Source organism: Cololabis saira, chromosome 3 (genome assembly GCF_033807715.1).
Source record: "Cololabis saira isolate AMF1-May2022 chromosome 3, fColSai1.1, whole genome shotgun sequence".
In the NCBI taxonomy this organism is placed as follows: domain Eukaryota; kingdom Metazoa; phylum Chordata; class Actinopteri; order Beloniformes; family Belonidae; genus Cololabis; species Cololabis saira.
The window spans coordinates 52,228,706-52,372,884 of NC_084589.1; the positions used below are offsets into that span (position 1 = coordinate 52,228,706).

Here is a 144,179-nt window from a genome sequence, read left to right on the forward strand (position 1 = left end):
GCGTCGATTTAACGCGGAACCATAAATCAGGCTTAACACGGAGCTGTTTACAGCCTCTTCTGTTCTCATCAGCGGAGGAAAACTGCTAAGAAGACCCGCGGCCACTGACTGGACTTAAGATAAGGGGACACTTTATTTACATGCCTTTATTTTTATGATTGTTTGCTGTGGTTCGCCCTGCTGCTTTTCCGTGCATGCTTCGCCTGTCGCTCTCCGACGCCGCTGTGAGCGTATGGCTGGAGGAGGAAGAGGTTTGGAGGAGGAGCGGAGCAATGATTGACAGGAAAGGGGGGAAAGGAAGCATTTTTCACGGCGCAAAAAAACACTGTAATAAAAAGCCAGGAAAAGAGAACTAGAGTGAAGTTTTTCTTGTTACACTCTTTTAGACACATTTGAGGGATGTTGCCCAAGACTTTTAATAGTGTTAAAAGCATGTTAAAAATGATGTCACAATACCTTTAAGCTTCGTTGGCCTTAATTAGCCCCGCCCCTTATTCTGATTGGTTGTCCCGATTTTCTGCTATAACTTTGGAATGGTTTGACATAGAGAGTCCTGGGTGGTGTCATAAGATTCTGTATGGAGTCCTTGACCTTCATTGGCCTGAATTAGCCCCGCCCCTTCTTGTCATTGGTTGTCCCTTTTTTCTGCTATAACTTTTGAATGGTTTGACATAGGAAGTCGTGGGTGGTGTCATGGGACTCTGTAATGAGTCCTTAAGCTTCGTTGGCCTTAATTAGCCCCGCCCCTTCTTCTGATTGGTTGTCCCGATTTTCTGCTATAATTTGGGAATAGTTTGACATAGAGATTCGTGGGTGGTGTCATTTCTGATATGCTTATGGGGGGCGGTGGCCGTGAGTGCGAGGGCCCGTTCATTGCTGCTTGCAGCTTTAATTTTTATGTTATTTCTATTTGTCAACACATATGATCTTAGCATTGGCTAAGTATTTAGCTTAGCTCCGGAGCACCGGGGCCACTCACCAGACCGGACCAGTGAGGAGCCCCGGGCCCCAGTGGCTCCAGTGTTCCCTAACGGAGCAACTCACAGGGAGCGTCCAGCCACCCTGCGGAGGAAACTCATCTCTAAGGGAGCGTCCAGCCACCCTGCGGAGAAAACTCATCTCTAAGGGAGCGTCCAGCCACCCTGCGGAGGAAACTCATCTCGGCCGCTTGTATCCGCGATCTTGTCCTTTCGGTCACTACCCAAAGTTCATGACCATAGGTGAGGGTAGGTGCGTAGATTGACCGGTACATCGAGAGCTTCACCTTTTGACTCAGCTCCCTCTTCACCACGACAGTCCGGTACATCGACCGCATAACTGCGGACGCTGCACCGATCCGTTTGATACTTGAACTCCTCCACCTGAGGCAGGACTTCTCCACCCACCCGGAGAAGGCATGCCACCCTTTCCCGATGGAGAACCATGGCCTTGGTCTTGGAGGTGCTGATTCTCATCCCTGCCGTGTCGCACTCGTCCTCAAACCGCCCCAGCACATGCTGAAGGTCCCGGTCCGATGAAGCCGTTATTTACAACTTATGTTATTTTTTTTTTTTTTAACAATAAAGTTGCCATTTGTGAACATTCAGTGTTGTGATTTCTTTAGAGTTAATTCAATTCAATCTTTATTTCAGACTCAGATAGGTCCATATAAATACAATAAAAGAGACAACAACAACAGTAGACAAAACAACAAAGGACAGAATAAGAACATACCTAAAAAATATACAAACACCCTCTCCAATGCCTCCAAAAACTAGAAAAGAACCTAGTACTGCTCTTTTTGGGCATGGTTAAAGCCATAATAATTTCATTTTTTGGGTCATTCAGCCTTGCCATAAAATTATACATGAGATTCCTAAGGACAGCGTCTAAGGTAGAAACACCACTGTGCACAAACAACTGACTGGCACTCATCCACCTAGGGAGCTTCAAAATAATTCTAAGTGCATCATTGTATGCCACCCGTAGCTTATTAAACTTAGCCTTACTGTAGCTGCACCACAGGTGGGCAGTGTACAGTGAAGTACAATAGGCTTTAAACAAAGCCATTTTAACATTATCAGTACACATAAAAAATGTACGTGCCAACATATTTGCTTGAGTGTACAGTTTACAGTACTGTCGCTGAATGTCATCATCATCACAAAGGTCATCCCTGATGATGTGACCAAGATATGTGACCTTATCCACAACATTCAGCAATTTGTCTGCCAGGAAAAAGGTGGGGAATGTTCTTTTCCGGTCTTCCTTAGTCTTTACAATCATAACCACACTCTTTTTTGAGTTAAACTTGATATCAAACTGCTTCCCATAGTCTGAGCAGACTCTAAGCAGTTGCTGCAGACCAGCAGAGTAGGGAGACATGATGACCAAGCCATCAGCGTACAGTAGATGACTAATGAGCCTTTCTCCGACCATACAGCAGGTCCTACACTCTTTAAGCCTTTTAGAGAGCTCATCCATGTACACATTAAATAACATAGGTGACAGAATCCCACCCTGTCTAACCCCATTTGTCACTAGGAAGGGTTCGGATGTAGTATTCCCCCATCTTATTTGCATGGTTTGATTTGAGTACCAAAAATGTAAAACCCGTAATAAATAAGGAGGGACCCCTCGCTCACGTAGTTTCACAAACAGTTTACCATGGTTAACGCGGTCAAAGGCTTTAGAGGCGTCCAGGAAGCACATAGACATGGTAGAGTTATGTTTTCTGTACCTACTGACAGCCTCTTTCAGAGCATAAATACACATGTCAGTGCCATGTTTACTCTTAAATCCAAACTGATCATCTGTGGTGACTATATATTCCTGTAGCCTATCTAATAATATTATTTCTAATACTTTTGACAATACACTGGCCAGAGCAATGGGCCTATAATTTTCTATACTGGATATCTTCCCTGTTTTATCTTTAATAACTGGCACCAGCAGAACTGAGAGCATAGAGTCAGGTAGTGTACCATGCATCAACATACCCGTAAAACACAAAGCAAGTAAAACTTGTAACATAAGAAATGAAATGATGAGGTGCTCCCACTTTACTCAGATACCCAAAGTGCCCTTCTGTCAAAGGCCTTCTTTTGTTCAAAGGCCTTTAAAAATAAGATTTCCATTTTCAAGTGTGAACCTATCTTGCCATTCATTCACCAATATATATATATATATATATATATATATATATATATATATATATATATATATATATATATATATATATATATATATATATATATATATACACACAATTAATAATAATTCAGCTAAATAAAATGATATGATGAACATCCCCCTCCCTGACATGCACCTGGCAGGCCCAAATCACATGACCTGCCCCGCACTTTGCAGCTCTGCAGGAGATTGACGCTTAAACTGAGGATATATTTTCACTTACCGGTCTGGTTTGCAGCAGTAGCATTATGTGCACATTATATGTGTGTGTGTTGTTGTTGTTGTTGTTGTAAGGCACTTCACCAATTTCACTTAGTCAAGTGCCTTACTACAACAACAACAATGCTTTGCAACTGCGCGACATGTACTGTATATTGCTGTTAGTAATTAGTCGCCATTAGCCGCTAGCTGACAGAGAGAGGCGTGTATGTGTGTGCGTGCATGGGCACGCACGTGCGTGGGTGCATGTTTCATGTGCATCAGATTTTCATTTTATGTATCAGGATAGTTAATTGTGCAGACATGCCTGTAAGGAGAGGAGGTGGAGAGAGAGGGAAGAGGAGAGGAGGGGGGTGCTAAAGGCCGTGGATCCATCACTAGCTGAATAACAAAGCGCACAGCAGGAAGCACATGTATCTGTAATGTTTTTCTGTCATTACTTTACTTTTTATTGGTGGGTATCCAGAGTTATTATAGTTTTGTATTTTTCTATTAGTTTCAGTATTAGTTTCAGTTTTTTGTTATAATACGGGGTATTTGTCATGGGTAAGGTTTAAGAAGTTCAGAGCAGGTATTACAATACAAAATGTAACAATGTAACAACGTAACAAATGTAACAAAGTTATTGTCGGAAAGTTTTAAAGTCGTGTTCCATGTGTCCCTTTTTTAAATTTTAGCACCTGCCCCTCATAAGGTTTCTGCACGTCCCTGCTTGAAACCCAAACTGCTGAGAGCAGCAGGGTGTGGCCTCAGCGCACTACAGGTGCAGACTGGTGCCAGAGATCAGGTGGGAACACCAGTGTTCTTTAAAGATCAGGTGGGAACCTGTGTTCTCTTATTATTATTATTATTATTATTATTATTATTATTATTATTATTATTATTATTATTATTATTATTATTATTATTATTATTATTATTATTATTATTATTATTATTCTCTACGAGGATGAATCCCCCTTTACTCTTTAATATCAGTCTGCTCCTCCGTTCCATGTCATCCTCCGTCCAGACCCTCATGGAGGTTCTGACCCGTTTACATGCAACTGTTTAATTAAATCTACTGAGTCTGGATCATCTCTCAAGTCTGATTCTTGATAACTTGGATACTCAGGTGTTAGCACGGAGATTCACCTGGTTGGAAATAACCCGTTGAAGACGTTTAGCAGGTTTTTCCACAAAACGTCTATCAACCTTTACTGTTTACATAGAGACACCTTGTTACAGACATCCTGTGTGATGATCCCGGAACTACCCACCATTCCCTGAGATCTGTAAACAAGATACTGTCAAAGGATTTACATAAAGGGTGTAACACCTCAATTCCCTCACAAACCTCAAGTCAAACCTCTCAATATTTTTCTTACTGTTAACCCCGAAGCTAAAGGTATCATATCTAACCTATACAACCTTATTTCCAGATTAAACTGCTCCTCAATGGTGGTTATAAAAACAACTTGGGACACAAGACCTAAATTACACTTTTGGAGATGATATATGGGACTCAGTACATGATTGGATTCACTCGTTGTCTTTGTGTTCCCAACACGCACATTTGCAATTCAAAGTAGTTAATCGCCCCCATATATTCAAAACTAAACTGACGTGACAAATGTAAAAGTGCACCTGCTTCACTCTATCACATGTATTGGTCGTGTCCCTCTTTAGGTAACTTTTGGACATCAGTTTTCCAAATAATGTAAGAGATCATTTGCCACCAAATTGAGCCAAATCCCCTGCTTGCAATTTTTCGAATTGCTCTAGACTTGGATTTGCCCAAAGCTAAACTCAGAGTTCTGGCTTTTGCTTCCTTATTGGCTCAACGAGGAATCACACTGAAATGGAAGGAGTCTTCTGTCTCACACTGGCTTAAAGAAATAATGTTATGCACGAATCTGGAGAAGATTAGATATACTATCTGAGGATCAGAGAATACATTTTACAGATTGTGGCGCCCCTTCTTGGCATTTTTTGAGAAACCCACAACGGTAGTCTCTGAGTAGCCCCCCCCCTCCTTTTTTTAAAAAAAATTTGTATTTATTTATTTATTTATTTTTTCTAAATCTACTTCATTATTTATCTATTTTTTAATTCATTTTATTGTCTGTAACTTTGCTATGCTTGATTTTTATATATTCACAATGCTGTGGTTATCTCTCTGATCAGCTGGTGTTTGTTTGTCCATGTTTGAGCAACGAGTTGTGTCGTGGTCTGGGTGGCGGCTGATAAGGGAAAAAAAAATCTTCCTCCTGTAAAGTTATTGTTTTATACATGACTTTTCATTAATAAAAAGACCTCTGAGAAAAAAAAGAACAAGACACTGTCACAATACATTAACCATCTACTGTAGAAGGCTTTGACATTATTAAACATGGAAATACAGCAAAAAATACAAATCTCCCTCAAACAGGCTGGAAATGCCCCGCTTTAATAAACACCCACTTTAATACAAACCCGCTTTAATAAACGCCCCGCTTTAATAAACATCCCGCTTTAATAAACGACCCGCTTTAATAAACATCCCGCTTTAATAAACGACCCGCTTTAATAAACATCCCGCTTTAATAAACGCCCCGCTTTAATAAACATCCCGCTTTAATAAACGACCCGCTTTAATAAACATCCCGCTTTAATAAACGCCCACTTTAATAAACAACCCGCTTTAATAAATAACCCGCTTTAATAAACAGCCCGCTTTAATAAACGACCCGCTTTAATAAACGCCCACTTTAATAAACAACCCGCTTTAATAAACGACCCGCTTTAATAAACGACCCTCTTTAATAAACAACCCGCTTTAAAGCAGCACTATGTAACTTTTCCACCTTAAAGGAGCTTGAGGCCGGATTGTGGCAGGATTTATGAAAAAAATCCGTATACATTTTAAGTTTTCTAGTAATAATGTCAGATGAAGCGTTCCAAACGAAAAAGAATGATTCCTCTAGTGTATCTCTCCTTTGCCTTGAACAGGCTGTGTGCTGCAAAATGTGCTGCAATTCGGTCCCGAATTTCCCGCGCTGTCCTGTGGATGTGACGTCACATGACGCTGCATGCACGTTCTCCCCGTTCTCCCGTGCCGGCTTCACTGTTGGCTGCAGTACCCCCGACGGCCGTCGTGGTGAAGGGTGGCGCTAGAGAGTCTCATTTCTTAAAAGGAGCCTCAAGCTCCTTTAATCTAATATTTCATCATCATCATTGTGATGGAACATCAACTTCCAACAGGTTTAATGAACCTCTGTCATGGTCTGAGGGGTCTGTATCGCCTTCACTGGCACTATGTAACTTTGAGGAGCATGGTAGGAACCCTACCACACTAAAAAACTACACATTTTTACGGCTTTGACTGCTTTACGGCATACGCCACTTCCCCCTCCTTCCCCATTCGTAGTCCAGACCAAAACTGGGCGGGGCGTGGAGCGCAGAGCTCAGCAGAAGCTGGTATCATGGCCGAAGCAGCGAAAAAAACGAAGAAAATAAGAGTTTTATCGGAGGAGGCGAAAAAAAAGAAAGAGGGAGAGTAACAAGCTAAATGCCCGGAGAATAAGAATAAACATTGGCCCGGTGTCGTGCCAAAAAGTGATTGCGTGCCAGAATCTGATTTCTGGCCGCGGGAGCGCGCACAGCAGCCCGTTGAGCGGTAGCGCTTAAACATCAGATTTTCAGATTATGAAACTCAAGAATGAGATTAAGTCATATTTAGGCAAAAACAACTTTTCATTAACTGTATTTGGCCTTCAATCAATTTTTGGCAGGTGAAAATGCCTATTATGTGTTGTAAAAGAGTTAAAAGCAATCCTGTGAGCTCTAGTGTTTATATTATGAAGCTCAAGAATGAGATCAAATCATATTTAGGTAGACACAACATTTCATTAACTGTATTTGGCCTTCAATCAATTTTTGGCAGGTAAAAAGACCCATTTTCAGGGGAGAAATCAGATTCTGGCAGGCAATCACTTTTTGGAACGACACCAGAGCTGTAAGACGAGGAGGAATGTCTGACTGATGGGGATTTATGGGGATAAAACAAGAGACAGAATTGTTGTGATACAAATGTAAATGTGGAGTTCTATGTTCAATAAGAATAAAAATTAGAATGTTTTCACATTCGTCTTGGGTTTGGGTAATTCTAAAATTACTGACAATATCAACAACAGACACAGAATAATAATAGTGATCATAAAATTGTGTAATTGGCAATGAGGAAGCTTTATAAAATAATAATACAATTGAATAGAATTACAGCACTAGAGGAAAGAATGCAATGCAAAGAAAATGTATAGAACATTTCTACTATTTTTCCTGAGAACTGTACAATTGTGCAGGGCTGATCTGCAAACATTCAGTTATTCACAGGTTATAAAGCATTTTTTTTATTTTGTCAGTAAGTATGTTGGACTACTAATTTATGACAAAGTCCATCTAAAAAACGTGACAGGAAAAAGGTGCTGTAGAACAAAACCAGAGCGCATTATCAAATGCAGCGACGGGGACAGGAGTTTCCGGCAGTACGCGCTGGTGCTCATGGGAAATGTAGTTCTTTCTGGTAAAGCACTACCGCTTTTGTCCAAAGGAGCCGGCAAACTCATCAAAAGCTGAAAGTTACATTGTGCTGCTTTCATAAACAGCCCGCTTTAATAAAAACACTGCTTTAATAAACACCCTGCTTTAATAAACGACACGCTTTAACAAACTGGAAATGTTTAGACTTGAAGCTCAAACTTTATTTCAGAAGTCTTGTGACATGAACATGAAAATATTTAGAGACAGAATCAAGAATAAAAAAATTATAATTAGATAAAAATCTAATTTATGATCAAACATAAGTAAATTATTTAATGTTTAAATGTGAAAAATATCAAATAAAAACATGAACCAAAAAACTAAATATAAACAGTGATCAAGTCCTTCTTCATCATCATCATCATGGAGACACTGAGGAACCAGAACCAGAATCCAAGTCCAGGATCCAACAGAGACAGTTTCTCTGACAAGAGACTCTGGAGACTAAACTGGACACAGAGACACTGAACCAGTGCAGTACCTGATACCAAATCCAGCACAGAGAGGTTCAGAGAAGCTGGTGTTGAAGGTGTGGAGGAGGATCAGTCTGTCAGAGACGACTTCATAGAAGGACAGAGTTCCAGCAGGAACGTCCACGTAAACTGCTACTCTATCAGAGTCTGGAGATGAAAATGAGGAGATGATGGATGTTTCTCTGTTATTGTGAAAGACACGGTACTGATCACTTCGATAACGGACCATAGAGATACAGCGCCGCGGCTGACCAGGTGAGGTCGGAGCAGCTGAATGGTACTCAACATCTGGATGACAGTCCAGACTCCAGGAATGATCGTTCCATCCAAACCAACAGTCAGTAGAGTTTTCTTTCCTGCTGATTCTTCTGTAACTCACTGATACAGAAACCTCTCCTCTCCTCTGGACCTCCCAGTAACAGCGACCCGTCAGAACTTCTCTACACAGCAGCTGACGCCTGTAATCAAACCTGTCTGGATGATCAGGATATGACTGAACCCCCAACCCCTGCGTTATCTTCCTGTTGTCATCTGACAGTTTGATGTCGGTGTGGACTGTGTTTGTGTCAACGGTGAGTCGACAGGAATCTGATGGAGAGAACAAACAAGCAGCTGCAGCTATTATTGATCAGTTATTGATCACTGATGGACTCGTGAAGGAGTCAAGATGGTTGAATAAAAACACACTTACACTTCTTCAGACCTGGTGTCAACCATCGTTCTCCAGCAGGCTCCACACTGAAAGGAGGAGCAGGGTGAGACCAGCTCAGTCTCTCTCAGAGGAAGCAGAATCTCAGAGCCCCCCCACCCCCATTACCTGTTGGACACTCCCATATCTGCTACATAACACCCCACCGCACCCCTGAGCAATCACCTGAGGTGGAGGAAAACCCCCACACCTGTGCCACCATAACTAACACAATATAACCCCCCCACCCAGTAGTGTGTCCCACCTGAGAGTGTCCTACCTGAGAGTGTCCAGTCTCCAGTGGGGATCCTCCAGTCTAGACAGAAGCTTCCCTGCTGACTCCCCTGGATGGTTGTATCTCAGGTCCAGCTCTCTCAGGTGGGAGGGGTTGGAGGTCAGAGCTGAGACCAGAGAAGCACTTCCTTCCTCTGAGATCAGACAGCCTGACAGCCTGTAGACACACAACACAGGTCTGCTGCATGTTCTCTGCACAAGTGTCCTGCTGCAGACACGTTTATCAGCATGTTCACTGGACCTGGAAAATACTTGAATGAATCCTGACCTGAGAGACTCCAGTTTACAGTGTGGACTCTCCAGTCCAGGACACAGCTGCTTCAGTCCTGAATCCTGCAGGTCGTTGTTGCTCAGGTCCAGTTCGGTCAGACTGGAGGACTGAGAGCTGAGAACTGAGGACAGAAGTGGACAGATGTCCTCTGAGAGGTTACAGCGACTCAGTCTGCAGACGGAAGAAAAGAACAACAACCAGGTTATTTCACTGTTATGGAAGAAAATGTAGCTGTGTCTCCGAATGTTCTTCTGGTCTTCAGCTCATCCTGTCCCCCCAGTAAAAACAGAAATGAAAGTGTTTCCTTGTCAGAGTTCATGCTTGTGTGGGATTTTAGGTCCAATGTGCCATTAAAGTCTCTGGAAATTAAAGAACCAGTGTAAACTCACTCATGTGAGGTTGTGCTGAAAAAAACACTCCAAACAAGTGAAGAAAACATGAAATGTGGAGGTAAAACCAGACGTAGTCAGAAACTAGCCTCCACTCCAGAGGTCCAACATGTATCTGCTGGTACTTACACAACTTTCTTGGAAGCTTTGACCACCGGCAGCAGCCTCCATAGAGCCTCCTCTGAAGCTGAGAACTTCTTCAGGTCAAACACCTCCAGATCTTCTTCTGATGACAGTAAGATGAAGACCAGAGCCGACCACTGAGCAGGAGACAGTTTATCTGTGGAGAGACGTCCAGACCTCAGGGACCGTTGGACCTCCTCCACCAGAGACCGATCGTTCAGTTCATTCAGACAGTGGAACAGGTTGATGCTTCTCTCTGCAGACAGATCCTCACTGATCTTCTTCTTGATGTATTTGATAGTTTCCTGATTGTTCTGTGAACTTCTTTTCTTTAATGTCATCAGACCACTTAGGAGGTTCTGATTGGTCTCCACTGAAAGACCCAGGAAGAAGCGAAGGAACAAGTCCAGATGTCCGTTTGGACTCTCTAAGGTCTTGTCCACTGCTGTCGGATAGAATTGTCGGATTGAAGAACGAGTTGTTAGTTGATCTTCCAGCAGGTTGATTCTAGACTTGACGAAGGTCCGATGGACATGAAGAGCAGCCAGAAACTCCTGAACACTCAGATGAACGAAGCAGAAGACCTGGTCCTGGTAAAGGCCGCTCTCCTCTATAATGATCTGGGTGAGCACTCCTGAGTACACTGAAGCCTCTCTGACATCGATGTCACACTCTCTCAGGTCTGATTCATCGAAGATCAGGTTTCCTTTCTGCAGCTGCTCAAAAGCCAGTTTTCCCAGAGACTCCACCATCTTCCTGGTCTCTGGACTCCAGTGTGGATCCATCTCAGCTCCTCCATCATACTTGACCTTCTTCAGTTTGACCTGGACCACCAGGAAGTGGATGTACATCTCAGTCAGGGTCTTGGGCAGCTCCCCTCCCTCTCTGGTTTCCAGGACGTTCTCCAGGACCGTAGCAGTGATCCAGCAGAAGACTGGGATGTGGCACATGATGTGGAGGCTTCGTGATGTCTTGATGTGGGAGACTATCCTGCTGGTCTGCTCCTCGTCTCTGAACCTCTTCCTGAAGTATTCCTCCTTCTGGGGGTCAGTGAACCCTCTGACCTCTGTCACCATGGAGACACACTCAGGAGGGATCTGATTGGCTGCTGCGGGTCGTGTGGTGATCCAGAGACGAGCAGAAGGAAGCAGGTTCCCCCTGATGAGGTTTGTCAGCAGCACATCTACTGAGGTGGACCTTCTGGGGTCACTGACGATTGTAGAGTTGTGGAAGTCCAGAGGAAGTCGGCACTCATCCAGACCATCAAAGATGAACACGACCTGGAACTCTTCAAAGCTGCAGATTCCTCTGGTTTCAGAGAAGAAGTGATGAGCTAGTTCCACCAAGCTGAACTTCTCCTCTCTCAGCACATTCAGCTCTCTGAAGGTGAATGGAAACAGTAACTGGATGTCCTGGTTGGTTCTGCCTTCAGCCCAGTCCAGACTGAACTTCTGTGTTAGGACTGTTTTCCCAATGCCGGCCACTCCCTTCGTCATCACCGTTCTGATTGGTCCTCCTCTTCCAGGTGGGGGTTTAAAGATGTCTTCCTGTTTGATGGCTGTTTCTGCTCCGTCTGGTTTCCTGGAAGCTGCTTCAATCTGTCTGACTTCATGTTCTTCGTTTACCTCTCCGGTCCCTCCCTCTGTGATGTAGAGCTCCGTGTAGATCTGTTCCAGAAGGGTTGTCTTTCCTGCTTTAATGATTCCCTCAGACACATGCTGGTGCTTCTTCTGCAGCTGAACTTTGAGTTTGGATTGACAAACGGCAGCAACGGTATCTAAATAAAGATGAAATAAAGAAAACGACTTAGTGATTAAAACCAGCCCACAACAAGTTCTACTTCCTCTAAAGAATCAACATTTCAACATTCACTGATCAGCGATTCAATGAAGAGTATTGAAGCGTTTTCCTCCTAAAAACCCCTCCGATCAATCAGAGGAACAAGAACAGTGTTTCCTCTACGATTCACTTCAGACAAACAAGTTGTGTCGTTTTCTGTTCGCTGGAACTGAATATTGAATCCACACGGTTCAACACTTTAGAATATATCTTTTATTTACTGGGATATTAACGACCTTTTGAAGGAAGTGAGGTCTTTGGTGCGTTTCTTTGAACTATTGCTTTTATTCTCCTGGAATGTTGGGACGCCCTAGTCTACCTAGAAAACCTTTAACAGGTGAAACCCTGAAGAATATCTGTTGGTGATCTACTGAGACATTGGGTGTCGTTTATCCAGCAGCTAAGATGTTTAGAGAAACGTCTTACTGCTCTGCAGGAGGTCAGCCAGATTCTCCTGCTTCCTCCTCCTCAAGAACTTCACTGTGATCTTCATGAATGCCTCTCTGATGCTCTTCTGCTCTTCATCTTCATCCTCCTCCAGACGCTCAGAGGTTTCTGGGTAATCTGGACTCAGAACTTTCTGGATCTTCTTCAGCTCGTCCTTCACAAACATGATGATGTCGTTCTCCAGCAGCTGGAACAGAAGACCACATGAATGACCCAACCAGACTGAAATCATGGAGACAAACGTCAGGTCCATGATGGACAGACTGACAGTCCACTGGTCTCCAGAGACCAGCATGGAGACAAACATCAGGTCCATGATGGACAGACTGACAGTCCACTGGTCTCCAGAGACCAGCATGCAGATGGACATCAGGACAACAGATGGAGAAGCAGTTGTTGTTCATGTACAGACCTGAAAGACAGAGTCCAGCTGGGTCTGATGCTTCTGGACAGACGGACCACTGGGGGACTCTGAGATCTGCTGGTCCACTCTGTGGAGGAATCATGAAGAACTAGGTCACATAATGTCTGAAGGTCCATGCAGTCATGTTTGGATGAGAACAGTCCACCAGAGGACTTTCTGTCATGTTAAAGGTTGGCTGGTCTTCCTGAGAAGACTGAGAACATCCACATTTTATTCCCAGTACAAGCTCTCAATCTGGTGGTACAAGAAGGTACACCAAGTGTCTACAAAGACCACCTTCTCAACAGATTAATGTTCACATGGTTCCAGGAACCATCTGTCCTCCTGCATCCAACAACACCTTCCACCTGAGGAGAACTTCCTCCCTAAATGATGTTGCAACCACAGCAGAAAGATGTCCCCTGCTGGACAAACCGGTCCACACTCAGTTACGTTTTTCAGAAACAACGTTTACAAACAACTCACCTCTCTGAAGGACAACCAGGAGCATTTTTAAAATTGGCAATGAAATCCTTTGATGCATCACTCTTCAAGGACACACAGCTGGGTCCAGGTCCAGGTCCATGGTAGTCAGTTTTCTGATGAAACCTATAGAAAAAAAGAAGAAGTTTTAGTCATTAAATGGCTGTTTTGATATCTTCCAGTCAGGTTTCTGTCCACATCACAGCACTGACACAGCTCCACTGAACACTTTACTGAACACTACAGGCTTTACTGAACCCTAACTAGAGGCTTTACTAAACACTAACTAGAGGCTTTACTAATGTTGGGCTACCGTTCATGTGCTCATGTGAACTCTGAACTTATGAGTGCTTATGGACATTTTGAATATGTGTACGCGACTTTAAAGCCGGCTCAACCAGAAATCAGCTTTAATTTGCCTCTCAAAATGGCCGCTTTGAAAACTACAAAGACCAGCGTGCATGGTGGAGCCGAAAGAAACTCTCCGATACCGGGAAAACCCAGGCAGTAAACTGTGGCCTCATTTAAAATGGAGTGCGTAGGAGTCATACTAAAAGTGCACGTACACTCAAAAGCCGAAAATGCCGGGCGCAAAAAAAAAATCCGGATCAATAAAACCATGTGCACGCAGATTTGCACGCAACGTTCCTTTATGAATCACAGTCCAGCTGGAAGGCTGCGCAGCTGAATCCGCCTCATATCCCGCCCTCTACACGCCCATAAATGCATATGGATGAGTCTACTGAGCATGCGCAGTGGCTTCCTGCAGCCTGTTTGGCGTCAGAATGAATGAGAGGTATACAGCCACCGTGACACTGACTTTCACGGAGACCTAGATGTTGTAGATGATGTGGAGGACAGGAAAACCACATTATTTGGTGGTCACAGTAAAAGTTAGAATAAGTATATAAATAGTATACAATAAAATAAAGCGAGTGAGTGGTAGCACGCCGTTGCTGCGCTAAACGCCGTGAGTTCCCCGGCGCAACAGGGGGACACACGTCCCCCCGTCTTTTCAAAATCATGTTTTTTTCCCCTTACTTTTTACAGTTTAAAAACTAACGGTAGGCTCAGCCTTAAATTGCAAATTATCAAGACACTGTATGAAAGCGATACGAAAACGGCCCCGCAGCCCCACTTCACCCCCCGCTCCCCCTCCTCCTCTCCCGTCTCCCCTCAGAGCTGCTCAGGACGGGTTTATGGTTCTGCGTTACACCAACGCAGAGCCTACGGCGTAGGTGCGCGTTGCCGCGTACCCTACGCCGTAGGCTCTGCGTCGTTTTAACGCGGGACCATAATTTAGGCTTACACCCGCACGTAAAGGTTTCACGCGCGCGTAAAACTCATATATATGAAAAAAAATCTGAGTCCCTTTAGGGGCTCCGTGGGGCTCCCTAAACGCAGCCCCTCATTTGTTCTGTCCTAAAGCAGTGGGTGAAGGAGGTTCCCGGCGTGTCACCGCGGCTGCAGCTCCAGCAGCACCAGAGTCCTGACTGACTGAGCTTCACACACAGAGGGACACGATCAGCGCTATTTTATTTTATTATTTTATTATTTTAAGTCTGATATATGTTGTGATATGTGATGACATTATTAAGAGTATGACATGAATCTGGCTTCATTTCACCACCTAACAGCCTGCCTCGCCAGTTCCCCGTGTCTTAAGTAAATTCTTACGGGACGGTCCGAGTTGCCGTAAAGATAAGCAGATTTTTCGGTTAGTTTTTTCTTTTTAGATCCGAGGCTTTGCGTAGATGGCGGCTTCCGCAACTTTCAGGCGCTTTTTCTGCGCAAGCAAGCTTTATAGATGAGGCCCCTGATCACCACCAACAGAGCCCGCAGCCCCAGATCCGGAGACCCAGAGGAGGCGTGAGGTTTTATGTGCTCTGGGCGATCAGTTTAATTTAGAGCGGCTCAGAACTAAATTTGTGTTTAATGAAGTTACTGTTCGTATTAGTGTGCAACGCCGGCAACTACCGGCATCATCATCATTATCATCATTATTGTGTTCGTTTATTTTCCGCCAGTTATTCACGTTTTAAACGCCGTGTTTGTCATCCGGTCTGATTGCACGTGGCGAGGGCGCTGTCATCTTTAAATACCACAGCCATCTCTGGTCAGCCACGTGTGCCCACGTTGTTTTGAACCACAGAGGTGATCGTGTTTATTATTGGTTTTGATTTCTTTTTCCATTCATGCAGTCTCATTATGGGCATGCCAAGTAGTGGCATGACCATATTGCAATCGTCCAGAATGGCCCAAAGGGCAATGTTGCTAGCATTTTGCTAACAAGCTAAAGTCGCAAAAGTCCCACGTCACACCAGCGGGTGTACATCATGACCCCGCACTGATGTGGAAAAAAAAAATCCCCAAAAAATAAAACACGCCCGAAAAAATGAGGAAAAACATGAAAATGAAGGCGATATATTAGTATACAGAAAAGGTTTCCCTTTTCTTATTATTCTTATTCCGCACTCTTTTTTCGTCCGTTAATACGGCCCGAACCGCAACGTGCACCCATGCATGGCATACATCGTTGGATGCGTCTCCATCATGCCTCGATGGGCATTACTTTTCTCAGTAATAGGGGTTACCGTGGCAACGCTAGTTGCCAAGAAGCAAAAAAAAAGGCGAAAATTCAGGCGCTTATTGCTCGGCCGAACTTTATCTTAGAGACATCGTTAAACTTTCAAACACTCGGCCCGATTGTCCCTAACCGACCGTACAACCTTATTATGCCAAGTATTACATTTTTTGTGATATTGACCTTTCATTTTTTTTTTTTTTTCCGTTTGACTTTGGACGCTTGTTGCTAGGCAACAGGTTATCGTAGAGACATCATACAAATGTTTCCCGACTCGGCACGCTGTGGACTTCAATATACTCAAATTTTATGAAGCTGGGATTTAAGGAAATTTAATGTCAAAATCCAGGCCAAATGGCCCCATTCATTCGGATGGAGTTTTTTACCATGGTGAAAAGAAAACCTATCCGTTAACATAGCCTGAACCGGAACATGCACCCATACATGGCATACATCGTTGGATGCGTCTCCATCGTTCCTCGATGGGCATTACTTTTCTCAGTAAAAAGTGTTACCGTGGCAACGCTAGACGCCAAAAAGCAAAAAAAAAGGCGAAAATTCCAACGCTTATTGCTCGGCCGAACTTTATCGTAGAGACATTGTTGAAACTTTCAAACACTAGGCCCGATTGGCGCTAACGGACCCTACAACCTCATTATGCTAAGTATTACAGTTTTTGCGATATTGACCTTTCATTTTTTATTTTTTTTCTGTTTGAATTTGGACGCTTGTTGCTAGGCAACAGGTTATCGTAGAGACATCGTACAAATGTCCCCTGACTCGGCACGCTGTGGACTTCAACATACTCAAATTTCATGAAGCTGGGATTTAAGGAAATTTTATGTCAAAATCCATGCCAAATGGCCCCATTCATTCGGATGCGGTTTTGTACCATGGTGAAAAAAAAAACCTATCCCTTAACGTAGCCTGAACCGGAACGTGCACCCATGCATGGCATACATCGTTAGATGCGTCTCCATCTTGCCTCGATGGGCATTACTATTCTCAGTCAAAAGCGTTACCGTGGCAACGCTAAAAGTGCGCCCCATTAATAACTATTGGGAGCACAGGAATGAATGAAATGCAAGCGTAAAAACACCTCAAACTGACATAGAACCACCCCGAACACAACCACTACAGCCCCAAACCAAAGCAGCGAGAGGGGTCGAATGGGCGGTAGGGCATGCCCATATCAAAATTTCCAGAAATTTTCTAGTTTTTATTGTTGTTGTTTTTCTTGTTATTCAATGGTTTTATGTTTTTTCGTAGTGTGCCATCAGTATTCATTCAATGGCGTTGCCTTTCCATCTGCTTGACACCTGGATGTGAATAAATGCTGATTGAAGTTGTTTGTGTTTTATACAAATTCTGGTCAAAATGGCTGTTTGACAGAGCTAGAGCCGAACTGTAACGCCTTCAACATTATTCACCATAACAGCCCTTTACTGTGTTCTGGTGGAATGATACCTATTTCTGAGACTGATTTCTGCTGTGAAAGTTATCATTTTTCCTGGACAACCAGGTGGTGCCCCACGAGGATTAAATTATTTTGATAATTCAATTTGATAAATAGTCTACTTTATTAATTATTAATAACTGTTGAATAAAATTATTAATAACTCTTGATAACTGGAACAGTGGCCCCTATGTGGCACAATATAAGCGTTGCCCTCGTGTGAGGCTTCGAATAGTACCAGCTGGTGTCATATCTGGGTAGAATAACCAAAGATTGATTTTGATTGAACAGAAATAACTTCCCATCTTAGTAATATCTGTGTTTCTCTATGGCTTGTTTAAGTTTTCTGTTCAGCTGCAACCTCGCTCCACTAGAGTTGATGTTTGGGTTGTTTTATTAAGCCCTTTGAGCTTATTAGTTGGACGTATTGGTTTTATCACTTTACTATTTCATTAATCCATCGGATTAATTCATCTCGATTGTGTTTAATCATGTTGAACTCTGAATGTTATTTTTCCTTGATTACTCTTCCAATTAATTTGATTTGTCTTGGTTAAATATTTCCCGTTCCATTTAATTCAATTATTTTTAATAACTTGTATTAATAATTTTTTTTTAATAATATTTTTTTTTAATTTAATAATATTTTTTTTAATAATAATATTTTTTTAATAATATCTTTTTATATACATTTCTTTTTTAAATAATTTTTCTTTTTATTAATAATTTTTTTATATATAATTTCTTTTCCTTGGTTTGTGTTCTCCTCGCTTCCTCTTCTCTGCTTTGCATTACTGTCAGCATTGCTGCTTCCACATAGGTTATCTAAAGTTCTTTTATGGTAACCAGGATCTCAACTCCTCTCAGGCATATATACAAGTGTGTCCGACCTCCCATGGTCTGTTGTCAGTCTAGTTTCTTCTAAGCTGGGTGATAACGTGAGCTGACTTCGTTACTGAGCGGTAATCTCCTGGCAAACCTTTGAGCGTTGTCCGGTCTCTCATGGTCTGTTGTCGATCTAAGTTCTTCTAAACTGGGTGATAACGTGAACTTGCTTCGTTACTAAGCATTAATCTCTCAGAAAACTTCCAAGCCAGACGCTAGTGTCTGGACTGTGAACTGCTGTGTGGTGTAAGGGTCAGAAGACTCATCGTATTGGACGCATAGCCGGTTGAGGTAATAAACGGTTAACGAGAAGGAACATTAGGCAATTCTGTATTCGGTTGAATAAGAAGTACTCGCCAGGTTCCCTTCCGTCCCCGAAACCCCCCCCCCCCCCCCCCCCCCCGCTTTAGACTGCACGATGAGCCAACACAGTCTCACTCCCAGCGCGTCAAAAACCGACGCTTGGTCAGGGCCCTTAGGCGTCAGTTTCTGACGCACAAGGTCGCCCTCAGCGTCATGCACCGACGCAGCGGGCTCTCAACAGGTTCTAATGTAACCCGGCGGCGTCGCTTCAAGCCGCTCACAGCATCAATCCCATTGGATAAGTGAGGACCGGCCGCGTCGCTTCCAGCAGCTGGGCGCATCAGTCCCCCATTGGATAACGGAGGATCGGACCCAAGGAAGTATTCTAATTACTGTCCGTTTTGACGTTAACGGCGATTTTCACAATGATATCTGTAACATTTCTTAAGGCAGAAACACAACATTAGTGGGTTAATTTCCTGCACATCAATGTTCATGTTTTTCCCTTCATTCTGAGAAATAAAGAGTTGTTTTACGCTGAGAGCATCATGACAGCCAATCAGAATCCTGGAAAAAACATCAACAAATGACACGTGTAACTTCCAGGCTGATTTATGGTTCCGCGTTACACCAACGCAGAGCCTACGGCGTAGGGTACGCTCTGCGTCGATTTAACGCGGACCATAATTCAGGCTTTATTCTAAAGGATGCAGGGGCAAAATGTTGCAAGGATGTCTTTGTGGTTTCCATTCGGAGCTATAATAATTCGGGTATTGAGGAATAAAAAAGTATTTTGAAGGCTGTTTTTACTCCACAGATCTCAAAATGTGGTAACCGCAATGACCACACCTCCCTCCTTAAACAAACATAGGGCATTTATCAATGACATCTCAGTAGCCAGTAAGAAACCTCCCTCAAGGGCCCCCATGTCGTCATTCCCATGATCACGGATCATCCACCTGTACACAGTGTCAAAAAAAAAAAACTACACACAGTGTCGTGTGCACAGAATTTAACGTTCATTCTGGAAGTTTTAAATGGAGCCGATTCAGCTCAGCCGAAGGTAAAGAAAAACATTTGGAATGAAAAACAAAATTTCATAACGTTTTCGTTGGTGTCAGTTTATTATAACATAACGGTGATGAATGCTGGTTTGAGGGGCCCCCTAGAAATTTTTGCCTAGGGCCCCAACAGACCCTAGAATCGCCTCTGCGCACCGGGTCCGGGGGCGCGCTCTCGTCCTCCGGGGCACAGCCGTTCCCGACGCAGGACCTTCCCCGGGGCTTGGCTCCGATCCTCAGCGGCAGCCTGCACTCTATCCCCCGGCAGTCCCGGGTGTCGTTTGCGGGCTGGATGGGGATGGAGATGCGTCTCCCCGAGCCGGAGCAGTGCGCACCGGAGCGCCTCCAGCGCCGGCAGCGCTGGAGGCGCTCGCAATCCGCGGCTGCGCGTCCTGCTGCTGCGCCCCGGCGGGGTGCGCCCATCTCCCCTGGGTGCTGCCCCGGGGTGCGGCCCATGGTGCTCGGGGGTCTGGAGGCTCTGCTGCCCGGGCTCGGGTCTCCGGAGCCCCCGCCGAAGCAGCGCGTCCCCCGGCACGTCTCCGCCGCAGCCCAGGAGAGCAGCAGCGACAGTACCGGTGTCAGTAAAACCATTTTACGTCTCATATGTTGACCTGCAGATTAGGAAAAAACTGATTTATAGCTCCGAATGGAAACCATAAAGACATCCTTGCAACATTTTGCCCCTGCATCCTTTAGAATAAAGCCTGAATTATGGTCCGCGTTAAATCGACGCAGAGCGTACCCTACGCCGTAGGCTCTGCGTTGGTGTAACGCGGAACCATAAATCAGCCTGGAAGTTACACGTGTCATTTGTTGATGTTTTTTCCAGGATTCTGATTGGCTGTCATGATGCTCTCAGCGTAAAACAACTCTTTATTTCTCAGAATGAAGGGAAGAACATGAACATTGATGTGCAGGAAATTAACCCACTAATGTTGTGTTTCTGCCTTAAGAAATGTTACAGATATCATTGTGAAAATCGCCGTTAACGTCAAAACGGACAGTAATTAGAATACTTCCGTGTGTCCGATCCTCCGTTATCCAATGGGGGACTGATGCGCCCAGCGGCTGGAAGCGACGCGGCCGGTCCTCACTTATCCAATGGGATTGATGCTGTGAGCGGCTTGAAGCGACGCCGCCGGGTTACATTAGAACCTGTTGAGAGCCCGCTGCGTCGGTGCATGACGCTGAGGGCGACCTTGTGCGTCAGAAACTGACGCCTAAGGGCCCTGACCAAGCGTCGGTTTTTGACGCGCTGGGAGTGAGACTGTGTTGGATGAGCAGCCCGGGTACCCACAAGGCGGGAGCCGCGCAATCCCCCGGTTCCACATTCACAGATACGCAAGTAGTTGTAGCAGGCTTGATCGAGGTATCCAGGGAAGAACTGAGGGGGATAAATAACTATGACCTCCAGACCTGCGAAGGGAGGATAACGGAGCTCATTAGCTTTGCCAAGAAACCGGATAAAAAAGCCTGTGTAGCCAACATTTTGGGTAAACTGGCGTTGTTATGGCAACGTAAGGCAGAACTGCAGGCTGTGGAACACGGGGAAAACAAACACAAGTGGCGACAAAAATACGAGTTGGAAGTGTTGGCACACCGCGATTCGCAGGAAGAGATTGAGCGCTTGAAAGGCCTGTTAAGAGAGGCCCAGGCACGAATCCAAGAAACTAGTCGAAGCGCCTCAGAGGAGGTGAATAACTTCCATAGTTATGAACGTAACGCTGGTGATAGGATACAGGAGTTGATCTCTTTAATTAAGAATTCTTCCAGAGAAGCATTCTTCTCAGATGTGCTTAGTTGTAAAACCCAGCTCCAGTCACATAAGCTCAGCCACGTGGAGGAACGCCATGAACAGTCATGGATGCTCCGTTAGCAAGCACTTAGCCTCCGTGAGAAGTCATTAGACATCCGTGAGCAGTCGCTTAGTCTCCGTGAGCAATCGCTGGACCCCCGTGAGCAATCGCTTAGGCTTCGCGAGCAAAGTGATGATGAAAAAAATAGTTAGTAAATGTATTATCATGTACCGTAGGCTGTTTCTGCCAGGTCTCGACACCGAGAGACACAATTATACAAAGAATGAGTGGATTCTCCTGGATGTAGGGCCGTTGATTGCTGAAAGTAGTATGTCACAAAACAAAAAAAAAGTCCCGAAGACCAGCTGTAAATCAACGGCTATGTCAAATGAATTTGTCTCTCCCACTGGAAAGGATTAGCTATAAACTGACGGGCAAAATGGAAAAATTCCAAACTACTTGGAGGCTCTTCATTTCATGTATCAGGAAGATGGAGACAGAAGGAGGTCTGACTTTGAGAGATTGTTAAGGCACTTGTCCTTTTGTTTCTATGTTTGCTTTTGGTTTACACTGTATGTCATATTCAAGTTTTACATTCAAATGTGCTTTCTGTCATAAATAATTAAAATAAAATAAAACAAAATTATTGCAGGTCTTAGATCTTTTACCGGCTTCCTGTCTGTCCCAAATCAGATGTTAAATCCAGCTGCAGGTTTATACATCTCTGAATGGTCTCGGACCAAAATGCATCTCTGATCTCCTGGTCCACGATGAACCAACCAGGACCCTCGAGTCATCAGGGCCACTCCCACTTTCTGTACCTAGAGTTCGATCACCGATCTCCAAAAGCAATATCTGCCGATCCCAATATTGCCGATCACAGCGTGAAATCCTTAAATTCTTCAATATTGTTGTCTCATGTACAACAATAACATTTTATTATTAGGTATCAAAACTAGGAGATGAGAAAGTATTATGAATTGACTGTTTTATTTCAGGCTGAGGTAATATGCAAAATTTCCCTCTAGAGACTCTTAGAGATGATTTAGATTCAGCTTACAAAGAGTAAGTGTAGCCTACTAGCTTTCCTGTGGTAATCATTATGTGTACAACACAACATGTGCACCAACACAGACAACAGCAGATATTTAACTCTCTTAGAGTTTATAAAAGTTGTTAACAATTAACCTTAGTTTTCCTGTGGAAAAAGGAATTAAATCTTAAAATAAAAATTAATTATGAATTATTGAGCTTTGTGAAAGATTTAGCGATAGCATCCACTGCATGTGAGGAAACTCTTGTGAGTGAAACTCTTGTGAGTGAAACTCTTCACACTAGAACTCCGAATGTCACTCGTGCAGTGACTTACACGACTGTCGTCCTGCATGAGGGTTAGTGAAACTCCCATGCCGGCAAGGCCAGCCACGCCCCCTTAGGAGACCTGGGGCCACATTTATCAACCGTGCATAGAAAAGGTTCTGAATTCTGTCGTAGGAATGAAATTTAGAATGTGTGTAAGTACAAAAAAATCTGGTCGTACGCACACTAGTAAGTAATCTGTGATGATAAATCCCACCTGTTCTTAACCGCCGTGCTCGTGCACGGTTAAGGTCATTTGCATTCAGAAACGCCTCCAATTGACCATATATAGTAGCAACAATCCCTTTAAAAATGCGTGAATTGATTCTTTCCCCCGTCACCTGGATCTGTGCTCTCACTGAACATCAGCACGTTCTTTGAAAACTCACTCCCTGTGGAGCGCACGCTTCTCCAAAACCCCCAACAGTGCAAGATAAGCCATGGTACTTGTATTTTCTTTTCAGGTCGTCCTGCCAAAGCTGTCTTTTATAGCAGTCACACCAATTATTCAAAATGTCTAAATTACTAATGGAGAATTTTTATTAATTAGTGGAAACAGGGAACATGTATGAAGTTTGAGATCGCTGAACACTGTGACTGTTTTAATGGGTTCTATTTGTAGTTTCACTGTTCTACCACTAGGTTTTGTGTGTACGCATGGTCAGACTTGTGCTTAAATGTACACATGTTCCTGCGCACAAGTACAAGTTGATAAATTCCATACCTTGCATGGGAATGTTCTTACGCACAACTTACGCACACATCTGTGCGTACGCACGGTTGATAAATGAGGCCCCTGGGTCTGAGGTGTGGGAACACACGGCCATTTTAATTCCGAGTGAAAGAAGCATCAGTGACATGCTTTAGTTTGATTTACATAATACTCACCTCTCTGAGGCAGAACGTCTGCATCTTTTAGAAGGAATGAAACAACCCTCTGATTGGTCACTCTTTGAAGATGCACTGGGTCCTGGTCCAGGTCCAGGTCCAGGTCCAGGTCCCGGTCCAGGTCCAGGTCTAGGTTGAAGTCCAGGTCCAGGTCGTCTCCTTTAATAAAGGTATTTGGTGACGTGAGGTCATGTTCTGGTTCCTGGAAAGTTCCTAGACACAACTTGTATTGTAATAGATGCTTTATAGAAAAAACTGAACTGAAAATTATAAAGACACATATTTTTAAAACTAAAATAATAATGTTACGATAAAAACATTTCAGTCTCTGTTACGTTTCTCAGAAACATTTATGTAAAACTCACCTCACTGAGGGAGAACGTTTGGTATCTTTAAAATTCCAAGGGAAATCCAATGACTTGTCACTCTTCAAGGACACACAGCTGGGTCCAGGTCCAGGTCCAGGTCCAGGTCCAGGTCCAGGTCCAGGTCCAGGTCCATTTCCAGGTCCAGGTCCAGGTCCAGGTCCAGGTCCAGGTCCAGGTCCAGGTCTCCTGTAATAAAGGTGTTTGGTGAGGTGAGGTCTGAACTCTGCCGTGCAGAAGAGTCATGGACAGTTAGATCATCTCACCTCTCTTCTTCTCTCTCAGGTTTTCCCCTCGGGGAGGTTTTGGAGGGAAGGACTCCCTCCTCTCTGTCCTCACACTGATCCATGCTGCTGGATTCACTTCAGCTCACACACACCTTCTACCTTCATCTGCAGAGGAAACACGTCATGGTAGATGTACAACCACCAGCTCTGACTGATCTTCTCTTCAGCTTCATGTCCGACAGCAGTGAGGAAGCTGCTGCACTTCTACTATCCGACCACTAGATGGAGAAAAGATCATCATTGACTCTTAATTACTGAAACACCTTAGACCCTGGAGAGTCCAGAAGGCTGGTTGCAGTTCCTCGACTGACCACTAGAGGTCGCAACAGTGAGTTCATTTCCGCTGACTTCCGTGTTCAAATGTCCAACTTTACAGCAGAAAGAAACACATTTACAGTCTCGTTCAAAACGCCGTTCTGGTCTAAATCTCTAACTGAGTCCATCCTCAATAAAATGGAGTGGGAACATCCGGTGATTGGACTAGATGGAGACCAGGAAGAGTTTATGATCACGTTCATTTCCTCCGTTTAGGCCTGAACCTGAACTTGGACTGTCAGTCTCCACATATTTCTTATCTATTCGGGGCAGCAGCTCTTTCTTCCCCCACAAACACAATAATGATCTGATACTGAGCTCCTTCTCCGCCTCCGCATCTGCACGGCGTGTCTCCGCGGCGCGTCTCCGGGCAGCAGCTCCGCTCAGCCGGGTTCAGAGTGTGGGACAGCCGGAGAGCAGCATCTGCGCCTCCTCCACACACGGATGGAGGCGGTAAAGCTGCCTTCAGTCACCAGTAACAGCTTTGGGGCCTCATTTATAAAGCTTGCTTGTGCACACAACAGGACTTGAAAGATGTGCAAGCCACTTTCTACGCAAAGGTTGGGATTTAAAAAGAAAAAACTAAACAAAAAATGTGCGTATCTCTACGCCAACCCTGACCCTCCCGTAGGAACCTACTTAAGATATGGGGTCAGATTTTTTTATATATATATTATGAGTTTTACGCGCGCGTGAAACCTTTACGCGCGGGTGTAAGCCTAAATTATGGTTCCGCGTTAAAACGACGCAGAGCCTACACCGTAGGGTACGCGGCAACGCGCACCTACGCCGTAGGCTCTGCGTTGGTGTGACGCGGAACCATAAATCAGCCTTGAGCAGCTCTGAGGGGAGGAGGGGCAGTGGGCTCCAGTCCCGTCTTCGCATCGCCTTCACACAGGGTGTCTTGATGATTTGCAATTACAGGCTGAGCCTACCGTTAGTTTTTTAACTGTAAAAAGTGGGGGGACAAAAACATGATTTTGAAAAGACGGGGCACTCACAGCGTTTAGCGCAGCAACGGCGTGCTGCCACTCACTCACTTTATTTTATACTATTTATATACTTTTTCTACTTTTAAGGTGACCACCAAATAATGTGGTTTTCCTGTCCTCCACCACATCCACAACATCTCCATCTCAGTCTCCGTGAAATTCAGTGGCACGGTTGCTGGACACATCTCTTTCATCCTGACGCCCAAACAGGCTGCAGGAAGCCACTGCGCATGCAGCAGGCTCATTCATATGCAAATACTACTTTGCATTGCCCATTTATGGTAAAAAAGTGGGCGTGTTGAGGGCGGGATATGAGGCGAATTCACCTGCGCAACCTTCCAGCTGGACTGTGATTTATAAAGCGAACATTGCGTGCAAGTGTGCGTGCACACAGTTTTATAAATCCAGATTTTTTTTTGCGCCCGGCATTTTCAGCTTTTGGGTTTACGTGCACTTTTAGTATGACTCCTACACACTCTTTTATAAATGAGGCCCCTGGTCCTGCCTACCATCATCTACCTGAACTGCTGCTCATTCACTGACTCCGCTCAAACATCTGGACCTCCTTCGACCTTCAGTTCCAGCTGTGACTCCGTTAACGGGAATGATCTGCAGCGCTTTTGTCCAGAAACGGAGCTGCTGGCAGTTTAAAAACTGCTCCGATCACCTTCACACGGAGCTCCACGCCCAGAAACCCGTCCACGAGAGAGTGAAAGTAAACTTGACTAAAGTATCTGCGACAAAACCAGGGTTGCCACTTTGCTACTCGGAAAGTTGCCTCTTGATGCTGCTTCATGTGTTTCAAATATATATATATATATATATATATATATATATATATATATATATATATATATATATATATATATATATATATATATATATATATATATATATATAATAAGTATCCACTCATCGAGTCCTAACCCTCAATCTTAAATACATTCTTACATATAACAAGATGAGTTTCAATAAGCTTACTTATAAAACACACATACCCAAACACCCCTACCAATATAGGGATATAATACTCTATTATATATATGAATATAGTCAAAAACAAAACAAAGCAAAGCAAACAAAAGAAAACAAAACAAACGCCCAGCATTTAGTTGTGCTACTATGTATGTATGTAATAATAGAAGTAATTATAATGCATAGTGTTACATTATCATTACTTTACTATAATACTACAATATAATAGAGAACAATAGACAGCAATGGTATAACAATATACTTGAATAACATATAAGAGTAGATATGCTATATATACTGGTTCATATATTTACCTCCAATTATATACATACACATTACTATAAATCTATATATCGACATATCTAAATATAACTATAAATCAATATATATTAATAGAGATATACATATATAAACACTGTACGTATAATATATCTATGTACATCATATTCATATAGTCATAGTTAATATCATAAGACAACAATGTACGTTAAATTGGAGGCCGCGACTCAAAAAGGTTGAGAACCACTGGCCTACAACACCATCTAGTGTCCACACAGAAAATAAGACATAAAATACGACACTCTACACATCTGCCCCTATAAGGCTCAGGGATAATCAAACATGACAATCCTCAAATGGATATTACAAAGGAGACAAACATGTTCATGTGGCTCACAACAGTCACCTGGACCCCTGATACCATGTAAAGCTTAGAGAAGGTTCTCAATAATACTGGACTAAGTTTTCAACCTCACAGATCTTCCAAGATTATATGGAAATACTTCCATAACCTTTCCAAATATATCAGTAACAGATGCAGCGTAGAAGAGGTGGAATAGTCCTGTTCAGCTGGGATGTCAGATTTAGATTTAATTCATGCACGACTTCTAGCTCTCACTACCTCAGCATTTTATTATCTCCAGATGACCTTTATGGCGCTTTTATACTAGTACCTACTCAGCGCGACTCGACTCGTCTCCACTCGCTTTGTCCTCGTTTGTTTTTAGACACCCAGATGAGAAGTGGGCGGGTTGGAGTGAAGCTGCTGTGACGTACTTGATTGTGTGATCTAAAGGAAGAAGACAACGACACTAAAGATGTAGAACCTGGAGGAGATGACAGATAAAGATGTAGAACCTGGAGGAGATGATAGATAAAGATGTAGAACCTGGAGGAGATGATAGATAAAGATGTAGAACCTGGAGGAGATGATAGATAAAGATGTAGAACCTGGAGGAGATGATAGATAAAGATGTAGAACCTGGAGGAGATGATAGATAAAGATGTAGAACCTGGAGGAGATGATAGATAAAGATGTAGAACCTGGAGGAGATGACAGATAAAGATGTAGAACCTGGAGGAGATGATAGATAAAGATGTAGAACCTGGAGGAGATGATAGATAAAGATGTAGAACCTGGAGGAGATGATAGATAAAGATGTAGAACCTGGAGGAGATGATAGATGTGCTGCTGGATCTGTGGCTTGTGTTCCATATCAGGTTAAAAAATTAGAGTGAAAGAAGCTTCAAGCGGCGACGCTTAATCAGTACTCGAGTTGTAAAAAAAAAAATCAGGGGGGATGGTGGATTTGATCATATGGGGACAGATAATTTGTGCTGATTACAAATAATATAATATATTACAAATAATAGCAGTGACCAAAACACCTGCAGAAATACTGCAGGAATGACATAGCAGCAGTTAAATGCAGCCTTCTGTAAGCTTTAAATATCCACTGGGCTTACATGAAATACATCAAAACAACAATAAAAAACACTTTTCTGAACTTATCAATATGACTCTGTCCTTCACAGGATAAGTAACATGGATCACTGCAAAAACTCACAATCTTAACAAGAATATTTGTCTTATTTCTAGTTAAAATGTCTCATTTTAGTAAAATAAATCACATTACACCTAAAACAAGACTCATCACTGGAATAAAACAACAATTTTCACCTGTTTCAAGTAGATTTTCACTTGAAATAAGTAGAAAAATCTGCCAGTGGAACAAGATTTTTTTGCTTGTAATGAGAAGATAAATCTGGTCCCACTGGCAGATTTTTCTACTTATTTCAAGTGAAAATTTACTTGAAACAGGTGAAAATTGTCAAATAACTTATTTTTCTGGTGTTATTTTTCTGGTGATGACTCTAAATGTTGAAATAGCAGTAAAACCACATTCATTGATGAAATGACATAAGGGATGGAAAGGGGGGATGGAGGTTTTACAGGGGGATGATTTGGACGGTTTTTATTTCAGGGGGGGGTGATTTGGACCATTTTTATTTCAGGGGGGGATGATTTAGACCGTTTTTATTTCAGGGGGGGATGCCATCCCCCCTCATCCCCCCTCAACTCGAGTACTGATAATAATAATAAAAAATACTGGTATATAAAATACCAGACGGATATTTACAGACGGATATTTACATAATTGCACGTTGCAGTGAATGATATTGCACATTATTTTCCAGTATGTACATTTATTGTCGGGTTGTTGTGTATGTGGTCCATTGTGGTCTACTAGATACTAGATACAGCCGAGTCAGCCACTTAGAACCTTGGCAGAGTAGTTACAGAAAAAGTATCTACTCGGCACGCCTCCACCCGCCTCCACCCGTTGTGTAAAAGCGCAAAACGGGGGCGAGGCGAGTCGAGTCGCGCTGAGTAGGTACTAGTGTAAAAGCGCCATTAGTGTGGTACACGCCGTCCAAAACAATGTCATGACTGTTCATTTAAATGTGATATCTTTTCTCTTGATTAGAAGTAAGAGCCAACAAAGTTCTACTCTGGCCGTCTTAGCTTTGTTCACACTCACTCTTTGAACTGTTGCCATCAGGCAGACGTTTCAGGACACGGAAATCACGCACACACAGACTCAAGAACAGTTTCTATGCCAGAGCCATAACTACACTCAATACTGCTAAATGCTCAAACTGACTTATTCCATGTGCAAAACTGACCGAACCGAGCAATACCTGCCATAGAATCGTGCAATACCTGCCACATGTCTCTACTTGTTGTCTATGTAGTCTTCCTGTTTGTGTCCTTTTAGTCCTTTTAATATATATTTTTTTAAACCATGCACCTTAAAGAAGATTGCATCCAATTTCATTGTACCTGTACAATGACAATAAAGACATTCTATTCTATTCTATTCTATTCTATTCTATTCTATTCTATTCTGTTCATCTGAGTAGTTAACTAACTTAATGCTCATCACGATGTTTTAATCAACTAAGTATAAGAAAAACGTAGAGCCTTACCTGCAGAGGTGATTCCTGACATCAGGTACAGGTTCCCAGAAAAGTATGTTTTAACATTCAGAAAACAGTCGTCCCGGGAGAAGTCGTATCAGTCTGTGTGTCTTGTGTTATAATACCTGCAGTGTTGTTAACGAAGGCGGAACAAGGAAGCGTTTTAGGACAAGACTAGACTTGCCTGTTATACCTCTTTTCCGGTGCTGAAGCAACAACCAGGTATCTGCTCTAACAGGACTTGGTCCACGTAGCTCCTCCGTGGACACGTCTCTAAAAGACAGCTTGTCTCCTCCTCAGACCCATGATGCTTTGCTGCATCCACATTCATTCTTTTTTGAAAATGTCTCTGTCTCCCAGTCTTGCTGTTGCCGTTGGACTTAACAACTCCGCCCCCTCAGCTTACGTCAGCGGTTCTTTCCTGTAGCCTAACAAAGAGTTGCTGCTACCTTGGAACCGGGTTTTCTGGCCCAGAGCCAGATCTTTGTCAGTTGAAACAGAAACTCGGCACTGACCCAGAACCAGTCCTGGAACCCGAAAAGGGGAATCAGTCAACTTCCCACACTTCATTCTTCTGAGTCTGTGATGCAAAAAAGATTAACATAGAATCTCCTCACCCCTTCATATATCAGTATATAAGATAAAATAATTTAAAAGATCCTTCCGAGCTTACTGTTATTGGCTTTTGTTAGTTGTGAATTTATGGTCGTCATTCAAAATAAAACCTCACTTCACAGGGAACTCCACAGCGGCCTGGGAGGGAAAAAACTCCAACCACGGCAGACAACATCAGTTCTGTTAAAGGGGACCTATTATGAAAAACACGTCTTTTTCTTGTTTTAATCAATCAATCAATCAATCAATCAATCAATCAATCAATCAATCAATCAATCAATCAATTAATCAATCAATCAATCAATCAATCAATCAATCAACTTTATTGTCACATCATATTACTAGTAGTAACATGGGTAAAAAACTTGTTTGTGCAGGCTCATCATCATTATTTGCAGTTAAAAGATAGACATACAAACAAAGTGCATAGTGCATGAATAAAAGCATAAAAACAGTATGTGGAATAAGAGGATAGAAAAAACAGATAAATAGTCTTGGGCTTCTATATGTGATATAAAAAAATCTTCAGTTCAGTCTTTCACAAGAACTAAGTCTTGTTCAGTAATCTGTTTACTGACAGATAAAAACTGTTCAGAAATCTGGTGGTGCTGCTTTTTATGCACCGGTACCGTTTGCCCGGCCGTGGGTGCGGCAGTGGCTGGAACAGGCTGGGGTGATGGATGTCCCGGATAATGTTGTGGGCCTTAGCCACACAACGTCTCTCATGTAGTTCTTGGAGAGGTGGAAGCTCCCCTCCCACGATGCGCTGTGCTGTTCGCACCACCCTCTGCAGTGCTTTCTTTTCATTTAACATATATAAAGTGGTCTCCCCTCACCCTGCCAGCACAGGGAAGATAAAATACCATGGAATTCTGCAGGGTCTGCTCCCCCCGCCCTGACTGAGTCTTCCAGTGTCACGTGACTTTTTTGAGTCATTCTGAATCTGCGCCTAGGGTGACGTCACCATAGACGCTCATTTCCATAGGTTCAGCCTCCGCTGCTGAAACCACACCCACAACCAGCTCTCTACGCCGGCTGGAGCTCCAGCCATTGTTCAGCAGCGGTGGCTGTTTTCACAGCGAGGGACAGTTAAGATGAGGTTTTGCATCGACACTTACCCTTATAAAAGGATCAGTACCAACAGCACGGACCCGGCAACTGCACACGAGTCAGCGGTAAGAACGTTATTTTTTGTTATTTATATTTGTCTACAAGTATGATCTTTGCATGGGCTAAGTATTTAGCTTAGCTCAGAGCTCCGGGGCCGCTCACGGACCGGACCGGTGAGGAGCCCCGACGGGTACCGTAATATATTTTTCTTCTGTTCATTTCAGATCTTCCAAGCAAAAGGCTGATTTATGGTTCCGCGTTACACCAACGCAGAGCCTACGGCGTAGGCTCCGTGGCGGGGCGCCTGGAGCGGAGAAGGAACCGCCGCCTGAGCGGGAGCGGATGCGTCGGCTGCCGCTCGGGCAGCGGGCTCCGTCGTTTACTGTTGAAGGAGCGCGGCCAGAGAGCTGCGGGCTCTGCCCGTCGCAGCTGCAGTTCTCCTGGACTCATTGATCAGGCTCGGATGAATGAAGAACCGGAGGATGGGGATTTCGATGGGTTTGATTAATGTAATAACTTAAATAAAGCACAATCAAACTAAGTTTTGCTCCCGCTCTATTTTTAAATACCACACTTGTATGCTTGTGTGTGTGTGTGTGTGTGTGTGGTTGTTAGCCTTCCTGTGTGAAGACGAGGTGACTAAAGGCTGATTTATGGTTCTGCGTTTCACCAACGCAGAGCCTACGGCGTAGGGTACGCGTCGATTTAACGCAGAACCGTAAATCAGGCTTTAAGATCCGTGTAACTGAATGCGAGGTTTATTCTCCTACCCTGCTACACGTCATTCAGGGAGCCAATCAGCACAGAGCCTCATTATCATACCCCCCCCTTCCCTTAGAATGGAGCACAGAAAAAGGGGTTAGAAGCGGTAAAACTATAGACATGGCTCACAGGCTGGATTTATGATGTATGTAGAAAAAACAAGCTTTAGATTGTTTTTAAGACATTCAAGGCTTTTTTTTAAATATACATTAAATGCCATAATAGGTCCCCTTTAATACCTCCAATTGTTGCTTCACAACATCAAGGTCTCCTGTGTGTATGTATGCTCTGCAGCAATGCTTCTTTGTGATATCAGACACCATGTCGTTGCTGAAACAGAGTACCTTTTGTGTTTTTTGCAGCAGAAGCATTTTATCTCATTCACAGCTCCGTCGCCCACTACCAGCGTACAAGGCCCAGTCGTTAGCTCTGCCTGTAGCCCTTTAGCAAGGAATTTAGCCTCATACCTGTCTCTGGAGCCGGAAGACCTGTAAACTCCCTTTTATCCGACCATTACTTAATAACGTTTGAATTTAATTTGGTTGATGTTGAAGTGCAAAATAGGAGGTATTATTTTAGCAGATGTTTGTCTGATGAAGTTATTGTTAAATTTAGGGAGGCCATTGCTTATCTTACGACAGTGCGAAATAGTGATGTAGTCGAGGCCAGTAACCTGGGTTCTACCTCTACAGATGTTGATTTCCTTGCTAGTAACACTGCTGATTTGTTGCATTCAGCTTTAGATGAAGTTGCTCCTTTGAAAAGGAGGGTTTTTAGCCACAGGAGCTTAACTCCCTGGTACAATTCAGATATCCGCATGTTGAAACAAAACGTGCGTAAAATGGAAAGGAAGTGGTACTCTTGTAGGTCTGTAGACTCTTATCGTGAATGGAAAGATATTCTAATAGTATATAAAAAAGCCATTCGCAAAGCCAGAACAGCTTATTATTCAACGTTGATAGAGGATAACAAAAGTAACCCACGTTTTCTGTTCAGCACTGTAGCCAGGCTGACAAAGAGTCACAACTCTGTTGAGCCGTGCATTCCTGCAGCTCTCAGTAGTGAGGACTTTATGGGCTTCTTCAACAGTAAAATCGCGAGAATTAGAGAAGAAATCAACCAGCCGGTTGTAGGCGTTTCTTCAGCTTTAGCGACTTCCCTAGGCTCTGACTTGACTCTAGACTGTTTTGATCCTATAGACCTCCCTGAGCTGACTTCACTCGTTAATAGAGCTAAGTCAACCACATGTATGTTAGACCCCATCCCGACTCGACTATTCAAACATATTTTTTCTCTTATTGGTACGACAATACTGGACCAAATTAACCTATCCCTAAGTTTAGGATATGTACCACAGGTTTTCAAAGTCGCAGTAATTAAACCTTTACTTAAAAAACCTTCTCTTGACCCAGACACCTTAGCTAATTATAGACCAATTTCTAACCTTCCATTTGTGTCTAAAATTCTGGAAAAGGCAGTTTCAAGCCAGTTATGTGACTATTTGTATAGAAATGATCTGTTTGAAGTCTTTCAGTCAAGGTTCAGAATGCATCATAGCACAGAGACGGCACTGGTTCGAGTCACGAATGACCTCCTTATGGCCTCAGATAAGGGATTAGTGTCCATACTGGTTCTACTGGACCTCAGTGCTGCTTTTGACACTGTAGATCATGGCATTTTACTGCACAGGTTAGAGCATGTTGTTGGGATTAAAGGGACAGCTCTACGTTGGTTTAAATCATATTTATCTGACAGGTTCCAGTTTGTTCATGTACATGAGGTTTCTTCAGAACAGTCAAGGGTCTGTTATGGTGTTCCGCAGGGTTCAGTGCTAGGGCCAATCTTGTTCAGTTTATACATGCAGCCGTTGGGAAGTATAATCCAGAATCACGGCATACACTTTCATTGTTATGCTGATGATACGCAGCTCTACTTGTCTATGAAGCCGGATGAAACAGAACCGTTAGTTAAACTTCAGGCATGTCTTAGGGACATCAAGGACTGGATGTCCAGAAATTTCCTGCTTCTAAATTCAGATAAAACAGAGGTTATCATTCTTGGTCCAGAGCATCTTAGGAAGGGATTAGATGGTGTTGCGATGGCTTCCAGTGCAACTGTGAGAAACCTTGGTGTTATTTTCGATCAGGATTTGTCGTTTAAACCATATGTCAATCAGGTCTGTATAATAGCCTTTTTCCATCTCCGTAATATTGCAAAGATTAGGAAAATCCTCTCGCAGAGTGATGCAGAAAGACTAGTTCATGCGTTTGTATCTTCTAGACTAGATTACTGTAATGTGTTGTTAGCAGGATGTCCAAGTAATTTGCTGAATAGGCTCCAGCTGATCCAGAATGCAGCAGCACGAGTACTGACAGGAATCAGCAGGAGAGACCACGTCTCTCCAGTGTTAGCGTCGCTCCATTGGTTACCCAGTAAAATTCAGAATCCAATTTAAAATTTTATTACTTGCGTATAACAAAACGGCTTAGCTCCGCATTATTTGCAAGACCTGATAGTGCCTTATGTTCCTGTCAGAGCTCTCCGTTCTCAGAGTGCAGGTTTACTCGTAGTTCCTAGAGTATCTAAATGTAGATTTGGAGGGCGGGCGTTCTGCTATCAGGCACCACTACTATGGAACCAACTTCCAATCTGGGTTAAGGAGGCTGACACCACCTCCACCTTTAAAACTAAACTTAAAACATTTCTGTTTAGTAAAGCCTATAGTTAGTGTTTAGTAAACCTCTAGCTGGTGTTGGTAAATCTCTAGGTAGTGTAAACTTTAGTCTGTCAGAGTCGCTCCTGTAGTTTCTTGTGCTGGCCCCCCCTTCTCCTCCCTTTTCTCTCTTTTGTCCATGTTGCAGCAACCTTTGCCGGACACCGGAACCTGCAGGTGGTCGTGGGTGGCTTGTAGCTTGCATTACGGAGCACAAGTCTTTCCCTGACCCTGCACCCCAACCTGGGACTTGCTGATTGGGTCGGAGCTTCGGGAGCTGCGTGCTGGCCTGCAGTCCCCACCCCTGGTCATCCCGTTGCTGCTTCCACCTGCCTGCTGTGCTGTTGCCGTCCCTGACCCACCAGTCTGGCCCTCGGCAGGAGGGTCCCCCCTTATGAGCCTGGTCCTGCTCAAGGTTTCTTCCCTCCTAAAGGGGAGTTTTTCCTTGCCACTGTTTGGCTTAAGGTTTTTCTCCCACTAGGGGAGTTTTTACCTGCCATTGTTTATGTAATAACTGCTCGGGGGTCATGTTCTGGGTATGGGTCTCTGGAAAGCGTCTAGAGACAACTCTGTTGTATTAGACGCTATATAAATAAAATTGAATTGAATTGAATTGAATATTATTCTACAGTTATGCATAAATAAAAAATTTAAATATTTGTCAAATCATACATATAGTGTGTATTTTCTCTGTAATCCGTGTTCATAATCTTCTAATCACAGAGAAAATACACTACATATTATATGTATGATTTGACTTAAAGGAGCTGTATGTAAGAGCAATAATAAAACGAATCATAAAATGACCCCGATATGTCAACAGACATTTAAAAATCATGTTCATTTCAAATACTTATGTCACTGACAACAGCACTCAAGCCAGGATATTCCAGTTTAAAAAGAGGAGTTGCAGCCCTCAACTGATGTTTATGTTGTAATTTTTTGTTTTGGCCTGAAGCTCCACCCTCCACCTATCTCCCAATCACCAAGTCAGTATTGTTTCTGAAGCTCCACCCTCCACCTATCTCCCAATCACCAAGTCAGTATTGTTTCTGCATCCGGGTTGCCAGCTCGGCTCTAATTATGGCAGCCATGGCAGCCTACGTTCCTGCTGCATTCTGCAGCCTACCTGGCAACCTCTGGTCGGGGGGAGGAGGGGGAGGGTACACGCCGCTCAACAATATTTTGAAAGTGACTGCAGTACCAGTTTTGGCCATTTCTTACAGACGGCTCCTTTAAATGTTTAAATTTCTATTTATTGATGCACAACTGTAGAATATGCACACATTTGATTTATGTGCACAAATTCAATCAACAGTTCCCTTACCGCCATAGTAAAATACAAAAGCATCCCACACAATTACATCACTATAAAAACTATTCATATATAATATTAAAAAATACAATGCACACAGTATTTGTGGTTTATCTTTATTTAATGAACAACATCACTTGTGTAGCAGGCTCGGCCTCAAGCAGGCTGACAGGTTTCAGGACCATCTAAAAAGGGGTAGAGAAAACATGGAGCAAAATTAACCATGTACCATTTGTGTTTGTGTTGTACATTGTACTCACACACACACAATCATCACAACGGCCTGCCAAATTGCATTATATTTACGTTGCACTGCAAAAACTCAAAATCTTAAAAATAACTTATTTGACAATTTTCACCTGTTTCAAGTACATTTTCACTTGAAATTAGAAAAATCTGCCAGTGGGACAAGATTTATCTTCTCATTACAAGCAAAAAAATCTTGTTCCACTGGCAGATTTTTTCACAAGCAGGCACGCACACACACACACACACACACACACACACACACACACACACACACACACACACACACACACACACACACACACACACACACACACGTCCCATCTCAAAACCATCAACTGCCTTATAAAAATACCAGTAGCAATGTTAGTGTATGACAACTTCTTCATAATTAACAGTAGCTACTGTCAGCTTCACAGCTAAAGTTGCTGAACTTACCCTCAGGTCCGTGTTTGTTTCTCCGGGGGAGGCAGCGGATCCGCTGGCTGAGTTTACTCCTCTCTGGCTGGGGAGAGTGATTATAAACCAACCACAACTCAGGGAATGGATTATCCTTTGTTGGTTTTTTGTCAACAAAGTGGTGTGAACAAACAAAAATGTTGTGCGGTGGTTTTTTAGATGTAATGCCTCCAGCCCGGTCCGTGGCTTCAGAAAAAAAGTAAACAAAGCAGCGCATGGACGTGTCTCTTTGAAGCTGGTTTGTGGTCGCAGCAGTCTCTATCCAACCACTCCTTCAGGTGCTTCCTAGAGTTACTACATCCAACTGCCGAGACATGTCGTTCCCGAACCACTTTTTTTCTTTGAAATATCCATTTTGTCCCTCTTTGTCAGAGCAATGTTGCCACTCAAATCAATGGGAATCCGCCAAAACGGAAGTGGACTGCTTAGAGGGGAGGAGTTTAGGAAGTAGAGCGGAAATGGCTCATAAACTTGTCTATATACATTGGAATTAAAATAAAAGTAGTGCAGTACGGGAAAGAAAGAAAAAACAGTGCAAAAAAGCAGGTAGGATGTGTGTGAGGTAGACAGAAATTGCACAGATATCGCACATGTTATTATACGTTATTGCACATGTTATTGTCAGTTAACTACTGAGAGCAGGCCTGGTTGTACAGTCTGATGGCAGCAGGGAGGAAGGACCTGCGATGCCTCTCAGTGATGCATCGCGGGTGACGAAGCCGGTCGCTGATGGAGCTTTCCAGTGTTGGGCCACAGTCCTATGTGGTGGTGACTATGTGATTATGTGAAATTCAACTTTAAAGTCCAGTTCTGAAGCCTCAGTCTGAGACCAGCCTTGAGTTTTATTCACTGGCTTCCTGGTTTGGGGAATAAAGGAAAAGACTCCAAAGACCAGCAGGTTTGTAGTCCACAGGAGGTGTCAAAAAAAGGCATGCCTGAGGTGGCGCGCTTTACAGTAAGGACAGTGAACTGTCCGCCTGCGCTGATGATGTCAGTGCGTCCCCGGTGGACAAAAAGCAGTGGCTCCCCGAAATCTTCCTCTTTTCCTTGTGGCTCGTTTTTGCTTCGGGTCTTTTTCATTGCTCCAGAGCCAGGGAAAAAGTGCCGCTCTTGACCAGGACCACCTAGGGAGCGTAACGATCAGCTGTTTACCACGGAGCTCTGCGCGTGCTACCTATTTTCCTCTTTCTGAATCTCTCCTCGCTCTGCGTTTTCTCTTTGCACAAGGAACCGTTGCGTTTCACAAGGACGGCCTCATCTTCGGTCAGCGTGAACCAGCATCAGCCGAAGAGCATCCAGCCAGCTGAGTCCGCGACGCCCACACGCTCAGCAGCGGTAAAACGGGAGTTACCCGCAACGTTCCAACAAAGTGAACGGGGGACCCGCGTGCACAGAGACGGGACCAGGCTCCGACGACCAGGGGGGAACGCCCGGCTTCCAGCGATGCTGCACTTGCCCCCCTCCCTCTCAGCCACATGCCGGAGAGATAAAAGACACCATACTGTCCTTTTTCTTCCTCTCTTAGCTTAAAGTTCATATAAATCATTCTGAAGTAAAAAGTTCCCAGCACTAGATTTCAACCAAATGACTGTACATACATAAAAACAATTCCTCTACAGACCTAAGGGTGTAGGCTGCACCTGTGGGGGGTCATAATTGTGAATGTAAAAGCTACTGGTGAAGGAGGCAGAGGCCAATTGCTGTCTGCTATATCTCTGTCCTGTACTGCGGGCGGGCGGTGCAGCTCCCTTCTGTGGCCTGCAAGGGTGGTGGTGACATAGGCTGCCTTTACTGGTCTCCAGGCTGTGGATGATGTGTTCCCGGTGGTGCATCGGAGGTTGGGATGGAGGGGGCCTGGTGCCCTCTCCTCCGATATGGCTGTGACCTACCCACATACACAGGTGCTCCAATGTGACTGGGAGATGTCTCTACGAGCTCAGAAGGGTGATTCTGTACTGGGTGCCGGGTGAGGGGTGTCATCTCGGCAAATCCCTCTCTATACCTCCATTCAGTCTCCTCTATCACAGCGGGGAGATGCCTGCAGGGCAATTGACAGCCTGTGGGAAGGTGTACGCTTCGTAATCTTCTATCAGCCTTGGTTGTCGCATTAGTCGTTGTAGACATACATTCAATTCAATTCAATTCAATTTTATTTGTATAGCGTCTATTACAACAGAAGTTGTTGCTAGGCGCTTTCCAGAGACCCAGAACATAAACCCCCCAGCAATTATTACATAAACAATGGCAGGTAAAAAAACTCCCCAAGTGGGAGAAAAGCCTTAAGCCAAACAGTGGCAAGAAAAACTTGAGCAGGACCTGGATCATAAGGGTGGACCCTTCTGCCGAGGGCCAGACTGGGACATCTTCACTTGGGGGAACATAAGCCATTATCACTTGGTAATGACCTTAACCGTCTCCAAGGACCATATGTTTTGGAGTCTAAATGATTAACAGTTGTACACTGGTTTCTCTAGTAATCATTACGCGCGTGTAAAGACTTAAATGAAGAGGCAGGAAGCGGTCAATTTCCTTTACAGTGCTTTATTCCAGTCTAGAGAGTACACTTACAGATGTGGTGTGTGTGTGTGGTTCTAGAATAAACCAAAGAATAATAGAAATCAATAAACAGCAATAAACATATGTTTAACCATAGCACACAATCCAAATAATAATGTTATTCACATGAACATCATATACATGAGATTCTATCACATTTTCATATTTTTAAATGATTAGCAAAGTAAATAACACTGCTGGAAATACTCACCAGCAGATTTATAAAATATAACAACAAAAAAGTGCTTCCAATAAACAACAATATAACTCACATTTCTCTGGACGCACACTGAACCACAAACATCAGATTCATGACACAAAGTAATATAACAGCTTCATCCACATCATCCAGCTTCTCATCATTGTCTCTCTTCTCCTGCTACACGATAAGCGGCACTCAGCGGGATGGAGTGCAGCAGCCCCCCCTGGTGGCTGGATGCTCTTAAATCAACCACTCTGTCATGCAAACCTTCAGACTAGTGCTACATATTTGATTATTAGTACAAATGTGGGGATTTTGAATATGCGATTATTTTTATACCTGATCATTTCTACAGATGTGGGACTTCATGATTTGCTAAAAGTCTTATGGTGGTCGAGTTTCGTACAAATGGGACTTGATTTCAAGATGTTCATGATTTGCTACTAAAATTTTACAGAAGTGATCATTTGAAAATTGGAACAAACTAAATGGATTAAGATTAAAAAAGGTTTGATTCTGAAATAAGTTTTGTAGCATGATAAATCAATTTTATAATTATTGTGAGGAAATGTTGAAGCAGCGCTTTCAATGTGTGAATATCAAATATTGGGAAGTGGGTATGAATAAAGACCAGGATGAACCCTGGCTGCACAACAACCTTGTGCTCAGATCTGTCAGCAGGTTGTAACTCCATCTTGGCTGATTGCAGCTCAGTGATTCCTCTCTGACATCACAGTTGGTCACATGTGCAGCAAACTAACTGTAGCTGACATGAACTGAATGATCTCAGCTGAACTGAGCTGCAGAGAAACAACATGCTGCTGTTCACCGTGAAGCTCTGACTGGAAACAGACAGAAGAACAACATGTGGATCCTGGAATAACGGCAGCTTCCACCTTTAAAGGACCGGAAGAGGAAGAAGTTTCCAAGGAATCATTCAAAACAGTTTCACCAACATGTGATTCAGGTGTTCTGATGGAAACAGAGACAGACGTGTACAGACTCAACTATCTGTCCAACAGAGACAGTTTCTCTGACAGGAGGAGACTCTGGAGACTGAACTCAACACAGAGACACTGAAGAACCAGGATTGGACCAGAACCTGAACCCAGGATAGAGAGGTTCAGTGAATGTGGTGTTGAAGGTGTGGAGGTGGATCCATCTGTCTGAGGAAACGCTGTAGAAGGACAGAGTTCCAGCAGGAACGTCCACATACACTGCTACTCTGTCAGAGACTGAGGAAGAGGAGGAGGAAGATGTTACTCTGTTATTGTGCCAGACATGGTACCGACCGTCACCAGAACAGTCCAGACTCCAGGAATGATCGTTCCTTCCAAACAAACAGTCATCAGAGGTTCCTTTCCTGCTGATTCTTCTGTAACTCACTGATACAGAAACTCTTCCTCTTCTCTGGACCTCCCAGTAACAGCGACCCGTCAGAACTTCTCTACACAGCAGCTGATCCCAGTAATCAAACCTGTCTGGATGATCAGGATATGACTGATCCTTGTCCATACGTGTCATCTTCCTGTTGTTGTCAGACAGTTTGATGTTGTCGTGGACTGTATTTGTGTTGATGGCGAGTTGACAGGAATCTGATGGAGAGAACAAACAACCCAGCTGCAGTTATTATTGATCTTGTTACATCCCTGTAAATTTACTGTTTTTGTTTATTTATTATTTGTGAGTATCTGGTACTGGGGTGCAGAGGTTTAGTTGGCTGAGAGTATTCCCTGTTGGAGGTGGCCACCACTAAATCACCTGTGAGCTCAGGTCCTCTGGTGTGGGAGGAGTTGGAGCTGCTGCAGGTGTGCTGATGGAGAGCGACGCCCACCTCTACCGGAAGCCAACCAGAGGGAACCTCTCCCCCTACAAAGCTGCTGCTGGAGCAGTGCTCGTTGGCAGTCGTCTCACTCAAACCCATGTGTGAAGACGTGCTGTCCGTTCTGGCTGTTGTGTGAGCTTTGGGGCCAAATGTTTGGTTTCCCTCAGCCTTTCTGCCCTTAAGTTTGGTTCCTGCTAAATCGTGTTGGTTGTATCACTTGTGAATGGAAGCAGTAAGGTAAATACTAGATGGCTCCAACGCCTGACTGATGTAAAAGCCTAATTTGTTGAGGATTGATTTAGGGTAGTTAGTTTAGTATAGTTAATTTTGTTGTAATTTTGTTTTGGTTAAAGGTTAGGTTTAGTTAGTGGATTTATTATTTTAAGGTTAGGGTCCAGTTCTTTCTGCTTATTTCTTTGGTTTACGTTGGAGTCATTTTCTTTATATAAACTTTAGTTCTTGGGTTTAATTTGTAAACTGCTTTCCATACTGTTGTAAATAGTCACTTGCATCATTTTTAAACCTGAACAAAAGAACCATTGGGTCAAAAATAAAACATATCTTTACTTGCAAAACATGCCTTTCATTTGCGGATTCTGTGATCCCTGTAGCAGAGTACGTAATATGGGGGCTCGTCTATTTTAAAAGGCATGGTTGGTGAGTAAGGTTGTGTTTTGGTTTTTTCTATTTGGTAAGGTTAGAATTGTAAACGCTTTTTTGTGGGTTAAAGGCGAAAATGGTGGTCTTTGATTTGGAGGATTTTGTGGGTGATCCCACCTGTGGCAGGTTGCGTGCCACGGGGGCCCGACCGAAGGACGGAGAGACACAGTTGCGTGCAGAACCGTTTATTGTATCACAACACCCACATGTGCACAAGCATCACAGCCTGACAGCAGCTCCTCCGAACCCTCGCTGCTGTCCGGCTCCGCCTTATAAGGCAGGCAGGTGGAGAGAACCAGCCACTCAGGCGGATGGGACACAGGTGCGTGTCCCATCCACCTCTCCAACCTGCCACACCACCATTGGCAAATTTGATGCTTGTCGCAAAGATGACTTAATAATCATTGCGAATAACTACGGGATTGTAGTGAATGAGGCCTTGGTTAAACGGAAAATTAAGGATGTGATTTTTGTGAAGCTGGTGGACATGGGGGTACTGGTGGTTCCGGCAGTGGTTGAGCAGGAGGAGGAGAAGGCCGAGACGGGGGCGAATGTGGCGCTAAGAGTTGATGCAGAGGATAGGCCCGAATTGGGAGGTACAGTGGAGCCCGAAAAAGTCGTGGCAGCGGCGGCAACACTGATTCCCGGCCTGGCATCACCGGGCCTAGAATCAAGCTCGGACTCGGCCGACTCTGGGAGTTCCAGAAGTAGCTCTGCAAGAGCTAAGGCAAGGGTGCGCATAGCCCGCCTTCAGCAGGAACAGAGAGAGCGGGAGAGAGATCGAGAGGAGAAAGAGAGAGACCGGGAGCGGTCCTTTCAGGTTGAGCTAAGGAGGCTCCAAATAGAATCGGAGACAAAAATCTGCATCCGCCAGCTGGAGCTGGACAGTGAGAATCAGCGGGCTGCTATGTCCGCTAACTTGTCTGGTGTCTCTCTCTCCCCGCCCGCAACCACTGTGACTGCGGCTGCAGTCACACAAACTTCATCATCATCATCCTCATCGCTCTATGCCGGTCCCGTTACCAGTGCTACCCCGGGTCCACATCTGGGTACAGCTTCCCCTTTCGATGTTTCCAAAAATATTGGCCTTGTTCCTACTTTCCGTGAGTCTGAAATTGACTCGTATTTTGGGGCATTTGAGCGTGTGGCTATTGCCTTACGCTGGCCCAAGGACGATTGGTCCATTTTGTTGCAGTGCAAATTGCACGGCAAGGCGCAGGAGGCTATCGCCACCCTCTCTGTTCAGGAAAGTATGCAATATGATATAGTTAAAGCCACTGTATTGAGAGCATTTGAAATGGTTCCTGAACACTATAAACAGAAGTTTAGACAGCATGTCAAGGGCTTGAGTCAAACTTTTGTGCAGTTCTCTAGAGAGAAAGAGAGCCTTTTTGACAGGTGGTGTGTGGCCGGCAATGTAACTGATTTCAAAGCGCTCCGTGAGCTCATGTTATTAGAGGAATTTAAGAGATGTGTTCCTGAGCGTATAGCTATGCATCTGAATGAACAGAGAGTGACCACTGTGTCCGAGGCCGCGTTTTTTGCCGACGAGTTTGTTCTGACCCACAAAAGCGTTTTCAATGTGAAGCCAGCGAGTTCAAACTCGCAGAGTAAATCTGGGTACGTGCGTAATAGCGCACAGCAGGCAGGCCTGGCTCCTTCTGAGCACGGTGGAGAAAAGAAAAAAGAGGAGCGGGTTTGTCATTACTGCAAGAAGCCGGGGCATTTCATTGCAGAGTGCAGGAAAAGAGAGCAGAGAAATATTCAAAATGGTTCTAAAAGTTTGGGTCTTATTAAGACAGAGAAAAACCGTTCTGATTCCTCTGTGTGTGTCCGCCCTGGGCCTGATTCAAGTTATGGCCCGTTCATTTTTGATGGTTTTGTTTCTGTGTCTAACAGTGAGAAGTCTATTCCTATTCGGATTTTGAGAGACACTGGTGCTCAGCAGAGTGTCATACTGTCAGGGGTCTTACCTTTGGGTATAGAGACGGCCTGCGGGTCGAGTGCCATTATACGGGGGGTGGAAATGGGTTTCGTCGTGGCACCGCTGCACACTATTCATGTGAAGTCCGCTCTGGTTACGGGGCAGTTTAAAGTTGCAGTGCGCGATGAATTGCCTTTTGATGGCATTTCTTTTGTCTTGGGTAATGACATTGCTGGTGATAAAGTCTATCCTGTGCTTGAGGTACTTGATAATCCTGTTTTTGATGATGTTCAGCAGGACGAGTTGGGAGAGAAATATCCTAACGTTTTCCCGGTATGTGCGATCACTCGTGCACAAGCACGCAAAGTAGGTACGGATGATTTTTCTAATTCCATTGTGATGCAGGCCCTTGCGGGGGACGAACTGCCTTCTGCTCCTAAAGTGTCGGCACAGCGATCGGGTGTTAACATTAAGGGGGGGGGGGTAATCGGCATCCCAAAAGAGAATTTAAATCTGCCGGTTACAAAGGAAAGCCTCATTAAGGCACAGAAAAATGATCCTACACTGGAAAAATGTTTTGCTGCTCGAGACGCAGTGCAGGAGTCGTTGGGTTTCAGCCCGAACGAGGTCATTTTTGGCCACGCGGTTCGCGGTCCTCTCAAGGTCCCTAAGGACAGATTTATGGCCGCGAACGTCTCTCCCCAAATGAATGTGTCTGACTTTGTGAGTAAGTTCTGCGGGCGTCTTAGTAAAGGCTGACGCCCTATCTCGGGCTTGGTGTTAAATCGTATCAAACATATTTTTGAGGGCATATGTTTGATTTTGAGGGTGGGGGTGTTACATCCCTGTAAATTTACTGTTTTTGTTTATTTATTATTTGTGAGTATCTGGTACTGGGGTGCAGAGGTTTGGTTGGGAGGGTATTCCCTGCTGGAGGTGGCCACCACTAAATCACCTGTGAGCTCAGGTCCTCTGGTGTGGGAGGAGCTGGAGCTGCTGCAGGTGTGCTGATGGAGAGCGACGCCCACCTCTACCGGAAGCCAACCAGAGGGAACCTCTCCCCCTACAAAGCTGCTGCTGGAGCAGTGCTCGTTGGCAGTCGTCTCACTCAAACCCATGTGTGAAGACGTGCTGTCCGTTCTGGCTGTTGTGTGAGCTTTGGGGCCAAATGTTTGGTTTCCCTCAGCCTTTCTGCCCTTAAGTTTGGTTCCTGCTAAATCGTGTTGGTTGTATCACTTGTGAATGGAAGCAGTAAGGTAAATACTAGATGGCTCCAACGCCTGACTGATGTAAAAGCCTAATTTGTTGAGGATTGATTTAGGGTAGTTAGTTTAGTATAGTTAATTTTGTTGTAATTTTGTTTTGGTTAAAGGTTAGGTTTAGTTAGTGGATTTATTATTTTAAGGTTAGGGTCCAGTTCTTTTTGCTTATTTCTTTGGGTTACGTTGGAGTCATTTTCTTTATATAAACTTTAGTTCTTGGGTTTAATTTGTAAACTGCTTTCCATACTGTTGTAAATAGTCACTTGCATCATTTTTAAACCTGAACAAAAGAACCATTGGGTCAAAAATAAAACATATCTTTACTTGCAAAACATGCCTTTCATTTGCGGATTCTGTGATCCCTGTAGCAGAGTACGTAATAGATCTATCATTGATGGACTCATGAATGAGTGATGTGTCAGTGTGAAGATGGATGAATGTGTGAATGAAATAAAAACACTTACACTTCCTCAGACCTGGTGTCAACCATCGTTGTCCAGCAGGCTCCACCCTGAAAGGAGGAGGGGGGTCAGACCAGCTCAGTCTCTTTCAGCAAACATGGACATTACATGGCTCTCACACACTGATGAAGGAACAGTCCAACACTTGGACAGAGGCACTTGATGCACTTCAGCATCTCTGAAGTCCTGTCCTGTGGTCGTCACGTTGCAGCACAGTTTGAACACATTCTTTTCATCTGATTTCATCTTTGTTGAATCAGGAGAAGGAGGAGACTGTGTCATGGATGAGTGAAGGTTTAGCTGTTATTGTGCTGTGATGGGCCTGAAAACCACCAAAGAGTTTTGAACTGCATTTATCAGCTCTGCTGCAGCACCACATGAGCTGCAGCAGCTGCATCTGATGAAAGACCTCTGCTCAAAGTGTCATGGAAAACATTCACACATTATATGGTGTGTAACAAAAGACCAACAGCTGTAAGGAACGGGATGGAAAGAGGGGGATATAAAACATGTAAATGCAGATGAAAGAGCCACATCTCTCTTGTAATGTATACCTTCGTCTAAGAGGACTAGCATCCACATGTCGGGTGCAGGTACCTGTATTTTACTCTGTGCGATTAATACAAATTGCCACAACAAAATCAAGAGAGCCACAAAGATGATGTCCACAACAACAGGATGAAGTCCAGCACATTGATGTTCTTCTGTCTTCATACCTGAGAGTGTCCAGTCTCCAGCGGGGATCCTCCAGTCTAGACAAAAGCTTCCCTGCTGCCTCTCCTGGATGGTTGTAGCTCAGGTCCAGCTCTCTCAGATGGGAGGGGCTCAGAGCTGAGACCAGAGAAGCACAGCCTTCCTCTGAGATCAGACAGCCTGACAGCCTGCAGATACACAACACAACACACATGCAGAGACTCTGAGAGAACTGCTCTGAGACTAAAGCTGACTCTGTCCTCATGTTCACCTGATGATGGCGCTGAAGGAAAAGTCAGAGGATCAGCAGAAACACTGGAATTCCCCCTGAATCCAACAAAAGTTGCTGAGACATTTCAGCCTGAACTACTGGAACTAGTCCCACTGCTGCTGAGGCCAACATTGACGAAGAGCATCATGTGACCTGAACATGTGACATCACACTCCATGACTGACGTGTCTGTCCTCAACACTTTAGTGAGTTTTACAATCATATAAGTCAGCTGTGTTTAAAGATCACTTTAATGAGCTGCATTTGAGCTAAACAAAGATTTGACTTTCTTACTCTTTTTCTCAACCAAACAGCGTTCGTGTTTCCAGGGACGTCATTTGGTCTGTAATGTTCTGAAGTCTCCAGAAACAATCTGCTTTTTTTATTCAAAGTTAACACCATTTACAGAATCAGAATCAGAAAGGGGTTTATTGCCAAGTTTTCACACGAGGAATTTGTTATGGGGATTGGTGCAACACAATACAAATATAAAAACAAATATATAAGAGATAAAATAAAAATAGAATGAAATGTATAAACAATAAAAAGTATAAACAGTAAAATAAAATGTAGACCAGAAAGACAAAGTAACACGCACCAAATCACCGCGGCTGCCATCCTCTCCGGCGCCGGAAGTTATATCTTTTGTTTTCTTATTACTTCAGTGTGAATTGTGAGTGAGAGAGCTCTGCTCTTTCCAGTTTCTCTTTCAGACAATCTGGTATAAATGAAGATCTTGTCCGTGTTCTGGTTCTAGTCGTGATACTGAATGCTCCGTCGATGCATCATCATTAACTTCATTCTGCACATACTTCCAGAGAAAGTCCACGTTCATTAAAGGCCACGTTCCCACTTCTACCTTTCACTCAGCGACATCACAGTGGTCCACCGAGACCTCATGGATGATCTTAGGTTCTTCAAGAGGAAAGTAAGTTCTCAGCGCTGCTGGTTTGAACTCCACATTACAAACATATAATCAATCAGTTGTTCTCATGATGTTAATATGTTGACAATCTTGTTGATATTCTTCAATTAAAGGAAGAAAAAATCACCCACGATCACTGAAATAACCTGAAACTGACTAAACTACAAACGGACATTTATGTAGACTTAGTGGAGCCCTTCTCCTTGTTCATCATCCAAACACAGTTCTGAGCGACTGTTCGTAGCGCTTCAACCTGATCTGTACCCAGTAACAGTTAATAAAACTCATCAACAATCCTTCAATATCAACCACAGTTCTAATGGTCAATACTTGGTGGATTCTGACCTAAGAGACTCCAGGTGACAGTGTGGACTCTCCAGTCCTGGACACAGCTTCTTCAGTCCTGATTCCTGCAGGTGGTTGTTGCTCAGGTCCAGTTCTGTCAGACTGGAGGACTGAGAGCTGAGAACTGAGGACAGAAGTGGACAGATGTCCTCTGAGAGGTTACAGTCACTCAACCTGCAGAGGAGATTAAAGAGAAATGATGAGGTTATTTAAAAGTTGATAATATATAATTATATAAATATATATATAATATAATATTAAAGCTGCAAGCAGCGATGAACGGGCCCTCGCACTCATGGCCACCGCCCCGCATAAGCATATCAGAAATGACACCACCCACGACTTCCTATGTCAAACCATTCAAAAGTTATGGCAGAAAATAGGAACTATGAAATATCCACCAATCAGAAGAAGGGGCGGGGCTAATTTGCACCAATTATGGTCAAGGACTCAAAACCGAGTATGATGACACCACCCACGAGTCTTTATGTCAAACCATTCAAAAGTTATGGCAGAGAAAAGTTTTTTAGAGGGCGCTGTTGAGCCATCTTGCCACGCCCATTAATGCAAACCATGAAATATCAAATTTATTGATGGATCAGCTCATCTCGCTTGGAGCACAGATGCATACTAGAAGACATGACAATTCCTGGTACCAACAGGTGGTGCTACAAGCGATCCTGAATATTCCACCTTAGATGTCTTCAGGCTCAGTCTACAATCATGCACATACGTTTTCGACCACATCATATAATGTATTGCTGAGTTACAGCCAATTGGTGTTTCATGGTAAACCTTAAAAATGACCTCAAATTTTGCTGGATCACTATGGTCACACCCTCTCGTAAAAACTTAAAAGCTTCGCAATTTAGTGTGTCTAGATTGTACAAACCAAGTTGTGAGCCAATCCGATGAAATCTCTAGGAGGAGTTCGTTGAAATACGAGGCTTGGAAATGACCAGAATTCATGAAAAATGACATTTTCTGTTCAAAATGCTGGACTTCCTGTGTAACTTAGAGCATGGGTCCAAGAGACTTTTTCGTGGAGCTTTGTCTGATACAATAGACATATAAAGGTCATTGATGCAGGTCAAACCATATTATGGGGCTCTTCGAAAAACATAAAATAGGTGGCCCTATCGAGCCCATTCTTGTCGACCCATGCCTGTCGCCCATAAAATACGTAATTTTTCGCGACTCTGGAAGCGTGTGAAAAAAATTTGGTGAGTTTTCGAGCATGTTAAGGCCTCCAAAAAGGCAATTCATTTCTCGGAAGAATAATAAAAAGAATTAAAGCTGCAAGCAGCGATGAACGGGCCCTCGCACTCACCGCCACCGCCCCCCCATACGCATGTCAGAAATGACACCACCCACGACTTCCTATGTTAAACCATTCAAAAGTTATAGCAGAAAAAAGGGACAACCAATCAGAAGAAGGGGCGGGGCTAATTCAGGCCAATGAAGGCAAAGGACTCCATACAGAATCTGGTGACACCACCCACGACTCTCTATGTCAAACCATTCAAAAGTTATAGCAGAAAATCGAGACAACCAATCAGAAGAAGGGGCGGGGCTAATTTTCACCAATTATGGTCAAGGACTCAATACCAAGTCCCATGACACCACCCACGACTCTTTATGTCAAACCATTCAAAAGTTATGGCACAGAAAAGTTTTCTAGGGGGCGCTGTTGAGCCATTTTGCCACGCCCATCAATGCAAACCATGAGAAATTAAATTTATCACCAGGCCTGGCTTGCATGCAAAATTTGGTGACTTTTGGAGAACTATCAAATATGGACCAATCAGATGAAGGGGGGCACGCTTTTTGGCGTCTAGCGTCGCCACGGTAACACTTTTGAAAGACAAAAAGTAATGCGCGTAGTTGCAAGATGAAGACGCACATTTTGATGTATAACACACCTGGGTGCACGTTACGGTTCGGGCAGTATTAATTGCCGAAGGAATGGCATAAATTGCGCCAAAATTACACAATTAATTCAAAATTGCTGACTTCCTGTTCGGTTTCGGCCATGGCGCCAAGAGACTTTTCTTTAAGTTGCAACATGATACAGGTGTGTACCGATTTTTGTGCATGTACGTCAAACCGTATTGTGGGGCTTGAGGCCCAAATTTTTCCGGGGGGCGCTGTTGAGCCATTTTGCCACGCCCATTAATACAAACCATGAAATATCAAATTTATAACCAGGCCTGGCTTGCATGCAAAATCTGGTGACTTTTGGGGAACTATCAAATATGGACCAATCAGATGAAGGGGGGGCGCGCGTTTTGGCATCTAGCGTTGCCACGGTAACACTTTTGAAAGAAAAAAGTAATGCGCATAGTCACAGGAAGGAGACGCATATTTTGATGTATAACACACCTGGGTGCACATTACGGTTCGGGCCGTATTAACTGTCGAAGGAATGGCATAAATTTCTCCAAAATTACGTAATTAATTCAGGATGTTCAAAATGGCCGATTTCCTGTTCGGTTTCGGCCATGGCGCCAAGAGACTTTTCTTTAAGTTGCGACATGATACAGGTGTGTACCAATTTTCGTTCATGTAAGTCAAACCGTATTGTGGGGCTTGAAGTACAAAGTTTTTTCTGTCTGAACCAATCAGATGAAGGGTGGGCGCGCTTTTTGGCGTCTAGGGTCGCCACGGTTACACTTTTGAAAGAGAAAAGTAATGCCCATCGTCGCAGGATGGAGACGCACATTTTGATGTATAACACACCTGGGTGCACGTTACGGTTCGGGCCGTATTAATTGCCGAAGGAATTGCATAAATTGCGCCAAAATTACACAATTAATTCAAAATAGCAGACTTCCTATTCGGTTTCGGCCATGGCGCCAAGAGACTTTTCTTTAAGTTGTGCCATGATACAGGTATGTACTGATTTTCGTGCATGTACGTCAAACCGTATTGTGGGGCTGGAGGCACAAAGTTTTCTGGGGGGCGCTGTTGAGCCATTTTGCCACGCCCATTAATGTAAACCATTAAATATCAAATTTTTCGCCAGGCCTGGCTTGCTTGCAAAATTTGGAGACTTTTTGGGCACGTTTAGGGGGGTAAAAAGGCCCTCGTTTTGTCAGAAGAAAGAAAGAAAAAAAAAAGAAAGAAAAAAAAAATTCCTACAGATACAATAGGGCCTTCGCACTGTAAGTGCTCGGGCCCTAATAATAAACACCACAAATACAATAGGGTCCTCGCAACTTCAGTGCTCGGGCCCTATTAAATGAATACTGATTAATTAAACTATTAATCAATAAGTGTTCCTGGACTACAGTCTTGATCATAGTGATCATTGCATTTCTCTTCTTTGCATGTAAAGTTTCCTGAGATTAATCATTGATGAGAACTGGTCCCACATGAACCTGAACTTAGTTGAACAGTGAATTTAACTGGTTTCCTCCAAGAACACGACATGTGATTGTAACAAAAACAGATGTGTCCGTGTTCGTCCTTACACAACTTTCTTGGAGGCTTTGACCACCGGCAGCAGCCTCCGTAGAACCTCCTCTGAAGCTGAGTATTTCTTCAGGTCAAACACCTCCAGATCTTCTTCTGATGACAGTAATATGAAGACCAGAGCCGACCACTGAGCAGGAGACAGTTCCTCTGTGGAGAGAAGTCCAGACTTCAGGGACCGTTGGACCTCCTCCACCAGAGAACCAGCATTCAGTTCATTCAGACAGTGGAACAAGTTGATGCTTTTCTCTGCAGACAGATCCTCACTGATCTTCTCCTTGATGTATTCAACTGTTTCCTGATTGTTCTGTGAACTTCTTTGTTTTGGTTCCAACAGACCTCGTAGGATAGTCTGATTGGTCTCCAGTTTGAGACCCAGGAGGAAGCGGAGGAACAAGTCCAGGTGTCCGTTTGGACTCTCTAAGGCCTTGTCCACAGCTGTCTGATAGAGGTCAGTCTCTGCTCTTTTTTTAAACCACAAGAAGGTGTTTCTTTGTTCCTCCAGCAGGTTGACTCCAGACTTGATGAAGGTCAGATGGACATGAAGAGCAGCCAGAAACTCCTGAACACTCAGATGGATGAAGCAGAAGACCGGGTCCTGGTACAGGCTGCTCTCCTCTCTAAAGATCTGTGTGAACACTCCTGAGTACACTGAAGCCTCTCGGACATCGATGCCACACTCTCTCAGGTCTGGTTCATAGAAGATCAGGTTTCCTTTCTGCAGCTGCTCAAAAGCCAGTTTGCCCAGAGACTCCACCATCTTCCTGCTCTTTGGACTCCAGTGTGGATCCATCCCAGCTCCTCCATCATACTTGACCTTCTTCAGTTTGGCCTGGACCACCAGGAAGTGGATGTACATCTCAGTCAGGGTCTTGGGCAGCCCCCCTCCCTCTCTGGTTTCCAGGACTTTCTCCAGGACCGTAGCAGTGATCCAGCAGAAGACTGGGATATGGCACATGATGTGGAGGCTTCGTGACGTCTTGATGTGGGAGATGATCCTGCTGGTCTGCTCTTCATCTCTGAACCTCTTCTTGAAGTATTCCTCCTTCTGTGGGTTAGTGAACCCTCTGACTTCTGTCACCATGGAGACACACTCAGGAGAGATCTGATTGGCTGCTGCGGGTCGTGTGGTGATCCATAGACGAGCAGAAGGAAGCAGGTTCCCCCTGATGAGGTTTGTCAACAGCACTTCCACTGAGGTGGACTCTGTAACATCAGTCAGGACCTCATTGTTGTGGAAGTCCAGAGGAAGTCGACTCTCATCCAGACCATCAAAGATGAACACGACCTGGAACTCTTCAAAGCTGCAGATTTCTCTAGTTTCAGTAAAGAAGTGATGAACAAGTTCCACCAAGCTGAACTTTCTCTCTTTCAGCACATTCAGCTCTCTGAAGGTGAAAGGAAGCAGGAACTGGATGTGCTGGTTGGTTCTGCCTTCAGCCCAGTCCAGAGTGAACTTCTGTGTTAGGACTGTTTTCCCGATGCCGGCCACTCCCTTCGTCATCACTGTTCTGATTGGTTCATCTCTTCCAGGTGGGAGTTTAAAGATGTCTTCCTGTCTGATGGTTGTTTCTGCTCTGTCTGGTCTCCTGGATGCTGCTTCAATCTGTCTGACTTCATGTTCATAGTTGACCTCTCCAGTCCCTCCCTCTGTGATGTAGAGCTCTGTGTAGATCTGCTCCAGAAGGGTTGGGTTTCCTGCTTTAATGATCCCCTCAAACACACACTGGGACTTCTTCCTCAGCTTAGACTTCAGCCGCTTTTTACAAACTTCAGCAAAAGTACCTTAATAAAAGTGCAAAAAAGAAACCAATTAGTGTTTATAAAGTTCAACTTCATTCTCCTATAGAATCAGGATGTGAACCGACACTGATCAACTCTAACGTTACGATGAGCGGTCCAATATTGAGTAGAATTACTTTTACCACTAAAACACCTCTCAACATTCAGGATGTGGTAGTGGCAAGAACATCTGGGTGTCCTGGAGTTTTTAGTACCAGGATGGGGGGGGGGGGGGGGGGGTACCATGTGGGGGCAAATTTTGTGGCTGATCTGTGAATGTTGTTCATCTCCTGAGGCATTCTGGGTCAGGTATCCAGCTAGAAATCCTCTTACTGCTCTGCAGACGCTCAGCCAGCTCCTCCTGCTTCATTCTCCTCAGGAAGTTCACTGTGATCTTCACAAACGCCTCTCTGCTCCTCCTCTGCTCTTCATCCTCACCCTGCAACAGATTCTCTAGGGATTCTGGGTAATCTGGACTCAGACCCCTCTGGATCTTCTTCAGCTCGTCCTTCACAAACATGACAATGTTGTCCTCCAGCAGCTGGAAACGAAGACCACATGAAGGACACAATCAGACTGAAACCAGGGAGACAAACATCAGGTCCATGTTGGACAGACTGACAGTCCACTGGTCTCCAGAGACCAGCATGGAGACAAACATCAGGTCCATGATGGACAGACTGACAGTCCACTGGTCTCCAGAGACCAGCATGGAGACAAACATCAGGTCCATGTTGGACAGACTGACAGTCCACTGGTCTCCAGAGACCAGCATGGAGACAAACATCAGGTCCATGATGGACAGACTGACAGTCAACTGGTCTCCAGAGACCAGCATGGAGACAAACATCAGGTCCATGATCGACAGACTGACAGTCCACTGGTCTCCAGAGACCAGCATGCAGATGGACATCAGGACAACAGAAGGAGAAGCAGTTGTTGTTCATGTACAGACCAGAATTATGGAGTCCAGCTGTGTCTGATGCTGCTGGACAGATGGACCACTGGGGGACTCTGAGATCTGCTGGTCCACTCTGTGGAGGAACCAGGAAGAATTAGCTCACATCATGTCTGTCCTCACAGAGACAAACACCAGCTGAAGGTCCATGACGTCCTGTTGGGATGAGGACAGTCCATCAGTGGGTGGTGAAGGTTTACTAGTCATGCTGATCCACTGACCTCAGTGAAAAGTTACAACAAGATCAGGAACAGGGACAACTGATGGAGACATAAAGCAACTGAGGAACTCTGGATCATCATCAGGATCATTAAGAGGAACTCTGGATCATCATCAGGATCAGTGCTCTGGAAGGTAAGACCTCCAGATGTGTCAACCAGAGGAAAAAGCTCCTGACAGGAGATGAAGATCTATGAGGAGGAAGCTCAGATCACCATCAGGTGATGGAGGACCACAGGGGTCCAGGACTACATGGATCTACTCAGATAGAAACATGGACATTTCCTAACATGAGGACTGATTTAAATACATTTAATGTGTTTAAATACATCTCACCTCTCTGAAGAGGACTGTTGGTCTCCCTTAAAGTCAATTAATCTCGGATTTGACCGGTCGCTCTTCAAGGACAAACAGCTGGGTTCATGTTCAAGAGAGTCTCTTTTCTGATGGAACCTTATAAAAGACAAAAGTTCAAAATGTACATATTCTATTCATATGAAAAAAAAGTTACACAGATAAAAATATTTAGTCTATTTAAAAAGTATTAAACATAAATCATTGGCAGCGTTTGGATACACACACCTTTTTACAGCAGAACGTTGGTCTCTTTTAAAGTTAATTAACTTGCCCATTGACCGGTCGCTCTTCAAGGACACACAGCTTTGTCCAGGTCCAGGTCCGGGTCCAGATCCAGGTCCAGGTCCAGGTTGATTCCTGTAATAATGATGTTTGGTGATGTGAGTCTTGAGCTCTGACATGCAGAAGGGTCAGGGACAGTTAGAGATGCTCATCTCACCTCTGAGCTTTGCTCCGACTCTCATGTTCCCCACTCAGAGAAGTTTTAGAGGGAGGGACTCCCTCCTCTCCGTCCTCACACTGGTCCATTCTGCTGAATTCACGTCCACATCAGCTCACACACACACCTTCATCTGCAGAGGAAAGACACATCACTGGTGCTGCACACAGACCAGCTGATCCTGCTCTGGTTTGTTCCTCTCCTTTGTTTTTTTTGCTTCTACTGAGCAGTAGAGGTCACTTGGCTCTATTTTTTTCTTTCTTTCTTATCCTTCAAATGTTGGAAAGGGTCCCAACAAGCCAGTCCACCAGGACGACCATGCTCTAACTAGCTGGAACAAGTGTGAAACAAAAATGATGTGATTCTGTTAACAGATTTTTACTGCAGAAACTTGAAAATCTTGTTACTGTAACTGTGAGGAAGCTCAGAGGTTGATCTGCAGGGACAAAGGTTCAATGTGCAAATATACAAACATGCTGAAATCAGTGCAAACGAGTAATAAATGTGATATGAGGTGTGATGATTGACAGAGTTTAGAGTCCAGAGTGCTGGGTGTGTCTTGATTAAGTCTTATGACCTCGGAGAAGAAACTTCTTTTATGTCTCTCAGTCAAAATGTTTAAGTTAATCAGCCTGATGTTGGGGTGGGTTGAGTCCATCAGGGTACTTGTATCTCCTGATATAAATGTCCAGGAGAGATGGAAGATGACCTGCAGCCGTGTCCAGCTGTCTGGATCCCCGTCTCCATGAACCTCTGGGGAGATTCTGTGTCAACATTGACACTATTGGAAGTTCAGTCAGGAAGAATTCTGGACGAAGATACGCCATCTTCAGTAAACTTAAACTTAAACTTTATTTATTTGTATAGCACCAACTCATGCAGTGTAAATGCAACTCATGGTGCTTTACATACAAAAATAAAATAACAATCAAAAGTACAATTTAAAACATCCCATACGACCCCACCCCCCACCCCCCACGCATACACACACCCTCACTCACACTCATACACATGTGCATACACTCACACGCCCACACACACACACACACAATAAGTGGACTGGTGACATGGCTTAGCACTAACGATCCAGTTGAGGAAAACACTACCTATGGGTGGCCGTCCACACCGAGAGGCTCCACCGGCCATGACCACAAGGAGCATCGCCACAGAGACCCCCCCAACCCGGACAGACCGGGGCGGACCCCACACAGAAGGTGGAGCCCCCCCCACAGCCACAGAGACCCCCCCAACCCGGACAGACCAGGACAGACCCCACACAGAAGGTGGAGTCCCACCCCCAGCTACCCAGGCCTGAGGGACCCCCATGACGACACCCCCATGGGCGGAGCAGGCACACCTCCCAGTGTGAACGACCCCCCTGAGGAAACACTGGAGCTAAAAACTAAAAGATTAAAAGAAAGTAAAAAATGCCTAAAAAGTGTAAAATTTTAGAAAAATCTATACAAAACTTAAGATGAATAATAAATAACATAAAATACAAAGTCACTAAAATGGATTAAAGAAAAAAGTAAAAAAGTAAATACAATAGATACAATAAATAGCTGAAAAGACTAGATAAATGAGATCAGATAAAAGCCAAGCTAAAAAGGTGTGTCTTGAGCCTCCTTTTAAAAATATCAACGTTCTCTGCGGTCCTGAGGTTCTCTGGCAGGCTGTTCCATAAAGAGGGGCCATAATGGCTGAATGCAGCCTCACCGTGGGTTTTAGTCCCGGTTCGGGGAATGGTTAAAAGGCCGGTGCCAGAGGACCGCAGGGTCCGTGAGGGTTGATACGGTAAAAACAGGTCAGATAAATAAGATGGCCCAAGACCGTTAAGACATTTAAAAACCAGTAAAAGAACCTTAAAATCGATCCTGAAGCGGACGGGGAGCCAATGCAGCGATTTTAAAACAGGTGTAATGTGCTCCCGCCCTCTGGTCCTCGTCAGCACGCGAGCGGCTGAATTCTGTAATAGTTGTAGATTGTTAATACTCTTTTTAGGAAGACCAGAGAGCAGGGCATTACAATAATCTAAACGACATGAGATAAAAGCATGCATTAGCACCTCCGTACTGGCCTGAGAGAGAAACGGGCGGACTCTGGCTATGTTCTTAAGATGGTAAAAACCTATCTTCGTAATATTCTTTATGTGTGGAATAAAAGTGAGCTCAGAGTCAAAAATAACACCCAGGTTCTTTACACATTTCGAAGGTTTAAAATCTTGTAGTTTTGGTAAAAGTTTCTCTCTCTGGCCTTCAGGACCAATAACTAAAACCTCTGTTTTGCCCTGGTTGAGCTGTAGGAAATTATCTGCCATCCATGACGTAATATCTAAAATACAGTTAAAAAGGGCATCAAGTGGCCCTGTGTCATCAGGAGACACGGCGATGTACAGCTGTGTGTCGTCAGCGTAGCTGTGGAAGCTGATGCCGTGTCTCCTGATGACGTCCCCCAAGGGAAGCATGTAAAGGTTAAAAAGAAGCAGACCTAAAATTGACCCTTGGGGGACCCCACACTTAATTTCATGCATTCTGGAGGAACATGTATCCAAACTTACAAAGAAAGATCGATCTGTGAGATAGGAGCGGAACCAGTTAAAAACAGTACCAGAGAGGCCCACCAGGTGCTTCAGTCTGTTTAATAAAATGTGATGGTCTACTGTATCGAAGGCGGCACTAAGATCCAGCAGAACCAAGACTGTCAGTTTGCGGTTATCTAAATTGCACCTGATGTCATTTAAAATCTTTAAAAGGGCTGTCTCGGGGCTGTGGTTCATCCTAAAGCCAGACTGAAATTTCTCTGAAATATTGTTTCTTATTAAAAAATAATTTACTTGGTTAAAAACCAGCTTTTCTAAAATCTTACTTAAAAAGGGTAAGTTGGATACAGGTCTGTAGTTATTAAAAATACTGTGATCTAAATTGCTCTTCTTCAGAAGGGGCTTCACCACCGCCATTTTAGTAGTAGTTACACAAGTACCAAAGAACAACTCTTCCAGGAACCAAACTGACTTTAATGTTGGAAATGACAGCTTCATTCCAGGAAATAAAAACACCTCACAGTTTGATTGATGATGAAAACTAATACCCAGCTGATAATCGCTGTATCTCTGATCTGTGGGTGCAGCAGCTTTGCTGCCTCATCAGCTTTGGACCATAAAGTTTTTTACACCAAGCACACCGACGACGGAAAGGAAAGGTCTTAACGCAAAGTTCTTCTTTTGTATGTTTACTTCAAAAACTGAAAAATCACACAAAATACAGAACCAAATCCTTATCTTTTGTAGATAAAATAAAGTATGCTAGTCAAAAGACGGTGTTGCTCAAAGGTCCAGTGACTTGGAAACCCTTTACTGAGTTACCGTATATTTTTTCTACACACAGCAGCCAATAGAAATGCAATATTCTTCTTTGTGACTTGTCACTGGTTAGAACAAATATGAACACACACACACACACACATACACACGCATGATCATATACATACACGCACACACACACATAGACATACACACAGGGTTGTTCACCTGCATGCTTGCTCTGTAGTTTTTGGGGTTAGTTAGCGGTAGCTTAGCTTAGACTGTGATCGGATCTCGAGATTTGGGTCGATTTCTGCTTGTGTTTTGGTCGGCTCCGTGTCGGTTTTGTGTTTCGTTTGGGGTTTTTGTAGCAGATTTCCAGTGCTTGACGTCAGGCCTCCGTGTGTTCTTGCTTCCTGGATTGGCAGTGGATGTCACCACCCCCCCTACCCCCCCACCATCCAAAAAAAAGAAAAAAAAACTCACTGGGTTTGTATGTGTATATTTTTGTATGTGTATGCGTATGTATGCGTATATATATATATATATATGTATATATATCAAATATAGTAATAATGCACATATATATGCCTTAGGTTTTTACCGGCATGGTATCAACCATTAATATGTGTGCAGACAAGGTATATAAAAAAAAAGAACAAATATGAAACCAAAGGAATCTTACAAAAGGTATTAATCTTATTAAACATAAATCACGGCTACAACAGATAAAAAATAAATACATTAAAAATATCGTCATCTAACAATCATGAAGATTTGTCTTCAGACACAAGAATGATCAATGTCTGCAGTGAAAACCTTCTCCAACCATGACGACGCAGAAACAAACAGGAAAGTTCCCGAAGACAAAGTTCAAACTTACAGTTTCTTCAAACAGTCGAAAGAGTTGAACTTGAAGATTCTGCAGTCTGAACAAAACCCACTGAGACGCAGCTGAACTGATCCTGGAATGAGTCAGAGCTGCACCTGTGGAGGAGGAGGAGAATGGATAGATAAGAGGAGGAGGAGGAGTCTAATAAATAATCTGTCTGAAATTTAAAAAAATGAAAGTCACAATTCATATTGAAGGTTGTTAATGAATATCAACAAAATTGTTGAGTAAATTAACTGAGATTTCTTTTAGGTGTATGAATTAATTTTGGGTCACCATTGTTTGGTTCACCACAGAATAAAACCCACGATTCCCTGGGCTCCTGTGTCTTTCTACCAACAATGTCCATCCAGCGGTCAGCTGTTGAAAACTCAAATATCCTATCTCAAAAAATTAGAATATTCTGGGAATCTTAATCTCAATCTGTAAGCCATAATCAGCAATATTAAAATAATAAAAGGCTTGCAATATTTCAGTTGATTTGTAATGAATCCAGAATGTATGACATTTTTGTTTTTGTAATTGCATTACAGAAAATAAAGAACTTCATCACAATATTCTAATTTTCTGAGACAGTCCTGTAAAGGCTGCAGACATCATCACAGCAGGAGACAAAGTAAACACGTGCGGCAGCGCAGCACAGTTCAATTCTTCCTTGATTTCTCCAGTTTGTTTAATTTTGATTAACTCAAATGTTGCAAAAGCCTCACGGCTAAAGTTAATGATGTGGTTGAAGCAGGTGTAGTTATTCATGATACTTTTACTCCGGTTTCTCCCACTGGTTAGTCCGGCAAAATGGATAACTATTTCTAATGCTCCTCCATTCATTAAAAATGAAGTGTTGGCTAAAGAACTGTCACGGCACGGACAGCTTGTGATATCTCTGGGCTGTAAATCCCCCCTTCTGAAACATGTAGTGTGTCACCACAGGCAGGTATTTATGGTTCTTAAAGACAACGCAAAGGATCTGAACCTGTCTTTCAACTTTAATGTGGACGGGTTCACTTATATGATTTTTGCTACGTCGGAGACCATGAAGTGTTTTGGTTGTGGTGTGGAGGGGCATTTAATTTGCTCCTGTCCGGAGAAAAAGGGCGAGCAGCCGGCTACTGCTTCTGCTGCTGCGGGGAAGGGAGCGTCGGGTCCGGGTCCTGGAGAGGGAGGAGCTAAAAGATAAAAAATCCTCAGAGGAGCCGGAAAGTGCTCTCTCATTGACTCAGGAGGATCAGCAGGGGCGGTATTCTCCTGTCAGTATTCAAAAGTTTCTGCAGGGGACTAAGGGAGCCCGGCAGCTAAAAGTGGAGGATTTTTTTTCCAGATTTGAAACGTTTTGTTGAGTCAGCTAAGCTTCTGGTAAAAAAGATCAGGAAACTTTGCAGATGATGTTTTGTCAGACCAAGAAATGTATTGTTTGAAGAAACTGATACTTAAAGTGAAAACACAACTAGTCGATGATGATGAAGATGTTTAAACAAAAGAACTCCTGGTTCTTTTATTTTCTGTGGGTTTTCTTTTTTGTCTGTCTTTTCAACCTTTCTCTCTCCGTGTGTGAATTTAGAGTAGGAACATTAAATTTGAATGGAGCTAGGGAGGATACTAAAAGAGCTGCTCTTTCGAAGCTGATGGAGATAAAGAAAATTGACGTAATGATGATTCAGGAAACGCACAGTACGATAGACAATGAAAGTAATTGTAAGAAGGGATGTAATGGGGATGTCTTTTTGAGTCACAAGTCTAGTTGCAGTGGGGGAGTGGGGATTGTTTTTTCCAGGAGTTTTTTGCCCTCTTTTTGTGAAGTAGAGGAAGTCATTAAAGGTATTGTGACATCATTTTTAACATGCTTTTAACACTATTAAAAGTCTTGGCCAACATCCCTCAAATGTGTCTAAAAGAGTGTAACAAGAAAAACTTCACTCTAGTACTCTTTTCCTGGCTTTTTATTACAGTGTTTTTTTGCGCCGTGAAAAATGCTTCCTTTCCCCCTTTCCTGTCAATCATTGCTCCGCTCCTCCTCCAAACCTCCTCCTCCTCCAGCAATACGCTCACAGCGGCGTCGGAGAGTTAAGCCGAGAGCGACAGGCGAAGCATGCACGGAAAAGCAGGAGGGCGAACCACAGCAAACGATCATAAAAATAAAGGCATGCAAGCAGCACTTTCCCCTTATCTTAAGTCCAGTCAGTGGCCGCGGGTCTTCTTAGCAGTTTTCCTCCGGTGATTAGAACAAAAGAGGCTCTAAACAGCTCCTTGTTAAGCCTCATTTATGGTTCCGCGTTAAATCGACGCAGAGCCTACGCCGTAGGGTTCAGCGTATGGTGCGCGTCGCCGCGTAACCTTACGCCGTAGGCTCTGCGTCGGTGTAACGCGGTACCATAAATCAGCCTTTATGGTGCGCTGGAGAGGAGAGGAGACAGGGAGCTGGGTGGAGGGGGCGGTGATTTAGCGGATCGTTACGTAACGATCCGCCACCAAACCACATGTGCCGTTTTTGCATAGTTATGCGGAAAATCCCAGAAAGCACACAATACACTGAATGTTAAAAGTTTGTTGTTTTTTGGGTGTAATTGATGTCAAGACACCCAACAAAACACAAAAAATCAAGAAAAATGTGTTTTTCATGTCACAATCCCTTTAAGGGCTGTATGTTGAAAGTTAAAGCTCGATTTGAGCAGGTAACTGTAAATTTTATAAATGTTTATGCACCAACTAGTGGGGTGGAGAGAATGGCAGTATTGAATGTTTTATGTGACACTGAGGATTTGTAGTAGTGATGAATATTTGTTTTTAGGAGATTTTAACAGTACCGAAAATCCAAGGTTAGACAGGAACCACCAAGAGCCTCATCCTGCTTCATCACGCAAGTTTAGACAGTTGACTGAAACTCATGAATTAGCAGATATATGGAGGACTTTCTATAGAAATCACAGGCAGTACACCTGGAGTCATTCAAAAGACAATATGCTATCTTTGGCATGGTTGGACCGCCTGTATTCCTTTAGACACCATGTGAATATCTTTAAGAGTTGTTACATCAATCCAGTAGGTTTTTCTGATCACTGTCTGGTTTTTTGTTCTGTTTTTATTAAAAATGTGCGTTTGCGGAGCGCCTATTGGCACTTTAATACTGCACTGCTCCGGGATGTTTTGATGGAAGTTTTTAGAGCAGCTTTTGAGTGTTTTTGGGCTAAACATAAACAATGTAAGTCTGACTTTGCTAGTGTACAGCAATGGTGGGATTTAGGAAAGTACAGACTAAACAATTATGTCAGCAATTTACTCGCAATGTCACTTGGGATGTAACTGGATCTGTGAGGGACCTAGAGACTCAGGTGGTGGAATTGCAGACTATGGCTGATTCCACAGGAAATGGAGGGTTTTTGAACTCCCTCAAGTCAAAAAGGTCAGCTCTGGCCAACCTGCTGGGTGTTGCAGCACAAGGAGCTTTGGTCAGGTCACTCTTTCTTGACGTCTCACAGATGGATGCTCCCTCTCGGTTTTTTTTTGGTTTGGAAAAGAAAAATGGACAGAGCAAGATCATTCACTCCCTGCCTTCCAGCAGCGGTGCTACAATCTCGGATTCTTCTGAGATCCGTCAGTTTGCAGCCGGGTATTACAAAGATCTATACAAGAGTGAACCAACAGAATTTTCTGATGAATGCAGCATTTTTTTTAATGGTCTCCCTCAGGTGGATGCTGAAGCCAATGAAAAACTGGGGGCTAAGTTGTCTCTCGAAGAACTGCATAAAGCCCTGATGAGCCTACAGAACGGCAGAACTCCTGGCATTGACGGTCTCCCTGTGGACTTTTATAAGTCCTTCTGGTCTGTGCTGGGCGGGGACCTCTTGGAAGTTGTCATCAGCAGCCTGGAGAGTGGGCAGCTGCAGGAGGGCTGTTATCACATTGCTGCCCAGGCAATGAGACCCGCAAGAGTTGAAAAATTGGAGACCAGTTTCCCTGTTGTGTACGGACTATAAGATACTGTCCAAGGTCCTGTCATCCAGACTTAGAGAGGTGATGGCTTCTGTGGTTCATAGTGACCAAACATACTCTGTGCCCGGCAGGCTTATAAGTGATAATGTCACTTTAATTTGCGATGTTTTGTAGGTTTCTGGCTCTGGCTCTGATTTCGATAGACCAAGAAAAAGCTTTTGACCGGGTTGAACACCAGTATTTATTGCACACTTTGAGTGCTTTTGGGTTCAACCCAGGTTTTATAGCTAAGGTCCTGTTAGGTTTCTAAATCATCACAACATAAATAATTTAGAAAAAGACACCAGAGACTGTTAGAAATGATTTTCAAGGCCTTCTGCAGAAGGTTGGACAGAAGTCTGAGGAGCTGTAGGGCAACACGGCCCTCTCTTCGAACTCGTCAGGCCTTCTGACAACTGGCTCTCTGCAGAGCTGGCGCTTTTATTCAGCAAAGATGACAGGAATGACCATATTTGGTCTGTCAATGTATAGATAATGGACAATGAACAGAAACAGGAAACAGATGGTCACACACATGTGATTTTTCAGTTAAAGAGGCTTGGTATGAAGAAACAAACAGACATCCTTAAAACACAAAGGGTCAAGAGGTCAACTAAAACAGGACCTCTCTTGGAGGTTTGAACAGATGGTTCAAATAACCCTTAGCTAACTTTTAAAGACAATGAGACGGCTGTCAGTCGACCCCCCTAAGTATCTCCAAGGAAGTGGCTGCCCTGTTATCTGTTTAGAGCATGTGATGGGGGTTTTGAAACAGATGCGTCTAAAGACAATGGTTCAGTTGACCAACCAGGAAGTCAGCAGTTTTAACCTCCTGCGTGTCAAAGAATGTCACGATAAACACAGTCAGCTCTCTGACTTGACTTGATTCTGATACTCATAAGAACGAAACTTAATTCAAACTTTGATTAATCTGACATTTCCCTCCTGTTTGTTCTTATGAAACTTCACAGTAAACAAAATAAAACACTCAAGTGTCATCGTAAACATACAGGTAATGAAAACACAGAACAGTACAAAGACAGTGATGAACGGAATCATAACTTCAGTCACTATGTCAGCATGACTCAGTAGTGAAAAAGTCTCTTCCATTCCTCGGACTCCTCTCCTAGTTTGTTGTCGCAAGTCAGTTTGGCTAGTCTTCTTCTTCAGGCTGGGCTGGCGAGATAGGCATCAGATGATTTCTTCAGCGGGCAAGGGTTTTGGAACCGCCCGACTTCTCTGCACTACTCAAGCCCGGAACGTTTCTCCGCTAGCTTTCACTGCAACTGGTGAACACAGTAGATCATTCAGCAGCCTTTACTGCTGTTGGTGTCCTGATCTGGACAGCAAAAAGGGCCCGTCCTGACGGAGTGATGACGTTTCACCACTCGACTCAGGATCTGGTCACCCCATTTCAGCAGTTCCTGCTTTAGAAGAGGGAGAGGAAGAAACAGCAGCCTAACAAGGAGACGATTCTCATGTACAGTTCGACTAATGGCCGGCATTCAGGCCATGGTTTTCCTGAGCCTTAACTTAACAGGCCATTAGTTCACTCCAAGAATGAAATCCATATGAACAACTTCAAATGGATAGGTCCTTTTATGTTGTATCTGCAACATGTCGGAAAGCTCCTACTAAAAAAATTTTTTAAAGGGTATTTAGTATTTAATCCTCATGATGTATCATATGTACCCCTACTCCCTCCTGTTGAGCCATATAAATTCCCTATGGCTCAACTTAGCCACCAGGGGGAACAACTTCCTTGGAAGCACCAGTTTACTTCACTCCAGACAAAGGCCTTCTGAAGTTACAGTAGCTAGTTGCAGTAGCACCTTCGTTTAGCCAAATGCTTTTCTCTCTTCGCAAGAGCATTGTTTCTAATGTCAATAGGGGATAGAGGGGGTCAGGACTGCCTGAGTCCTGACTCCTCCCCAGATAAGTGGCCCTCCCACTTCTTGACCTCTGCATCCTGGCAGGTCGGAGGTAATGATCCTCTAGGGATAGGGGGTTGGTTATCTCTATGTCCCTCAGATCCTCCCTCCCATCACCAGATTAGAAGGGGCAAAAAACCTTTTAAATTCTGTCTTCTACCTCAGTCAAAGACTACAGAATTTCCTTATTTCAAAATGTTCTTATTTCAACCCAAGTGGGTTATGGTCTTATTAAAGTAACACCACACAAAAACTGTCAGTGCAGCAACTTCCCTGCAACGTAAACAGTAGTCTTCAGTGAACTTATATATATATATATAAACAATAAGTCATAGTCACAAAACGTCGGACTGAAAGGAGCATCCTATCAAATAATGCCTTCTCAACTGTTGTTGAGCTATATTTTCCCCAAATCAAAAAGAAATGCCAGAAAATTGTCATAAAAAGTGTCAGAAAATTGTCTCCAGATAAATCATGAGTACTTATAAAAGTCTTCAGGAGATTCTTAACCTTCTGTTTGCATGCTGCAACGCAAATGCATGCTCTTCTATGAAGACTCATAGAAGTCTTAAGAAAATTATGGGATAAATCCCCATGCGTAAACTACACATAGACAAAAACCCACTAACATTAAACACTCACTTCAGATCATCTGCATGTGGGTTTGTGTTTCAGTGCAAGTGTGTAAATTACTTCTCCTCAAACTAAACTAACCAAACTCAATTGGTGCATTTCAGATGAACTCCCAAACTAAATGGTAGCAATACTGATCACAAATGTATACATTTTCAGTGTGAATAGGCTAGTATGCACCCAGAAGTATGCACTTAGAAGTTTTTCTTTTCTAAAAAGATTGTACAACGGGTTTGTTTCTCTTGCATACAACCCTTTCTGCGTAAAATGTCACTGACATACAAATGAGAGTAGGCTCATGAACATACCCTTCCACTGTATTCTAAAAATACAGCGGTGCTCATTTTACGGGACGAAACCCATCCTCTGAAGCTGTCAATCATCAGTAGTGACTTCACAACAGACAGAGTAAGGACAAATGATTGATTTGTTTTACATTCATGTCCCAAACAACCCAATCATTTCATCTCATGCTCGCAAATTGCAGGAATCCCATTTCCATACAATCCAAGTCAAATACAGTGTTACAAAAGTAATCTGCAAATTAAATGATGAATCAAACCAATTGGAAAATTCTATGATTATATGCCTTCATTCAGGCTTAGAATGATAGAAATACTATATTTCCATGTCTATGTTTTTTTCCAAAAGGAGAGCTGAAAACCCCCCTTCTTCCCAACAAACACAAAAAGTTCTCCCTCAGACACAGAGCCTTGCAGCCGCTCGTAAAGCGGAGCATGCTTTCACACACACACAGACACACAGCTTCAGCCGTTTGTATCATTTTAACAAAACCTTCGACAGAGAAGCTCATACGAATTTAAACTTTTTACCTCTTAACATATTATCTTATAATATCCAAACATATTCTAACATGTTTCTTCTATTCAACCCCTAACTAATATTTTGTGCTACAGACAGACCCAAACAGCCCCTCCTCTCTCTATTGGAGGAACAGGCTGCATCTCCAAGCACCATAAAATCTGCTCAAAGCAGATCATGATCTGAATTGAGGACTTTTACGTATCTCACTATGAGGTCAATAGAATCATATTTCTCTTTCTCTTAAAATGACAGAAACTTTCAGCTGTTCACAAGGTCTAATGAATACACACACACAGACAGTGTCTCTCACATACACACACACACACAGAGTCACACCCTGCTGCAGCCCGCAGCAGCCTTCTGCCCTCCCAGTCTCTCATCAATACCACCTCTCTCACCCATTTTTACTTCTTGTTTTTTCTTTTAGTCTTAAATTAGTTGATTTACTTCTTTTTAGGGATGTCCGATATTGGCTTTTTTGCCGATATCCGATATGCCGATATTGTCCAACTCTCAATTTTCGATTCCGATATCAGCCGATACCGATACCGATGTCGAATCAATGTGGGTTATTTTTCCTCCAAACTCATTTTAGGTAACAACATCACATATCTCCACCACAACATGCTTAATTGTATTGTGATGCCCCACTGGATGCATTCTCGAATGCAACAAGGCTTTCCAAATGTTAACATCTGTGCAAAATAAGAAAAATAAATAATACTTCAACTTCATTTAGGAAAAAAGTGCCATATTTATTTATTTATTTTAAATTGTCTCAAACAACAGTTTGGATTACACTCTCCCTGAGATAAACTTGACAATGCCCACAATAAATAGGGCAAATTTGACTTGTTCACAAATGATAAAACATTGTACCTGAACAACAATGTGCAACATAGCAGCATGTAAAGCCAACTACAATAACAGGCATAGTGCCCATTACTTGGGCTAATGCAATCATTGAAATTATAAGCTGGGCTCAATCAGCACTGCTCTACATGAGCAAAAACAAAGAGATGCAACATTAAGGAAGTGTGCAATAACAACAAGGAAGGCACAAAAGTTTCAGTCCAGACCTTCCAAAGAAGTAAACAACAAGTAAACAGTCCTTTAGTATTAGTCCAATGAACAGGGCTAAAAGACTGACTGGCCTCCATAACGGGCCATACCCACAATCATTAAAATATAAACATAAACTGGGCTCAATCCACCCTGCTCTTTCATATGAGTAACAACAAAATGTGCAAATAAAAACAAGAAAGGCACAACAAATTAAAACAGCTTCAGTCCAGACTAGTAAACATAACCCTCCTTTAAAGTGCAACAAATGAGGCTAAAAGACTGATGCTGACTCGCCTATATGAATGGTCTAATTTTTTCCCTTGTCCATAAGAGGTATATTTTTCTGAATGAAAATGAGCATCTCAGCATTGTTGCAGTGTATGCGATTTCTCTTCTCGTCGATAACATGGGAGATGGCGCTGAACAGCCGTTCGCTGTCTACGCTGGTACAGGGTGCAGTGAGATACTTGCGTGCAACTCGGGCAAGTGCAGGGAAGCGGACCTGGGTGGAACCCCAGTAGTTCAAAGGGCAGGTTGTCTTAAGGATGGTGGCTTCTCCCAGGTATGCATGCACCTAAATAAAAATTAAAAACAAAAACAAAAAATTCTACTTACTTTTCTTTAAAGCACAGACAGTCACTTTGATTCACTTTATGAACATTTTCATGTGAAGCACTCAACACATCTGCTGATAAAGTTTATTATTTACTCGCCTGTGATGCCGTTTCGCCTGTAGTTGTTTGTTTGGTGACATCATTCTCTGTGAGGATTTCTCGGTACATGTCCTGCAGGCTCCCAGTTCGGGCCCTCTTAGGTGGGGGGTCCTGGTCCTCCTGGCCTGGATCATCTGCACTGGCACCAGCAGCGTCTTCTTGCTGACCATTGCACACACTGGCCATTTCCTCCACAACATTCAGCAGCATATTCCGTGCTCCCTCCTTCTTATCCGGGTCAAAATAACGGTCTTTGTAGCGAGCATCAACCATGGTTGCAATTGCATAAAGAGGTTCAGTTTGCACACCATCAAAGCGCTTACTGACAGCTTTCAATAGGGCATGTTTGGCTGTTTGCACACCTTTGTCTGATTCATCCGTCTTGGCAAGCAGCCGTGTCAGGGACATCACACCAGGGATGACATCTGCCGCAGTGGCCTCTGCAGAGCTGATGTCCTTGGTTAGCTGCTCAAAGGGTTCTAGGAGGGTGATCATCTTCTCCATAATCCCCCACTGAGTTGCTGTCAATATTGTGGGGAGCTCATAATCAGTAGCATATGCACTTACAGCCCTCTTCTGCTCCACCAGGCTCTGCATCATATAATAGGTGGAATTCCACCTGGTGGAGACGTCTTGTTGCAGCTGTTTTTAGGGGCATGTTGAGTTCTTTTTGTATGTCTTCAAAACGACTGCAAGCAAGTGGTGAGTGCTTGAAGTGTCCTACAACTCGCCTCCCCACAGCCAGAGCATCTGCAATACTGCGCTGAGACAGGGCCCCTCCATTCACTGCGAGCTGCAGGGTATGTGCCATGCAGGGCAAACTTGGGACACCGAACTCCGACGTAGCTTTAGCCATGTTTCGTGCGTTGTCTCTGACCACTACATGCACATTCTCCTTGGGGATTTTCCACATCGCAAACATCCCTTCAAAAGCAGATGCGATTGCTTCTGCCGTATGAGACCCACGGCACTCTTGGGAATGAAGCACAGACTTCATCAGCACAAAGTATTTATCTAGCCATTGAGCAGTCAGCTCAGCAGTCTAGCTCAACATGCTAACCTGGCTAACGCTTGAAGACCAGATATCTGTTGTGAAGCTAATGGATACAGCATCAGCAATTAGCTTCTCGACATGGCTGTAAACAACACTGTACAACTCGGGTAAGCAAACATCTGTTAAATACTTGCGATTGGGCATGGTAAAGCGTGGCTCGAGGAACTCCACAAGTTTGGTGAATCCGGCGTCTTGCACGATAGAAAAGGGCTGGTTATCCAGTGCAATACACTCCATGATTTTCCGATTGATGGCTTTCGCCCTGGGGTGGTCCTTGGCGTATTTCTGTTTTTTCTCGGTGGCCTCTTTGAGCGTCATCTGGGTGTTTTTTTTCAGTGCCGCCTTTCCCTGTTGCTTCTTCTCGTTGCTTTGCTGCACAAATGCCGCGTAGCTCTCTGAATGATTCATCCTCAGGTGGGAGATTAAATTAGAAGTATTGAAGGAAGCAATCTTGGTTCCGCCTCGCATAACTGACGCTTTGCAGTCATTGCAAATCGCAAGTTTAATGTCCGAAGGACACACTTCAAAATAATTCCAAACCGCAGACATGCTGCACTCACCCACACTTGTTTGTTTGTGCGACTCAAGGCGCGGCTTGATGAGGTCATCAACGCTACGTAAGTTACGTAACGCAACGTAAGGAGCGCATAGGACCATACAGCGGCATTTGGGTGTTGTAATTCAAGCAATTATTTTATCGGCGTTATTATAGGCAAAAACATCCGATACCGATATTACATTTTTATGCTACTATCGGGCCGATAATATCTGTGGGCCGATCTTATCGGACATCCCTAGCGCCAATAGACTTTTCTTTAAGTTGCGACATGATACAGGTGTGTACCGATTTTCGTGCATGTACGTCAAACCGTATTGCGGGGCTTGAGGCACAAAGTTTTCCGGGGGGCGCTGTTGAGCCATTTTACCACGCCCATTAATACAAACCATGAAATATCAAATTTATCGCCAGGCCTGGCTTGCATGCAAAATATGGTGACTTTTGGGGAACTATCAAATATGGACCAATCAGATGAAGGGGAGCGCGCTTTTTGGCGTCTAGCGTCGCCACGGTAACACTTTTGAAAGAGAAAAGTAATGCACGTAGTCGCAGGATAGAGACGCACATTTTGATGTAGAACACACCTGGGTGCACATTACGGTTCGGGCCGTATTAATTCTCGAAGGAATGGCTCATATTGCTCCAAAATTACGCGATTAATTCAGAATGTTCAAAATGGCCGACTTCCTGTTCGGTTTGGGCCATGGCGCCAAGAGACTTTTCTTTAAGTTGCAACATGATACAGGTGTGTACCGATTTTCGTTCATGTACGTCAAACCGTATTATGGGGCTTGAGGCGCAAAGTTTTTTCTGTCTGAACCAACCAGATGAAGGGTGGGCGCGCTTTTTGGCGTCTAGCACGTTTTTTTTGGGCACGTTTAGGGGGGCAAAAAGGCCCTCCTTTCGTCAGAAGAAAAAAGAAAGAAAGAAAGAAAGAAAAAGAAAGAAAGAAAAAAAAATTCCTACAGATACAATAGGGCCTTCGCACTGAAGGTGCTCGGGCCTTAATAAATCTAACAAAATTCAGTGATGACTGTTGTGCTTTGTTCATTTATTGGAGTAAATGTACACAGAGGGCAGCTGCAGCGAGGCAAAGCTCTTCTTCTAGCTCCGTTTCCTGCTTGCTGAGTTGCAAGCATGAATGTTTTTTCCGGTGTGACTATGTGCTTCGGTGCAGGTTCCTAGAAGAGGCCTCCGTTTTCCGACACTCATGCATCTGAAGCTGTTTTTCTGTTCTTTTTTCACACCTTTTTGCTCTCTTTCTCACTTGTTTTCACACGTACACAAACACCCCCCTCCCCCAATTCACTCGCACGTATGCTGCATTCACTGGACAAGCACACAGTTAAACCAGAACATCATAACTTTGTCCCACACAGCCGCTAACAGCGGGGTTGCTACAATATAAAACTTGCGGACCACACTAATATTACCTTTCATATTAAGGTGGGGGGCCACAAGATACCATCCCGCCGGCCGCAATTGGCCCGCGGGGCACGAGTTTGAGACCCCTGGGCTACACAGTGTAAATATGTAGCCTATAAGCCCTGGCCTTGAAATTAAAATAAGGATTGAGATTTTAAAATTACTGATTTACAAGATAATTATTATATTATTAAATTATTATAATTATTATTTACTGATTTTGAAATGATGTATTTGTGCAACAAATGGGATATAATCATTCCATTAGTATGTATATGAATACAAGGCCAAATCAAGTGAGACATCGGCTAGACTATCTTCCTGTATGAACTATAGTGTATGAAAAAACACTGTAGGCGCATGTTTGCTATTCAAAGGTGGTGACGGTGATGAGAACCAGTCCTGCTGTTAGTGATGGTGGTGACACCAGTCCTGCTGCCGCTTCAGGAGAATCAGAATCAGAATCAGAATCAGCTTTATTGCAACATTGTTTTTATGTTTCCAGGTTCGAACGTTGTCCAACAAGGAATATATTTGACATATGTACAGAATAAAACTCTAAGGTGCAGCAGTTTGAGGTAGGGAAAAAGAAAAAAGGACAGCTCTGAATAAAATAAAATAAAATAACCTATTTACAATTTTACCATTTTACAATTTTACAAAACAAAATTATACGAAAAATACAAAAATTATACAAAGAAATACAAAAGTGAGAGGGGCAGCAGAGTGAGGCAGACATGATTATTGCAGAAGGTGCTATATGATTATTATTGCACGTGTTTGGTTACTCTGAGACTGTTATTTGTGGGAGTTAGATGGTCAGACCAGGAACTAGACCGATCCCGGGATCCAACCAGGAACTAGACCGGTCCAACCAGGAACTAGACCGGTCCAACCAGGAACTAGACTGGTCCCAGGATCCAACCAGGAACTAGACCAGTCCCAGGATCCAAACAGGAACTAGACCGGTCCCAAGATCCAACCAGGAACTAGACCAGTCCCAGGATCCAACCAGGAACTAGACCGGTCCAACCAGGAACTAGACCGGTCCAACCAGGAACTAGACTGATCCCAAGATCCAACCAGGAACTAGGCCGGTCCCAAGATCCAACCAGGAACTAGACTGGTCCAATCAGGAACTAGACCGGTCCCAAGATCCAACCAGGAACTAGACTGGTCCAACCAGGAACTAGACCGGTCCCAGGAACTAGACCGGTCCCAAGATCCAACCAGGAACTAGACCGGTCCCAGGATCCAACCAGGAACTAGACCGGTCCCAAGATCCAACCAGGAACTAGACCGGTCCCAAGATCCAACCAGGAACTAGACCGGTCCCAGGATCCAAACAGGAACTAGACCGGTCCCAAGATCCAACCAGGAACTAGACCGGTCCAACCAGGAACTAGACCGGTCCAACCAGGAACTAGACTGATCCCAAGATCCAACCAGGAACTAGACCGGTCCCAAGATCCAACCAGGAACTAGACTGGTCCAACCAGGAACTAGACCGGTCCCAGGAACTAGACTGGTCCCAAGATCCAACCAGGAACTAGACCGGTCCCAGGATCCAACCAGGAACTAGACCGGTCCCAGGATCCAACCAGGAACTAGACCGGTCCCGGGAACCAACCAGGAACTAGACCGGTCCAACCAGGAATTAGACCGGTCCAACCAGGAACTAGACCGGTCCCAGGATCCAACCAGGAACTAGACCGGTCCAACCAGGAACTAGACCGGTCCAACCAGGAACTAGACCGGTCCCAGGATCCAACCAGGAACTAGACCGGTCCCAGGATCCAACCAGGAACTAGACCGGTCCCGGGATCCAACCAGGAACTAGACTGGTCCCAGGATCCAACCAGGAACTAGACTGATCCAACCAGGAACTAGACCGGTCCAACCAGGAACTAGACCGGTCCAACCAGGAACTAGACTGGTCCCAGGATCCAACCAGGAACTAGACCGGTCCCAAGATCCAACCAGGAACTAGACTGATCCTAGGATCCAACCAGGAACTAGACCGGTCCAACCAGGAACTAGACCAGTCCCAGGATCCAACCAGGAACTAGACTGGTCCAACCAGGAACTAGACCGGTCCCAAGATCCAACCAGGAACTAGACCGGTCCCAGGATCCAACCAGGAACTAGACCGGTCCAACCAGGAACTAGACCGGTCCCAGGATCCAACCAGGAACTAGACTGATCCCAGGATCTAACCAGGAACTAGACCGGTCCCAGGATCCAACCAGGAACTAGACTGATCCCAGGATCCAACCAGGAACTAGACCGGTCCCAGGATCCAACCAGGAACTAGACCGGTCCAACCAGGAACTAGACCGGTCCCAGGATCCAACCAGGAACTAGACCGGTCCAACCAGGAACTAGACCGGTCCCAGGATCCAACCAGGAACTAGACTGATCCCAGGATCTAACCAGGAACTAGACCGGTCCCAGGATCCAACCAGGAACTAGACTGGTCCCAGGGTCCAACCAGGAACTAGACCGGTCCCGGGATCCAACCAGGAACTAGACCGGTCCCAGGATCCAACCAGGAACTAGACTGGTCCCAGGATCCAACCAGGAACTAGACTGATCCAACCAGGAACTAGACCGGTCCAACCAGGAACTAGACCGGTCCAACCAGGAACTAGACTGGTCCCAGGATCCAACCAGGAACTAGACCGGTCCCAAGATCCAACCAGGAACTAGACTGATCCTAGGATCCAACCAGGAACTAGACCGGTCCAACCAGGAACTAGACCAGTCCCAGGATCCAACCAGGAACTAGACCGGTCCCAGGATCCAACCAGGAACTAGACCGGTCCAACCAGGAACTAGACCGGTCCCAGGATCCAACCAGGAACTAGACTGATCCCAGGATCTAACCAGGAACTAGACCGATCCCGGGATTCAACCAGGAACTAGACCGGTCCCAGGATCCAACCAGGAACTAGACTGATCCCAGGATCTAACCAGGAACTAGACCGATCCCGGGATTCAACCAGGAACTAGACCGGTCCCAGGATCCAACCAGGAACTAGACCGGTCCCGGGATCCAACAAGGAAGTAGACCAGTCCCAGGACCATGGAGAGATCCATCAGAACCATGGAGAGCTCCATCAGGACCACGGAAAGATCCATCAGGACCATGGAGAGCTCCATCAGGACCACGGAGAGCTCCATCAGGACCACGGAGAGATCCATCAGGACCACGGAGAGCTCCATCAGAACCACGGAGAGCTCCATCAGGACCACGGAGAGATCCATCAGGACCATGGAGAGCTCCATCAGGACCACGGAGAGCTCCATCAGGACCACGGAGAGATCCATCAGGACCACGGAGAGATCCATCAGGACCACGGAGAGCTCCATCAGGACCACGGAGAGATCCATCAGGACCACGGAGAGCTCCATCAGGACCACGGAGAGCTCCATCAGGACCACGGAGAGCTCCATCAGGACCACGGAGAGCTCCATCAACTCCATCAGGACCATGGAGAGCTCCATCAGGACCACGGAGAGATCCATCAGGACCAAGGAGAGATCCATCAGGACCATGGAGAGCTCCATCAGGACCACGGAGAGATCCATCAGGACCACGGAGAGCTCCATCAGGACCATGGAGAGCTCCATCAACTCCATCAGGACCATGGAGAGCTCCATCAGGACCACGGAGAGATCCATCAGGACCAAGGAGAGCTCCATCAGGACCACGGAGAGCTCCATCAGCTCCATCAGCACCATGGAGAGCTTCATCAGCACCACGGAGAGCTCCATCAGCTCCATCAGCACCATGGAGAGCTTCATCAGCACCACGGAGAGCTCCATCAGCTCCATCAGGACCACGGAGAGCTCCATCAGCACCATCAGGACCATCAGGACCATCAGGTTCTTCCTCCCGCTGCCATCAGACTGAACAACCAGGCTGATCACCGTAGCAACGGAAAATAACGTGCAATATCTGTCTGTTTACCTCACACACAACTGGTACTATAACTGGTACTACTGGTACTATAACTGGTACTACTGGTACTATAACTGGTACTACTGGTACTATAACTGGTACTACTGGTACTTTAACTGGTACTACTGGTATTATAACTGGTACTACTGGTACTATAACTGGTACTACAACTGGTACAACTGGTACTACTGGTACTATAACTGGTAGTACTGGTACTATAACTGGTACTACTGGTACTATAACTGGTACTACTACTGGTACTATAACTGGTACTACTGGTACTATAACTGGTACTACTGGTACTACTGGTACTATAACTGGTACTATAACTGGTACTACTTCTGGTACTACTGGTACTATAACTGGTACTATAACTGGTACTACTACTGGTACTACGACTGGTACTACTGGTACTATAACTGGTACTATAACTGGTACTACTGGTACTATAACTGGTACTACTACTGGTACAACTGGTACTATAACTGGTACTATAACTGGTACTATAACTGGTACTACTGGTACTACTGGTACTATAACTGGTACTACTGGTACAACTGGTACTACTGGTACTATAACTGGCAATACTGGTACTACTGGTACTATAACTGGTACTAAAACTGGAACTACTGGTACTATAACTGGTACTACTGGTACTATAACTGGTACTACTGGTACTACTACTGGTACTACTGGTACTACTACTGGTACTACTGGTACTATAACTGGTACTACTGGTACTATAACTGGTACTATAACTGGTACTACTGGTACTACTGGTACTACAACTGGTACTACTGGTACTATAACTGGTACTATAACTGGTACTACTGGTATTATAACTGGTACTACTGGTACTATAACTGGTACTACTGGTACTATAACTGGTACTATAACTGGTACTACTGGTACTACTGGTACTACAACTGGTACTACTGGTACTATAACTGGTACTATAACTGGTACTACTGGTACTATAACTGGTACTACTGGTATTATAAATGGTACTATTGGTTCTACTGGTACTATAACTGGTACTATAACTGGTACTACTGGTACTATAACTGGTACTATTGGTTCTACTGGTACTATAACTGGTACTATAACTGGTACTACTGGTACTATAACTGGTACTACAACTGGTACTATTGGTTCTACTGGTACTATAACTGGTACTATAACTGGTTCTACTGGTACTATAACTGGTACTACTGGTACTATAACTGGTACTACTGGTACTACTACTGGTACTATAACTGGTACTACTGGTACTTCTGGTACTACTGGTACTATAACTGGTACTACTGGTACTATAACTGGTACTGCTGGTACTACTACTGGTACTACTGGTACTATAACTGGAACTACTGGTACTATAACTGGTACTATAACTGGTACTGCTGGTACTACTACTGGTACTACTGTTACTTTAACTGGTACTATAACTGGAACTACTGGTACTATAACTGATACTACTGTTACTTTAACTGGTACTATAACTGGTACTACTGGTACTATAACTGGAACTATAACTGGTACTATAACTGGTACTACTGGTACTATAACTGGTACTATAACTGGTACTACTGGTACTATAACTGGTACTACTGGTACTATAACTTGTACTATAACTGGTACTATAACTGGTACTACTGGTACTATAACTGGTACTACTGGTAATATAACTGGTACTATAACTGGTACTTCTGGTACTACTGGTACTATAACTGGTACTACTGGTACTACTGGTACTATAACTGGTACTACTGGTACTATAATGGCGCTTTTGCATTAGGATCACCTTAGCTCGGTTCTACCCGTTTTGCGCTTTCGCACTAGGGCTGAGACGGGTAGAGCCGCTCCAAACCGATACTTTTTTCTGTAACCATTTCAGTGAGGTTCTGAAAGCGGGCTGAGAAGGGACTATTTCTGACGTCACCACCTCCTCGCCACCGATTGGTCGGGGGGCGGGGACGTCCCCACCCTCCGCGCCTCTGATTGGTCGGGGGGCGGGGCCGTCAAACGTTTTGAATCAGGAAGCGGGAGTCATAATACATCTATGGAGTCAGCGCGAGGGGACTCGCGGCTCGCGGCGATTTTATTATACAGCGCAAAACGTCTGTTTGGTGATCCAACTCTGAGGTGCAGATGTTCATAAACCTGGTGGCTGTCGAGAAAAAATTAAAAAAGGGATGTAGACGGGCTGTTTTACTCTCAGCCGCTCCCGGCTCCAGTGGGTTCATCAGCGCAGTCATGAACAAAGCGGTTGCGCAATCGAGTACGTCACAGCAGCTTCACCCAAACCTGCCCGCTTCTCACCTGGCAGTGCGAAAACACATGTGTGGTACCGTGTAAAGCCGCGCCGAGCCGTGCCGGGCTGAGCCGATACTAGTGGAAAAGTGCCATTACTGGTACTACTGGTACTATAACTGGTACTACTGGTACTATAACTGGAACTACTGGTACTATAACTGGTACTATAACTGGTACTACTGGTACTATAACTGGAACTATAACTGGTACTACTGTTACTTTAACTGGTACTATAACTGGTACTATAACTGGTACTACTGGTACTACTGGTACTATAACTGGTACTACTGGTACTATAACTGGTACTATAACTGGTACTACTGTTACTTTAACTGGTACTATAACTGGTACTACTGGTACTATAACTGGTACTACTGGTACTATAACTGGTATTTCTGGTACTACTGGTACTATAACTGGTACGACTGGTACTATAACTGGTACTACTGGTACTATAACTGGTACTACTGGTACTATAACTGGTACTTCTGGTACTATAACTGGTACGACTGGTACTACTGGTACTATAACTGGTACTACTGGTACTATAACTGGTACTACTGGTACTATAACTGGTACTACTGGTACTATAACTGGTACTACTGGTACTATAACTGGTACTACTGGTACTATAACTGGTACTATAACTGGTACTACTGGTACTATAACTGGTACTACTACTGGTACTACTGGTACTATAACTGGTACTACTGGTACTACTGGTACTATAACTGGTACTTCTGGTACTACTGGTACTATAACTGGTACTATAACTGGTACTATAACTGGTACTACTGGTACTATAACTGGTACTATAACTGGTACTATAACTGGTACTACTGGTACTATAACTGGTACTACTGGTAATATAACTGGTACTATAACTGGTACTTCTGGTACTACTGGTACTATAACTGGTACTACTGGTACTACTGGTACTATAACTGGTACTACTGGTACTATAACTGGTACTACTGGGACTATAACTGGAACTACTGGTACTATAACTGGTACTACTGGTACTATAACTGGTACTTCTGGTACTATAACTGGTACTATAACTGGTACTACTGTTACTTTAACTGGTACTATAACTGGTACTACTGGTACTATAACTGGAACTATAACTGGTACTACAACTGGTACTACTGGTACTATAACTGGTACTACTGTTACTTTAACTGGTACTATAACTGGTACTATAACTGGTACTACTGGTACTACTGGTACTATAACTGGTACTACTGGTACTATAACTGGTACTATAACTGGTACTATAACTGGTACTACTGGTACTATAACTGGTACTACTGGTAATATAACTGGTACTATAACTGGTACTTCTGGTACTACTGGTACTATAACTGGTACGACTGGTACTATAACTGGTACTTCTGGTACTAACTGGTACGACTGGTACTATAACTGGTACTACTGGTACTATAACTGGTACTATAACTGGTACTACTGGTACTATAACTAGTACTACTGGTACTATAACTGGTACTATAACTGGTACTATAACTGGTACTACTGGTACTACTACTGGTACTACTGGTACTATAACTGGTACTATAACTGGTACTACTGGTACTACTACTGGTACTACTGGTACTATAACTGGTACTACTGGTACTACTGGTACTATAACTGGTACTTCTGGTACTACTGGTACTATAACTGGTACTACTGGTACTACTGGCACTATAACTGGTACTACTGGTACTATAACTGGTACTACAACTGGTACTACTGGTACTACTGGTACTATAACTGGTACTACTGGTACTATAACTGGTACTACTGGTACTATAACCGGAACTACTGGTACTATAACTGGAACTACTGGTACTATAACTGGTACTACTGGTACTATAACTGGTACTATAACTGGTACTACTGGTACTATAACTGGTACTACTGGTACTATAACTGGTACTATAACTGGTACTACTGGTACTACTGGCACTATAACTGGTACTACTGGTACTATAACTGGTACTACTGGCACTATAACTGGTACTACTGGTACTATAACTGGAACTACTGGTACTATAACTGGTACTACTGGTACTACTGGTACTATAACTGGTACTTCTGGTACTACTGGTACTATAACTGGTACTACAACTGGTACTACTGGTACTATAACTGGTACTACTGGTACTATAACTGGTACTACAACTGGTACTACTGGTACTACAACTGGTACTACTGGTACTACAACTGGTACTACTGGTACTATAACTGGAACTACTGGTACTATAACTGGTACTATAACTGGTACTGCTGGTACTATAACTGGTACTACTGGTACTATAACTGGTACTATAACTGGTACTACTGGTACTATAACTGGTACTACTGGTACTATAACTAGTACTACTGGTACTATAACTGGTACTATAACTGGTACTATAACTGGAACTAAAACTGGTACTATAACTGGTACTACTGTTACTTTAACTGGTACTACAACTGGTACTACAACCGGTACTACTGGTACTATAACTGGTACTAAAACCGGTACTATAACTAGTACTACTAGTGGTACTACTGGTACTATAACTCATACTATAACTGGTACTCCTGCTATTACTGGTACTATAACTGGTACTATTGGTGCTACTACTGGTACTATACTTGGTACTAAAACCGGTACTACTACTGATACTATATTTGGTAGTACAACTGGTACTACTCGTACTAAATCTGGTACTATAATTGGTACTACTGGTACTATAACTGGTACTATATATGGTACTACTGGTACTATAACCGGTACTTTTATCTTTACGGTCCGGTCTGCTGAAGTACTGTAGTAGTACTAGCTCTGTCCTGTACTATAGTAGGAGTACTACTCCCGGGATCCAACCAGGAACTAGACCGGTCAGACCAGGAACTAGACCGGTCCCAGGATCCAACCAGGAACTAGACCGGTACCAGGAACTAGACCGGTCCCGGGATCCAACCAGGAACTAGACCGGTACCAGGAACTAGACCGGTCCCGGGATCCAACCAGGAACTAGACCGGTACCAGGAACTAGACCGGTCCCGGGATCCAACCAGGAACTAGACCGGTCCCAGGATCCAACCAGGAACTAGACCGGTACCAGGAACTAGACCGGTCCCGGGATCCAACCAGGAACTAGACCGGTACCAGGAACTAGACCGGTCCCGGGATCCAATCAGGAACTAGACCGGTACCAGGAACTAGACCGGTCCCGGGATCCAACAAGGAACTAGACCGGTCAGACCAGCAACTAGACCGGTCCCGGGAATTTAGCCTCATACCTGCCTCTGGAGCAGGAAGATGAGCCTTCTCTCAGGGAGTCAGGATTTTGAGAGAGTGGAGTAAATCTTGAAGAGTCATTCCTGTGCGGTGGTAGTGCAGGCCACTCAATGTCGTCCAAGGTCAGCTGGTGCCGGATTCTGCCTGATGACCGTCTTCTCAGATCTGAGGGAGGCGATTTGTAATGCTTTGGCTTCGAACCAAGAGAGTTCCAGGGAGGACTTGTTGATTTATTGCCATTTATTCCCAGCTCTTGTTGCGTTTTGGTGGTGTTAGTTAGCTTTTTGTTAGCCTGCTCCCTGTTTTGGGAAGTCCTCAGAGTAGATTAATTCCCATATTGTCCATTTATCTCCTCATTCACTCCGAGCCTGTGAATTTTTGTTTCCAGTACTGCTATCTTCTGGAGCGGTTTGTAGTAATCATTCATGGAAAAGGAAAAGGAGGCATCTTGCTGCTAATTAGCTTCTGCTAGCTGCTGCTAGCTGAGTTCCTCAATCCAGGGCACGACAGCGCAGGCTTGCCCTCTAGTGGACATATAAATGACTGCATTAAAATTACCTATTTGCCCTCTAGTGGAAATATAAGTTACTGCATTAAAAGTACTTATTTTTCCTCTAGTGGACACAAAAATTACTCCATTAAACTCTATTTAGTTGCAATCTAGTCGACATATAAGTTACTGCATTTAAACGCATTTATTTGCCCACTAGTGGACATATAAGTTACTCCATTAAAATTACTTATTTTCCCTCTAGTAGACATATAAGTTACTGCGGTAAAATTACTTGTTGTCCATCCAGTGGATATAGAAATTACCTCTTTTAAATGCATTTATTTGCCCTCTAGTGGACATATACATTACTGCATTAAAATTATTTATTTGTCCTCTAGTGGACACAGAAATTAGAGCATTAAAATTACTTATTTGTCCTCTAATGGACACAAAGATTACTGCATTAAACTTTATTTAGTTGCTCTCTACTGGACATATAAGTTACTGCATTAAAATTACTTATTTTCACTCTAGTGGACATATAAGTTACTGCGGTACTTGTTGTCCATCCAGTGGATATAGAAATTACCGCTTTTAAATGCATTTATTTGCCCTCTAGTGGACATATAAGTTACTGCATTGAAATGTATTTACTTGCACTCTCATGGATGTATAAATTACTAATTAAATTTTACTTATTTGCCCTCTAGTGGACATATATATCACTGCGTCAAACTTAATTATTTGCCCTCTAGTGGAGATATACATTACTGCATTAAACTTTCTGTAGTTGCCCTCTAGTGGACATATAAGTTACTGCATTAAAATTACTTATTTTCACTCTAGTGGACATATAAATTACTGCATTAAATTTACTTATTTGCCCTCTAGTGGGACATATAAGTTACTGCGGTAAAATGACTTGTTGTCCATCCAGTGGATATAGAAATTACCGCTTTTTAATGCATTTATTTGCCCTCTAGTGGACATATAAGTTACTGCATTGAAATGTATTTACTTGCACTCTCATGGATGTATAAATTACTTATTCAATTTTAATTATTTGACCTCTAGTGGACATATATATATATATATATATATTACTGCGTCAAAATTTATTTATTTGCCCTCTAGTGGACGTATGCATTACTGCATTAAACTTTCTGTAGTTGCCCTCTAATGGACGTATACATTACTGCATTAAAATGACTTATTTGCCCTCTAGTGGACATAAACATTACTGCATTAAAATTACTTATTCGCCCTCTAGTGGACATATAACTTACTGCATTAAAATTATTCATTTGCACTCTAGTGGACATAAGTTACTCTATTTAATTGACTTATTTGCCCTCTAGTGGACATATAAGTTACTGCATTGAAATTAGTTATTTGCCCTCTATTGGACATATAAGTTACTGCATTAAAATTACTTATTTGCCCTCTAGTGGACATATAAATTACTGCATTAAACTTTATGAAGTTTCACTCTAGTGGACATATAAGTTACTGCATTTAATTGACTTATTGGCCCTCTAGTGGACATATCAGTTATTGAATTAAAATTACTTATTTGCCCTCTAATGGACACAAAAATCACTGCATTAAACTTTATTTAGTTGCCCTGTAGTGGACATATAAATTACTGCATTAAAATTACTTATTTGACTTCTGGTGGACATATACATTACTGCATTAAAATTACTTATTCGCCCTCTAGTGGACATATAAATTACTGCATTAAAATTACTCTAGCACTTTTTTGGGTCCACTAGAGGGCAAATACGTATTTTTAATGCAGTAATTTTTATGTCGACGAAAGGGCAAATAACTCATTTTATGCAGTAATTTATATGTCCACAAGAGGGCAAATAAGTCATTTAAATGCCGTAACTTATATGTCCACTAGAGCGTGGGCTGGGTGATAAACTTTTTAACTGATAGGACACAAAGAACGGGGTAATGTCTGACCAGATCTGTACCTCCACTGGATCCCCTCAAGGCTGTGTTCCTTCCCCTCTTTTGTTTATTCTCTATACTAATATGTGCCAGAGTAGCAGGGAGGACAGATTCATCTTTGTGTAGATGACTCTGTCCTTGTCAGCCTGCTGAGGGAAGATGAGACAGGCCATGGTCCAATCATCCTTCCTTCAACTAAATATCTCAAAAACAAAAAATCTGCATGTGGACTTCAGGAGACTCACCAATGACGAGGAAAAAATCAGCAAAAAAGGTCAGGCAGTGGAATGTGTGTACAAGTATAAATTAGGGCTGGGCGATTATACGATCTCGATTTGTGATCGCGATCAAATAAGTTCGATCACGGTGATCAGCTGTGGGTCTACTTCCTCGATCACGTGCAAAACATGCTGCAGCAAAGTGCACGACAACCAATCACAACCCGCTTTCCTGGCTCCGCGCTGTCTGCATTAATTGATCATGCGCATGACATGCCGCGGCAGTCGGTAAGGATCCAGACGGGAGACGTACGTAGCTCTGTGTTTTACGTTTATTCACCATTCCATGCATAATTCTGGTCCGTTCCTTAAAGCAGGGCTTTCCACAAGCGCCGACCATATAGCCGACTACTCAATTAGGTCCAGCCGGCTACTTTAATGACGCTTATTTTTTTAGCCTATAAATATTATTTTTCGATTTTAATAAAATTAAATGTTTTTCTCATAGACTGACAATAATGTCAAACTGAACCGCACTCATTAAAGTTGTGATTCGCTCTGCCTGTACACAAATTACTGATCTGATCACCGGCGACTTCATACAGAAACTCCGCGGCCCCGACATGGGTGTGTGCGTGCGTGCATGTGCATGTGCGTGTGTGTGTGTGTGTGCGCGCTCAGCGGAGTGAATTTGTCGGATCAACAAGCAGAGCTCACCAGATGATTATTTTGTCACCATAAAAACGGTACGTCCTTATTACTCAGGCTATCCACTACAGAATGTAATCAGTTTAATCAGTTTGTATTAAAAAGAAAGCCTAACCGCGTTGCGACGCGCGCCGTATGGTGCGCGTCGCCGCGTACCGTACGCCGTAGGCTCTGCGTTGGTGTAACGCGGGACCATAAATCAGCCTTAAGTTCCTTTAGGCTAATACTGTGAGAAATAACCTCATAATAGCGGTGTACAGTTAATAAATGTAATAAATGCTCCTACTGCCGTTTCTGCTGAGCCCCCTAAGTGGCGAGTGAGTTTTAACTCCTTAATTACTAACCAGCGTCAGAGTCACGCACAGTACACAATCTGTGATGTTAGAGAGCCACCTTGTGGTCAATTTAAGCAACAGCATCGCCAGCTGCTTGACAGTGGCTCAACTCATGAGTTTACTGTTTCCGTTGTTAATAATGTCATTGCAATTTTATCTATGCAATTGTGAAAAAAAAAATGGCAAAATAAATGAAAAACTGTGAACAACCGCATTTTTTGGTTGGTTTACATTTTAAATGATCATGAAAAAAAATTTTGTCTGCTAAAACTACTTGAAACCTTTTTAAACTGCTTAAAACTACCTGTTTGTTGTGCCATTTTCTATATGGCTCTTGTTAAAACATGGTATTTGCTTTATTTGTTAATAGAAAAAAAACTAATCTCTGGTTTCTTTCTATTTTATTCCAGAAGGGAGGGGGGATCTTCTGATTTAAAAAATCGTGATTAAAAATCGAGATCGTTCAATATGGGAAAAAAAATCGTGATCACTTTTTTTGCCATATCGCCCAGCCCTAGTATAAATATCTTGGGACCATTATAGACAGCAAACTGACTTTTGTGGAAAACTGTGAGGCCGTCTATAAAAACAGTTTTAAATAGTTTAAAGGAGTTTTAAAATAGTTCTAAAGAGTACTGTTAACACTGTTATGATCTTTTAAATAAATGATATTGTAGTGCAACTCAGGTAGCTAAGCTGATCAGTTATCGAAGGCTTAATAATAATTTTATTCAAGAATTATTAATAATTAATAAAGTCGACTATTTATCAAATTGAATGACCAATATGATAGATAAAATCCTCGGGGCACCACCCTGGGGCCTTAGTCCAGGGAAAATGATAACTTAACAGCAGAATATCAGTCTCAAAGTAATTACTATACCCAGTTATTAATTGAAGGAGTGAGATCCGAACACTGGCTCTGCTCAAACAATCAGATATGACCAAAATCTGTATGAAATAACAACCACTCATCAAATATCAATCAGAATTTATTTACATACGGGTATCAAAGAAGATGTAAATAAATACCCGAATAAATCCTGATGGCACACTACGTTATTATAAAACCATTAATTAACTAGAAAAACATCAATAGAAATGAAATGAAAGTTAAATGCACAGAATGAAAAATAAATCAAAGCAATAATAATAAAGATGATAAAGAACACAATAATGATAATGTACAGTAATACGCATACAGTAATCTCATTAAACATAAGTTCAGCTTTACACCGTTCTAACTATAAATATCAATAATTCATATGAGGCATTTTTGGATACATTTTTGTCACTTTATGACTACCATTGTCCATTGAAACAATATGGACAAAATCCTAAAAAGAATAGAAAACCATGGTTTACAAAAGGTCTGGAAAAAGCTTGTAAAAAGAAAAATAGGCTTTATCGGGATTTTATCACACACAGGACAAAGGAAAAGGAGGACAAGTACAAAAAATATAAAAACAGATTGACATCCATTATGAGATTGTCAAAAAAAGATTATTATGATCAGTTGATGCAAAAACACAGAAATAACATAAAAGCTACCTGGAGTGTGCTTAATGATATCATTAAAAACCGTAAGAAAAATGATTTTCCAACATATTTTGTAAAAAATGACAATTCAATTATTGAAAATAGAGAGGAAATTGCTAATGAGTTTAATGATTTTTTTATTAATGTAGGCCCAAATTTAGCAAAGAAAGTTAGAGATGTTGACAATGATTATGATTTTGCATTTAACAGCAGCAATTCAATGTTCCTCGGTGGTGTATGTGAGAGTGATGTACTGGAAGTGGTCCGCAAATTTAAGAATAAGAAATCCACCAATGATAATACTATTGATATGGAACCGGAATTTGAATTCCGCGGGCTGCGTGACGTCACCAGCCCCTGGCCAGATGATTGGGTGCTCCCCGCTTTTGGGCTTGGGGGCGGTTTTACTGTGAGGGACAGTCCCCCCCTTCAGGGCTCGCTTCCTGGGGGCTCCACTGCGTCTGAACCCCCTTGGTGTCGTAACCCCAGGGAGTCTGTTCTCTGGTCCCTTTGCGTTGTCTTTTCCTTTGTTCCTCCAGGAACCCTGCTGATTTTGTGGGGGCTATACTGCGTCTGACCCCCCTCCCAGGTGTCGTAAACTCGAGCCAGGCCGCATTGGTCATAAACTGACCAGGAGGTTAGCAGCAGGGGTTGTAAACTCTGACTTCAGGAAGAAGGGCCAAAGTCTGGCTTTCACTTGGAATTCATAATCCTGAAATGTTCATAAACATTTATAACAGTCCACATGATCACTGGGTGTGGTCCAACAATATGAAACATGATATATTACTGTATGATTACCTTTTTTTGACAAATTTTCCTCAAACCTGGTAGGCTTGACAAGTATAATTAAAAAAAATCATTGTGCCAAGTTTGGTGTTAATGGAGACTTCAGGTAAAAAGGTAGTGGAATTTATTAAATGTACAGAAATTGCCAAAAACTGTGGATTTAACATAAAAATATCAAGAAATGTTACTAGGGGCAAATTTAGCAAAGCATTTAAGGAATCGATCCTGAAAGTTCAGCTCTCAAGGACAAATGGTTGATTACATATATAATACATACATACATACATACATATACACAGGAGTTAGCCAGTCGCAGAAACATCTTCTTAGCTCACATCAGGAATATAGTGACTGGTGGGTATTTCCTTCTTGGAGACTCTACTTATCCTTTAGAGGACTGGCTCTTGAAACCGTTCCATGACACTGGACGACTGACAACAGAACAGTCTGCGTTTAAACACAAAGTCAACCGAGCACGATTGGTTGTGGAAGATGAATTCAGCAGGTTTCCTTCTGTGATGTCCCACTGGTGAAATGAATGGTGATGACTTCCTGTCCACTGCATAATCTGTGTGAAAGTCATGGAAAGACTAACAAAATATCATAGGATGAACCTGCAGCAGCACCACTTCAGCGAGTGGTGGCAGTGGCTCGGGGTGTAAAGGAGGCAGAGATGTTAGAGATGGGCTAATGCAGTATTTATGGAATATTTAATGCAAGAGTTAGACTAAATTCTGTATCTCAGGATGGTGTAACAATAAATTTGTGCTTTTTGCAGATATATGGATTTTGTCCATCCATCCAGAGAGCAGAGATGCCCAGACTTCCCTCACCCCACACATTTCCTCCAGCTCTTCTGGAGGGATCCCGAGACGTGCCCAGTTCAGCCAAAAGACATTCCCTCCGGTTGATGATGTTTGATTATTTTGCTTTTGTTTTGCTGTGCTGAGGTGGTTTTTGCAATTCCACACTTCATACTGATCACATCTTTAGAGTTTATCTCCAGTGTGAATACGTTGGTGAGTCCTTAGATGACATTGTTGGGTAAAAGCTGCTCCACACTGATCACATCTGAACGGTTTATCTCCAGTGTGAATACGTTGGTGTCTCTTTAGGTTACTTTGTCTGGTAAAAGCTGCTCCACACTGATCACATCTGAACGGTTTATCTCCAGTGTGAATATGTTGGTGTCTCTTGAGGTAACTTGATGTGGTAAAAGCTGCCCCACACTGATCACAACTGAATGGTTTATCTCCAGTGTGAATACGTTGGTGAATCTTTAGATCACTTTGTCTGGTAAAAGCTGCTCCACACTGATCACATTTAAATGGTTTATCTCCAGTGTGAATACGTTGGTGAATCTTTAGGAGACTTAATGTGGTAAAAGCTGCCCCACACTGATCACATCTGAACGGTTTATCACCAGTGTGAATACGTTGGTGACTCCTTAGAGTACCTTGTTGGGTAAAAGCTGCTCCACACTGATCACATCTGAAAGGTTTATCTCCAGTGTGAATACGTTGGTGAATCTTTAGATTACTTTGTTGGGTAAAAGCTGCTCCACACTGATCACATCTGAATGGTTTTTCTCCAGTGTGAATACGCTGGTGGGTCCTTAAACCACCTGATGTGGTAAAAGCTGCTCCACACTGATCACACCTGAACGGTTTATCTCCAGTGTGAATACGTTGGTGTCTCTTTAGGTGACTTGATCTGGTAAAAGCTGCTCCGCACTGATCACATCTGAACGGTTTATCACCAGTGTGAATACGTTGGTGACTCCTTAGAGTACCTTGTTGGGTAAAAGCTGCTCCACACTGATCACATCTGAAAGGTTTATCTCCAGTGTGAATACGTTGGTGAATCTTTAGATCACTTTGTCTGGTAAAAGCTGCTCCACACTGATCACATCTGAATGGTTTCTCTCCAGTGTGAATACGTTGGTGAATCTTTAGATCCCTTTGTCTGGTAAAAGCTGCTCCACACTGATCACATCTGAATGGTTTCTCTCCAGTGTGAATACGTTGGTGAATCTTTAGATCCCTTTGTCTGGTAAAAGCTGCTCCACACTGATCACATCTGAATGGTTTCTCTCCAGTGTGGATACATTGGTGAATCTTTAGATCCCTTTGTCTGATAAAAGCTGCTCCACACTGATCACATTTGAATGGTTTCTCTCCAGTGTGAATATGCTGGTGGTACCTTAAACCACCTGATGTGGTAAAATCTGCCCCACACTGATCACACCTGAACGGTTTATCTCCAGTGTGAATACGTTGGTGAATCTTTAGATAACCTTGTTGGGTAAAAGCTACTCCACACTGATCACATCTGAACGGTTTATCTCCAGTGTGAATATGCTGGTGGTACCTTAAACCACCTGATGTGGTAAAAGCTACTCCACACTGATGACATCTGAATGGTTTATCTCCAGTGTGAATACGTCGGTGAGTCATTAGATTGCCTGATCTGGTAAAAGCTGCCCCACACAGATCACATCTGAACGGTTTATCTCCAGTGTGAATACGTTGGTGACTCCTTAGATTACCTTGTTGGGTAAAAGCTGCTCCACACTGATCACAAGTGAACGGTTTATCTCCAGTGTGAATACGTTGGTGAATCTTTAGACAACCTTGTTGGGTAAAAGCTGCTCCACACTGATCACATCTGAACGGTTTATCTCCAGTGTGAATACGTTGGTGAATCTTTAGATCACTTTGTCTGGTAAAAGCTGCTCCACACTGATCACATCTGAACGGTTTATCTCCAGTGTGAATCATCTTATGTATTCTCCAATCTGATGAAGTGGTGAGGACTTTCTTGCAGTGATCAAAGCAATAACTCTCTTTGCCTTTATGTTTCTGTAAGGACAGAGAAGAAGAATTAAATCATCTTGTTGGCTGACTGTCAAAAGCTTTTCAGTTTCTATGAAGTGCTGTCCGTCTAAAGTGCTGTTCTTGACAGCCAGAAACCTTCAGATGAAACATCTCAGTGCGTCAAATCAAAAGTGTAAATGGTTAAAGCTACTAACACGAAAACCATCAAAATATTTTATTAATAGGGATGATAAGATCTTACAACCATTTCTCATTCTGCTTAACGATTCGGTTTTTATCGATTCCCTTATCAATTCTGATTTGGGAAAAAAGGGACAAAAAAATGTTGATTAGCATCACCAATATAAAATTCAAATATTAATACAATAAATATTCTCCTGTAGAAATGAAAAATACGACATGCATTATTATCTGGCAATTCCACAATTCCAAAATGTTTATAAAAGAAACCTTTTTAAAAGATATATGAACTGAGCACTCAAAAATAAAGCCAGTGAGCCAGTGACAAATACAATCAAGGCAGAGTCCTCTTCCTGCACGGTGTAGTGGTGCTGTCGCTTTTGCAGGATGGGTAAAATCTCACCATAGGTCGCACTTTTGTCACTGGAGACAGTCAGTACGTTAACATCCAGCAGTTCAATCGGGTTTCTGATCGTATAAGACATCGTTCGGACTTTTAAACTGCATGTAAACACCTGAACCCCATCTACTTCGGACATTTAGTAATCGTGTTGCAACACCTAGATAACCCGTTCGCAGTCGGAATGTTAACGCCATGTATACGGGGGATCGGATATTGCAGTCTGCGCATGCTCGAGAATTTCCTCTGCGGGGGATTCACCCGGAAGTGAAAGGAAGACGGAGACGGAGTCACCGGACACCGGAGCAGATCAAAATAAAGGTGAGTTGCTAAAACTTGTTGCCTTTGTTCAAAGAATGTTTTGTTCTGTATGTTCTGTAATGTTATGCACGTCGCTTTGGATAAAAGCGTTTGCTAAATAACGATTTACCTGTACATTTACATTTAACCCTCAAGCGTGCGGGGGTGAGGGGTTATTCAATGTAACTTATGCTCATGTTATGTTTGACTACCAATAACACATTACATAAATTATAACCTAATTCTGTCTTAAATGCGTTATTATCCAACTGCGTTCCAACTTTACAGTACTGTTTTGGGCATTATTGTCTGACTATAATGAAAATGCGTTTATATTATTGATCACACTGATCAGGTTTAATCAGAATACTGATTTAAAACCAATCACAGCTGTTTTCCTGGGTCAAAAGGTACCCGGTGTGACTGTTTATAAATCAAAGTACCTAAAACAGTTTAATGAAAGTAGGCATGACTATATTTGCAAAGAACATAATATGGGACCAATAATGTGATTGTTCTGACAACTAGACAAAAGAAATCCTTATGTCTGACATAAAATAAATAAGATATTGTAATGGGAAATGTTGGTATAACATATACATTTTGATCTTGTATGCTTTCACAAATCCTGTTTTCAAGTGAACATTCCTTGGCGAGGTCATGCTCCTTTGACATAGAGCCTAGCACGGTTGTCAGGGTGATATGTATGTTTTGTAGGGGTGTAACGGTATATGTATTGGTATTGAACCGTTCGGTATAGCGTGTTCGGTTCGGAACGGAGGCGTACCGAACGAGTTTCCACACGGACATATTAAGTAGAGGGCCGCACGTTGTGGAGCAGAGCGCTGGTGCAGCTGCGCTCACACCGAGAAAGTATTAAGATTAAAGAAAAAAGCACTAACTAATGAAGAACTAAAGAGCAAAGCACATAATTGTGACAAGTCCAGTGTTTCCCCTACCATCGAGACCCCCCGCAAGGCCTAAAAAAAAAAAAACAATGATCATTTACGTTTATGAGCGCCTCTGCAGCGCTGTTCTGCAACGGGAGTCAACCTGCTTCGTTGCCTAGTAAAGCCTGAATTATGGTTCGGCGTTAAATCGACGTAGAGCCTACGCTTGATTGTTTAAGTGTATGTACACAATGTCCAAAGGGAAGGAAATCAACACACTCGTCTGTATAAGATTATAAAGTAATTTATTTAAAAAAAGTTGGGATTGAGTATTGTGTCAGGAGGGATTATTCATGACGTGTGGGTAAACACACATGCTGTTGTAGCTGCTTGCCCGTAATCAGTATCCTCTCAGATGCGATTATTAATGAATAAAGAACTTCCAGTTACGTGAACACAATTGTAAAATTAAATAGTTGTCAGTAATTTTACTCATGCCGAACTGTTAGAGGGTTAAATGCTTCATTATAATACTTTCGGCTGTTAGAACACTGTTGCAGGGGCTGATTTATACTTTTCGTTTTATTCTGCAGCAGGAAAACTCTTGCATCACATGCCGGACTGGAACGCTGCATTCACGGTTAATTAAAAATGAGGTACAAATAAGATGAAGTTATATAAATGGACCAGAAGTGAAAAAGTTCGACCTGAATCTACATGCTATTCTGTCTCAGGTTCCGGCAAAGAGCAAATGGCTTTCGGTTGTTGATATTTCCAATGTTTTTTCTCAGGGTTCCAGTGCATCCCGACAGTCAATTTTGGTTTGCTTTTGTTTTGATGGTAAAATGTTAAACGTTTACTGATGTTTTGTTGTTTCCCTGAGCCAGGAGAGGTACCTGGGACTGGTAAGAGACGACCTCTTAAATACCTGGGGTATTAAAGTATTTTTAAGTAAAATACAGGTGAAATTCTGCGATACTAACCTGGGAGTTAGTGAATGAGGTGTTGGCCCGCGGGTCTGGGACCCACTGTGAAGTCAGGGACTTAAATAGTACAGAATAACGAGAGGAGGTTTCTATTGGAATGTTTTTCAGTGGTTTTTGTCTAATGTTCATGCTCGATAAATACCTGGGGTATTACATGTGTTACTTTAATAGATGCTAGCCTGGGGTTAGCCTGCGGTCTGGGACCCACTATGAGTAATACGAGAGGAGGTTTCTAGGGGAATGGGATTTTGTCTGTTTTGTCTAATGGTTGTCTTGTCCAATGTTTTTTGTCTAATGTTCATGACTGAAACTGTTTATTGACAATGTTGCGGTTTTCCAACATTGTGAAGTAAAGTTTCAATTGTTCACTCAAGATCAGCGCTGAAACCAATCTTTCAAAAAGGAAACTTATGAGCTGAAAGAAACTTGAGATGGCTAAAATAGCAGACAAACGGTTAAGTTGAAACTTATTCCTAAAATCATTTCTAAAAGACTCTTAGTCGATGAGAGACGTCCCTTAAAAGGAGCTTGAGGCTCCTTTTAAGAAATGAGACTCTCTATCGCCACATTTCACCACGGCGGCCGTTGGGGGTACTGCAGCCAACAGTGAAGCCGGCACAGGAGAACGGGGAGAACGTGCATGCAGCGTCATGTGACGTCACATCCGCCCAGCGCGGGAAAATCGGGACCGACTTGCAGCACATTTTGCAAATAAAAAAAACAGCCTCAAGCTCCTTTAAACTAGGAAATAAAGATTTTGGAAAAAAAAAAAATAATAAATCTTGTGCAAAGTAATATACGGAACTTGAGACGTTCGAAAACAACTAATTTAAGGCTAAAAGCACGTTAAAAAATGGCACAATGTCCCCTCAGATAGATAATGGCGTAAGAAATATGGGTTTTGGTGAGAGAAAAATAGGAGAGAAGGGGGCTCCTGCAGGCTGCAGCAGGGCCCATGGTCTTGAGGTGTGTGTGTAAACGCGTGTGTGTGTAAACGGCTGCAGTGTGCGCGTTTGTAAGCTCCAGGGTTGCGTGGATGAGAGGGAGGTGTTATCTCATTTTCCTTTCTGTTGACATTTTTGTTAAAATGATACAGATAACTGGCTTCTTGATGTGGTGTGGTCTGTGTCTGACGAGGGAGATTTTTGTCTGCTGGACAATAATGCATTTAACTTGTAACGCACTTTCCATTCAATGAATCTCAAAGTGCTACACTTAGACCATTATTCATTCATACACATTCTCACTGGTGGTGGTAAGCTACGTTTTGTAGCCACAGCTTGATGGGTTTTTTTTCCCTTTTTATTAAGCTTCAGTGTAGCTAGACGGAATGGGTCTTTTACCCTCCCTTTGTCTAGTGGGGGGAGGGGTTTTGGCTCTTTCTGTACCCGTAACCTTTGATCCTCTGTCGGGGTTTCTTTAACTCCCAAGTTGGAGACTGGGTGTGCTAGCGTTTGGCTGGTGCGGGGCAGAGCATAAGGGTCGAAAACATCGGCAGGGCATTTACGGCTGACTGTTCGCCTGATCAGATTGGTATTTGTGTGACCCTCCATTCATTGAATGTTTTTCTCTTTTCATTAAAACTTCAGAAAGACAGCTGAGGTGTCCTGACATTCATTTTTGAACACCTTTATTGAACGAAAAACAACTTTTGCCACCACAATATAAATCATTTTTCATTTTTGTAACCCTCTGCAGAAGCAGCAACAGAGATGGGGGGCCATGATGATTCAACAGGCAGCACAACACAGCGTGGCTTCGATGATTCTTTTCCAGTCGAAGGGATAAGGGCCGGGTTTCCCAGATCAGTTAAGTAGTTCTTAACAGCGAAAGACTTCTTTCAAACCTTCTTAAGGAGCCTGTGAAAGAAAATCGCGTTTCCCAGAGTTGCTCTTAGCTTAAGTATCTCTTTCATTAAGAAGGAAATGAAAGATGCTGCTGACCCAGTCTTTACAACCATCTTAGTGAACAAAGACTCACAGATCCAGCCGCGTCAGGCAAATCAATATCACACCAAGCAATGAGATATTAAAACAATGCACCCCGCACAAATTTTGATCTATTTTATACTTTAGATTTATATTGTTTAGCATTTATTGGTGACAGCAAAGGGGGAAAAAAAAGAAAAATAAGGAATAACAAGTGTGTTCCTGTATATGCTTTATGCATTACGCACAAATAAAACGATCATCATGAATATCATTTATTTGATAATTTGGCTGCTATACAGCATGTTCTCTCTGCAAATCAACCGCGTTGCCGTGCGCGAAGCAGAACTGTTTTTATGAACGCATTCATGCGTCAGCACTTCAGTCCCCTGGACGTGCTGTCGGACCGGGCTGTCCAGCAGCCGGGACACCGATCCTCCTGCCCGAGCCCGAGCACCTACATGTGTGATGACAGGGAAGCAGCAGCTGATCAACGGGATCCTTTGATGAATCGTTCATTACAGTCTCAAATATAATCAATGGTGTCGGTTTATATTAAAGAATATTTTTGCCCAGAAGAAAAAAGAGCGAAGACAACGACCCATAACTATTTTCTTCTCTTGAAAAAACACACCTGCACCGCAGGGTTTAGGATAAAAAGACGCTGCAGAGTCGGGATGCAGCTGCATCAGAAGAGCAGTGGAATGCGTGGCGGGGATGATCTCTGCAATTTGAAGCCCTCTATAATTGTAAAAAGAATTTCACTTATCACGGGTTCTTTTTGGAACATAACCCCTATGAAAAACCAGGGATTGCTGTAATTCCACGTTGCGATTTGCGAAACTCGCCTTCTCTTGGCTCATGTTTTTGAACGCACACACACGCCCACCACGTTTCCTCCCGGTCTCTGCGTGTGGGGAAAAAAAGCCTCACTGTAGCCAGAAATAATGGAGTAACACACCGTTTGGATGAAAAAGGGTCATTGAATTATATTTATCATCTTAATTTTTCATTATAACGCACAGGCAGCAGGGAATTAGTGCGTTAGGTAGCAGTGCTGCGTGTGAAAATGCGCTGATAGTGATCGATGATCGATTTGCCTGGCATCGATTGATTTGGTTTCAGAAACGGACAGCTGCTCCAAAGAGCTTCTGAAAGAGAGAAACTAAAGAACGGTGTTAAGAAGTCATCTGGGAAACACCCGTATCTTAGGGTTCTCTCTTAGTTCAAACCTTCTTTGAACCTCTCTTAAATCCTTAAGAGAGGTTGGATCTGGGAAACCCGGCCAAGGTCTGCTGAGACCTCGAGGAGCAGTTCCCCGCTGCAGAGGAACTCTTGAGTTAATGTTTAAAATTTGTAAACCTTTTTCAAATTTGTACATGTTGATATTTTGTTTAAGATTTGTATACCATTTTGTATCTGTTCATAATAAATGTAACACACCAACACTAATATGTAGCTCTTTGTTTGTAATAAAAGTGAAACACATAGCTACAAATGAAATGAGATACAAGTGTGTGCTGTACAGCAAAAGAGATGAAGGAAGCTCTTACAATTGAAAACAAAATGCTAAACAAGGGTATGCGCAGAATTGTACTTTAATTTGTGTCAAGCACATTTTAGGTTCTAGCTAAGTTTTAAGTTAAAGTCCATCTTGAAAAATGATCACAAAACAAGGACTTAAAGTTTGTCACCCAATATCTATTTTCACCATATATTTACAAATAAACACAATAAATAAACCTTCCCATCACCAACCAACCATTAGCATGATGTCAGTCATTTTCTGAATTTGCTCCAGTTGATCCAAAATGCAGCAGCACGAATCAGCAAGAGACACATCTTTCCTGAGTCAGCATCCCTCCATAGACTCCCCATAAAACTACATTTTGAATCCAATTCAAAATGTTATTACTCGTGTATAAATATCCAAAATCAACTATCTGAGATATTTGCAAGACCTGGAAGTTCTTTTCATCTTAACCCTTGTACTGTCTTTGGGTCTGTCTGTCTGTCTGTCTGTCTGTCTGTCTGTCTGTCTGTCTGTCTGTCTGTCTGTCTGTCTGTCTGTCTGTCTGTCTGTCTGTCTGTCTGTCTGTCTGTCTGTCTGTCTGTCTACCTGTCTACCTACCTACCTACCTACCTACCTACCCACCTACCCACCTACCCACCTACCCACCTACCTACCCACCTACCCACCCACCCACCCACCCACCCAAACCCACCCACCCACCCAAACCCACCCACCCACCCACCCACCCACCCTCCTTCCTTCCTTCCTTCCTTCCTTCCTTCCTTCCTTCCTTCCTTCCTTCCTTCCTTCCTTCCTTCCTTCCTTCCTTCCTTCCTTCCTTCCTTCCTTCCTTCCTTCCTTCCTTCCTTCCTTCCTTCCTTCCTTCCTTCTTTTCTTCCTTCCTTCTTTTCTTCCTTCCTTCTTTCCTTCTTTTCTTCCTTCCTTCTTTTCTCCTTTCTTTCCTCCCTTCCTTCTTTTCTTCCTTCCTTTTCTTCCTTCCTTCTTCCCTTCCTCCCTTCTTTTCTTCCTTCCTTCTTTTCTTTCCTCCCTCCCTTCCTTCTTTTCTCCTTTCTTTCCTTCCTTCCTTCCTTCCTTCCTTCCTTCCTTCCTTCCTTCCTTCCTTCCTTCCTTCCTTCCTTCCTTCCTTCCTTCCTTCCTTCCTTCCTTCCTTCCTTCCTTCCTTCCTTCCTTCCTTCCTTCCTTCCTTCCTACGAAGACAGCACAAGGGTTAATTTGAATAAGAAGTTTCAAACAAATAAATAATTTTAGTGGAATCAAACACTTGCAAACCAACGGCAGTAGCTCAGGTGGTAGAGCGGGTCGTCCAATGATCGGAAGGTGGAGGTTCGAATCCCGCTCTGTCCCAGTTTGCTGTCGTAGTGTCCTTGGGCAAGACACCTTACCCAGCTTGCCCCGTGTGAATGTGTTTGAATGTGTGTGAATGTTGGTGGTGGTCGGGGGGGCCGTTAGGCGCGATATGGCAGCCACGCTTCTGTCAGTCTGCAGGGCAGCTGTGGCTACAATGTAGCTTACCACCACCAGTGAGAATGTGTATGAATGAATAATGATCTAAGTGTAGCACTTTGAGATTCATTGAATGGAAAGTGCGTTACAAGTTCCATTATTATTATTATTAAATAATTAATAGTGCAAAAAAAATTAGCAACCTGTAACATAAAAAATATATAAGTATTGTTTATAGCACACCGTCGTTGTGCATATTGCGCAGCGTTAAATCCCACATCTTAACAGTTCTATTTTTAGGAAAACCAACATGTCTGGTGACGGACAAGCCCGTTCCAGCTGACGGTTCCCCACAATGAAAAAAATACATCTAAGCGCATGTAAATATAACATATTTAAATCTGTGATATTAACAATTAAAAATAATGCTGCTTTACATGAATACATCTAGTTTTGAACTTAATCTGCATTTGTTCAAAAAAACAAGACATTGTGCATTTTTTCCTTAACAAGCAGTATTTCTGTAATCCCAGTAATCTTTTCATTTACACACAAACAGCATATTTACTTTTCCTTTAACAATTTTAATCTATTGGGCAGATTGACCAACGTTTAGAAGAAACATGCTTTATTTGTTTAAGTAGAAAACACAGTGAAAAATATCTGGCTTGATCTACTTTAAAAAAAATTAAGGCAACTTTTTCGCATGAGATTTTTATGTAGATCAAGAAAGATTAGTCTTTGTTTAAACTACTTAATTTTTAGTATGTACAAAATTCATTTGCAAGTAACGTCAACTTAATTTTGGCAAGTAAACTTAATACAATTAAGTTGACTGTACTTGCAATGTATTATTTTTACAAAAAAGTCTCTTTCATTTATAAGTAGATCCAGCACAATATTTGTATAAGTGCACGTTTAAAAGTCTCCTAAGAAACTCACGTGTTTGTGTTTTCTGCGGTTCCGTTCAAAGTTACGGACACGTAATAAAATAAAGTGTTACCAGTATCGGCCCCGATACCGATACTGGTATCGGGGCCGATACTGCTCTCATATACTCGTACTCGCAAAAATTCTCCGATACCACGCACCGATACTTCATTGTTGTTGTAGTTTAGAGCCAAGAATAATTTATTACCAGGACATATACAGGGGATATTCTTAGAAAGGGAGGGAGGTTATAACCTCAGGGGCCAACTTAATTTTAAAGTTATCAATAGACTCACAACACTGAAGAGCTTCTGTATGTCTACCTATGGTGTAAAACTTTGGAACAGCCTGAGCATAGATCTAAAACAAAGTCAAAACATATCGTAATTAAAAAAAAGATATAAAGAAACTTTTTTCTCAAAATACAGTGGCGAATAAAAATGTAGATATATATAGATTTATTTAATATGTGTAGATATATAGATTAATATTATGGAAACATGTTATATATATATGTATGTATATGGATATATAGTGATATATTATACATACAGTATTTATGTATGGGTATATCTCTGTTAATATATATAGATATATAGTTATATGTAGATATGTTGAGAAATGGATGTATATTCATGTTGATATATAGACTTATATTATGTTTTTTTGTGTTCTATAAGTAAGCTCATTGATTCTCTTGCTATTTGGAAAAATGAATATAAGATTTAGGGGTAGGACCTGATAAGTATTTACTTCAATCCTACTCCCTTTTGAATATGCTGGTGGATCTGCGAGGTCTGTCTTGTCTTTTGTTTACAGACACGTATGTATGTGTGTGTGTGTGTGTATATATATATATATATATATATATATATATATATTAGTGCTGTTTACAGACACGTATGTATGTGTGTGTGTATATATACATATACATACATATATATATATATATATATATATATATATATATATATATATATATTAGTGCTGTCCAAGTAACGATGCGTTAACTTCACGTCCTCTTCACCCCGACAATTTTTTTAACGCATGAGGTAAAAAAAAAAAAGACCAAAATTTCTGGCGCTCGTCGGCACCCGTAGCCTATGGGATTGAAAGATGGAGAATGAAAAGGGACTTTTGAACGGTTAGTTCACTTTCAAAAAGATGCAGATGGTTCGCTGGACAAGACTAAAGTTACTTGCATGTACTGTCGATTTGAAATGAATTACCATCGAAGTACGTCGAGTCTCAAATACCTGCAGCCAAACACACGAGCAGAGAGCGCCGCGACACGCACCGTACCCTACGCCGTAGGCTCTGCGTTGGTGTAACGCGGAACCATAAATCAGCCTAAAGAGCGCAGCGCTCAGCGCTCAGCGCCCAGCGCCGCTCCGCTGCTTAAAAAAACAAGGAATCTTAAGTTAGTCTTTACAAGTGTAAAGTTGGGGACTACATTGTGTTTGTATTTATGAAGGAATGTTACATTCAGGTCAAAAGTTTTTTTTTGTGGAAAGTTGATTAAACATTGGCATATGCAGCATATTTGCTCTTTCTCATGTTGTTAACAGTATTAAAAAATTTTTTTTTTTAAATACCTTGAGGTAATTTAGAACAGCACAAAATGAGTGAATAAATTAATCGCAATTAATCGCATAGTTAATTACAGAAATCATGGATTAATTAAGATTAAAAATTTGAATCGTTGGCCAGCACTATATATATATATATATATATGTAATGTATGTATGTGTGTATATATATATATATATATATATATATATATGTGTACTTTATTTTTTTTTTACTTTTTAGTATTGTTCTTTTTTAATTTGCATATTCGAAATAAAGCTTAATAATAATAGTTACTGGTTAGCGCCGCTAGGGGGAGACGTTGAGCCGCCCCGCGGCTCCCCGGGTCAGTCTGCAGCCACAGAGCAGCAGCAGCAGCAGCTCTGTGGCTGTAGCTGCTGTTCCAGGTTTCTGTAAATTCTATCTTCCTTAATTATACAAACTGGACGGTTGAGTATTACCCTTACTCACAGGGAACTTTATTAAACACTCCACGTAACTCACAGTACAACAAACAATCCCATTGTTACAATCCCGGTTAGCCGCGTTAGCCGCGCCGACAGCCCGCAGTCTGCCTTGCTCCTGTCATCCCCCCTTATTTTGAAATATGTCCACCCTGCTGACGTCCTGCTTACATTAATTGTAGCTATCTTGCCTGAAACGGCTCTGCCAGTCTCACCCACGGGTACCTCTCTCCTCCCACCACCACGCACAGACGGCTTCAGGTGAAGCACCGCACATGCTCAGTTGATGTTCCTGCGATGAGACTAAAGCGTGGAGGAAAGCCCCGCCAGCTGAGTTTTGTTTAAAATTGAATTTCTCTTCCAAATAAAACCTGTCTTCCAATTGCATTTTTAGCCTAGTTATGTTTGTGGTAGAAGTATCGGATCGGTACTCGGAACCTGGACCTGAACACTGACCTGCAGACCAGAGGAAGATCCCGCTTTGGTCCTGATGGAGTCCTGGTTCTGGTCCTGGTTCTGGTCCTGATCCTGGTTCTGGTCCTGATCCCGGTCCATCTCCTGGTTCTGGTTCTGGTCCTGGTCCTGGTTCTGGTCCTGGTTCTGGTCCTGATCCCGGTCCATCTCTGAGTCCTGGTCCCGGTCCATAGGGCTGGGCGATATATCGAGATTTTAATATATATCGATATATTTTCAAACGCGATATGGTACGAGACAATATCGTTTATATCGATTTAAAAAATATATATATATATATATACACACACACCGGTATATATACTTTTTTTTTTTTTTTTAAATATAGCTTATTATGTGACAAATTGACTTGAATGTTTTATTTGAGATTGTCACAAATGTTTTGTTATTTGCACAACTGTCAACCTCAGTGGAAAAGTCTGCCTGTTACTGTCTACATTGTATTAATTACAGTGTATTTTAATTTAATTGTTGCAGGAAAGGGATATTTGTTTAATTTTATTCAAGAAGCATTTTTATTCTATATATGCAGGCAGTTTATTTTTATTTCATGTGTTTTATACATGTTGATATTGTGCAGACCTCTGTTAATAAAGGAACCTGTGTGACATTTGGCACGAGGCTTTGTATTAAAACTGACTGTTTTTTTAAGGGTTTGATCAGAAAAAATGAAGCTAACAGAGATGCTAACAGAGATGCTAACAGAGATGCTAACAGAGATGCTATGCTATAATGCTTTGGGGGAAACCCCAATTATGTCACAGAAAAAATATCGGGATATATATCGAGTATCAACATTCAGCTAGAAAATATCGAGATATGACTTTTGGTCCATATCACCCAGCCCTACCGGTCCATCTCCTGGTTCTGATCCCGGTCCATCTCCGAGTCCTGGTCCTGGTTCTGATCCTGGTTCTGTTCTGATCCTGCAGATCTTCAAACCTCCATGTGAGGACGGAGCTGGAACCACGAGACTCCACTGGACACGCAGACGGAAATGAGAGAATCTGTGGTTTCTAAACAAGGAGAAAAGAGAAAAGAAAAAGAAGGAAAAATAAATAATATCTGTAATATAGAATAAAAAAACCTTTTTTTTCTCATTCAATGACATCAGGGCAGCAGAATGAGGAAGAATTTAGGAAGTCCCTACCTCCTTTCATTCCTTACTATTGGATGTGCATTTAAATACGTTTATTTTATGTACATAGTTCTAACTTTCTCAGTTGCCTCAGACCAGCGGTCTCAAACCTAAATGTTTTAGATCCATATTGGACCAAAAACACAAAAAACTAATATGTCTGGAGCCGCAAAAAATGAAAAAAGTCTTGTATCAGGATTAGAATGAAGACACACATGCTGCATGTTTCTGTATTAGTTAGAACTGGGGGAAGATTCTGTTTTTTTCCATTATGCACTTCAAGAAAAAAGTCAAAATGTTGAGAAAAAAGTCGAAATGTCAAGATTAAAAAAGAAAAGAGAAAAAACTGAGAAAAGTAGGAAAAAAGAAAAGAGAAAAAAAGGGAAAAAAAAGAAAAAAAGTCAGAATTTCCAGAAAAAAAGTCGAAATGTCGAGATTAAAAAGAAATAGAAAATAAGGAAAAAAATTGAAAAAAAGAAAAAAAATGAGAAAAAAGAGAAAAAAGGAAAAGAAAGGAAAGAATGTATGAGGGGAGGAAGGAGGAAGGGAGAAGGAATTCTCCCTTCCTCCTTCCTCCCCTCATACATTCTTTCTTGTTTTCTCCTTTCCTTCCTTCATTCTCTTTTCCCCTCCTTTCCTTCCTTCTCCCTCCCTTTCTTCTTTCTTTCTTTCTTTCCTTCTTTTTTCCCTTTTTTCCTTCCTTCCTTCCGTCTCTTTTCACCAGGAACGTCTCACTAATTAATTCTCCACTAACAACAACAAACAAAGAACAGTTTAGTTGGTTTTTAATCCAAACACCGACCTGGAGCAGAATGAACCGTCAGCAGCAGCAGTGACGTCTGTCCCTCTCTTCTTCTTCTTCTTCTTCTTCTTCTTCTTCTTTGGGGTTTACTTCTTCTTCTTCTTTGCGTTTTTTGGCGGATTGCAATACCAGCTGTAAGGTGTATACCGCCACCTACTGAACCGGAGTATGTAGGACAGGATCTAGTTGACTATAGCTTTACATTAGATAATATAATATAATAATAATAATAATAATAATAATAATGATAATAATAATAATAATAATAATAATAATAATAATAATAATAATAATAATAATAATAATAATAATAATAATAATAATAATAAAATAAAAAAATAAAAATAAAAAAAATAAATAAATAAAATAAATAAATAAATAAATAAACCGCTATATACGCACTATATCCTTATATCCTGCAAAACAGGCCAGTGTTTCTAAGAAACTCTATGACCCCCCTCTGTGTCTCCCACACTGTGGCAGGGTGTGTCCCATCAGCCTGAGTGGCTGCAGCTACTCCACCCTGCCACACACACCTTATCACCCTTAGTGCCCATTATCCCTGTCATATTCCACTCACGCCCTGCCTCTTTCACCCTGTCTTTCAAACTTGTCCTTTCTTTGCTATATTTATTGCATTGCATAATAACATGTTCAACGTTTTCTGTCTTTGGGGTTTAACGGCCGCTTGCATCCATTTAGTTGCATTGCTGCCACCTGCTGGATCTTTCAGGAACTCACTATATTCTCCTCATCAGCCCAGTATCATGTAAAAATGTAAATAAACTCCGCCAGCGGCGTCAATTCAGTCTTACTAAGGTACGGCAAGGTTACGAGTCCCAGAACTGAACTAGAGTATCAATAACACGTCCAGCAAATACTCATCACAGAAGTTTATGTATCTGATCTGTGTGGTCAAGAAAACTGGAACTTTTTACAATGCAGTCTCGCTCACTGTAAAAACTCTAAATCTTACCAGGAATATTTGTCTTATTTCTAGTTAAAATGTCTTATTTTTAGTCATTTTTAGTCTCATTACACTTAAAACAAGATTCATCACCAGAAAAATAACTTGTTATTTGACCATTTTCACCTGTTTCAAGTAAATTTTCACTTGAAATAAGTAGAAAAATCTGCCAGTGGAACAAGATTTATCTTCTCATTACAAGCAAAACAATCTTGTTCCACTGGCAGATTTTTCTACTTATTTCAAGTGAAAATCTACTTGAAACAGGTGAAAATGTTTGTTTTTCTGTCTTGTCTTAAATGTAATCACTTTTGGACTAAAAATTATACAATTACAAATATTCTTGTTAAGATTTTGAGTTTTTTGCAGTGTAATAACTAGTGAAATCGATCATGTTGTTCTGATTTGCATTTGTAGTTAATCTATATGTATTAAGTAATAGAATAATCAATACAAATAGACACAGAGTAATTCCATAAATGTATTTAAAAAACAAACATTTACATGAGCAGTATGCCCAATCCTTAACCTGTAGAAAATGACATCTTCCTTTCTCCTCCCTCTTCCTCCGGTGTTCACTGATTCTGTCACTTTCCCAGTTACTGAAAACAGATGCCTCCCTTTATTTCCTTCCTCCCACTCCACGATGATCTGTTTCCACACAATACTTTTCCCTTCACCCTTAGACAGTCTTAAGTTGACATCCACCCTCTCCTTTTCCACTGCTTTCTTAGCCAACACGTCTGCTTTTTCATTGCCCCGGATACCTGAATGCGCTGGAACCCACATCAGCACCACCTCAACACCCCTCCTTTTCACCATCTGGCTTGCTATCAGTACGTTCACATGCAGCGATTCAACCTGGTTGCAGATCGGTTGCAGACATCGTTCCGACTTTTAAACTGCATGTAAACACCTCAACCAGGTCAAGTCAACCTGGTCAAGCCGGATTCATCAACCAGTTTGGAGCACCTAGATAAGCCAGTCGCAACCAGGTTGTTAACGCCATGTATACGGGGACATAGATATTGCAGTCTGCGCATGCTCGAGAATTTCCCCCGGGTGGGGTTTTCCCCCGGGGGAGGGGATTCACCCGGAAGTGAAAGGAGACGACGCGTGCTCAGTAGTTGAAAAGGAGGCGGCGCGTGTTTAGCCAGTCTTTAATTCTTTAAAACATGTCTACAGGAAGAACTCATTTTTGGTCCGACGAGGAGACGCGTTTTCTGCTACGGCAGATGCAAGAGTTAAACATTTTGAGGTTCATGGATGGGCGGAAAAGTAGGAACGCGGACCTTTATAAAAAGATTGCCAAAGAGATGGCTGACGCGTCATCATCAACACTAAAAGGTACATAATGCAGGAAATGTAGGTGCTGTAGCCTCGTCGAGGTGCTCGGAAGCCATCTTTCTTTCTTGTTGTTGGTAAGCGGAGGTCAACCGGAAGTGGCTCTTTGTTGAAATGGTTACCATGGTTACCTCGGGTACAGCGCCACCTAGCGTCACGGAGTCAGCCATGCTCTGGTTACAGTGGCTTATTCAATCTGATTCAGTCTGATCTCAGAACAGCATGTGTAATCAGACAAGTTGATCCAATCTTCTGCATGTCATTATCTGATCAGATCTGCAACCAGGTTGAATCGCTGCATGTGTACGTACTGATATCTCATACACCAGATGGTTCCGCCCCTTGGACATCCCCATCCCAACACTCTTCACCGCAGACACAGAGTCACAACAAATCAGCACTCCCCAATTCATCAGCTGTTCTGCCCATCTCATTGCCATTAAAATTGCATATAACTCAACAGTATGTACATTCAGAAAATTAGAAGTTCTCACATATGATTCAACATTCTGCCTGAGCACGGTAAAAGCTGCACCTGTAGTACCTGTCTCTTGGTCTTTAGAACCATCTGTGAAAACCAACACATGACTATTGTATCTCTCGGCTACATGACAGAAACTCACTGACCAATTCTGCTCCCTTATTCTGTTCCCTCATTTCCAGTAATCCCAAGTCAGTCATTGGGACTTGAAGCTCCCACACAGGTACCACAGGCCACAACACCACAGGACAGAACTATTGATCATAAATTAAAACTTCCCGAGCCACTCTCTCCCCCGTCCATCCAAAACTAGACCCCTCCCTCATTCCTCTCTCCCATGTTGCCTGCATAGCCACTCTGACCGGATGATCTTCCCTTTGACCCATCAGGTTCACCCAATAATTAGCCTGAAGTTGTTTTCTCCGCAGGTACAAAGGCATTTCTCCCATCTCAACTTGCAAGGAGCACACCGGAGATGATTTTATAGCTCCTGTACAAATCCTCAGCGCTTTAGCTTGGATTACATCCAGCCCAGCCAGCACAGACTTGGAGGCAGACCCATACACCAAACTTCCATATTCCATTCTTGATCTTATCAGATACACATAGATCTGTCTTAGTGATGCTTTATCTGCTCCCCACTCTAACCCAGCTAAGCACCTCATCATATTCAACACTTTCTTGCACTTGTCTATGACTTTGCGTGTATGGTCCCTCCATGTGAGCCTCGTGTCAAAAAACACACCCAGAAATTTAAAGCTCTTAACCCTCTCCAAGCTATTACCATACAGCATCAGCTTCACATTCTCATCAATTTTCTTTCTAGTGAAGAACATAGCTTTTGTTTTCTCCACAGAGAATCTGAAGCCCCACTTCCTTCCCCACTCCTCCACTTGTGCCACAGCTTCCTGCATTTTCCTCACTATAAATGTCACATTCTTTCCCCTCTTCCATAAACTCCCATCGTCGGCAAATAACGACCTGCCAATCCCCGGCTGGACATTCAGAAAAACGTCATTTATCATTATATTAAATAGCAGCGGGCTTATCACGCTCCCCTGGGGGGTCCCATTCTCCACCACACATCTTCTAGATATGTCCCGGCCTATTTTAACTTGGATACTTCTATTGTTCAGAAAGTTCAGTATCCAGTTAAACATACTTCCTCCCACTCCTAGCATGTGTAGCTTAATTAAGAGACCCTCCACCCATAGCATGTCATACGCTTTTTCCACATCCAGAAAAACTGCCACCACCGTTTCCTTTCCCATTTGAGCTTTCCTTATTTCATCCTCTAAGCATATTATTGAGTCCGTCGTACTTCTCCCTTTCCTAAAACCACTCTGACAGTTAACCATCAGTCCTCTCTGTTTTATAAAATGCATCAACCTTCCATTAACCAACCTTTCCATTAGTTTTCCCATAGGCGATGTTAGAGCTATTGGTCTATAGTTTCCTGGCTTGCTTGCATCCTTCCCCGGTTTCCTAATGGGAATAATAACTGCCTCCTTCCACCCTAAGGGAATTACTCCTTCTTCCCAGACTTTATTATACAGCCTCAAAAGTTTCTCCAATCCCTCATCACTTAAGTGTCTCAACATAACATAGCAGACACTGTCTTTCCCTGGGGCTGAATTCCTACAATTAGCCGGTGCACTCTTTAGCTCCCTCATCGTAAATGATACATTATATTTATCATCTATCCTTCCTTTCTTCTGAATTGCTTCTGCATGTGCCCTTTTGGTTTCTTCTCTACTTCTTTTCTCCTCTTCTGATAAATTATCGAAACTGTGTATTCTACTCAGCGTGTTCACCATCATTTCTGCCTTTTCCTCATTTGATATGGCCACCTGTTCCCCATCTGACAGGATTGGGTAACTCCACTATCTTCTATTTCCTTCCATTTTCCTTATCATTCCCCATACTTCAGTTATAGTGGTTGTACTCCCTATGGAGCTGCAGTAGTCCCTCCAGTATGTTCCGTCCCTCTTCTTGTTCTTCTTCTTCTTCTTGTTCTTCTTTGTGTTAGGCAGACTAGACGCATCAACGTATTGCTGCCCTCTATCGATCATTATTCAAGTCTCTGTCAGTGTATTATATTTTCCTATGCTCCAATACTGTGCAGATAATCCAACAGTTTCTTCATCTTAGTCCAGTTATCCAGGTTGAGTAGATTAAGCAGATTAAATGCAGTTTCTCCAGCTGCTCCCAGGTCTCTGAACAGCTTCCTCCTTTGTAGAGAGTAATTCTTGCACTGGACGAGGGCGTGTCTCACTGTTTCTCTGCCTCCACACTCACATTTACCATCCGGGTGTTTCTTAATCAGAGCCAGCCCACTCCTCAGCCCACAACGCCCAAGCCTCAACCTGGAGATAACAACCGAGTCTTTCCTTTTACAATTAAAGGTGCATTTCCCTTTTTCCACTGAGCTCTGAATAGCAAAATAAGACCTGCCTTTCTTTTCAGTTCCCCATGTCCTCTGCCACATTTCTTTTGTTGACTTATAAAAGCCTGATTTATGGTTCCGCGCTAAATCGACGCAAGGCCTACGCCGTAGGAAACGCGGCGACGCGCAACGTACGTGCGCATCGCCGCGTACCCTACGGCGTAGGCTCTGCGTTGGTGTAACGCGGAACCATAAATCAGTTTACGGAGGTCCCACGAGTCGAGAGGAGGAGAAGTGGTCAAGGATTTGGGGAATACAAGGAGCTGAGGGGATCCCGGACACGAGAAAGTCTGAAGCCTCTGCTAAAAGCTGTCCATACCATTGCTGTGTCTACCAGCAGTACTGGAGTTGAGGGGGGATGAGGGGAGATGGCATCCCCTCCTGAAATAAAAACGGTCCAAATCATCCCCCCTGTAAAACTGCCATCCCCCCTTTCCATCCCTTATGTTGTCAATATTCAAAGTCGTCGTCCACAAACTCAGAATTTGACAAATATTCAGACATGTTTCAAATAACTAACAGTAAACTAACAGTAGCGAACTCCAGCTGTACACAGAGCTGTGTCTGGGATGCGCGCACAGAGATGACATCCCCATTGAGGGAGTAATAAAGGTTATCTTATTTTCCCCCTTACATTACTTTTACTTTTATACTTTAAGTAGTTTTGAAACCAGTACTTTTATACTTTTACTTGAGTAAAAAACTTGAGTTGATACTTCAACTTCTACAGGAGTATTTTTAAACTCTAGTATCTATACTTCTACCTGAGTAATCAATGTGAATACTGAAGACACCTCTGGTCGTTTCTACAGTAGCGCCTCCAGGAATAAGGTGGATAACCTTTCGTGTGAGCTTTGGCGCCCTCTTCTGGTCATCACTCGTAACCGCACCTTTTTCTACCATCTCGTTTCTTTCAAAAATCTTTCACACACAAACTGTCACAATTCCTGGAATTATCCACAGCTTCTAACTCTTTTAATTCATCCACAAACACTTGTGGAAGGAGTTTCTCATGTGTGCAGGTTTTCTTTATTAAAACTCTATGGCTTTCAGGGCTGAATGCATTTTAAGATCTGAGCTGAACTTACATAATAATGTAATTTAAATGTGTGCGGAACCAAAGTGTGCCGGCTGTGTTTCCGCTCCGACTCCTGAGGGGGACGGACCTCAGACCTGGTTCCTGTTGACGGTTCCATTCTGCTCCAGGTCGGTGTTTGGATTAAAAACCAACATAAACTGTTCTTTGTTAGTGGAGAATGAATTAGTGAGAGTTCTGAGTGGAGGATGTTGCAGTTAAAGACGTTCCTGGTTGAAAAGAGACGGTTAATGGAGAGAAAAGAGACTGTTAATGGAGAGAAAAGAGAGAAAAGAGACGGTTAATGGAGAGAAAAGAGAGAAAAGCTGTCGTTTCCTCCGTGGTTTAGATCTGGAGTCGGAGTTTCTACATGTGGTCCATGAAGAAAGTTAACCCTCCTGTTATGTTCGTTTCTCAGGTACAGCAATGCTGTTCCCGGGTCAATTTGACCCGGTGCATGTTTAAATACCCAAAAGAAACCAAAAAAATCCAAACAAACATTGTTAATATGTCATTACTTACTCCATTACTAACTGTTCTATCAATATTTAGTGCAATGGTGTTCCTTACCTCTGACAGGTAATGGTCCAATTATGATATGATTCACTCGTTTTTCATAAAAAATACATGTTTAAACTTTTTTTTTAATGTTTCACCACTTTATTACTTTTGAAAGACCAACATATAAAACACAATAGTTTTACACAACAGTGAAACATAGCATTTACATTTTATTTATACATGCACTGTTTGTGAACCAGAAATGAACAAAATTGCAATATCAACAAGGTGTGTCTGTCTTTATGTCTGTACATCTACACAGCACACGAGTGACATGTCATCACACTGTGCTTTGTGCAAATTAATTTTGCACATTTCACGCAGAAAACATTACAAAAGTGTGTGTGTGTGTGTGTGTGTGTGTGTGTGTGTGTGTGTGTGTGTGTGTGTGTGTGTGTGTGTGTGTGTGTGTGTGTGGTGTGTGTGTGTATATATATACACACACACACACACACACACATTTCTTCTTTTCTTTTTAGACCAAAAAGGTTTAGGCTGAAGCCTTGTGGCTTATTTTGCCTTTTCTTTTCATCAAAAGGCAGAACTACAGAAAAAGAACAAAAAAAAAAGATACTAATAAGAAGAATTCAATTCAATTTTATTTATATAGCGTCTAATACAACAGAGTTGTCTCTAGACGCTTTACAGAGACCCATACCCAGAACATGACCCCCGAGCAGTTATTACATAAACAATGGCAGGTAAAAACTCCCCTAGTGGGAGAAAAACCTTAAGCCAAACAGTGGCAAGGAAAAACTCCCCTTTAGGAGGGAAGAAACCTTGAGCAGGACCAGGCTCATCAGGGGGGACCCTCCTGCCGAGGGCCAGACTGGTGGGTCAGGGACGGCAACAGCACAGCAGGCAGGTGGAAGCAGCAACGGGATGACCGGGGGTGGGGACCGCAGGCCAGCACACAGCTCCCGAAGCTCCGGCCCAATCAGCAAGTCCCAGGTTGGGGTGCAGGGTCAGGAAAAGACTTGTGCTCCGTAATGCAAGCTACAAGCCACCCACGGCCACCTGCAGGACAAAAGAGAGAAAAGGGAGGAGAAGGGGGGGCCAGCAACGGGATGACCAGGGGTGGGGACCGCAGGCCAGCACGCAGCTCCCGAAGCTCCGGCCCAATCATCAAGTCCCAGGTTGGGGTGCAGGGTCGGGGAAAGGTTGAGAAGGGGCAGGGCCAGGGAGAGGAGTCTTGAGGGACGAACATTCTCCCCCGCCCAAAAGGGGCCGTTACCCTGCCCCCCTCACTCCCACACTGCAGGTTCCGGTGTCCGGCAAAGGATGCTGCAACATGGACAAAAGAGAGAAAAGGGAGGAGAAGGGGGGGCCAGCACAAGAAACCACAGGAGCGACTCTGACATACTAAAGTTTACACTACCTAGAGATTTACCAACACCAGCTAGAGGTTTACTAAACACTAACTATAGGCTTTACTAAACAGAAATGTTTTAAGTTTAGTTTTAAAGGTGGAGGTGGTGTCAGCCCCCTTAACCCAGATTGGAAGTTGGTTCCATAGTAGTGGCGCCTGATAGCAGAACGCCCGCCCTCCAAATCTACATTTAGATACTCTAGGAACTACGAGTAAACCTGCACTCTGAGAACGGAGAGCTCTGACAGGAACATAAGGCACTATCAGGTCTTGCAAATAATGCGGAGCTAAGCCGTTTTGGGCTTTATACGCAAGTAATAAAATTTTAAATTGGATTCTGAATTTTACGGGTAACCAATGGAGCGACGCTAACACTGGAGAGACGTGGTCTCTCCTGCTAATTCCTGTCAGTACTCGTGCTGCTGCATTTTGGATCAGCTGGAGCCTATTCAGCAAATTACTTGGACATCCTGCTAACAACACATTACAGTAATCTAGTCTAGAAGATACAAACGCATGAACTAGTTTTTCTGCATCACTCTGTGAGAGGATTTTCCTAATCTTTGCAATATTACGGAGATGGAAAAAGGCTATTTTACAAACCTGATTGACATATGGTTTAAACGACAAATCCTGATCGAAAATAACACCAAGATTTCTCACAGTTGCACTGGAAGCCATCGCAACACCATCTAATCCCTTCCTAAGATGCTCTGGACCAAGAATGATAACCTCTGTTTTATCTGAATTTAGAAGCAGGAAATTTCTGGACATCCAGTCCTTGATGTCCCTAAGACATGCCTGAAGTTTAACTAACGGTTCTGTTTCATCCGGCTTCATAGACAAATAGAGCTGCGTATCATCAGCATAACAATGAAATTGTATGCCGTGATTCTGGATTATACTTCCCAACGGCTGCATGTATAAACTGAACAAGATTGGCCCTAGCACTGAACCCTGCGGAACACCATAACAGACCCTTGACTGTTCTGAAGAAACCTCATGTACATGAACAAACTGGAACCTGTCAGATAGGTATGATTTAAACCAACAATAGAAGAAGATGAAACGAACGAATAAAACAAAGAAGAGAAGAAAATAACACTGATACACCTTGATGTTTTATTTGTTCTTGGCCATTTCTGCTCAAAAATGCCCGTTAGGTTGTAGCTGCTTTCCCTCTCCAGTTAGTTAGTTATAGTTAGTTATTAAGTTATAGTTAGTTAGTTACTATTTACCTGGAACAACCTTGTACATTGTTATTTCTGTCTTGAATTTGATTAGATCATATAATTTTATGGAGTTTGACCGGATGAAAAGTGGATTTGTTGCTGCGTTAATTCTGCATGGTTGACAATTCTGATTCTTTTTTCTGGAGTAGAAATATTGGATTTATATTTGTTTGATTTTGTTCCCTCATATTTCCACACAGTACGAGAAGGAAGCAGAACCAGGACTGGGAGATGGACCTAGGTCAGAACCAGGACCAGGAACGGGGTCAGAACCAGGACCAGGACTGGGGTCAGAACCAGGACTTGGAGATGGACCTAGGTCAGAACCAGGACCAGGACTGGGATCAAAACCAGAACCAGGACTGGGATCAGGACCAGGATCAGAACCAGGAGCAGGAGCAGGACCAGGACTTGGAGATGGACCAAGACCAGAACCAGGACCAGGACTCCATCAGGACCAAAGCGGGATCTCCCTCTGGTCTGCAGGTCAGTGTTCAGGTCCAGGTTCTGATGACGATGATCCAAACTAGTGATGCACCGATTGTTCAGTAACCGAAATTGTTCGGCCGAAAATGGCAAAAAAACACTTTGGGTGTTCGGTGGAATAAGTGGGAAAAAAACGAACAATTAATAACGGCGTTGTAAAATAAGGAAATAGACTGGCCGCTCCGTAACGGTTGCAACACAAACATAAATCGTTGGTCAACCAAAAAGTAACCCCATAAGAAATTTACCAACATTCACCAGGAGGTGGAACCAAAACAACATAATGCTGGAAATTAAAAAATGTTCAGTTTTTTATGTTCAATAAATATTTTCTACCTTGTCATTTTGTAAAAGATTTTTTTCTTTGAAAAGCATCAATGTATTTGATTTATGCAATGGTGAAAAAATTGGCAAAATAAATGAAAAACTGCGAAGAACCATGTTCGGTATTGTTCGGTATTCGGCGATTGTTTATTATTATTTTCGGTTTCGGCCACAAATTTTTATTTCAGTGCATCACTAATCCAAACATTTTATTTTATTACGTGTATAACTTTGAACGGAACCACAGAAAACACAAATACGTGATCTTCCCAGGAGACTTTGAAACATTCACTGATACAAATATCTGGCTTGATCTACTTAAAAAAATAAGGCGACTTTTTGCATGAGATTATGATATAGATCAAGAAAGACTAGTCTTTGTATAAACTACTAAATTATTTGTAGGTAAATAATACATTTTGCAGGTACAGTCAACTTAATTGTACTTCATAAAATGTACAAGGAAAGTACATTTGTATAAACCTCACTGCCTGCTAGGTTTGTAAATGTAAACACTTTACTGCTGGACAACAAAAAAAAAAAAACAAAAAAAAAACTAAAATGTCATACATTCTGGATTCATTACAAATCAACTGAAATGTTGCAAGCCTTTTATTATTTTAATATTGCTGATTATGGCTTACAGCTTACGATATGGTACGAGACAATATCGTTTATATCGATTAAAAAAATGTTTTTTTTTTTTTGTTTTTTTTTATGATTTTGATATAGCTTATTTTTTGACAAATTGACTTGAATGTTTTATTTGAGATTTGCACAAATGTTTTGTTATTTGCACAACTGTCAACCTCAGTGGAAAAGTCTGCCTGTTACTGTCTACACTGTATTGATTGCACAGTGTATTTTAATTTAATTGTTATGCAGGAAAGGGGCGGCAGTAGCTCAGGTGGTAGAGCGGGTCGTCCAATGATCGGAAGGTCGGCGGTTCAAATCCCGCTCGGTCCCAGTTTGCTGTCGTAGTGTCCTTGGGCAAGACACCTTACCCACCTTGCCCCGTGTGAATGTGTTTGAATGTGTGTGAATGTTGGTGGTGGTCGGAGGGGCCGCGCGATATGGCAGCCACGCTTCCGTCAGTCTGCCCCAGGGCAGCTGTGGCTACAATGTAGCTTACCACCACTGGTGAGAATGTGTATGAATGAATAATGATTTCTGTAAAGCGCTCTGGGTGCCTAGAAGGGCGCTATATAAATCCAAGTCATTATTATTATTACTATTATTATTATTTGTTTTATTTTATTCAAGAAGCATTTTTATTCTCTATATGCAGGCAGTTTATTTTTATTTCATTTGTTTTATACATGTTGATATTGTGCAGACCTCTGTTAATAAAGGAACCTGTGTGACATTTGGCACGAGGCTTTGTATTAAAACTGACTGTTTTTTTAAGGGTTTGCCTCAGGAAAAAAAATGAAGCTAACAGAGATGCTAACAGAGATGCTATGCTATAATGCTTTGGGGGAAACCTCAATTATGGCACAGAAAAAATATCGAGATATATATCGAGTATCGCCATTCAGCTAGAAAATATCGAGATATGACTTTTGGTCCATATCGCCCAGCCCTAATTTGTAATGAATCCAGAATGTGTAACATTTTTGTTTTTGTAATTGCATTACAGAAAATCAGTCCTGTATATGAGTCAAATTAGCCTGACCCAAATATTTTTTTTAGGGTTCTATTTTAATATTACTTTAATTCAAGTAATTTAGTAATATTTTTTAGGGCTTTAAATTGCAACCATTTTAGTCACATATGCACCCAAAATGTAATCTGACTGTGACTACGTTTACATGCAGTCAAAATTCGGGTTATTGCTAATATTCCGGTTACTGAAACATTCGGAATATTCCGTTTACATGAGCAAACAGGGTTATCCCTGTAAACATGGTAATTAATCATTCGGGATATCTCGATCAAACCAGTGATGCAAGGAGAACATCATGATGCAATTCCCGTCATTTCCGCTTCTTCTTCCTGTATCCAAATTCAAAACAAATGCTGCTTGGCGCAACTTTTCGCTCACCTTCCGAATCTCAGTTCATCCAAGTGAGGGCCGCGGTCTTCGTGGCGCTCGAACCCGGCGACCGTGTCAGGGGGGCTGATAAGAGGGGAGCCAGGGAAGGTGTTGAAGATGGGGGGGGGGGGGTGTGCTTATCAGTTAGTGTGTGTGTGTGTGAGCGGTAAGTCTGTGAAACTTCGCCCCAGAGCTGCTCCTCAGCCAATGTCCTTGATGTTATCAGACGGTTTGGTACAGTTCTGAAAAACAGGTCCACAGATGTTCCTGAGAGGGGAGGGTTAGTGGGGGCAGAGCCCCTTGTTTTCATTCCACCAGGGAGATTGTGACTGGAGCGGTCGGCCAAGCTGCCCTGTCAAGGTCAGATTATAGAATCCACAATTGTATTGAAAAGAAACAGGCAGACTCCAGTAATTTTCCGTCTGCCTTAAGTCTCTGGTTCATCAATGGCGACTCCAAACAGACGAATTTGTGATCAATTCCCGCCAAGCCGAGCTTCCAACTTCTCCAAGGTCTTCTCCATCTTGCCAATGAGCTCAAAGACCGCCGCCAGCCTGCGATTCTGTTCAAGAATCAAATCCAGTTTACGGCTTTGCTCCCCCAGCGTTAAAGTCTGAGTGTTGATCGTCGGGCTTATCCCCTCAGCCACGTCCGGCAGCTCTGAAAGAGCCAGAACAGCTGTTGACGACTTACGCGTTTGTCGATAGACTAGGAATTCTCCCACTCCAATTACAGAAATCCTGCTATCATGAATCCAATTATGAAGGCATCTTCAACGTCCTCGGCAGACAGCATCGCCAAACATAACGGCTTCCAATGTTTCCAGGAGTCCATAATGTATCCGGCAAAAAATGTCCCATTGGGGCAACAGGGCTCCCTTGTCCCCTGACTTCTCATCGCAAAAATTTGTTCAATTGTGCTGAGAGACCAGTTAATCAATTCCATGATTGTAGAATTTCGGAGGAGTGAAAAAAGAGAGGCTCTGAAAGACAAGACAGGACAAAAGCAGCAGCAGGGCAGATGGGGAGGGAGAGGACCAGAAAAGCATCCGCCTTCACCGAGAGCCGGAAGAAGAAAGGATATTGGATATTTATACACAAGTAATAACATTTTGAATTGGATTCAAAATGCAGTTTTCCGGGGAGTCTATGGAGGGATGCTGACTCAGGAGAGATGTGTCTCTTGCTGATTCCTGATTCGTGCTGCTGCATTTTGGATCAACTGGAGCAAATTCAGAAAATGACTGACATCCTGCTAATGGGTTGGTTGGTGATGGGAAGGTTTATTTATTGTGTTTATTTGTAAATATATGGTGAAAATAGATATTGGGTGACAAAACGTTGAGTCCTTGTTCTGTGATCATTTTTCTGTTTGTTCATAGCTGCTACACCAGGGGTCGGCAACCCGCGGCTCTTTAGCGCCGCCCTAGTGGCTCCCTGGAGCTTTGTTAAAAATGTTTGACCTTTTTTTTTTCTCTTTCTCTTCCTTTTTCCTTTTTTATTCTCGACATTTCTACTTTTTTCTCGACATTTCGACTTTTTTCTCGACATTTCGACTTTTTTCTGTTTTTTTTTTATCTCGACATTTCGACTTTTTTCTCGACATTTCAACTTTTTTCTCGACATTTCGACTAAATTTCTCGACATTTCGACTTTTTTCTCCAAGTGCATAATGAAAAAAAAAATCTTCCCCCAGTTCTAACTAATATAGAAACATGCAGCATGTGTTGTCATCATTCTAAGGCTGATACAAGATGTCAAGGGAGAGGCGAAAACCCAGGCTATATGAGGCAAATTCCTCACGACCCTCCTAGTGAGCAATCACTCATGGCCAAGACACATACACGCTTAAAACATTTCACAGTAAACAAAATGAAACAGTCTACAATCCAGTGTCATCATAAACATCCTTGTCATCAGTTAGTTTGTTGGAGTTGTCGGTAATAGACTTCAGCACCGTAAACAAACTCTCATGATGGCAGTGCAAGAGAGCACTGACCCGTGGCTGGTGAGTAGGCATCAGGTGAGCTCTTCAGTGGACAAAGGTTTTGATACCGTCCGACTTCCAGCCTACTCAGGGTCTGGAAAGTTTTTTACTAGCTTGCACTGTGACTGGTGAACCCACGTAGATCGTTCAGCCATCTTTACAGCTGTCAGTGTCGTGATCTGGACAACAAAGGGGCCGTCCCAACGGGGTGATGACCATGTTTTTCGTTTCACCACTCGAATCAGGATCTAGTCACCCGGTTTCAGCAATTCCTGCGTAGGAGAGAGAGGAGAAAGCGGCAGCTTACAAGAACTTTGAACATCTTTTCAGCAAACAATTTACTCATCCACATCGAGAGTGGATCTGCCTCTTCAGCTTTCTCTTGCCATGGTTCCCCTTCCCATAGAGGGAGCTGGAACGGGCGACCATGCACTACCTCAAAGGGTGTGAGGCCTGATGGGTTCGGGACGATTCTCATGTACATTTTGACTAATGGCAAGCATTCAGGCTATGGTTTTCCAGTTTCTTCCATGGTTTTCCTGAGCCTTAGCTTAACAGTGCCATTAGTTCATTCCACTAGGCCTGCACTTTGTATTGTCCCCTTCTGGACAATTCAATGAAATCCATATGGATAACTTCAAATGGATAGGTCCCTTGGGGACACTGACCTCTCTTAGGTCTGATATTGCTTTGCATGTTATGTCTGCAACAAGTTAGACAGCGCCTACAAAAAGTTTTAAAGTAGGTATTTGAATACTTGAATACTTTGTGTACTATACCCTCATCCCCCCTGTTGAGACATGAGACTTCCCATGGCTCAATTTAGCCACCAGGGGAACATGTTTTTTGGGAGTACTGGTTTGTTTTGCAGCATTGTATTGCATGTCAATTAAAACTTTAATTGGATGTCAACAGAGGTGGGGGGACTCGTTGTCATCATCCTCTTCTTCTTGACCTTTCCCTGGAAGGGTCGGGGCTGCCAGAGTCCTGACTTCTCCCCAGATAAGTGGTTCTCCGACTTCTTGATCTTTGTACCCTGGCAGGTCAGGGGTCTTACTTAATGATTCTCTAGGGTCGGTTACCTCTTTGTCCCTCAGATCACCGCCTTCACCTTAGATTAGATTACTTGGTGTGGCAAAACCTGTTAAATTCTGTCTCCTACCTTAGTCAAGGACTACAGAATTTTCTTATTTCAACCCAAGTGGGTTATGGTTTTATTAAAGTAACAACACACAAGTTAATAACATAACGGTCCAGTGACAAAACGGTTAATCACATAACGGTCCCGGCCGTTCATGCTCGGGTGCCTCACACACAAAACTGTCTGTGCAGAAACTCTCCTGCAATGTAAAACAATAGTTCCTAGTGTGTATATATATATGAACAATAACCTATTGTTACAAGACCTACTCCACACTGATCACATCTTTAAGATTTTTGTCCAGTGTGAATATGCTGGTGTGCACTCAGAGTTCCTTTTGTGTCTAAAAGGACTGCTCAACGGGTTTGTTTCTTCTCCATACACCCCTTTCTGTGTAAAATGTCACTGACATGCATTTGACAGTAGGTTCATGAACACGCCCTTCTACTGTATCTACAAATACAGCGGTGCTCATTTTACGGGACGAAACCCAACCTGATGAAGCTGTCAATCATCAGTTAGTGATTTTACAACAGATAAAATAAAGAGAAATGATTGATATGTTTCACGCTCGTGTAACGGTCAACCTAATCATACACATCTCATACTTGGCAAGAATTACATTTTTATACAATCAAAACACACAAAGACCAGGTCAAATACAATATTACAAAAGTAATCTGTAACCATTCGAACGTTGAATTAAACCAATTTGACAATTCTACGTCACTATGCCTGCATTCAGGGCTTAGAATAATTCAAAAAGACTATTAATCTATTTCTATGCCTTTTTCCAAGAGGGAGCTTCTCACTTGAAACACCAGCAGATAAAAAATCTCCCTCGTCAGACACAGATCACAGATCACATCATCTAAAGAAGCCAGTTGTTTGTATGATTTTAACAAAAATGTCAACAGAGAGGCCCATAGGAAATTTCAACACTCAACCCACGGACATCTAGTCCCAAAATGAGAGGATCACCTCCACTCTGGATTCACCAAGCCTCTCACCCACGCAGCCTCCCGTGAATGCGCAGCCAGACAGGCAACGGAGCGCGCTCACACACACACACACACACACACATATACACACACACACACACACACACACACACACACACACACACACTGCTGCAGCTGTTTCACACACACACCCTGCACCATGACCTTTGGCCCTGAAACTTTGCAGCAGCTCCTTTTTCTCCACTATCCCGTATCTCTCTTTTCCTCTTGCTGGAACCTTGTCCCATTTTGAACATTTTAATCAGTTTTGCTTTTAGTATTAAATTACTTTATTTTTGATCTTTTAAATTCCGTATATTATTTCGCACAATTTTTTTCCACAATCTTTTTTTTTACCTGTTTTTAGGGACACCCCGTCGAGTCTTTTGGAAATTATTTTAGGTTCGCAATAAGTTTTAGTTTAACCACGTATTTGTTATTTTAGCAATCTTTTTAACTTTTTTAAGTTTCTTTCAACTCATAAGTTTCGTTTTGACAGTTTGGTTTTAGCGCTGGTTTAATTTAGTGAACAATCGAAACTTTACTTGATCATTTTGGAAACCGCAACATTGGCAATAAACAGCTTCTATCATGAACATTAGACAAAAACAAAAGCACCAAAGGTAAAAGTTGGTACCATTGGTACCAAAAGTACCAATGGTGAGATTTTACCCATCCTGCAAAAGCTACAGCAACACTACACCGTGAAGGAAGAGGACTCTGCCTTGATTGTATTTGTCACTGGCTCACTGGCTTTATTTTTGAGTGATAGTGAACAATCAAAACTTTACTTTATAATTTTGGAAACCGCAACATTGGCAATAAACAGCTTAAATCATGAACATTAGAAAAAAACAAAAGCATTACACCTTTACACTGTCTCCAGTGACAAAAGTACCAATGGTGAGATTTTACCCATCCTGCAAAAGCTACAGCAACACTACACCGTGCAGGAAGAGGACTCTGCCTTGATTGTATTTGTCACTGGCTTTATTTTTGAGTTCATATATCTTTTAAAAAGGACAATTTATTTTATTTGTTTATTTTTTCTTTTAGAAATATTTTGGAATCGTGGAATTGCCAGGGAATAATGCATGTTGTATTTGTTCATTTCTACAGGAGAATATTTATTTTATTAATGTTTAAATTTTATACGGTGATGCTAATCAACCTTTTGTTGTCCCTTTTTTCCCTAATGAGAATTGATTAGGGAATGAAAAATGGTTGGAAGAGCTTATCAATACCCATCCCTATAAATGAAATATTTTGATGGTTTTCATGTTAGTAGCCTTAACCATTTACACTTTTGATTTGACGCACTGAGATGTTTCATCTGAAGGTTTCTGGCTGTCAAGAACAGCACTTTAGACAGACAGCACTTCATAGAAACTGAAAAGCTTTTGACAGTCAGCCAACAAGATGATTTAATTCTTCTTCTCTGTCCTTACAGAAACATATGTGTGGAGCAGCTTTTACCCAACAAAGTGATCTAGAGATTCACCAACCTATTCACACTGGAGATAAACCATTCAGATGTGATCAGTGTGGAGGAGCTTTTACCCGACAAAGTGATCTAAAGATTCACCAATGTATTCATACTCGAGAGAAACCATTCAGATGTGATCAGTGTGGAGCAGCTTTTACCCGATCAAGTCACCTAAAGAGACACCAACGTATTCACACTGGAGATAAACCGTTCAGTTGTGATCAATGTGGAGCAGCTTTTGCCCGACGAGGTCAACTAAAGATTCACCAACATATACACACTGGAGATAAACCGTTTACTTGTGATAAGTGTGGGAGAGCTTTTACCACATCAAGTGGTTTAACGACTCACCGACGTATTCACACTGGTTATAAACCGTTCACTTGTGATCAATGTGGAGCAGCCTTTATTCAACAAAGTAAACTAAAGATTCACCAACATATTCACACTGGTTATAAACCGTTCACTTGTGATCAGTGTGGAGCAGCCTTTATTCAACAAAGTAAACTAAAGATTCACCAACGTATTCACACTGGAGAAAAACCGTTCAGTTGTGATCAGTGTGGGGCAGCTTTTACCACATCAAGTTATCTAAAGATTCACCAACGTATTCACACTGGAGAGAAACCATTCAGATGTGATCAGTGTGGGGCAGCTTTTACCACATCAGGCAATCTAATGACTCACGGACGTATTCACACTGGAGATAAACCATTCAGATGTCATGAGTGTGGAGTAGCTTTTACCCAACAAGGTGATCTAAAGATTCACCGACGTATTCACACTGGAGAAAAACCGTTCAGTTGTGATCTGTGTGAAGCAGCTTTTACCACATCAAGTTGTTTAACGTCTCACCGACGTACTCACACTGGAGATAAACCATTCAGATGTCATCAATGTGGAGCAGCTTATACCACCTCAAGTAGTTTAAGGACCCACCAGCGTATTCACACTGGAGAAAAACCGTTCAGTTGTGATCAGTGTGGAGCAGCTTTTACCAGACGAAGTGATCTAAAGATTCACCAACGTATTCACACTGGAGATAAACCGTTCAGTTGTGATCAGTGTGGAGCAACTTTTACCAAATCAGGTAATCTAAACATTCACCAACGTATTCACACTGGAGATAAACCATTCAGTTGTGATCAGTGTGGGGCAGCTTTTACCACATCAAGGGGTTTAACGATTCACCGACGTATTCACACTGGAGGTAAACCGTTCAGTTGTGATCAATGTGGAGCAGCTTTTACCCAACAATCCGTTCTAAAGATTCACCAACGTATTCACATTGGAGTTAAACCGTTCATTCGTGATCAGTGTGGAGCAGCTTTTACCACATCAGGTAATCTAATGACACATCAACGTATTCACACGAGTGATAAACTCTAAAGATGTGATCAGTATGAAATCTGGAATTGCAAAAAACACCTCAGCTCAGCAAAAAAAAAAGCAAAGTAATCAGACATCATACCGAAACTCGAAAGACTAACAAATGATGCCCCTGGGAAGGTGCTGCTGCAGGTACATCCTATGATAATTAGTAATTTTTTTTAAATTTAGGCCCAGTCCCAATCCCCCCCTAGTCCTACTTTTCAGCACTACCCCTAAATTTTGCGCGTTCCCGTGAGGGTAGTGGTGTCCCAATTCCTCTTTGCATTTAGGGCTAGTTGTCACGGCTCAGACAGGACAAAGAACCCAAATGCACAACACCAGGCAGGATCAGAGTCCAAGAGGCTTTAATCTTTGTCAAAAGGCAGGCAGGGGTCAAACCAGGTAGTCAGGCAGATCAGGCAAACAAAACCAAAACGGGCAGGCAAAAATCCATAAACCAAGAATCGGGCAGGGTCAAAGACAGGCAGGCAGGCAGGAACAGGACAGAAAACAGGAGGGCTGGAAAGCGAGGCAAAAGCACACGACAATCTGGCAAACTAGAAGGTGGAAATGGGCCGGTATATGAGGGGAACTGCTGATGAGGGAAACCAGGTGTGGAGCTGGGTGGGGAAGCACAGGTGAAGGGAATGAGTGGATCTCTGGCTGATTAGGGTGGCAGGATCTGGAAAAACAGGGGAGTGAGTTAAACAGTAAAAAAAACCTATCCTACAATGTGAAACTGTGACACTAGTGGGGATAACGAGGACTAGTTTGTATGAATCTAGCCCTTCAGAGCAAGGGATTTCAGATGCTGACTAGCTGACCGAGGCCTAGAACAATTTCCCAGAATGCTTTACGTCATCATTTGCAGACTGAATAAAAAAAAAAAAAACATGGCGCACATTTCTTATTTTTTAGTGAATAAAATCAATATTTTGAGTTATTTTCTGCATAAAAATGCGTTTTGATTACATTTCTAGCGAGAAATATATATTTCACTTTCATAATATTCACTCAGTGAATGTACATAATCACTCGTTTGCCTGTTGTTGCGAAGTCTTTTCAGATCTCGCCAGAACAAAGGCTGGTTTATGGTTCTGCGTTACACCAACGCAGAGCCTACGGCGTAGGTTACGCGGCGACGCGCGCCGTACCCTACGCCATAGGCTCTGCGTTGATTTAACGGGGAACCATAAATCAGCTCCCGAGCCGGCAGCTCAGGTTGGGGATCTTAACGGTTACTTTTACGCATGAAAAAATATTAAAACTTAATAAAGTGGCATATTAACAGCGCTACAGCTGAAATTAAAACAGCTCTGGGCTTCCTGATATGGTGTGACGTATGTGCAAACGTAACTACGCAGTCGCTTACGTACCCGAACGTAAACCACGCAGTGTCGTAGCACGCAAAATTTAGGGGTGGTGCTGAAAAGTAGGGGTAGTGGGGGTATTGGGACAGGCCCCTGGGAAGATTACAAGGGCCCTTAAATTTGTGGCTTGATTTTTCGGGGTAGTGGTAGTGAGTTAGGGCTCGTAGGTCCCGCGGGATCCGATCCCAATGCAGCCCTCTACCGTGAAGCCTGCACCTCAGTGATGAAACGGGAGTGGCACTGTATTATAGTGGACCGACTTGCGCGCCTTGAGGCCGCGTGAGTGGCTCCATGAACAGGGGAGATCGCCCCGGCTGTTACACGCTGCAAAACTGTCGTTATATTTCAAAGTTAGAAGTAGAAGAGGGGCCGAGCGGCCGCTTGCTACCCGAGGATCCCGGCAGGACCAATCAGCCGTGGAATAATCGCATGGTGGAGCCGAACCGAGCCCTTGGGGACACTGACCTCTCTTAGGTCTGATATTGCCTTGCGTGTTATGTCTGCAACAAGTTAGACAGCACCTACAAAAAGTTTTAAAGTAGGTATTTGAATACTTGAATACTTTGTGTACTATACCCTCATCCCCCCTGTTGAGACATGAGACTTCCCATGGCTCAATTTAGCCACCAGGGGAACAGGTTTTTTGGGAGTACTGGTTTGTTTCGCAGCATTGTTTTGCATGTCAATTAAAACTTTAATTGGATGTCAACAGAGGTGGGGGTCTCGTTGTCTTCATCCTCTTCTTCTTGACCTTTCCCTGGAAGGGTCGGGGCTGCCAGAGTCCTGACTTCTACCCAGATAAGTGGTTCTCCGACTTCTTGAGCTTTGCACCCTGGCAGGTCGGGGGTCTGACTTAATTATTCTCTAGGGTCGGTTAGCTCTTTGTCCCTCAGATCATCCCGCCTTCACCTTAGATTAGATTACTTGGTGTGGCAAAACCTGTTAAATTCTGTCTCCTACCTTAGCCAAGGACTACATAATTTTCTTATTTCAACCCAAGTAGAAGTAGAAGAAGTAGAAGAGGGGCCGAGCGGCCGCTCGCTACCCGAGGATCCTGGCAGGACCGATCAGCCGTGGAATAACTGCATGGTGGAGCCGAACCGAGCCGAGGGCTCTCCCAACACCTGGAAAAGCTTGCAGACCCGGAACCAAGGGATGTGTGAGGCTGTGTGGATTAGGGCTGCAACGATTTGTTGACGTTGTCGACAAAAATCGATAACCAAAATTGTCGACGATGAATTCCATTGTCGACAATTGTCGCCAGACGTGTTTTTCCAACGGAGTGAGGCGTCTCACTTCAATACAGTCTCTGCGAGCGGTAGCGGTTAAACAAAAATGACGGCGTCCTGTGCAGCAGCTGCGCGTAATAAAACTTCAAAAGTTTGGGAGCATTTTAGCTTCGATACGGCGACTATAAACTTTCAAAGTTTGCAAAGCAGACCTTGCTTATCACGGGAGCACGTCGGTAATAACGAGCATTTGAAGAGAGACCACGTCGGACAGTTGAACGAAACGGACTCGCCTTGGTAAGACATTAAGCGTATTTTGGGTTATGCCTGACTGTGTCTGACAAAAGTATTTTAAATTAAATGCATTCAGTTCGAAGAAGTTGAATAAAACATCTATTTTTCATTGAAGTAGCCATCTTTCTTGTGTTATCATTTGCCACATAATTAAAGCAACCCCATACTAAATTTAAGAAAAAAATACCGTATTTTCCGCACTATAAGGTGCACGTAAAAGCCTTTAATTTTCTCAAAAACCGGCAGTGCGCCTTATAGATGATCATTACGGTAATTTCTGTTACTGTAGTCAGAGGGATTGTGGGTAATGTAGTTGGTGTCGCCGAAGTAACGGCGCTAAAAACGTCAGGAATCATCACAGACGTTCAAGACAACAGCAGCGACGCCGACTCGCATAATGGCGACTTTGACGAGACGGGGCAAAGCTGGTTTTTATTTTGTTAATAAAGTTTTACATAGGGTACTTTTCTTGTTTTTTGGGGGTTTTTTTTGCGTTTGCTGTAGGATTTTGTAGCATTTCCTGTAGTGTAGCTCCATCAAGTAGATACGTAACTCAACCCCAGCCACTATAGTACGGTATTTTACCATATATTTAATGCGCCTTATAGTGCGGAAAATACGGTAGTAATTATCCGATTAGTCGACTAATCGTTTCAATAGTCGGTGACTAGTCGACTATGAAAATAGTCGTTAGTTGCAGCCCTAGTGTGGTTGGGCAATTAGTCAGTTTAATTTAGAGCGGTTTAGAGCTAAATTTCAGAATCAGAATCAGAATCATCTTTATTGGCCAGGTTCGAACATTGTCCAACAAGGAATTTGACTCCGGTAGTTTCGCTCTCTATGGTCTTAAAGGTAAACAATAAACAAATATACAATAGACAAATGTGGAATTTCTATGTACAAAAATTATAAACATTTTAAGGTGCAGCAGTTTGAGGTAGTGAGAATAATTATGACCTATTTACAATTTCTACGGACAAGAATTATGCAAAAGTACAAGATAAAAAATTAAAAATTTTAACAAAAGAAATAAAAAAGTGAGAGGTGCAGCAGAGTGAGGCAACATGAATATTAAAGAGGGGTGCTGGATGATTTATTTATATTTTGATGATTTATTTTTATATTGCACGTGATTGGTTACTCTGAGACTTTGTTATCTGTGAGAGTTCATCAGAGCAACCGCTTGCGGGAAGAAACTGTCCCTGTGTCTTGAAGTCCTGGCGCACAAAGCTCTGTAGCGCCGTCCAGAGGGGAGGAGTTGGAACAGGCAGTGTCCCGGGTGTGAGGGGTCTGCAGAGATTCGACCTGCCCGTTTCCTGGTCCTGGACCGGTACAGGTCGTCGATAGATGGGAGGTTAGTCCCAACTATCCTCTCTGCAGTCCTGATAGTCCGTTGCAGTCTGTGCCTGTCCAGGCAGGTTGAACTTCCTGAGCTGCCGCAGGAAGTACAACCTCTGCTGTGCCTTCTTCCTGACGGAGTTGATGTGGGTGTTCCACTTCAGGTCCCGGGAGATGGTGGACCCCAGGAACTTGAAGGAGTCTGTGGAGGAGACGGTGCTGTTGAGGATGGTGAGGGGGAGGAGTGGCAGTGGGTTTTTTCTGAAGTCCACTGTCAACTCCACAGTCTTGAGCGGGTTCAGCTCCAGGTGGTTCCGACCGCACCAGTGGACCAGCTGATCCACCTCCCTTCTGTACGCGGACTCGTCACCTTCCCGGATCAGGCCGATGACGGTGGTGTCGTCCGCGTACTTCAGGAGCTTCACAGACGAGTCCCCTGAGGTGCAGTCGTTTGTGTAGAGGGAGAAGAGCAGTGGTGAGAGGATGCACCCCTGGGGGGCGCCAGTGCTGATGGTCCGGGTGCTGGATGTGATGCTCCCCAGCCTCACCTGCTGCCTCCTGTCATTAATAATTGCGTTTAGTGTTAAGTTTACTGTATGCCTATAACTGCGTAACGCCGCCAACTACCGGCATTACTGTTTATTTTTTTCTGGCGCTGTTTCGCCAGTTATTCGTGGGTTAAACACCGTGTTCGCCATTTCTCTTATTGCACGTGGCGTGACGAGGGCGACGCCATCTTTGCCGTGGCCCCCACAGGGAGCCACGTTGTTTTGAGACACGCAGACGATCGGAAGTTTTGCATCACATGTTTTATTGTTTTGATTTATTGTTTTCCCCCTTTTTGTAGTCAAGGTTTTGTTATTACTTCTCCTGTATAGTTAGTGTTTTGTGTTTTTAATGTAGTGAGCCATCAGGCACCTAATGTAAATACATTTTGATTGATTTTAATGAGAGAAGTTGTTTGTGTTGTAATGGCTAATTTGCCGAACTCGTAACTGCCTTCAATATTATTCTGGTAGAATAATCTTTTGAATAATAATAATAATGTTTTGAGACTGATTCTGCTGTTAAAGTTATCATTTTCCCGGTTAAAATCCAGGTGGTGCCCCGTCTTGATTAAGTCATTTTGATGATTCAATTTGATAAATAATCTACTTTATTAATTATTAATAATTGTTGAAAGACAATTATTAATAACTCTTGATAGGGGTGTAACGGTACATGTATTTGTATTGAACCGTTCAGTATAGCGTGTTCGGTTCGGAACGGAGGCGTACCGAACGAGTTTCCACACGGACATATTAAGTAGAGGACCGCACGTTGTGGAGCAGAGCGCTGCTGCAGCTACACATAGGCAGTTCCGCTCACACCGAAAAAGTATTAAGATTAAAGAAAAAAGAGCTAACTAATGAAGAACTAAAGAGCTAAGCATATAATTGTGACAAGTCCAGTGTTTCCCCTACCATGAGACCCCCCGCCAGGCCTAAAAAAAAAAAAACAATGATCATTTACGTTTATGAGCGCCTCTGCAGCGCTGTTCTGCAACGGGAGTCAACCTGCTTCGTTGCCTAGTAAAGCCTGAATTATGGTTCGGCGTTAAATCGATGTAGAGCCTGCGCCGTAGGGTACGGCGTAGGGTACACAGCGACGTGCACCGTACGGCCGCTCGCTGCGTACCCTACGCCGTAGGATCTGCGTTGGTGTAACGCGGCACCGTAAATCAGCCTTAATGACGCGAGTACCGCTGCTGAGAGCGCCGGCATATTATTATACATTATGGGATGTATAGAGTTTGTAGCCAGCCAACTATGGCGCCGGCCAAAAAAAGAAAAAATATCGCGGGCGACAGACAACATGATATAAAGAAATGTTTCTGCCAGCTACGTGTGTTTGTGTTTGCATGTGACGCTGCAGGGAAGCATGAAGGAAAACACAGCCCGACGACACACCATGCGTCCGCAGGGTCCTAGCGCCGGCACACGTAAAGGCACGTCAAGGCTGATTCATGGTTCTGCGTTACACCAACGCAGAACGCGCGGCGACACGCACCGTACGTTGCGCGTCGCCGCGTACCCTACACCGTAGGTTCTGCTTGTTGTTTAGCTTACATTTTTGTTCTGATTCAGCTTTTTTTTTGGTAAGCAATAATGATGAAAATAACACAGACAATAGATTGTCTTTCCACTAGAACCACTAAAGGTTCATTTTTCCCCAGTCAAATGCATGTAACTCTGTTGTAATAAAACGGGAAAAAAACTTCTACAATGTTTAAATTATTTATAACTGATATAATCTCAATTGTGAATAGGGATGTTTTGTGGCATATGCGTCAGCACAAGCAGCCGTTAAAAGAGGACCAGAGGGTTTTCATAGAGATCCCTCTGAAATATATAGAAAAGATGCTCAATGCTCATATGGGTCAGACCTTTCAGGCCCATGACACTTTGGTTAAAGGTTAGATTAAGTCTAATGATTTAATTGAAGTGATATCATTCAGCAATATAGGCCTACAATGATTTTTAATGTAAAACTTTGTTATATTGCTGCATGTCACATGTCCAATATGCCGTCCCACGCGCCTCGTCTGTTTAGGGTTTTTTCTGTGGGTACCACCGGGCCTGAAAAAAATTCTAGGCGAAACACTGAAGTCTATGAATTTCCAGCCTCCACATCCAATGGTTTTGGATTGTTGTCGTCCTTCACAGGTTAATAAGTGGAAGTAGCCACTCGTTCTGCTGATGACAAGAGCACTGTTAGCTTCAATTATGCCAAATGAGGGAAGTTTATGTGATGCTTTAAGGTGAAGTGATGGGAAGAAAAAAAACAAAAATAACCTTTTTTTTTTTGTATATCAGAATACTTTAAGATTGTTTTTTATAAGTCTGAGCCTTATAAATGTTATTTTATCTGAGCCACAACTTTAAACTGTTCAGTGTTGCAACTCTTCAATTTTGCACATCAGGGAGATATTTTTTTTTTAAGTCTGAGCCAATGTTATTTTGTGTGTGTGTAATAAACAACTAGCACGTTTATATTTTGCATTTTGTTTTCTTACTGTACCGAAAATGAACCGAACCGTGACCTCCAAACCGAGGTACGTACCGAACCGAGATTTTTGTGTACCGTTACACCCCTAACTCTTGATAACTGAAACTGCTACAGGTCGGACATCTCTGTCACCATGACGACCGTATGGGACGACTACTGGAGATTAAAGCCAGCTCCTAAAACATCCCTTAACTGTGTCTGAACAGAAAAACATTCAAATACATTTTGCAGTGAAAAACCGGTTCTGTAAAGTTTTCTTTTAAAATAAAACTAAGATGTCACGGAAAGGTTGGTTGGTACGAACTGATGTGATTCAGCAATAAATTAAAGAAGTTTTTATTGAATGTTTAGGCAACTTTTGTAGAATGTATTAAAGGATATTCCCTTGAGATGTAACATCTCATTTTCAAGGGGGTCCCAAGAAAACATACATTACAATATATTACATTACAGTACAGACATACACGACATAAAACGACCACCCCTCCCACATAAGTCTAGTTACAAAATAGACTAATTGAATAACCGAAACAATGAGATAAATATAACATAATAGAGAGAAAAAAAAATAAAAAATGAATAAATAGATGGAAAAAAGGACAAAAAATACATAAATTAAAAACATAGGCAATTTGTTTTAAGGTGAGAGTATAATGACAACTTAAAACAATAAAGAGGTAATAGAACGCAAAAAGAGAGGAAGATTATTCCAATCTGATGGAGCTTTTAAATGAAATGATCTTTTACCTTTTACCTCTTTTGAAATTCTAGGAACAAAGAAAAAAGGAACATTCACATGTCTGAGTGAGTATGGAGAGTTATATAGAATCATGAGTTCTTTTAAATATGGAGGAAAAACAGTGAAAATAAACACATTTAAAAAGGAAGTGAAGCCGGTGAAACTGACTCTAGATTTGGGTTGAAACCAGTTCAATGAATCAAACATAAAACAATGACGTGTTTCTGAAAGGACAACGTTCTGAATTAAATAACACAGTCAGAGGTTTGAGATAGGGATCATGTGGAGTCAGTTGAAGCTGCTGCAGGTCCAGGAAGTGTCTCTGGTGATGGACCGGGACCTGGACCAGGACCGGGACCAGGACCTGGACCAGGATCCAGACCTGGACCTGGACCGGGACCAGGACCTGGACCAGGATCCAGACCTGGACCTGGACCAGGACCAGGATCCAGACCTGGACCTGGACCGGGACCTGGACCGGGACCTGGACCGGGACCCAGACCTGGACCCAGACCTGGACCTGGACCAGGACCAGGATCCAGACCTGGACCAGGACCAGGATCCAGACCTGGACCTGGACCGGGACCCAGACCTGGACCTGGACCAGGATCCAGACCTGGACCAGGACCTGGACCGGGACCGGTCTCTCCTGCGGCTGCAACACTCAAAGTTAAAGCAACTTTGTTCTTTATTTCTCACGTTTGCACCTCGATAATCCCGTTGGAACAACTTGTCTTTATTTCTGCAGCAGAGGAATCAGATCGTGATGCTTCATGTTTTAAATATAAGTTCATATTGTTCATATTGTTATACTTATGAGAGAGGTGATCACGGACATCCAATATGTGTAAGACTCAATAAACGTGTACATTGGGCTTAATCTGTCAGTATTTAATACAATAATACAATAAAGCAGAACGAGGAGCCGTTTTTCATCCACCAACTTAAGTTCTGGTGTCGGTTCTTATCCCTTGTGCTGTCTTTGGGTGAAGGGACGGTGAAGGAAGAAAAGAAGGAATGAAGGAAGAAAGGAGAAAAGAAGGAAGGAGGGGAGAAAAGATGGAAGGAAGTAGGAAAGGGAGTAAGGAAGGGAGAAAAGATGGAAGGAATGAAAGAAGGAAGTAAGGGAGAAATGAAGGAAGGGAGAAAAGGAAAGAAAGAAGGGAGGGAAGAAGGAATGAATGGAGAAAATAAGGAAAGAAGGAAGGAAAAGCAAAGAAGGTAATAAAGGAATGAATGGCGAAAGGGAGGAAGGAAGAAAAAGGAGTAAAGGAGGGTAAAAAAGGAGGAAAAGAGGAAAGGAAGGAGAGAGCAGGAGGAAAGAAGGATAGAAGAATTGGGTCATTTTGACCCAAAGACAGAACAAGGGTTTAAGTACAAACAAGAAGAGCGGAGTGTAATGATGCACTAATGCTGCCCATAAACATTCACAAACCCTTACGATCATAATAAAACCACAACTCTTCACAAAATGCAACACAAAGCAAATAACAATCCCTATAATGCAATGCAGCTTAAATCGGAAGAAATTTTTTGCAAGTTCCTTGTTAAGATGAGTGTTGAGTGATGAGTCTCTAAATCAATTGCTATATTATACAAAATGAAACCCATACTGTACTGCTCCCTCATACTTCCATACTTAACTTATTGTGTGGAATTATGGGGGGACACCTACAAAACAAACATCGGTAACACTTTACAATAAGGGTCCCTTAATTAACGTTAGTTAATGCATTATTAAGCATTAATTAACAGTTTAATAATAGTTAAATAACCATTATTATGTATTACTTAACATTAATTAGCATATTAGTTAATGCATTAATAAACAGTTAGTTAATGCATTATTAAGCATTAATTAACAGTGTAATAATAGTTAAATAACCATTATTATGTATTACTTAACATTAATTAGCATATTAGTTCATGCATTAATAAACAGTTAATTAATGCCTACTGCTCAGAGTTAATTAATACATTAGTAAGCATTAATAAACGTTACATGATGTAATTATTTATCCTTATGTATGCATTACTTAGTATTAAGTAATACATTAGTTAATACATAAGTAAAACGTTAATAATGTCCCTAGTAATCATTTACTAATGGTGTTTATTTGGAGTGAATATGCATTAAGTAACAGCTACCTAATACATCTACTAATCATTCACTAATGGTGTACATGTTTACTGGATGGGCATTATTAAACAACTATTTAGAATCTTAAGTAATAATTTCCTAATGGTGCTGTGTATGTTATCAGGTAGCTTACCTGACCTTATGAACGGTAACCTGACATAAACCTTAATAAATGTATAGGAGTGGCTCATAACCATTACTTAACCATTAGTAAAGGCTTGCTGGACCCTTATTGTAAAGTGTAACACATGTATCCCTTAGGTAACACATTATTAATGCTTAACTGCCTCATAAGCATTACTTAACCATTACTTAACCATTAGTAAAGGCTTGCTGGACCCTTATTGTAAAGTGTAACACATTTATCCCTTAGGTAACACATTATTAATGCTTAACTGCCTCATAAGCATTACTTGACCATAGTTAACCATTAGTAAATTAAGCAATCACATATAAAGAAGTTTACACTTTTTATTTTAAACAAAATAAAACAGATTTTAACAGATAACATTTGTTATATGTATACATCATATATATATATATATATATATATATATATACATCTGTGATAACATATACGTAACAACAATTCACACAGAGAGCTTTGAACAAACATTATTTAGTAACATAATACAATAACACAGTATGATAGGCTGGCATAATTTTATCATCCTTCATTTTATGTATTGTAGCAGCAATGACTTCAGTGGCCTTTATAACCTCCTTGCATCTTTTAGCAAAGTCTGCCACCGTCTCCCCCTTCTCCACCTGATCATATTCTTCTGGAGCAGCTATTGCGAGCTCGGCAATCGCTGCAGTCCTCACAATAGTAAGTCTGTCTACTCCATACTTCTCAAAGGATTTGGCCATATTCTTCCCCGTCTGGAAAATGGCAAGGACTTCCTTGTACCGCTTCACCACATCACCTGGTCCTCCAACTAATATAAACACACAAGAACAAGAAGGAATGTATCATTTGAATCATGAGATTGATGAGAAGAAAAAAACAAATCATTGTATTTTACTGTTAATGTTCAATGTGCCGCGAGACACACTAATCCCATATGTGACACCTCAACACAGTGTAGAAGGATTTTCTGGCACAACTTCACCAAGGTACATGGAAACACCATGACACACACAGGGAATTATCAAGGCTAAATTGGGAAAAAAAGAGGGGAAAATGCTAAATAAAAATGGACACATTTGGGGTGAATCATTTTTGGAAATGAACATTCATTTGGACCGTACTGGTCCTTCTGGTACATCCCTCTATCAGCGTGCAGGGCTTGAATTTAGCACTCGCCACTTGCGACCCAAATTCCTCAAGTGGCGAGACAGATTTTCTTGCCACTTGGCTAGTTAGAAAAATCGAGATTCCCAACTGTTGTGCCCTTTATAAATCAAATTGAGATTCCCAATACTGTGCGCACCATTGCACCTTTTTATTTTTTATTCTTGATGTCAACTCCGGGTGAACCGTCTGAGTCTGACTCTGAAGAATGAATAGTAAACACTCTGAAGAACAACTGGAGAAAATGGACCAATGCAATGTCTCAGTTTGACCAGCAGGGGGCACACTGTATAGTTCCTTAAATGGTTTAGCTGGTGTCTTGTGGTTGTCTTAAGACAGGCTAGGTTGGTTGTTGTAGTCTTTATAAGACACTTTCGAGCTAATAATAAAAAGGCTGCTTGTTTTTAAATTCACTTGTTCGTTCTCATTTGGACATTTTTATCCAGCCCAGAATAAACACATTATTTATACAATACACCTGCTGCATTATAGAATATACAGACAGGACAGGATCAAAGTGTTACTTTGAAGGTGTAATGCTATATATTCCTCCATAAATGTTAGATTTACAATTAAGTAGGCAACTACTGAAATTAAATTATACACGAACACATCATGCAATCTCATTTTCCACCAATAGTATAGTAGTACACTACTGAATGATAATTGTAGCGTATAGAAAAACAGGATTGATGTAATATGGTACTACGATGACTGCTATATACAAGTGATGTCGAAATACAAAAGTAAAGCAACGTTTTGGTTTTGGCTAGTAAAAAATCTGGTTGGCTAATAACTTTTTTCATCTACTAGCCACTTGGCTAGTAAGTCAAAAAGTTAATTTCAAGCCCTGTCAGCTTGTCATGAGAGATTGATCTACTTGTAGGGACAACAGACACATACAGCTCAAGCCAGCCAAGAAATAATAATAATGACTTGGATTTATATAGCGCCCTTCTAGGCACCCAGAGCGCTTTACAGAAATCATTATTCATTCATACACATTCTCTCCAGTGGTGGTAAACTACATTGTAGACACAGCTGCCCTGGGGCAGACTGACGGAAGCGTGGCTGCCATATCGCGCCTAACGGCCCCTCCGACCACCACCAACATTCATACACATTCATACACATTCACACGGGGCAAGGTGGGTAAGGTGTCTTGCCCAAGGACACTACGACAGCAAACTGGGACAGAGCGGGATTCGAACCGCCGACCTCCGGATCATTGGACAACCCGCTCTACCACCTGAGCTACTGCCGCCCTAAATACGTTTCACATACCCCGCAGGCGAGAGCGATGTTTGCTTTTCTATGCCTTTTTCTCCTTATCCTGTCAGAGCTGGATTCAGAGCTGGATTCAGAGCTGGATTCAGAGTCATCCTCACTGTCGTCTTCACTGTCATGCTGCATCTCAGATCCCCTCATCGCTTCATCATCACTGTCTTCTCTTCTGGACTGTTGAGCCTCCTTGAGACATGTCAAAGCTATGGATGCAAGGATTGATAGTTGATTACATCAGTTTGATTGCTTATTGTATACAAACACCTACAACAACAAACACAGCTATGACACAACTTTCGCACCCACAGCGTACACACCCATCATTCTTTAACCCTCGAGCATCCCTTAAAATTAATATACACTTTTTACCCATAGTCCAAATTTGCCTCATTGACTACCATCTCATAAAAGTGCAATAAAAATGTAATACATATTTATTTTCACTTTCACCACATAAAATCTTTTCAACAACTTCAGACCTAGCCATAGATATAAAGTTAATTATAATCTTTAAACATTATTTTTACAACTCCTGATTTTTTCAATAGAAAAATCACAAAATATGCAATATTTTCAAAAATTAGGTTCAAAGTGAAATATATTACAGCATTGACTATGTCAATAATTGATAACATTTATTTTGATGCATTATTATTTTTGGAACAATGAGAGTTCATTTAAAAAAACTTACACTCTTTACCTTCATGTCCAAATTTGCCCCATTGACTCCCATTATAACCACATATTTTTTATGTACTGTAATTCTTACCTATTATAATTTTTTTCAGACGAATTCCTAATAAATCTAAGCCTCTACCTTCAAAATACAGAGAAAACAGGTTTTATGTCTGGTGACCCCCCCCCCCAAAACTAGCAGGGGCAGCAGAGCTTCATCACATCAAGTTTCAGTGACGTCTCATCCATCCCGCTCCGTGTTTAGTTGGGGTCTTCCGTTTAAAAAAGTGTCAGCCTTCACGAGGTGTATTAGCTTCTACACACACCCTTTCAGTTACATGACTGAGAAGTCAGTCTTTCAAATTTACCGACGTAAACTTCTTCTTCTCCATTATTCAAGTGTTACTGAGTCAAATATGCAGCATCTTTTTGAAAAGTTTACATTTTGTCAGAATGATGTATTTGTTATGACAACTCGAATTGTGAACTTTTAAAAAAAAGTGTCATAAAGTTAACATTAAGAGCTAACAGTTTAACGTAGTTAGATTAATCTTAGGCCTACCATGTTTTCCAGATGAATTTCCCTTTTCCGCTTTTTTCTTCTGCGTGGTTATCCTGGTCCTGCGAGGTGAGACTCCGAGCTCATCCATCTTGAGACTCTTCTGTAGATGGGGCCGCGGTCAGTGCGCGCAAAGAAAAAAGTGCGGCATGCGGCGTTCATGCCAATTCGGAACTAAGGTTTTAACTAAGGCCTAATATTGGTGCTCCTACTCGGGAAATTCAGAGTCTTCTTGGAGAATACGTTTTCTGACATCACACAACAATGTCTAATGTCAATGTCTGGAACGCTTTGAAGACAGAAATGGGAGTTTTCAATGGGGAAACCCAGAGTTCTGAGGTGTCATGAACGCAGCATTAGCGCGCACCAGAACTCAGGAGTTATCGCGGTGTGACCTGGGTGTAACTGCCTTGTAGGAGGAGCAGAATGTTCTGGCAGGACGGACAGTAATTTTAACAGGATAGCCATTTACCAAGCTGCACGTTTCATTTTAGGAGCACACGGCATGCGTGGGTTAAAGTTAGCAAACAAGTTGAGTGAGCTAACAGAAGGTAAAAAAAAACCCACAAACACCTCAAACTAATTGAATGGCTCCAAAAGAAAAAAATACTGAGATGGAAAGTCAAGTGCAACCGGTGTCATCACAAAATGAAGCTGAAGAAAAAGATGGTGGATCTGTGGACCGATTTGAATGGTAGGTAACTTTGGCTAACATTGTGGGATAACTTTTTTGGTCAGTATTATTATTGTTATTATTATTATTATTGTTATTATTATTATTATTATTATTATTATTATTATTATTATTTCGTGGTGATAGATGAGTCACTTCAGACATAAAAGAAAGGTAACTTTTTATATTTTTATATTTTACTGCTACAAATTGTTAGGCTGCTAATTATGACTTAGTCTTGTGATGCCCAACGTTCAGGTCGAGACTGGACAAGACTTGAATGTCTGGGGAAGTTAAAAGTAAAATAGGCAGGTTAAATAAGAGTTTTCTTTTTCTTGCTCCTTTCTGAACATGGATAAAGATGCAATTGTTTGCTATTTCCTTTGGTACAATTTGAATGTTTCCATGGGCAGAACAAGTAAATGAAATTAAATGAAAATCTGTGTTAGTCTTTCGTCCTCAACCAATGATTGGTTAGCTCTGCTTTGCACACACCTTACCAGAAACGTCAGCAATGTTAGCAACGAAAGGCCCACCCTAAAAGACTGTTGGTTGGTTTTGCAACATTGTTTTTTTTTAAACTCACAAAACGTTTCCACCCAGACACCCGCTTATTTTTACAAAATTGAGGTGGAACTTCCCCAGACAATCATTTTGAAATATTAGAGTTTGCAAACGAGACTAATTATAACCACATCACCAATGTGGAAAAAATAATTAGTATATTCAAAGATTCAATATGTAAATTTTGATCAGAATTTTGAGGTAAAACATTACAAAATCATGTGCAATTATCAGAAATATGTTTAGAAAGAAGAGTTTAAATGTTATGTCAAAGACATTTACCAATTGAAGATGCAAAAGGCACCATATACAAGCGCAACAGTAAAAGTTGGTGGCGAAGTGCAAATATGCGGCCTCCAGCAGGGAGCAGGGTGCAGATTTTTATTTTAAAAGTTGTACCAGCGCTCCTGCTCCATCCCGCTCCAATTTAGCTCCAGGGCCACCCATACCTGACCCACAACCAGCTTGTTTTGTAGCTGGATCTGTTTGTTATCGAAAAGTATGTTATTGATTAAATTATTATTCAAACTGTGGGAGGGAAGAGATCTGACACAGAACTCATACTGGAATCTGACGATGCCAGGTTTGGGTTTAAGTGTACAACGCTGCTTTTTTGGACAGGTCTGTGAGCAAGGAGCAAGAAAATTCTCACCTGCTCCGTTTCCCTCACATGCTCTGGTCCACCATCCACATGTAGAGACCTATACTGTATTTTTTAGCCTGGTATTTGGCTGTACTTGGCTGTGTGTATAAAAAGAGTTAAAAACTGCAAGATCTAACTGCTGTCTGAGCGTCGATCAGCTGAGCCAGAGCACAATGGGTGGGGCGCTACACAGCTGTAGCAGCATGTGTGTATGTTTTATAACATCGGCAAGAAAAAAAAACATTGTTGATTGTCTTCTCAATCGCAGTGAAACGATTGGATTGCCGATCGACAGAAGCCAAGTTGAAACAGCAGCCCATCATTTATAATGTTCATGCTTATAGTGATGAAAAACAGAATGGGACAGAATCATTCCTATAGAAACTCTTAAATTTGGCTATAGTAATCATCCATTCCATGGAAATCTTGCATTTTACTTTGTCTAATCAGATTTGTCAACTTTATTCCTGCTAACATTATAAATGCATCTGACACAAGGTTAATAATCTTGTTTCTTGTTCTGTCATTTTCCCCAAAACACAGTATGGAAGGGGCAGGATGGCTGGGGGCTGGAAGCGGAGGAAGTGGGTGTTCGGGATGCTGGGGGTGCAAAGCACGCGGAGGCGGCCAGGGCGAAGACATCCAGGGAAGCCGGTGCTTCGCTTGGTGGAGAAGAGGGGGAGGAGGGAACTGGTGCCACTCATAGCTCATCATGTCAAAAGGGAGCAGACATTTCCAGGGAGGATAAAAAGAGGGTAGCCTATCATACTGTGTTATTGTATTATGTTAATAAATAATGTTTGTTCAAAGATCTCCTCTGTGCGAATTGTTGTTACGTATCTGTTATCACAGATGTGTGTGTGTGTGTGTGTGTGTGTATATATATATATATATATATATATATATATATATATAGATGTATACATATAACAAATAATTTTTTTAAATAAAAAGTGTAAACTTCTTTATATGTGATTGCTTAATTTACTAATGGTTAACTATGGTCAAGTAATGCTTATGAGGCAGTTAAGCATTAATAATGTGTTACCTAAGGGATAAATGTGTTAGACTTTACAATAAGGGTCCAGAATAGTATTTACTAATGGTTAATTATGGTTAAGTAATGCTTATGAGGCAGTTAAGCATTAATAATGTGTTACCTAAGGGATAAATGTGTTACACTTTACAATAAGGGTCCAGAATAGTATTTACTAATGGTTAATTATGGTTAAGTAATGCTTATGAGGCAGTTAAGCATTAATAATGTGTTACCTAAGGGATAAATGTGTTACACTTTACAATAAGGGTCCAGCAAGCCTTTACTAATGGTTAAGTAATGGTTATGAGCCACTCCTATACATTTATTAAGGTTTATGTCAGGTTACCGTTCATAAGGTCAGGTAAGCTACCTGATAACATACACAGCACCATTAGGAAATGATTACTTAAGACTCTAAATAGTTGTTTAATAATGCCCATCCAGTAAACATGTACACCATTAGTGAATGATTAGTAGATGTATTAGGTAGCTGTTACTTAATGCATATTCACTCCAAATAAACACCATTAGTAAATGATTACTAGGGACATTATTAACGTTTTACTTATGTATTAACTAATGTATTACTTAATACTAAGTAATGCATACATAAGGATAAATAATTACATCATGTAACGTTTATTAATGCTTACTAATGTATTAATTAACTCTGAGCAGTAGGCATTAATTAACTGTTTATTAATGCATGAACTAATATGCTAATTAATGTTAAGTAATACATAATAATGGTTATTTAACTATTATTACACTGTTAATTAATGCTTAATAATGCATTAACTAACTGTTTATTAATGCATTAACTAATATGCTAATTAATGTTAAGTAATACATAATAATGGTTATTTAACTATTATTAAACTGTTAATTAATGCTTAATAATGCATTAACTAACGTTAACTAAGGGACCCTTATTGTAAAGTGTTACCATATATATATATATGGGTGTGTGAATATAATATAGAATTGACTTGGAATATTAGATATGATAGAGTATTATATGATGGATGTATGTATGTATGTATGTATGTATGTATGTATGTATGTATGTATGTATGTATGTATGTATGTATGTATGTATGTATGTATGTATGTATGTATGTATGTATGTATGTATGTATGTATGTATGTATGTATGTATGTATGTGCGTGTATGTATGTGTGTGTATATATATATATATATATATATATATATATATATATATATATATATATATATATGTATATATATATGTATATATTAGGTGTATGTGGGGATGATACAGTTGACTTGGTTTCTGTTCTTGTCTTGATTTTTAAAAAACCTTGATTTTGTATACATATATTTTTTTTCTTCTTGCTCTTATTCTGTATTTTTTTATTTTTTAAGTTCTTTTCTCTATTTTGTTTTCTTTTGTATTGCATTATTTTGTTAAGACCCCAGGAAGAATAGCTTCAGTTTCTGCTGCAGCTAATGGGGATCTCAATAAACAAACAATAAACAATACTTTGTTACTTTACACCACTGCTTTTAAGAAATGAATGAGTCTTTCTGGTGATTCCACCCCCTCTCCCTCTGTTCCCAGGATCCCCCTCAGGTTCCACTCACGTCCTGCCTCTCTCACTTTCTCCTGTAGCTTCTCTTTCTATTTCTGTTACAATACATTAGGGTACGTTCACTGTTTTCTTTTATTCCACAGTTCTCACACTTATCACTGTCCCTTTTTCCCATTACATACAAAGTGCCATTTAATCCTGTGTGATCCAGTCTGAGTCTTGTTATGACTGTTTCCTCCTTCTGTTCCTTTCTGTATAATTCTTTGTTATTATAGACGTTTGTATTTTGTGATATCCCTGTCCTTTCTGATCTTCCTCCCACCTTTTCTGCCATATTTCCATTCCTTTCTTCTTTATTACTGCTTTACCTTCTCCTTTTCCTAGTGGAACTGGTAATGTTATTTCCTTTTGCAGAGCCATTTTTGCTAATTTATCAGCTCCTCGTTCCCTGTTCCTCCCTCATGTGCTGGTACCCAACAGAACTGTACGTCTATGCCACATCTGTGTATTCTTAGTAAACTATGAGAACTATCGATGAGTAAGTCTTCTCTGCAAGTTGTCGTTGATTGTATACTTTCCAATCCAGCTATTGAATCTGTGCAACCACCACCTTATCCGGTTTGACCTCTTCCTCCCACTGTAACCTGATAAAGACTGCACCATTTCTGCTGTTAGTTCTGCTGCTAATCTTTAGGAGATATTCACATCAAACTCAGGGATATACACACCTAGGGCTGGGCGATATATATCGAGATTTTACAGTTTTTCACAATTGTTTAAACACATTTATTGGAACATCAGACACAATGTGCACAACCTGAAACTCATGTTTCAGGTGGCTGAACCCATCATGCTGAACTCCAACACATTGACTGCTCTAGACTCACATTCCCATTCCATACCACACATTTCTCACAACACTACACACAATTCCCAATATCCTGCACACTCTTCCTGAATTCCCTCTCTTGCTGTTCACACAGAACACACAGTCAGTCACATTTCTAAACTCCACAGGCTGTTGGGCAATATGCAATCAGCAATTTGCCATTGAATTCATATTCATTGATGAAGCGGGGTTCAACCTTGTAAAAAGAAGGCGCCGAGGGAGGAATATCATCGGCCAGCGTGCCATCACAGAGTTCCCTGGCCAACGTGGAGGGAACATAACAATGTGTGCTGCCATCAATCACCACGGCGTCCTCCATCACCATGCCACCCTTGGCCCCTACAACCCTGCACTTCTTCTAGCATTCCTGGACCAGCTCTACAATATCATTGTCCAGCCAGACCAGATGGAGGACACAGAGGTGGTCAGGGTCGTTGTTATCTGGGACAATGTCAGTTTCCATCGGGCTGCTCTGGTCCGTGACTGGTTCACTGGTTCATTTGTTGTTACAGTAAAGAATTGTGTGTTTTCTATTTGAGTAGCCCATACATAAAATACTATATGGTGATAAATTACATCCAACAGCTGAAGGTGAAACACTGAACATACAAATGCAGGATTCTACTGAGGCATTCATTCATTCATTCATATAGTGTTTTCCATTCATACTATAGTGTCTTCCATTCATACTATAGTGTCTTCCATTCTGCACATCAGTGTTCAGTGGGTGCTTAGAAACGTCTACTCAAATGATGTATGTGTTTGACATTTGAGAAGGAAATACCATTTAGTGAAGAGTTAACACTGTTTTGAAGGTAGAGTGTGCTTTTGCAAGAGAAGTGTAGGATTTTGCATTTTGTGTGTGAGTTTTTTAATTTTTGTTTAGAGTTTTGAGAAAGTGAGGTAGTATATCAGGAAATGTGTTTAAACAATTGTGAAAAACTGTAATATATGTTGATATATTTTCAAACGCGATATGGTACGAGACAATATCGTTTATATCGATTTTTTTATTTTATTTTTTTATGATTTTGATATAGCTTATTTTGTGACAAATTGACTTGAATGTTTTATTTGAGATTTGCACAAATGTTTAGTTATTTGCACAACTGTCAACCTCAGTGGAAAAGTCTGCCTGAAATTTTATTCTATATATGCAGGCAATTTATTTTTATTTCATTTGTTTTATACATGTTGATATTGTGCAGACCTCTGTTAATAAAGGAACCTGTGTGACATTTGGCACGAGGCTTTGTATTAAAACTGACTGTTTTTTAAGGGTTTGCCTCAGAAAAAAATGAAGCTAACAGAGATGCTAACAGAGATGCTAACAGAGATGCTATGCTATAATGCTTTAGGGGAAACCCCAATTATTGCACAGAAAAAATATGGATATATATCGAGTATCAACATTCAGCTAGAAAATATGGAGATATGACTTTTGGTCCATATCACCCAGCCCTATACACACCTATTCCCACACTCTCCTTTTGATTTTTTGACCCATCTGTGTATATTTCCAGGTAGTTGTAATAACTATTTCTCAAGTAAATACTCGCTTTACCTCCTACTTCGTTCATTCTCCATTCTTTTTTCAGTTCCAGTATGTTCATGTCTATCTTTGCTTCTGGGAAGAGCCAAGGAGGAATATTACTCATCGGTGTGTATTTAGTGAACTCTAATGTCTCCATTGCAGATATTCTCAGTCTTTCATCCCTCGACCACCCAAACCCATGTCTCTGGAGTTTAAAATATTCCCAACAGTCCTTTATTGTCCTCGTTGTAAGGTTTTCTTCCCCGCTCCCTTTTAATCTGACCCAGTATGTAAGTGTCAGTTTATCCCTTCTTAAGTCCAGTGGTGTCTCTCCTGCTTCTACTAATATTGCGTTAGTGGGGGTTAGGAATAGGTGATATTTCACCGTTCACGATAAACCGTCAAAAACATTCCCCACGGTAAGAATTTGTATCTCACGGTACAATGTACGTGATAGGAAGGAAGGAAGGAAGGAAGGAAGGAAGGAAAGAAAGAAAGGAAGAAAGAGGTTCTGCGTTAAATCGACGCACAACGTACGTGTGCGTGGAAGGAAGTAAGGAAGGAAGGAAAAAAGAAAGAAAGAAATGAGTCTGAAAAAAAGAAAGAAAGAAAGAAAGAAAGAAAGAAAGATAAATTCCCATGGGTGTAGTTTAGTATCTTTTACAGCAGTGATTTGGCTCCAAAGACTGAATGTGGTGATAG

General features: G+C 42.3%; 6 protein-coding genes across 7 annotated transcripts; 1 reads left to right on the forward strand and 5 right to left on the reverse strand.

The window, feature by feature from the left end:
• Positions 1-8,158: 8,158 nt before the first annotated feature.
• On the reverse strand, positions 8,159-9,995 carry LOC133440783 (NACHT, LRR and PYD domains-containing protein 3-like). The gene is made up of 5 exons (XM_061718102.1): positions 9,964-9,995; positions 9,674-9,841; positions 9,392-9,562; positions 9,115-9,161; positions 8,159-9,011 (listed from the first exon to the last, which is right to left on the reverse strand). The coding sequence occupies exons 1-5, from the start codon at positions 9,993-9,995 to the stop codon at positions 8,395-8,397; spliced, it is 1,035 nt and encodes a 344-aa protein (XP_061574086.1). The 3' UTR covers positions 8,159-8,394.
• Positions 9,996-10,190: 195 nt separating this feature from the next.
• Positions 10,191-12,568, reverse strand: LOC133440492 (protein NLRC3-like). Its single transcript, XM_061717758.1, has 2 exons — positions 12,454-12,568; positions 10,191-11,965 (listed from the first exon to the last, which is right to left on the reverse strand). Exons 1-2 carry the CDS (start codon positions 12,518-12,520, stop codon positions 10,191-10,193), a joined length of 1,842 nt encoding a protein of 613 aa, XP_061573742.1. The 5' UTR covers positions 12,521-12,568.
• An 11,485-nt stretch (positions 12,569-24,053) lies between these two features.
• LOC133440784 (UBX domain-containing protein 11-like) lies at positions 24,054-26,347 on the reverse strand. The gene is made up of 3 exons (XM_061718103.1): positions 26,319-26,347; positions 24,324-24,449; positions 24,054-24,246 (listed from the first exon to the last, which is right to left on the reverse strand). Exons 2-3 carry the CDS (start codon positions 24,404-24,406, stop codon positions 24,054-24,056), a joined length of 276 nt encoding a protein of 91 aa, XP_061574087.1. The 5' UTR covers positions 24,407-24,449; positions 26,319-26,347.
• Positions 26,348-39,642: 13,295 nt separating this feature from the next.
• LOC133440488 (NACHT, LRR and PYD domains-containing protein 1a allele 5-like) lies at positions 39,643-59,718 on the reverse strand. Its single transcript, XM_061717748.1, has 11 exons — positions 59,642-59,718; positions 55,461-55,593; positions 55,247-55,378; positions 55,001-55,117; positions 54,443-54,521; positions 53,821-54,028; positions 51,705-53,490; positions 48,232-48,405; positions 46,714-46,878; positions 46,001-46,047; positions 39,643-41,460 (listed from the first exon to the last, which is right to left on the reverse strand). Exons 2-11 carry the CDS (start codon positions 55,547-55,549, stop codon positions 40,928-40,930), a joined length of 3,330 nt encoding a protein of 1,109 aa, XP_061573732.1. The 5' UTR covers positions 55,550-55,593; positions 59,642-59,718; the 3' UTR covers positions 39,643-40,927.
• A 28,552-nt stretch (positions 59,719-88,270) lies between these two features.
• On the reverse strand, positions 88,271-90,009 carry LOC133440497 (zinc finger protein 665-like). The gene is made up of 2 exons (XM_061717770.1): positions 89,679-90,009; positions 88,271-89,426 (listed from the first exon to the last, which is right to left on the reverse strand). The coding sequence occupies exons 1-2, from the start codon at positions 89,885-89,887 to the stop codon at positions 88,421-88,423; spliced, it is 1,215 nt and encodes a 404-aa protein (XP_061573754.1). The 5' UTR covers positions 89,888-90,009; the 3' UTR covers positions 88,271-88,420.
• A 23,051-nt stretch (positions 90,010-113,060) lies between these two features.
• Positions 113,061-126,903, forward strand: LOC133440493 (zinc finger protein OZF-like). 2 transcript variants are annotated; one of them, XM_061717761.1, is made up of 3 exons: positions 113,061-113,267; positions 121,205-122,330; positions 124,985-126,903. In XM_061717761.1, the coding sequence occupies exons 1-3, from the start codon at positions 113,091-113,093 to the stop codon at positions 125,176-125,178; spliced, it is 1,497 nt and encodes a 498-aa protein (XP_061573745.1). In that variant the 5' UTR covers positions 113,061-113,090; the 3' UTR covers positions 125,179-126,903. The 2 variants fall into 2 exon arrangements, with proteins under 2 accessions (XP_061573745.1, XP_061573744.1); XM_061717760.1 differs by lacking the exon at positions 124,985-126,903 and having other exon boundaries at positions 121,205-122,736.
• The last annotated feature ends 17,276 nt before the right edge of the window (positions 126,904-144,179 follow it).

Coding starts and splice junctions, on each gene's coding strand:
- LOC133440783 (XM_061718102.1), bottom strand. CDS start 9,995: ATGAACTCTGACAAGGAAACACTTTCATTTCT. Junction 9,162..9,391: donor TGGAGACTGGACACTCTCAG/GTAGGACACTCT, acceptor TCCTCCTTTCAG/TGTGGAGCCTGCTGGAGAAC. Junction 9,012..9,114: donor GACACCAGGTCTGAAGAAGT/GTAAGTGTGTTT, acceptor TCTCTCCATCAG/ATTCCTGTCGACTCACCGTT.
- LOC133440493 (XM_061717760.1), top strand. CDS start 113,091: ATGGACCTAGGTCAGAACCAGGACCAGGACTGGGATCAAAACCAGAAC. Junction 113,268..121,204: donor GATCTCCCTCTGGTCTGCAG/GTCAGTGTTCAG, acceptor CTGTCCTTACAG/AAACATATGTGTGGAGCAGC.
- LOC133440488 (XM_061717748.1), bottom strand. CDS start 55,549: ATGGACCAGTGTGAGGACGGAGAGGAGGGAGTCCCTCCCTCTAAAACT. Junction 55,118..55,246: donor CAACGTTCTGCTGTAAAAAG/GTGTGTGTATCC, acceptor GTCTTTTATAAG/GTTCCATCAGAAAAGAGACT. Junction 46,048..46,713: donor TGGAGACTGGACACTCTCAG/GTATGAAGACAG, acceptor TCCTCCTTTCAG/GGTGGAGCCTGCTGGACAAC.
- LOC133440784 (XM_061718103.1), bottom strand. CDS start 24,406: ATGGATCAGTGTGAGGACAGAGAGGAGGGAGTCCTTCCCTCCAAAACC. Junction 24,247..24,323: donor CCTGAGAGAGAAGAAGAGAG/GTGAGATGATCT, acceptor CCTTTATTACAG/GAGACCTGGACCTGGACCTG.
- LOC133440492 (XM_061717758.1), bottom strand. CDS start 12,520: ATGAAGATCACAGTGAAGTTCTTGAGGAGGAGGAAGCAGGAGAATCTG. Junction 11,966..12,453: donor GGCTGACCTCCTGCAGAGCA/GTAAGACGTTTC, acceptor ATCTTTATTTAG/ATACCGTTGCTGCCGTTTGT.
- LOC133440497 (XM_061717770.1), bottom strand. CDS start 89,887: ATGACTCACCGACGTATTCACACTGGAGATAAACCATTCAGATGTCAT. Junction 89,427..89,678: donor ACTGGAGATAAACCGTTCAG/GTGTGATCAGTG, acceptor GAAACCATTCAG/ATGTGATCAGTGTGGAGCAG.